The 144,179-nt window shown below is 34.6% G+C and overlaps 1 protein-coding gene across 1 annotated transcript; it reads right to left on the minus strand.

Moving 5' to 3' along the window:
* Nucleotides 1–37,501: 37,501 nt before the first annotated feature.
* On the minus strand, nucleotides 37,502–114,393 carry LOC143389659 (A-kinase anchor protein 9-like). Its single transcript, XM_076842567.2, is given in 30 exon segments — nucleotides 37,502–37,909; nucleotides 38,131–38,322; nucleotides 39,217–39,338; nucleotides 39,470–39,533; nucleotides 39,936–40,421; nucleotides 40,900–41,040; nucleotides 42,700–43,770; nucleotides 44,156–44,335; nucleotides 44,673–44,825; nucleotides 50,300–50,404; nucleotides 50,773–50,949; nucleotides 53,789–53,908; nucleotides 56,637–56,869; nucleotides 62,428–62,597; nucleotides 65,040–65,143; nucleotides 65,621–65,761; nucleotides 66,806–67,010; nucleotides 68,686–69,041; nucleotides 69,799–69,891; nucleotides 71,054–71,153; nucleotides 81,354–81,566; nucleotides 82,259–82,317; nucleotides 82,726–84,195; nucleotides 88,582–88,779; nucleotides 89,550–89,705; nucleotides 90,643–90,816; nucleotides 91,178–91,231; nucleotides 94,739–94,984; nucleotides 111,786–111,837; nucleotides 114,254–114,393. Coding segments are annotated over 30 exon segments (7,230 nt in total). The 3' UTR covers nucleotides 37,502–37,654.
* Between the last annotated feature and the right edge of the window lie 29,786 nt (nucleotides 114,394–144,179).

Consider the following 144,179-nt stretch of genomic DNA (forward strand, 5'->3'; position numbering starts at 1 on the left):
GTGGTAGCACGCTAGCCTAGCATGCGTGAGGCACTGAGTTCGATTCTTAGCACCCATAAAAATAAAATAAAGATATTGTGTCCACTTAAAACTAAAAAATAAATATTAAAAAAATCTTTTACCTTGCTGTTACCCCTTGTCTAAAGCTAGGATTCTAATGAAATCATTGGTGTTGCACTTTGTGGTAAATGTAGTAGATGAACCATAGTAATATTAACCTGTGCAAGTAAACTGAAATTTAACAAATTTGAAATATAAATTTATTCCTCCATCTCATAAATCTTGTAAAAGTCAAGTCATCAGAACTAATACTGATTGCCACTATGGGAACTTTAGTAGTCAATGTGCTATTTCAACTACATATTTTTATTTTAATCTTTTAAAATACTTTTTACCCTTAAATATCTGCTGAAGGAGGCATAAAATCATATTATTTCTAAAGCCTCCTTTAAATAGTTGTGTATTCAATTTAACTGATAAAAAAATTAACTTGTATATTGCTGTGTACTCGAAATGCGTCAATTCTATAAAATGTAAAATGTATATTCTTTATGAGTGAATTCAGCTCTAGAAAGCAGTAAAATGTCAAACTATTTTACCTTTTAATATAAAATATCCAATTTCTTCAAAAAATATTCAGAATATATGAAATTTTGGAACCCAGAACCATGGTGCTAACTCACATGGGAGCCAAGGACAAAGTTAGTACCAGGACTACCGAGACAATGAGAAGACCCAAAATGGAACCCAGGCCCACCTCACCTCTATCTTGTGACACTGCAGCCATTGCCATAGCTCTGCCCATGCAGTAGCCTCCAACTTGGGACAACAGATAGAGCATGGAGGCAACTTCATCTGTAAACAGACAGCCCCCCTTTTTAGCCCCATCTCTGAAAGTGGTTGCAAACCATCTTGGGACACCCTCACTGCTATCTTGAGTTATCTCCACTATTTCCACCACCACCTTTAGTTGCAGTAGCATTTATCATGGGACACTAGCCAGGGTCTAAAAGCCCAACACCAAGGTGAGATACAGGTAATCAGTATGGACACTATAAGAGTATAGGGTAGAAACTCTTACCTCAGATCTACACTGCAAGAAAGGAAGACACATAGACATAGACAACATAAAAAAAAACAAGGGATGAAAGAGCCCCAAATAAACTAAGATACTCTAATAATATAATCCATGTATTGCAGAGTTGATTAAATTTTTAAAAATGCGGTTCAGAATATACATAATTAAAATGATCTACTAATTAAAGAATGACCCAAATGAGCAAGTACAGGGAAAAAATTATCATTCTGGGGCAGGGCTCTCAGTGGGAGAGCACTTGCCTAGCATGTGTGAGACCTGGGTTCGATCCTCAGCACCACATAAAGGTAAATAAATAAAATAATAAAAAAATTATCACTCTAACAATGAGATAAGAAATCAAATATAGGAAACCTTTGATCACAACAGCAAAGAGATAAGGAAGCAAATACAGGTAGCAAAAGACTACTTGAAGAAAAAGATAGCTAATCTGAAAAAAAAAGCCAATTAGAAATCCTTGAAAAAAAGAAACAATAAACCACATAAAAAACTCAATAGAAAGCATCACCAACAGACTAGATCACTTGGATGACAGACTGTCAGATAATAAAGAACAATCTTGAAAATAAAGTTGACCACACAGTGAAGATAGTAAGAAACTATGAACAGAACATCAAAGAATCATAGGAAAATATGAAAAGATGGGATAGAGGAAGGCACAGAGTCTCAAACCAAAGAATGCACACTATTTTCTATGAAATAATATCAGAAACATTTCCAAACATGAAGAATGAATTAGAAAATTAAATACAAGAGGCTTACAGGACACCAAATGTACCAAACTACAACACATCTAAACCAAGACATATTATCATAAAAATGCCTAGCATAAGGAATAAAGATAGAATTTAAAAGGCATAAGAGAAAGAATTCAGATTACATGTAGGGGGAACCAATTAGGATTTTGTAGATTTTTCAACACAGACCCTGAAAGCTAGAAGATCCTGGAACAACATATATCAAGCTCTTAAAGAAAATGGATGCTAATAAAGAATCTTATATTCTACAAAATTAAGCTTTAGATTTGATGAAGAAATAAAAATCTTACATGATAACAAAAGTTAAAAGAATGTACAACTAGAAAGCATACACTAGAGAACATCCTTGTTAAAATATTTCATAAGGAGGAAATTAAAATAAATAATGAAAATTAGCAAAGGGAGGCAGTAAACTAAAGGATAAACAAATCAAAAGAGAAAGCAAGTTAAGTTAAATACCAAAAATAAACAAAAAATGATCAAGAATACAAATCATGTGTCAATAATAAGCCTGAATGTTAATGGCCTAAACTCAACAATCATAAGACAGACTGACAGATTGGATTTTAAAAACACCCAACAATATGCTACCTTCAAGAGACTCATCTTGGTCTGGGGATGTTGCTCAGGTGGTAATGCACTCACCTGGCATGCGCAGGTCACTGGATCGATCCTCAGCACCACATAAAAATAAAATAAAGTTGTTTTGTCCACCAAAAACTGAAAAATAAATATTAAAAAATTTTCTCTCTCTCTCTCTCTGAGAGATTCATCTTATAGGAAAAGACATCCACAGACTGAAGGTGAAAGGTTGTGAAAAATCATATCACTCATATGGACTGTGGAAACAAGCAGGGGTTTTCATCCTCATATCAAATGAAGTAGACTTCAAGCCAAAGTTAATCAAAAGGGATAAAAAAGGGCATTTCATACTGCTTAAGGTAACGATATATTGACAAGACTTAACAATTATAAATATATATGCCCCAAACAATGGAGCATATACATTCATCAAACAAACTCTTCTCAAGTTCAAGAATCAAATCAGCCTAAAACTCCATATTTCTGGGTGACAATAACACACATCTTTCACAACTGGATAAATATTCTGAGCAAAAGCTAAACAATGACACTATAGAACTCAATAATACGATCGATTAAAACTTAGACTTAACAGACATATATAGAATATTTCATCCATCAACTAGTGAATACACTTTCTTTTCAGTAGCACATGGATCCTTCTCTAAAATAGATCACATATTATGCCACAAAGCAACTCATAGCATATACAAAATCTACAGATACTACCATGCATTCTATCAGATCATAATGGAATAAAATTAGAAATCAATGGTAAAATAAAAAATAGAAGCTAGTCCAACAACTGGAGACTAAATAATATGCCATTGAATGAGCAATGGGTTGCAGAAGATATCAAAGAGGAGATTTAAAAATTCTTAAAGATAAATGAGAACACTGATACAACATATCAAAATCTCTGGGACACTATAAAGGCATAAGTAAGGGGAAAGTTTATTGCATGAAGTTAATTCTTTAAAACAAGAAAAATTCAGAAAAATGATGATAAAACATTACATCTCAAAGCCCGAGAAAAAGAACAAACCAATTCCAAAAGCAGTAGGAGAGAGAAAATAATTAAAATCAGAGCTGAAATCAATGAAATTTAAACAAAAGAAACAAGGTTAATATTAAAGAAGATCTTAGAAGATGGAAAGATCTCCAATGTTCTCAGATAGGCAGAATCAGTATTGTCAAAATAACCATACAACCAAAAGTACTATATAGATTTAATGCAATCCCAATCAAAATCCCAATGATGTTCCTCATAGAAAGAGAAAAAGAAATCCTGAAATTCATTTGGAAAAATAAGAGATCCAGCATAGCCAAAGAAATCTTTAGCAAGAAGAGTGAAGCAGGTGGCATCACTATACCAGGCCTTAAACTATACTACAGAATAGTAACAAAAACGGCATGGTATTGGCACCAAAATAGACTTATAGACCAATGGTACTGAATAGAGAACATAGAGATAAATCCATGTAAATACAGTTATCTCATACTAGAAAAAAGATGCTTAAAACATATATTGGAGAAAAAAATAACCTCTTTAACAAATGGTGCTGGGAAAACTAGAAATCCATATATATCAAAATGAAATTAAGCCCCTATATCTAGCCATGCACTCAAAATGGATCAAGGACCTAGGAATTAAACCAGACACCACACACCTAATAGAAGAAAAAGTAGGCCCAATTCTTTATCTGGTTTTATTAGGCCATGATTTTCTTAATAAGACTCCTATAGCATAAGAAATAATATTAAGGATCAATAAATGGGATGGATTCAAACTAAAAAGCTTTTTCTCAGCAAAAGAAGCAATCAATGAGGTGAAGAGAGAACCTACAGGATGGGAGCAAATTTTTACCACATGCTTATCAGATAGAGCACTAATCTCTAGGATAGATGAAAACTCCAAATCTTAACAAAAAAACAACCGTCCAAACAATAAATGGACCCAGGAATTGAACAGACATTTCTCAGAAGAAGATATACAATCAGTCAACAAATATATGAAAAAAAAAATGCTCAACATCTCTAGCAATTAGAGAAATGCAAACCAAAACTACTCTAAGATTTCATCTCAATCCACTCAGAATGGCAATTATTAATACAAGCAATAGTAAGTGTTGGCGAGGATGTGGGGGAAAAAGTCACACTCATACATTGCCTGTGGGTCTGCAAATTGGTGCAGCCTCACCAGCAATCCTTACCCTAAGTACATGTATGAATACATGGATGGTGTGGCTCTACTTTGTGAACAACCAGAAACATGACAAATCTGGAAATCAGTATGAAGAATCCTTGGAAAACTGGGAATGAAGCCACCATTTGACCTAGCTATCCCACTCCTCGGTCTATAACCAAAGGACTTAAAAACAGTGTACAATAGAAATATAGCCACATCAATGATTATAGTAGCACAATTTATAATAACTAAACTGTGGAACCAACCTAGATGTCCTTCAGTAGATGAATTGATAAAGAAACTGTGGTATATATTCACAATGGAATATTACTCAGTATTAAAAGAAAATTAAAATATGGTATTTGCAGGCAAATGGATGGAGTTGGAGAATATTATGCTAAGTAAAGTAAGCCAATCCCCCAAAACCAAAGGCTGAATATTTTCTCTGATATCTGGATGCTGATTCATAATTGGGTGGAGCATGAGAGGAATGGAGGAAATTTAGATAGGGCAAAGAGGAGGGACGGGAAGGGAGGTCGTAAGGGGGTAGGAAATATGGTGGAATGAGATGGACATCCTTACCCTAAGTACATGTATGAAGACACGAATTGTGTAGCTCTACTTTGTGAACAACCAGAAACATGAAAAATTGTGCTCTATATGTGTACTATGAATTAAAATGCTTTCTGCTATCATGTATAACAAATTAGAATAAATAAATAATATTAAAATTTTAAAAAAATAAGAATGATAAAAAATATGAGATTGGTGTTTGTTCAAAAAAACCAGAAAAATATATAATACCTATTATAAAATTTTACAAAGCATAAGTTTCTCAAGGAAGTTAATAATTTAAAATTTTTCTATTCTTTAGAATGTGTATTCTAATTTTTAAATGTAAATTAATTCACTTGTCGTTTAAAATTCAAATCCAAACAAATTCTTTAAATTTGGCAATTGATTTGTTTCATTCCACCATATTGCTTTTTCCCTAAATAACTAATTTAAGGAAAATCTGTAATATTGTATTTAAAAGATAAATAGTCCTTTTTGCTCTTCCTTAGGCACATTTGTGAAAATATGGAGATAGGGTTGTAGAAATTACTATAATTGCCTCTAACATAAACATATTCTTTTAATATGAAAACATGAATTTTTGTGTAACCATATATCGGTACTTTATATTCATTTTTTTGCATATTTACATATATCCTATTTAGAAGGAAATCTCATATAGTCAGTCAACATATATACACACAAAAATCTTACTTATAATTCTAGTAAATAAGTATGACTTTATTTTATTTTTTAGTGATAACGTTTATTGAATATTTTATTGTTTAAATTATTAATTGGGACAAATGTTTTACTGTCACCTGATGAAAATGATCATCTAGAAAATATTCATTCAGGCTTGAGTCCTAAAGCTGTTAAAAAGGATCTACAGGATTGAGAAGCTGAATAGCAAGAAAACACTACCTGCAAGTTAGCATTCCATTCTCTCATAAACATTGCTGTGTAGACAAACCAGCCAAGAACTAGACACTAAGTAAACCACAAGGCAGCGGCTATGCAAATGAATAAAGTACTGGCTATGTTACAATGAAACCAAAATTGTTAACAGCCATTCTTCAGCTTTTTTTTTTTTTTTACTTTTTTCTTTCAAATTGTATTTTTTTTCCTTAACAGAGTATTTACAAAGTGCCGCAGTCTGGCTGGGCACAAATCACGAGCCACTGAAGCAGGAACAAACTTTATTTTTAAACTGCAAGAAAAAACCTCACACAAGCTCCTGGGGAATTCTCCCGAATGCCATGAGGCTGGTGCAGGAACCCCCAGCCAGAAATATCTCCCCCAGAAATATCTCCTCCTGCACTTCCCCAACCAATGGGAACTCTCGGGGAATCCCTGGAAATCCCCATGAGAACTCCAAAATAGTGCGAGAACTCAAAAGTAGCATCAGAGGTGGATAGTAATGCCTCGCCTGTCAATCAATACTGTTGGCAATATGCCAGGGGCCATACAGACTCCGCTGTGGCTCTCAGCATCTTCCCGCTTCTGTTTAATTAAACAACAAGCAATGTGGCTTAGGGACCGTGCCTGTTAGGCAGTCCAATTCAACATATGGGTCTTACCTGTGATCGGATGAACTGACCTCTAGGCATCAGCCTCCTGTCTTAGGTTGGTACCACTGCAATTGGATCATACCCGTCACTGACTACCGGTCCAGCATACAGCCATACTTGTGGATAGGCCTTTGCACCAGTGGGGGGGTGAGGTTCTTTGCCTCACCTCTGTTGGCCCCAAAATTTGGCCTTGGTGCCAGTGGGGGGGTGAGGTTCTTTGCCTCACCTCTGTTGGCCCCCAAATATTACACCATCACTAGTAGAAGGGAGGAGGATGCAAAATGCCATGACACTAAGCCAATTGACGGCTCCTTTGAAAAATTGTACCACCGGTGACACCATGAGCGAAAATACTCCAGCACTACCACAATTCGCTGCACCAACAGATAGTTCACAATGCATACAAGTGATACATAGTCCAGACAAGTTCTGCAAGCAGTTCAAAGCAGAGGAATCTGTCAATATGTCCATTTCCTCCCAAAGTAAATCGATTCCTTGATTGAGCATTACTTGTTGAGTTATTATTCATTGATGCATCAGTTTATACAGTTTGTTGTGATAACTATCGAGGAAGCTGTAGCTTGGTTTTATCTTTGTCTTCACCGGCACTGGGATGAAGATAGGAACTCTGGCAATGATGCTAAGAAAAAAATTATGTAACATTCCAACAGGCACTAAGAAAACAATTTTTTGAACAATTTACATTATCCTGAACAGAATTATTACATATAATGAAAAGGAAAGGTGAAAGTAAACAAACAGATCTGTTAACCACCTTATTTGTTTACATATTAAAACAATTTTCAACAGCTGTTTACCCAATTTAAATTAAACCATTAAAATCACGTGAATAAAAAAATTCGGATCCATTTATTCATGAGCGCTCCTCATATATGATATATGGACATACGCACATACAGACATACAACACAAAACAGAAGTGTGCACACATAACATACAACACATAAGACGATAGTAAAGGCCTTGTAGCTTTACCTAGGTGAAATCTCCATTGCAATGTTTAAAAACTCCACAGTCAAAAAATAAAACTGATCAGAAAAACATTAACCTAGGTCTGTATGAGCTCAAAAATAAAATAGAACTTTATGCTGTGGGAAAAGGCAATAATAAAATAAATATTGAAAAGAACATCCTGGTTAATCACTGTCGCAGATATAAGAATAGCCAAACTGGAGCTCTGGATATCAGCTGTTATGCATTTGAGTCAAATCATCTTTTTTTTTTTTTTTTTTTTCCGTCCGTAGAATTCACTTTGGTTAATTTCTCTGGAATCCAAATTGGCTGTTGTTCTCCCTGTGGAAACGCACAAACAGAACCCTGACTCCAGACAATCACTGGGTCAGGACCTTAGTTAATCTCTCTGGAATCCAAATTGGCTGCTGTTCTCCCTGTGGAAACACACAAACAGACCCCCTATTCCAGACAGTCACTGGGTCAGGACCTTTCCATTGTCCTGTTAGAATATCCTTCCAAAGCACCTTAGGCTTATGTACATTTTTTGGACACATATGCCTTTCCAGAGCACTAAGTCCTGATGAATCCAAATTTTAAAAGTTTAGAGTAAAAAGGGTTATTTTAAGTTTATCTTTGGGGGATATATACCCCTTTCCAATTCCCTCTTTTTGTTTTAATAAGTACATTTTAATAGTTTGATGAGCTCTTTCAACTATGCCTTGTCCTTGAGGATTGTATGGGATTCCTGTTATATGAGAAATACCAAATGATGAGCAAAATTGTTTAAAAGAGGTAGAAGTATAACCAGGACCATTATCTGTTTTTAACTGTTTTGGAACGCCCACAGTGGCAAAATTTTATAAGCAATGAGCTATAACATCTTTAGTTTTTTCTCCAGCATGAAGGGAGCCTATCAAAAATCCGGAAGAAGTATCAACTGTAACATGCAAATATTTTAATTTTCCAAATTCTGGCAAGTGTGTGACATCCATCTGCCAAATATGGTTAGGTATCAGTCCTCTAGGATTGACTCCAAGATTAACTTGTGGTAAAAAGGTCACACAATTTTGACATTGTTTTATTATTTGTCTAGCTTGTTCCTTAGTTATTTTAAAATGCTTTTGTAAAGTATTAGCATTGACATGGAACCTTTTATGAAAATTTGTAGCTTCTTCTAGTGTAGAGAAAAGATGTATGTCATGTGTAGTTTTATCTGCTAAATCGTTGCCCAAACTAAGGGCTCCAGGCAATCCTGTATGTGCTCTGATATGTCCTATAAAGAATGGATCTTTTCTGTCCCATATCAGACTTTGTATAGTGGAAAACAAAGAGAAAACAGTAGAGGAAGGGGAAATCCTACCAGCATCTTCAAGGGATACTATAGCATTAACTATATACTGACTATCGGAAAATAAATTAAATACAGAATCTTGAAACATCACAAAAGCTTGTAAAACTGCATTAAGCTCTACCTTTTGAGCTGATTGTTTGGGTACTAAAAATGTAAAAGTTTGATCAGGGTTAAGTACTGCTGCTGTACCATTACTTGACCCATCAGTGAATACATTTGAAGCATTCATGATAGGCGTTTTTCTTGTCATTTTTGGAAAAACTACAGGATGCAAAGACCAAAAAGACAACAAAGGATTAGATGGTAAGTGATTATCAAATGAAACATTAGATTTACACATGATTATTGCCCAAGTATTTAACTCATTAGCTAACTCATCAATTTGATCCATAGTATATGGAGTAATAATTTTATTGGGAGAAATTCCAAATACTCCCTTCGCTGCTTTTATTCCTTTGAGTATTAATTGTCCTACAGCCTCAGGATACCTAGTAAGACAAATGTATCCATAATAATGGACCTTCTTGCCAAAATACTCCTGTAGGAATATTTTTTGTTGGTATTACAATAAACAATAAAGGCAAACTTATATCAATTCTATCCAAATGCATATTTTCCATATATGTTTCAATAATTTTTAATGCCTTTCTTGCTTCAGGCGTTAATATTCGGGGTGGATTTGGATCTGATGGGCCTTTTAGGATATCAAATAAAGGTCCCAACTCTCCTGTTGGTATGCCTAGATAAGGTCTTATCCAATTTATGTCTCCTAATAACTTTTGAAAGTCGTTAAGTGATTTGAGTTGATCTACTCCTATTTGAATTTTTGGTGGATGGACCATGGTTGAGGATAATAGAACTCCTAAATAATTAATTGGAATATTTAATTGTACTTTATCTATTGCTATCTCTAGATTATAATTTAAATTTATAATTTAGATTATAATTTAAATTCTAGATTATAATATAAATTTGTAAGTGTGGCATAACATTCTAGCAATGTGTTTTTATCTTTGTGTGATAACAATACATCATGCATATAGTGAAATATTTGTAGTCCAGGATTTTGATTTCTAAGTGGCTGGATTGCTTTGTTAACATAAATTTGACAAATAGTTGGGCTGTTAGCCATCCCTTGAGGGAGTACTTTCCATTCATATCTCTGATCAGGACCTTCATGATTCAGTGCAGGGATAGTAAATGCAAAATGTGGACTATCCTCAGGATGAATTGGAATTGAAAAAAAAACAATCTTTAATATCTATAGCTAAAACGTACCAGGTTTTTGGCAAAGCAGACAATTGAGGAATCCCTGATTGAGCAGGTCCCACAATAACCATCTCATTATTAATGGCTCTTAAATCTTGCAGTAATCTCCATTTACCAGATTTCTTTTTAATGACAAAAATGGGAGTATTATAGGGAGATACAGAGGGATGTGATTCCAACACCATGAGGCCCAGGGGAGGCCACAGGCGACAGTGCCCATCTGTATTATTTTGATGTTTCTGGGAATGGAACCCAGAGCCTGGTATGTGCCAGGCAGCTGTTCTACCACTGAGCCTCAGGCCCAGCTTTTTTTAAATTTAGAGACAGGGTCTCACTGAGCTGATGAGGCTGGCCTCCACCTTGAGATCATCCTGCCTCAGCCTCCCATGTTGCTGGGTTTACAGGTGTGAGCCACTGTGCCTGACTCTTCCCTGTTCTTTCACAGCCCCCAACTCCCCATTCTCAGTTTTCAGTGTCAAAGACAGTGACCACTAGCCACTGAACAGAATCCCTGCCTCCTTCCACCTAATACTGAAGGGGTGACCATTACCCTTCCATTCAAATAGAAACAATACTTGTTTAAGAATGGCTCCTTTTCTGTCCAGCTTTCTCCAATTAAAAGCTCATGGAAGGGGCTGGGCTGGAAATGGGGCTCAGTGGTGGAGCACTCGCCTAGCATGTGCAGGGCCCTGGGTTTCTTCCTCCATGCCACATAATAATAAATAAATAAAACAAAGGTATTCTGTCAAATTACAACTAAAAAACTATATTATAAAAAAGAAACTCATGGAAGAAAGGCAAATATACCAACCCTTTCCTATGGAGCTCTTTATATCTCACTGATCTTTTCATAGCCTGTCATCTTGAAAGTCTAACTTGTATTTTTTTTAATATTTTAATATAATCAGGCCTCCCAGCTGATCAATCACTACCCAACAAGACACCTCCCAGAACTTTATGTTGTTTATTTTTGAACAGGGTTGCATCATTCATATTTATTTTTAATTTTTTTTCTTCGAAACAAGTTTAATTTGGTTCCAGCCCTAAATTAGGGAAAGAACTTAAATCTTAAAAAATTCTCAAAAATCAAGCCATTATAAAGTTAAGCACCCCTCCCCTTAACAATAAATATTGAACTGATATAGGTGACTGAACTGATATAACTTATTTAGGTGTAGATGGACACAACACAATGCCTTTATCTTTAAGTGGTGCTGAGGATCAAACCCGGGTCCTGCCCATACTCTGCAAGCCCTCTAACACTGAGCCACAATCCCAGCCTGCTAACTTATATTTTATGGATTAAGAAACTGAGAGCTGGGTGTGGGGGTGCACACCTGTCATCCCAGCAGCTTGGGAGGCTGAGGTGGGAGTATGGCTAGTTGGAGGCCAGCCTCAGCAACTTAGAAAGGCCCTGAGCAACTCAGCAAAACCCTGTCTCTAAATAAAATACAAAAAGGGCAGGGGATGAGGCTCGGGTGTTTAGTGCCCCTGGGTTTGATCCTTAGTAGCCCTCACCCAAAAAAAGGGTTTCTCATCTTGCCTCTGTTTTGGGGGCACAGCCTTGCAGTGAAGGTTGCTTGGCAGCATCACTGACCTCTAACACTAGATGCCAGGAGTCCCACCATCACATTTTGAAAACTAAAAGAGACAACTCTCCAGATGCTGCCAAATATCTCCTGGGGGGCAAAACTGACCCAGGTTGAAAATCACTTCAGAGCTAATCTCACCTAGCTGGACTTCCAGAAAGACCACACAGAGAATGGGAACAGCCCACAGCTAAGGGGTTCAAAGCTGGTGACTGTCCACACCAACGACACCAAACAGTGAGACTCAGAAAGCCCTGTGGACATCAAGAAAGGGAAATCAGGGGAGGGCGCCCTATCGAAAAATACCTCCAAAACATCCAAAAAGAAAGGTCCCAACCCTGCAAATCAGACTTCTTAAGAGCAACACTGGAAGACAAAAAGTACTAAATAACACTGAGTAAAACAGCACTGAAGGAAACAGCTATCATGCTGGTGCTGTGGCACAGGCCTGTCATCCCAGGAGCTCGGGTGGCTGAGGCAAGAGAATCGAGAGTTGGAGGCCAGCCTCAGCAAAAGCGAAGCCCTAAGCAACTAAGTGAGACTCTGTCTCTAAATAAAATGCAAAAAGGACTGAAGATGGGACTCAGGGGTTGACAGCTTCTGGGTTCAATTCTTAGTAACTCCCCCCATAAAAAAAATGGAAGACAACTTGGACAAGCTAATGTTCTTGTAAGTGCACACTGTATGGCATTCCAGCCTCAAAAAACTTCCCCCAGACATAGGACTTCTTCATCCACCATCAGTCACCACACAACACACCCTGGCAACTCCATATGTACAACTTCAAACTTAAAATTCAAGTTTTTTTCACAGCTGATTGTGTTTCTGCTTCTGAAAGGTCAAGTGGCCTTCCGCAGGCCTCCCAGCTGATCAATCAATACCCACCAAGATGTAGCCCAGAACTTTATGTTGTTTATTTTTTAACAGGGTCACATTAAGTCACTTAGAGCTTGGTGAAACTGCTGAGGCTGGCCTCCAACATGTGATCCTCCTGTCTCAGCCTCCAGAGTCACTGAGATGACAGGCAGGGGCCACCACACCTGGTGAGAGCCCTCTTCCTTACATACAAGAGCGCAGGCTCCTACTCTCCTATGCCAAGAGGCCCTTCAAGAGAACAAGCCATGTCCAGACCAGGAGCTCTGGGAAGCCTGAGGATCTGGTTGATCCCCTTGCAGATCCCAACAAGCTCCACCGTATGTCCTCTTTTGTCCCCTGGAAAGCCCAACTCTGAAGGGGAATTATCAAACCCTCTGCCCAATTTCAGCATTTAAAATCAGTCAGCAGTTTGAAGCTCAGCGCTCAACTGAGCCATTTTATGCCATCAGGAGACTTCCTGTTTCTCTGCCTGAAAAACACTAGAAGCCCTTAAAGATCAAAAGTGCGTTTCTGTTATTGTAAATCATGCACGTGGCCAAAATAGTGGTGGGCAAAGTTTGCATTCAAAAAAATACTGGCTGACTCATTTTTCCCCCTCCAATAATGTGCCACAGAAGATTTTTTTAAATATTTTTAAATTGTGCATAGACATAATATCTTTGTTTTAATTTTTTTAAATATTTATTTTTTAGTTGTAGTTGGACACAATACCTTTATTTCACTTATTTATTTTTATGTGGTGCTGGGATCAAACTCAGGGTCCCGCATGTTCGAGATGAGTGCTCTACCAATGAACCACAGCCCATCACAATTTTTTATGAGGCCCTGGACCAATAGAAATGGATTTTCAGCTGGGCATGGTGGTGCAAACCTATAATCCTACCACTCAGGAGGCTAAGGCAGGAGGATCACGAGTTGGAGGCCAGCCCCAGCAACTTAGCAAGGCCCTCAGCAACTTTAGCAAGACCTTGGCTCTAAATAAAATACAAAAAAAGGATGTGGCTCAGTGGCTGAGTGCCTCCAAGTTCAATCACTGGTTAAAAAAAAAAGAAAAGAAAAAAAAGAGATGGATTTTCCAAGAAAAGGAGACTTGAAAGAGTTCAAAGACGATCCCAGTGACCAGACCTCTCAGAGGACTTTTCTTCCCCTCTGGCCAGGATGATTTTCATTCTAGAAGTAAAAGTTTGAGATCATATTCCCTTCTTAAACACACATGTGACTTATGTCGCTAAAAAAAGACTAGTTAAGATGTGAATTCCATTTGGCTTCAAAGTGAGGATCGTCCTCTTGCACAGCAGAAATCAAGGAGAACACAAGGACTTTTCCAGTTCCCAGGGTTCCCGCCCACAGCAGGGCTCTTCCTGCCATCTTCTTGTTTTGATTATTCCTTCTATGACATCACATGCCTGCAGCACAGAGGTTACAAATGGTCACTATTACTGTGTTTCAGTGGGGAAAAAATGCAGTCCCTGGTCCAAATGATTCACAGACTAATCCAACCAACACTGGGCGCCAGCACCCTCCATGCACTGTTCTGGATGGTGAGAGAGAAAAGTCTGCTGGGCACAGTGGCCCACACCTGTGATCCCAGGGACTCCAGAGGCTGAGGCAGGAGGATGTCAGTTCAAAACCAGGCTCAACCAAAGTGAGTCCCTGAGCAACTCAGAGAGACCCTATCTCTAAATAAAATACAAAATAGGACTGGGGAGAGGCTCAAGAATCAAAGGCTCCAGAAGTTCAATCCTGGCAATCCTCACCCCCAAAAAAGAGACATAGACAAGAAACTAGAGGCTTTTCTTTGGCTCTTTCTGTTAATAGGAGGCTCCGAGGCCACAGTCACAAGCTCATATAAATTGCAGGTTTCTGTAGCTGTTCAACCTCCAGGGAGACCACAGGCTATGTCTCTAGGGTCCAGCAGCTTAGAGGCGGTGGATTGCAAACCCCCAGTTGTCATTACTAAACTCAGTGGCCATGGTACTGGTACCAAAACAGGTGGGTGGACGAAGGGAACAGAATAGAGGACACAGAGACCAATCCACAAAATTACAACTACCTTATATTTGACAAAGGTGCTAAAGCATGCAATAGGGAAAGTATAGCATCTTCAACAAATGGTGCTGGGAAAACTGGAAATACATATGCAACAAAATGAAACTGAATCCCTTTCTCTCGACATGTACAAAAGTTAACTCAAAATGGATCAAGGAGCTTGATATCAAACCAGAGACTCTGCATCTGATAGAAGAAAATGTTGGCACTAATCTACATCATGCTTGGTTGGGCTCCAAATTTTTTAATAGGACACCTATAGCAGAAGAGTTAAAAACAAGAATCAACAAATGGGATAAACTCACACTAAAAGTTTTTTTCTCAGCAAGAGAAACAATAAGAGCGGTAAATAGGGAGCCTACATCCTGGGAACAAATTTTTACTCCTCACATTTCAGATAGAGCTCTAATATCCAGAGTATACAAGCAACTCAAAATATTAAACAATAAAAAAACAAATAACCCAATCAACAAATGGGCCAAGGACCTGAACAGACACTTCTCAGAGGAGGATATACAATTAATCAACAAATACACAAAAAAGTACTCACAATCTCTAGCAATCACAGAAATGCAAATTAAAATCACCATAAGATACCATCTCACTCCAGTAAGAATGGCAGCCTTTACGAAGTCAAACAACAACAAGTGTTGGCGAGGATGTGGGGAAAAGGGTACACTTGTACATTGCTGGTGGGACTGTAAATTGGTGTGGCCAATTTGGAAAGCAATATGGAGATTCCTTGGAATGCTGGGACTGGAACCACCATTTGACCCAGCTATTTCCCCTTCTTGGACTATTCCCCAAAGGCCTAAAAAGAGCGTACTATAGTGATACAGCTACATCGATGTTCATAGCAGCACAATATCTAGATTGTGGAACCAACCTAGATGCCCTTCAATAGATGAATGGATTTTAAAAAATGTGGAATTTACACACAATGGAGTACTACTCAGCGCTAAAAAATAACAAAATCATGGCATTTGCAGGGAAATGGATGGCATCAGAGCAGATTATGCTAAGTGAAGCTAGCCAATTCCTAAAAAACAAATGCCAAATGTCTTCTTTGATATAAGGAGGGCAACTCAAAACAGAGCAGGGAGGAAGAGAATGAGAAGAAGATTACCATTAAACAGGGATGAGAGGTGGGAGGGAATGGGAGAGAGAGGGAAATTACATGGAAATAGAAAGAGACCCTCATTGTTATACAAAATTACATATAAGAGGAAGTGAGGGGAAAGGGGAAAAAAGAGAGAGATGAGAATTACAGTGGATGGAGTAGAGAGAGAAGATGAGAGGAGAGGGAAGGCGATGGGGGGATAGTAGGGGATAGGAAAGGCAGCAGAATACAACAGAAACTAGTATGGCAGTATGTATAAACATGGATGTGTAACCGATGTGATTCTGCAATCTATATACGTGGTAAAAATGGAGTTCATAACCCACTTGAACCAAATGTATAAAATATGATATGTCAAGAGCTTTGTAATGTTTTGAACAACTAATAAAAAAAAAGAGGTTAGTATTGGGGTTTCAGAAGGCATTCATGGAACACTTCCTACTACCTCTAGTGTTCATGACACCTCCCATGCAGCCTGGGTGGGACTGGAAGAGGGCCTAACTGTGTCATAGAAAGGGAGATAGAACCTGATCCTATCTTTTGGTGGTAAGAAAAAGAACAGGAGAGAAGGTGGGTCAATTGGCAGCATCCGAAGCCAAGACCCCAACTTTTCTGTCCAAGGCCTGGTGGATTTGCAATGACTTTGATCTGCCAGTGGAAGCTGGCTGGCCAGCCCTAACTGTCTAGAATTCTTTCTGGCTCATCCTGCCAAGAAAGAAGAAATTCTGCACTCAAAGTGGGGGCTGGGACAGAAAGCATGTCCTTGGAGGTCCTCAACACTCTGGAAGTCTTGACACAGGGTCTCTGGAAAAATAAGAGGTCATGTCCTTGCAGAAGAACCATTAGAAACTTCTGTGTGATGGTGACACAAACCATTTCTTCTTCCATAACCATCCTTGCTACAGCCCTGGCTCAGGTCAGACAACCTGCCATGCATGCACTTTATTTTAGAATATATCTTGCTTTATCTATAGCTATATCTATATATCAATCTCTCTACACATCTATCTATCTATATACCTATCTACCTGTCTATCTATATATCTATATATTATATATCTATCTATATCTATTTATCTGTATATCTATATAACACCTATCTATCCCTGTGAATTCCTGAACTCCCAGTCAGAAGAAAGCACTCAATTCTGTCTGTGAGTGTGCTGAAGGTGATGTGATTTCTCACACAGAACCCTCTAAGCTCTGCAGCAGAAACAAGCCCCCTCCTAATGTAATTTAAAAGAATAGCCTCCCAATTTTCTCATATCTTTTCTGGATACACCTTATCCAAGGACAGGATAAGCCAATGTTTGGTTAAATAGTTCAGAGTTTAATTCTCAACAGATATGAGAACTTTTTCTTACATTCCTCCACTCTTAGAGGGAATCTGGTCAGCTCTTTTTGCTGGATTCACAAGGCTACCTTTGGCCCACACGTGCCCCACTCTTCAGGCCTTCCCACCTACATTCCATCAGAAACACTGACAGAAATGCAGGAAAGCTAAAAGAAAACCTTAGCTATAAAAAGAGAAAGACATCACCCTTCCATGGATACCTCCATGGGGAATGTTCCGTCAAGTGTGGCCTTGGCTCCTCCCCCTCACAGGACCCCTATTAGTCCTCTTTATATTTCTCCTAATAGAACTCTGTATGTTAAATTGCCTACAGAAGTTCCTGCAAGATCAGATACACAAATTCACCAACCAGCCAGTCAATCAACTACTTCTTTAAGACAACCAGCCCCTGATGCCCAAAACAGAGACCTATGACTCATTACCAATTCTTCTAGTGAAAAACCAGCCTCTACCTCAGAGCAAAGCCTGTCCAAGGAAGAGACATGACCTTTGTCCTTGGAAAGACCCACAGAGCACTCCTAGGCACATTCACACCCTGCTAAGTGGTTTATCTACAAATAACAGGAGGGTGTCCCTGACTCAGTCAGGCTGGGTGGAGACCCATAGTAACCCCCTAGCAGCCACCAATCAGCATAAGACAGGGAATTACCTGGGATGACAGATGACCTTCCCAGTAGTTTATGGTATTGGGAAACCATGTAATTCAGCATGAATACCCCTCTTGGCTTAAACCAATCAGTTCAAATGAATATTTGTAACCAATCACTTCAGCCCAACTTGTTCCCACCAGTGAATGTTCTAATCATGTTTTAGAGTTGTTATTTGATTTTCCTGCAGTGTGTGATGATTTGCTAAGAGATGCTATGATGTATGTGGGGGTCCCTGCCTTCTCCAAAGAATGTACAAAACTGTTGCAAAACCTGGGCTCGGGCCCTCTCAGCCTCACCAGTTGCTGTGTGCATGCAGAGGACTGAGCTAACTCCCAATAAACACCTTTTTGCTGCTTACATCTATCTTGGGACTCTGATGGTCTTTTGGGGGTCCCGAGTTTGAGCATAAAACTAGCTCCAGAGACTCTGCCCCCACCTAACACCCTTCATAACCTCTTTTCCAGATTTTATAACCTCTCTTTCACTTCCTAGAAATGAGATCTGCTCTCTGGCAGGTTCACTCTGCTTGGTCTGTCTGTTCTACAGCATCCCCACAAGGAAGCATCAAACCTAAACTCCCCACACATCAGATGAGGAGCCACCAGCCAGACGAAGACTGGCAGATCAACTTCACTCACATGCCTAGGCACAAAAAGCTTCACTATCTTCTTACTTTGGTTGATACTTTTTCAGGTTGGATAGAAGATTTCCCTACATCCAGGGAAACTGCTGACACCGTCACCTCCATCCTCATCAAGCAGAGCATTCCCAGGTTCAGACTTCTCACCTCCACCTAGTCAGACAAAAGTCCAGCCCCCACTTCTCAGAAAACAAGCAGACCAGTGCCTTCCTGCAACATTCATTGCCTCAGTCCCAGCACAACCACAAACTGAATTGGACCCTCTTCCACTGGGTGACTCAGTCTTACTTCAGGATCTGCATTCTCAGTCGTTGCAACCTCGCTGGATGGGACCCCATACAGTCATACTTACTACCCCAAAGGTGACCAAGCTTTTAGACATTCTCCCTGGTACCATGTCTCCAACCTTAAAAAGGCACCTGTTCCAAATATCCAGTCCCGGACTTTCACCACGCCCACCAAAATAAAAATTTCTCACCAATCCTGTTCTTCTTTTACTAATCATTAAATTTCTTTCAAGTTTCTATCCCAACCACAGATGGTGCTTTAACATCTAAGTGACATGGCACCAGAATTACATCACCCACTCTCAGTTAATGGGTCATGGCAATTGCCCTTCCACTGGCTGAAATTGGGCTGTCACCCTTAACATTACTGGATTCAACCAAGCTACCTCTGATACTTCCTAGAGTCCCTATGACAGGACCAATGGCTGATACCAAGGATCTCCTCTGCCCAGGACTGATTTGATGCCATTGATGACTTACGGTTTCAAGGAACTTTTATGGACTCTACCCCTGCCAAAATAGCTGTTTATAGCCACTGGGTGTTATTTCTGGCTGCCTAGTGTTCCCAGACCTGTCCCTGAACATTCCTCCACTTTCCCTCTTAGGTCCCACGCTGCCCACCATTAAGCAGGATGTAGCCAGAGGATTTTATGATTTCACCATGTCATTTAGAAAAACAAACGGGAGGAATGTTAGGTTCAAGACAGGCTGAACCAAGTTGTCTGTAGGGCAGGCTGAATGGATGTTAGCTGCAGGATAACACATGCACTCAAACCCCCCCGTCTGATCCTTTATAACCGGATTATATCAAGTCTGAACACTGGACCCCCACCTATCTGGTGCAACAGAAACCCACATCTGACCCCTGCCCCATTTTCCTGAAGGCAGAAGAGGACATCCTTAGCAACCTACTATGTAATCCAATCATTGTCCGCTAACAAGGCAGCTTGCAGACCCAGAGACCCCATTACAATTTAGCTTTAAAAACTCCCTACTGCTGGGGGCCCCCTGTCTCTTGTTCTTTCTGTCTTCATCTCTTGCTTCACTCTCCCTTGCTCTCTCTTTCTCCTTCTCTTTTGCACTATTGCAATAAAGATCTCTTGGTCACTCCGAGTGTTGTGGTCACTTTCCTTTCACTTCCACCCCTGAACTATCATTTGGCCCTGTGTGAGAAAGCAGAGGTGGGCTTAGAGTGACCTTTGTACTACAGGGGTGGGGTCACTCACAGAAGGAAAGTGAAATACTGGAGCCCAAGCCTTGCCTCAGGCAAAGGAAAGTTTGATTATCCTTGAAGCACGGGATTCCAGTCTGGAACAGTTGGTTGTCAACCACAGAACCAAGGCTCCTTTCCTTGGTATTGAACGTTTATTAAGCCCACTTGCCTACTGAGCAATGAGATTTGTACACAATAGAACCTGCCTACAAACAAAAGTGAAAGTGGGTGTGATACTTTCACTTACATGTAGAAGAAAAATAAAGGGAGGACAATATATGACATACATTGCAGTCTCACTTATAACCAGAAACTTCAGCTGTGGTGAAAGACAGAATGTGTTGAGTGCTTGCACCTGCTGCTAATGAAGAAGTTTGAGTTGGTTAAAAAAAGAAAGAAAAAGTACTAGGATCCAGTTCAAACAAAAAAATCCAAGAGGGAGTTGAAGATAGAAACTAGTGTTGGGACACTTGGTGTTAGGACAACCTTATTTAAACTAATAAAAATGAGAGGCTAGACTGAACTAGGGATGACACTCCAAGGTCAATTACAGACTGCCTCAGTCTACCCACAGGCTCTACTATGACCCTTCCATGGATCCCTTCAGTTGCCAGTAATAACAAGTAAAATATTAACAAGATTGAAATTTTTGAATTCATGGGGGGGGGGATTTATGTGCCATCTCATACTGTTAGCATATATACTAGTCTATGTATACTCACTATAATTTTATATTTATGTTGAGTTAATGTGTAGTTTGAAAAAATGAGCACTAGTTTTCAGACAGTTTCCTTATTCTCCTGAAGCACCCCTTACTCGTTTGTCTTACATAATTAGAGAGAAGGGGTGGAGTTTCCTATAAAAACTTTTAAAAGTTGTGTCTTAAAGTAATGGTCATTTAAAGTGGGCTTGATTAAACCATTTTAAAATCAAAATTCTTGTGACCAGGATGAATCTTGATGATACAGATCCATCCCACCCAAGCATTGTTTGAAGCCTAGATCCTGACCCCCAAACACTAAATGCCCCCAAACACTAAATTGGTGTTCCTCAATATCTTTGATAACTAAAAATTTTCCTTAAGGACTGTTCTGCCTCTTTGAGAATACTATTAAGAACATATCCATTATCTACAATATTTTAATAAGAAAGGGATGAAAAACAACATTTTTCTGGGAATTTTTTTTTTCTGATGTGTCTGACAAATAAAAAAGGCCATGATCTTGGTTAGTGACACCTTTGTCAATTATTCTAGAATCTTGGAAGGCAAGGTTGTGTTTGTCTGTGTTTAATGGGAATTCACATTAGAAATGTTGACATCTAAACACTAATATCATTTTAGCAGTTTGATGTGAGAACAGAGTTGGGAAGTGACAGTGGTGTGTACAATAGCAGTTCTGAGTTGAGTAGAATATTCATTCATGTCATCAGTTTGGGGGGGGGGTGTGGGTTACTTACTAGGAGTTGAACCCAGAGGCACTCTACCACTGGGTTCCAGCCCTTTCTCCCCTTCTTGAAATGGCAGTCTCAAACTTGTGATCCTCCGGCTTCAGTCTCCCAAATTGTTGGGATTAACAAGCAAGCAGCACCATGCCCAGATGTAATCACTTTTAAAATAACCCTTTCTACTTACTGGTGTTCATATTAGCAAATATGGAAAATGTAGATAGATGTACATACACCAGACCTCATGGTATGACTCATTACAATTTATCTTTTCATTTAAAACACTACTAGTTATGATAGAGGAAAATTAAAACAGCGTTTAGCTCAAGCTAGCTACAGTGTAACAAAAATTTCTTCAACTTGTTTAACTCTAAAAAGAATGTTCATTTTGACTTTTTAAAAATCTTGTAAGGTGTTTGTTGCTTATTACTATTGAAAGGTGCTGTGGAAACAAACATGTAAGTAAAGACTTCTTGGAAGAGAATATATTTTCAATTGTGTAGAGATGTATTGAATCTCTTTGACCTGAGAAGTCAGCCAAATTGAAAATAATTACTTTTTTTATTTTGAGCAAGTAAAATGTCCCAGAGTAAAAGAGGTCAGTATGGTTAAAAATACTGTTAAAAACCATTACTTTTTTTTCATATTCACATATTCCTAAGTAAACTAAATAAATAACGAGTTATAAAGTTATTGAAAATATTCCAGTTTCTAAGCATGGAGGAAATGTTGTCAAATGGAAAAAACATGCATGCCATTTTGGAGTTTTACATTTGAGAGACATACGAGTTAATTAGAAGAAAAACAAATAATTTACCATACAATTCTGTGGTTTATAATTAAGGCATTTCATTGATTTTTAAGATGCACATCTGAGATGGATGGAATCTTAAAATTGGCATGTTGTAACCACATGGCAATTTTTCTTCTGAATTGCACATAGAATAAGAATGTTTGGGTTGTTTCTAGGTTTATCACAGACCATACTATGGTGAAACAGCTTGTATACATATCATTTTATACATGTGCAAGTACATCTGTGGGATACATTCCTAGAAGTGGGATCACTGTGCCAGTGGGCAATGCATTTATAATTTAGTTAAATGCTTCCTTTCTTAGGTGTTGCACCATTTCAAACTTCCACAAGTACAGTTGCTCCTCATTATTCATAGAGGATTGGTTTGAGGACCCCTTTGTGGATGCTGAAATACAATGATGCTTAAGTCTCTTACATAAAAAGCATAGTATTTACATATAACCTATGCACTTTCTCCACATACTTTTAAATCATCTTTAGATTACTTAGAAGACCTAATACAATATAAATGCCATGTAAATAGTCATTACACTGTATTGTTTAGATACTAGTGACAACAAAAAGTTGGTATGTTTTCAGTATGACAATTTTTTAAAAAATATTTTCACCTATGATTGTTGAATCCAATCTGAATACCACAGATACAAGAGGGCAGATCTCAGTGTATCAGAGAGTTCCTTTTTTTCTGGGACCTTTCCAATGTACTGTGTACAACCCTTGAATTTGTTAACAGTTTGATAGATGAGAATTATCAGTATAGAGTAATTTAATGTGGATTTCTATCATTATTAATAAGGCTGAGCATATTATGCTTAAAAACTAATTGTATTTTTTTTCTTGTGAACTCTCTGTTAATGGGTTTTTCACATTTTTGTTTTGGGTTGCTTTTTCCCATTATCAATTTCTAGAAATTTGTAAATTGGAGAGATTAGCCCTGTGTGATATCAATTCTAGTTTTCCCCAGATTTTCACTTATTTTTATTTACCTTCACATATTTTGGTATACAGTCTTACTTTTCTTTTTCTTTAAATTTTACAGTTTATATTAATCATTTTGGTATCTTGATTTTTAAAAATATTTCTTTATTTCTATGTGGTGCTGAGGATCAAACCCAAAGCCTCCCAAGTGCTAGGCAAGCACTCTACCACTGAGCTAAAGCCCCAGCCCAGGTATCTGGAGTTTAAGTCACTGAAAGGCCTCCAAGATTTTTAGAATTTGCCCATGGTTTCTTTTAGTACTTTTATGGTATCACATTTACATTTAAATGTTCAAATTAGGATTTATTCTGGTGTTCAGAATGATGCATAGGTTCAACTTTATCTTTTTCTGTGTGTCTGTTATTTTCACCTGTTGCTTTTAGAGCCCTTCTTTGAATCTGTTACGGTATTGTTAACTTTTGGAGGTATTGGGGTGTCTCTGGGGTTTGTATTCTATTAGTCTTTTTCTTCATATACCAGTATCACATTATTGGTTTTATAAAAGTTTTAATATCTTTTAAAACTAGTTTCCCCTTGTTGCTTTTCATATTCCTGGGAATTCTTGCTTGCTTATTTTCCCATTAGTACTTTTGAACTCTTCGATCCTCAACACCACATAAAATAAAATTAAAAAAAAAATGTTGTCTCCACTGAAAACTAAAAAAAATAAAAAATAAAAATTTTTAAATTCTCTCTCTCTCTCAAAAAATGGGGTTCCCATTTGATCATTTGCTAGAACAGTGTTTACAACTAAGAGAAACATTTAACTAAATGAACTGGTTTACTATAAATGTTACAACTTAGAGGCAGCTCCACGGAACACATGCAAAGGAGTATGCAGGGAGCTCCCATGTTCTCTCAGGGTGTCTACCTGCTCAATGCCTGAATCTCTTCAGAAGCTTTGTGAATTCCCATCCTTTTGGGGTTTTATGTAGTCTTCATTACTTAGCTATTATTGATTTTATCATTGGTCCTTATTGAATAATTCAACCCCCAGTACCTGTTTCCTCTCCAGAGTTGAGAGGTGATGCTGATAATTCCAATTATCTATTCACAGGGTTGGTTTCCCTGCAACTAACCTCTTTTCTGCAGCTATCCAGGGGCTCTTCCCAAATCGCCTTATTTAAACTGTGTGGTTAAAAGGCGCTTCCTCTCTCTGGCACTGTTTGAGGAACTGGGGACCAAAATCCAGCTATTATAAGAAAAGATGCCCTTTTGTCTTTCATTACTTGGGGAAGTACATGGGTTTTAGGAGCTAGGACAAAGACAAAAATATATATCATGTATATCATGAATTACACCCGGAATCCTGGTATTATGAGTTAACATTTTCTACTTATTAAAAAGGGAAATATAGTCAGTGCTTTATATACTTTGGTTCTGCATCCAGAATTCAACCATGGGGAAAAATGCATTGACATGGAATGGGTAAACTTTTATTTTATTATATTTTGCTTGTTACTGTTCTCTAAAAAATACAGTCTAACAACTATTTATATACTATTTACATTGTATTCTGGTTTCCTAAAAAATTATTTTTTGGTTTTAGGTGGACACAATATTTTATTTTATTTTTATGTGGTGCTGAGGATCGAATCCAGTGTATCACGCATGCTAGGAAAGTGCTCTAGCTCTGAACCACAACCCCAGCCCTGTATTAGGTTTTATAACTAAACTATAGATAATTCAGAGTAGACAGGAGAAAACATGTGGGTTATATGCACTTACTATTCCAATATTATTGCCCTAAGCATGCATGGGTTTGGGTATCTATGGGGGTCCTGGAACCAGTTCTCTGTGGATACCAAAGGACAAATCTACTTCTTTTAGATTCATCTTAAAAACAGTAATTATATTCACTTAATTGTGGATGTGGTGTTATTTTTCAAGTACATATTAGATTGTATATATATTAAAATGACAAGTATAACAAAACTTGGAAAATATTGGTTGAACTGAATTCTAGCCTTTTGCTAGATGACTGAAGACTGACCTGGGACCACATGAATCTTTTCTTAAGTTGGAAGGTTCCTGAATCCTCCTCCTCAAATTTTTTGCTCAGTCAGAGGCTTGCCCTTGGGTCTGTCTTCAAAAGAGAGTGCCCTGGACCCTGGACATTTTTTAAAATATATTTTCCTTTGGTTGTAGATAGACACAATGACTTTAATTTTTATTTTTTAAATTTTATGTTAGTGTAAGTATTGAACCCAGGGCCTCACACATGCTAGACAAGTGCTCTACCCCTGAGCTAAAACCCCAGTCACTCTGGACATTTCTTAATGTACAGATTTCTCAGTGTGTGTGTGTGGGGGAGAAGATGGTGGGTTGTTACTGGCTTTTCAGGCAGGTCAATTCTTTGGCACTGTCCTAAGCGACTTTATCTCTTATATGCTATCACTGGGCCTCTGCCATCATAACCAAAGCTCCCCAACCCCATGTTCAAAGCCCCCCACTGAAAGACACTTCTAGGAAGCCTCCTAGTTAACAGGATCTAGATCCTGGCCCTACCTCCATAATTCATATTCTTTAAATATTCATTTTACTGATAACCAATGCACATTGCACAGCCCAACATGCCCTGGGATAAACAGCTTTAATGCCCTGGGGACCTGGGGTCTTCTGATTGCACTAAGGAGGAAAAGCACTGGCCAAGGATCCAGGCTGCCTATTCTGAGTTGCTCAATGAGCCCCTGTCTCCTTTTCCTTTTCTCTGAAGTGAGGGTTAACTAGCATCAGCCTGAAAAGACCATTGGGAGGATGGAATGAACTAATCCATGCAGAACATCTAATGAGCACCTGGCACACAGAAGGCAGATAGGGGTCAATTCAAAATCATTCCTCCCCTCCCCTCCCCTTCCCTCCCCTCCATTCCCCTTCCCTTTCCTTCCTTCCTTTCTTTCTTCCTTCCTGAATGCTGCATAACCTAGGTGTGCTCTACCACTTAGCTACACCCCAGCCCATATCATTTTAGTGACAGGATCTTGGGAAGTTGTGCAGCTTGGCCTTGAACTTGTGATTCTTCTTTCTTATCCTCCCATATGCTGGGGTTGTAGGCATATTATATGGTGTTCAGCTGTTTGATTCCATTTTTTAGATGATTAAAGGGAGGAATGGATAGGTAGCTTCTGCAGGCTTGACTCCCTCAGGAAGATAACAGCACCAGGGCTTGGCCTGGTTTTCTCTGATTCTTCTATAGCAGGTTAGAGGATAGATGCAAACCCTGAGTTGGAGTCAGAAGGAGGAGGGTTTCAGGGGCACCTTGACCCTACTCTTGTGCAGGGACATGGCTTACTGCAATGAACCTCAGCTTCCTAATCTGCAAGTAAGGGCTTTGAACCAAATGCCTTCTGAGGCTTCTGCTAGCTTCCCAGTCTTGTGTCTTTTGTGAAACCCCAAAACTGTATCGAGGGGAAGTCAGCTCAGGTCCTGCAAAGACAGCAGAGCCACCCTCTGAGGACACTGGGCTCTTTCCTCACAGTGCCCAGTGAGGCGACCTGATGACTTATTACTGGGGCTTTCATTCTTCCTCCTGCCCTTCCAGGCATCTGCCTAACTCTCAGAGCCTCTGAGGACACAGAGGATGTTATTTTGGCTCAATAAAAACATTGGGCCAAGGACACTGGGGCCTAGTTTCCAGCTAATGTTTCTGGTGAGGCTGCAGGTGTCCCAGTTAGCTTCTCTGCATCTTTCCCAAAGGGTACTGCCCAATGGGATTGCTGAACCCAGGAGATTATACACTGGGGCAGCTGTCTTGACTCAGATGTGAGAGTCAGAACAGTGATTTCTGGGGACACCAAGTGGTGTGAAGGAGGAGGAATTGCTAGATGCTGAAAATATCTGCAATCCTATAACATCATTCTCTGTGTGTTCCTGCACACAGCAATGGTGAAGATGATGACCGTGATCCATACTAATTATCTCTTCCATTTGTTGAGCACCCACAAGGTATCTGCCATGATACTAGGGCCTTCCCATCATTGTGTATGTATGTGTGTTTGTGATTGGATATGTGTCTCTTTGTGTATATATACACACATACAACACATATGTATATGTGTATGTGTGTGTGTGTGTGTGTGTGTGAGTGTATACTTAATATGTGATTACTTCACATAAATCATGTAAAAGAAGAGACACATATCTTGAATTATATATTAGTTTGGATTTTTTTTTTTAATTTTGGGGGCGGCTGCTGTGTATAGAACCCAAGGCCTTCTGTATGTGAGGCACTCTATGAAGCTGAGATATATCCCTAGCCGTAGTTTGGATTATTTAATTTTGTTTAATAAATGTACATAATAAAATCCAGAATTACCTGAGAGTGTCAGTTACCAGTAATTCACTGTATAAAAAATATAAGAAGCATGTGTATGAGAAAAATCAGCCATGACTTAAAGTATTATTTTATGCAGAAATTAAAAGGAAAGTGAAGAGTTACTGAAAATAATAATCATACAAAACACCCCCTGAAGCAAATTGGAGAGTTGGTGCAGCTGAGAATGGGGGGAAACAAGCCAGGTATTCACATACCAGTATATCCATTTTCAACAACTAAAAGCCCAGGAAGAAGGGAGCAATCCTAAATACGGAGCTCTGGAATTTAACTTTTCCCCTAGAAAATTGGTCTTTAACAGAGACACAGTAAATACTGAAACTCTAGGAAACAAGGTATCTCAGAGAAAGAGTAACAAAGAACAAAATTTTAGTCCTCATCTCTTGAAATCTGGGCTTCCATCTCTCCAAGTAACAATAAATTTCAATATTTTAAAAACTTCCCTCCTTAGTTAAAGGGTTTAAACTCCACAACTACCACTGATTATTCAAACATCCAGAAGTCCCAATGATTAAAAAACCTAATTATAACCTATAAAATTAAAATCCTCTCTGTAATGAATGATCATTATTGTTGAATGCTAACACAAAGAAAAGACCACCAACTTTAACTTTAAATCAAATTAAAGCAAGGTTGTGTGTATGTACACCAAGAGACCTGATTAACATTTGTCTCTCTTAGCACAGGGTAGATATCAACACTCCAGATCTTCAGGAAAGAGGTTTTTAGCATACAAAGTTCCAAGGGTGCAAGGGGGTGGGTGCCTTGGGACTTACATATAACAGGATTTTGACAAGCATAATACACAGTCAGATAGTAGATTAATAATCTCCATGTCTTGTGAGAGCTAACTATGTGAACAGAGGGGACCTGTATGTTTTCTTACTAATTATCCCGTGTAATTCTTTTGTTCCTATAATATGAATTGCTAGTGTTTCTGATAATTATTTTATCTCTAATAAGCCAATGCTGAGCTGCAATATTGTACAATATTTTAGAAAAATATTCAAAGATCAAATGTTACAATAAAACATTATCTTTTTTAAACACGTTTCCATCTATATGTGACCCATTCAGTCAAGATTGTTTTCAAGAAACAATTGATACCATTGGTTCCCGGTGATGAGTCTTGCTTCCCCCCAGTTTATGTTTTAACGTTAGAGACGTTGTGTCTGATTCATTCTACTGTATTTTCCATTTCTATTTCCAAATCCTTCTACTCACTCCCCAGTCCAATCAGGTAAACCTTCACTCCTTTCCTCACCTTGCTTATTTGGAGGCTGCTTTAACATATCAGAGAGAACATTAGATCTTTTTTGTTTTGTTTTGTTTTTCTTTTTTTTTTTTTTGAGATTGGCTTATTTAATGTAGCACCATATTCTCCAGTTTCATCCATATACTGGCAAATGCCATAATTTTTCTCTTCTTTTAGACTGAGAAATATTCCAATGTGTATATGTACCACAATTTCTTCATCCATCTATCTGTTGAAGGGCACAATTGTGTAATTGGTCTAATTAGGTAGCCCATTCCCACCTCCTCTTGTGACAAAACTGTCCTTTCCATGGAAGTTCAATCAGCCTTAACTCAGCTGTTTCTGGATTTTTACCTATTCTAGAAATGTTTTTGTTTTTACAACTCTCCATGTCCTCTATAACTTGTCAATGAAAATTATCTTTCAGTATTTCCTTTAAAATTTTATAAAAAATAATCTATTCATAATAATTTGAATTTAATTTTAGAATGGAATTACATTACTATAATTTACCAAATGGGATTAGTTTTAATACTCTTAATATCCAACTTGTTAACTAGAATGATTCATTTAATCAACATTAAATCTCTGAAACAGTTTAAACTAACTAGCTGGTATTATTTCCTCTTAGCCAATGAGTATACTAGAGGCAGATTTAGGAGGTGTTACTGGAACCCTACTTTACCAAACCTTGTACAGAGAGTCAGCATCAGGAGAAACCTGGCTTTTAACTTCCAGCTTGAATGGGTTCCAGGACCCCCATAAACATCAAAACCACATATTCTATTCATAGAAAATGGCATAGTAGTTCCATGAAATCTTTGCATACACTCCTGCATACATTAAAACATGTGTAGATTACTTAAAATACCCAGTACGACATATACAACAAGTAACAGGTTAAGCAGTAATGTCAAGGAGAAATGTACATTTTTTAGTACTGATGGAATTTTTTATAATATGTTGCAGCTAAGATATGGAAGGCCAGCTGCCACATAGGCCCCTGAGAGAGTAAATAAATATTTAAACTTGGCAAAACCGGGAGGAGTGACCACAGCCTCAGGAAAATGGTGGTGACTTCTCCCACATGAAGCTTCACCAGCAACAGAGCTGTTGCTTTGTCATGTGGTCTCACAAAGAACCAGCAAGTTTTAGCTGTGGATGAGGCATGTGATGAATTCAGGTGTACACATCCTGTCTTTTTCTAGTGCGACGCTGTTTTGCATGCCCATGGGCCTTATACCACTTTACCAGAAGCTCCATAGGCTCTTACTCCCTTTATGTAAATGGTCCTGAGTTTTTGTTTACAATTTCATAAGAGCTTAATGTTGTTTCACTACTTTTGTGCAGACTTGCTCCTTCTCTGGCTCTCCCTGTCTCAGGGCTAATTTAAAATTAACCACCATTTGTAATTTATTTTGCTATTAAGAGGACTGAAATTCTAGCTAGAAGAGTGACCTGTAAATAACAGAAAGTTCCAGTCAATAACAGCAGTGATTCCAAAAAAGACAAACACCATCTGCAAGCTGAGAAGATGACTTTGTATCCAATTAGGCTGTTGTGTAGTTGCATCTATTTTCTGTCTGAAAGTGCTGCTGATCTTGTGCCCCTACTATGGTATTCTCAGAAAGTGAATCCTTCATTTTTGAAAAAGAACTCCTTTGTTTGACTTTTTTTTTAACACTGTTTATGTGATCTAAGCAAAATTTATTAATTTAAACATTATTGTGGTTCAGTGGCATATCTTTGATGTTTCTAATCTATTTACCTACTTGAGAACTCTAAGGACATTTAAAATTAAGCCAGTTTATTGGAGAATTTTTGAAGCATAATGTAGTTTTTAAGGTTTTGCTTTTTTAAAAAAAATGAGTAAAACTTAATTTGAATAAAGAACACAAACATCTAATCTCATCCAAATTATATGAAAATAAAAATCCAAATCCCATGAAGAAAAGATATCACCATTAGTTTTTGCAAATTCTGAATGAAGAACTAAGCTTGAACTGGTGAACTAAAGAAAATAATGTGGATACTAGTATTTAGATTTCAAGTCGCTGTTACTGACTTCGGCAAGTTTTAAGCCAAATATCATGCTAGTAGCACTGCACAATTTACTATTTCCCATATTTTTATGCTCGAGATTGGACTCAGTGCTGCCACAGAGCTACATCTCATCTTCTAATTTTAACTTTTAAAAATGATTCTGTGCATTTTAGTTGATATTGCTTTATACAGATCACTGGTAGTTTCCAGTTTCTTATTTTTTAAGACTTATTTAAAGCACGGTTAAAATGTATTTTTTTAGACATATGCACCTACAATGCCATTGAAAAAACTTATAAAAGGAAAGTATTGGAGATTCCATAGGCACCTCTGAAACAGTATTCATTCTTAAATCAGATTTAGTATTAATAGCATATAATAAGATCATTTACTTACTGCTCTAACTTTTAGATGTTGGACATAAATGATTTGTGAAAAACCTAGATTAACAATTTACATAAAATAATCCTTTTTTTCCTGTTTCTGGAGTTTGTTGTTTCATTTTTGTTAGTTTTATCTTGAATCAGTTTGAAATTAGTTATTCTCTAGTCAAATTGTATTTGCAACAATTTATATTTCTCTAAGTTTGCTTTTCACTGTTTCAATGAAATTACAAAAAATATTTTTTAAAAATTCTGTTACATTAAAGAACAGTGATATTGCTAGATATATAATTTTATTTAAATAATTGCAACCAATACACCCATGTAAAGTAGATTTCTGTGTTCTAAATTCATTAATTGACTGTCCTATTTAAAAATATTTTTTTACTGAGCAATGTCATAAGACTTAATTATCTTTTTCAAATAATAAATAATGTACCTTTTTAAATATTGTGCTAATATAAAATCAAGAAAAATACACTTCCAGAAAAAGTAATGGCAAGATATTTTAGAAATATTATAAGATTTACAGTGGAACAACAACAACAAAAAAAAATAAATGACAATTGTTGGCATGATTGCAGCCATCTTTATTTCCCCAACTCCCACTTTAAATACAGTTTTTATTCTCAAGAATAATTGGTTTTTGCCAGAAAACAAAAATGTCTTTTTATGTTCTGGCTCTTTGTATGCAAATTTAGCATACTAATAAAAGCTGAATGTTCTCTGAAGCTTTTATAGTTTAACATTTATAATTTCTCTTTTAATCTTGTCTAAATCATACAAAATTGAAAGTCAATAATAAAAGAGTGTTTTGTTGTTTGATAAGTTTCAGTTATTAACAAATCTTTTTGATACTAGAGAAAAGGAATTTTCAAATGATTCAGGAAATTGACAAGTTTAAGGTGATTTTTTTGGCACTATCATATATCCTCCTCAGTTAAAAAATAATAATTTCAAGTTAAATAAGTTTTACAAACTTACTGTTTATATATAAACTTATGAATTCAGTAGTAATATGATTTATCTTCATAAAATATTTCAGGTATACCTACAATTGACTTACATTATAATAGCATATTTAGAAAATCTTTTTTCAATATGTATCTTTTGGGGCTGGGGCTGTAGCTCAGTGGTACAGCACTTTCCTAGCATGGGTGAGGTGCTTGGTTGGATCCTTAGCACCATATATAAATAAAATATAGATATAAAAATGTATATTTTGTATTACTATAACCCCAAACTGGGATAAGAAATCTAATACCTATTATTAGACTTTTTATGTTCTTTTATGGTAACACTTTCAACTTACCTTGTTAATTATTATGCATCTTACAAACAACATTAAATTCACTTTTGAACAAGAAATTACCTAATATTTAATTCAATAATGGAGGGTAACATCCTTTAACAGATGAATGGATAAAGATAATTGTAAGCGGGGCTGGGGATGTGGCTCAAGCGTTAGAGTGCTTGCCTGGCATGAGTGAGGCCTGGGTTCGATCCTGAGCATCACATACAAACAAAGATGTTGTGTCCATCAAGAACTAAAAAATAAATATTAAAAATTCTCTCTCTTTCTCTTTAAAAAATGTATGCACACACACACAAATGGAATATTAGTTATAACAAAAAATAACCTTATGTCAACATATAGTCTACTGTCATGTATACTTAAAAAACATTAAAAAGTATATGTCCTTTCAATATAAAAGTCTGAACAAATTCAATTTATGAATGAGAGTGAGTTTGAATAAAATAATTTATAGTCAGTTTTAATTTAAATTTTTAATAAATGTTAATGATAAACGTGTAGCTGAGGGACTATCTCAGCAGTAGCCCATCATGCTAGTCACACAAAAATCTGGGTTTGATCCTAAACATCAGAATAAAAATTATAAAGGAATAAAAACATGTTTCAGGGCAGTGAAAAATGCCTCATTGGTGGAATACAAACTTTCTTGAGAGCAATTTAAAAATCCTGAAATCTTTTTAAAGTTTCCAATTTAACCAAATAACCCTATATTGAATTTTTTAAAGTAAAGAGAAATATAATTTTTTTTTTGCTCTCACCTCCATCATTGGTACCAGGGATTGAACTCACAGAAGCTAAATCACTTAGCTACATCCCAAGGCCTTTTTAAATTTTTTTTTAAATTTGGAGATAGGGCTCAGTGGTTGAGTTCAGTCACCGAACTAAAATCTTATACATGTTAAGTAAAAACAGGTTACAAAATATGCATCAGGATCCTGTTTTTATGACAAAAAATATACTTATGTACATATGGACATTGAAAAGGTCTGTAGACATATTTACTTGGGTGTTAAATAGTCATTTTTTTAGGATTTATGTGACTCAAGATGTGATTCTTAGGGGTAGAGGTCAATAATTTATACATATAAACATGAATCTACAGAGATACTCATTAAGACTTCAATAGCATTCTATATAAACAATACTAATAACCTCTAAAATTTTTCAATTAAGCCTTTGTCTACAGGGATATGTTTAATTTAACTTATTATACCTGTTTTCTCTGAAGAATTTTAACATGATTCAGCTTTTCAATGACAAATTTTGAGCTTGTGTCATGATTTTAAATCGGCAAAAGCACAGGTTTTTCTATCATCACTACATGAAACAGTTACTAAAGATGCATGTGTCCTCAATAGATACGATGAGAATTTAATAATGATTTCCATTTAGAGTTAAATTAAATAGACTTTTATCAAAAAGTGGGGAAAAGATCCAAGCAAGCATATCACAAAAACAATAATCCAAACAGTTGATAATCATATGAAAAAGCACTAAGTCACTTGAATAATTAAAATCAATTAAAACTACAATTATGTACTGCACACCAAACGGATTGGCAGCAAAGTTCTAACAATACCGGAAAGTTGGCAAAGTTGTATATAACACAACTCTCATATACTGCTAGTATATGCACAAATTGACAAAACTGCTTTTTTTAAAAAAAATATTTAGTTTTTAGTTGTAGATGGACACAATATCTTTATTTTATTTATTTTTATGTGGTGCTGAGGATCAAACCCAGGGCCTCCAATGTGCTAGGTGAGCACTCTACCTGTGAGCCCCTAACAAAACTACTCTTTAAAATAGTTTGGGGTTCTCTAATAAATTTAAAGATATGAATTCTATGACCCAGCAATTTCACTCCTAGAAAGACATAAGTACAATTGCATCAGAAACACTTTGCAACAGTGTCCACCATAGCAATAATTCTAATAGCTAAAAAGTAGAAACAATCCAAATCTAATCAACCACAGAATGAAATATAAGTTGTTGAATATCCAAACAAGAGAATTCTATATGGTAACAAAAATGAACTATAGATAAATGCAGTAAGTTGGGATAATTCAGGAAGGTGACAGAAGCAAGACATAAAATATAAAGTTCAAAAATAGAAACACTTTAAACATATATGATTTTGGAATATATAAATTAGTAATAAAACTAAAGAAAAATCAGGATAGCCTGATTTTTAGAGGGGGCCTTTAGGATGTGGGCAATGTTCTACTTCTTAACACAAACAATGTCTCCTCCACAGACATTCATATAATAATGTAATACTGGGGCTGGAGTTGTGGCTCAGCAGTAGAGTGCTTGTCTAGCATGTGCGAGGCCCTGGGTTCAATCGTCAGCATCACATAAAAATAAATAAATTAAAAAAAAGGTATTAAGTCCAACTACAACTAAAAAATAAATATTAAAAAAATAAAAAAAAATAATGTCATACTGAAGAGTTGAATTGTTCACTTTTCTGTATGTTGTTATAGTTAAATTTTTAAAAAGAGGGATTAAAAAAGAAATGGCTACTTTAATTATGGATTTCCTTTTCCTTTAGGTAGTTATCCTCTAGTATATAAAACACCTTTCTTAATGTACAGCTTTAAGAGAGTTCAACATCTCTAGCAATTAGAGAAATACAAATCAAAATTACTCTAAGATTTCATCTCACTCCTGTCAGAATGGCAATCAATCATCAAGAATAGAGGCAACAACAAATGTTGTCGAGGATGTGGTGGAACAGGCATACTCATACATTGCTGGAGGGACTGCAAATTGGTGCAACCACTATGGAAAGCAGTATGGAGATTCCTCAGAAAACTGGGAATGGAACCACCCTTTAACCCAGCTATCCAATTCCTTTCCCAAAGGACTTAAAATCAGCACAGTATAGTGATGCAGCTGTATCAATGTTTATAGCAGCTCAATTCACAATAGCTTATCTATGGAACCAACCTAGGTATCAATCAACAGATGAATGGATAAAGAAAGGGTGGTATATATACTCAATGGAATATTACTCAGAGCTTTAAAGGAGAGTAAAACTATGGCATTTGCCAGAAAATGGTTGGAGTAGGAGAATATCATGGTAAGAAAATAAGCCAATCCCATAAAACTAAAGGCCAAATGTTTTCTCTAATTTGTGAATGCTAATTCACATAAGGTGGGGGATAGTAGGGAAGAATATGGTTACCTTAGATTAGGTAGAGGGAAGTGATGGGAGAAGAGGGGAGGGAATGTGGGGATAGGAAAGATAGTAGAATGAAACAGATATTATTACTGTATGTATATATGTGACTACATGACCAATATGATTCTTCAACATGTATACTCAGAAAAATGAGAAATTATATCCCATCTATGCATGATATATCAAAGTGCATAAATGCACTCTACTGTCACGTATAACCAATTAAAACAAACAAAAAGAGACCATAAAATTAATTTGTTTAACTTGGTCAAGGTAAGGCTACTGTATTTAAAATTAGATACAGTTGTTTAAAATCAATTTGACAATCCTCTCTAGCCACTGCAGTAATTACTATAATTAATGTTATGAAAATGAGAAATCAATACCAATGAAAGGAAATGTTTTAACTGAGTAATAATAATGTAAAGTAAAATATTTTCACCCATTTGTATAATTATATGAGTTTGTTTTGTAACATACCTAGGTTTGGTTTATCATTTTCTTGTTCTCTTTTCAAGGTCATTTTCTTGTCATTAATTTGAGCATGTGGTACTTCAATTTTAGATAATAAGCTTCTTCTGTCTATTTTTAACTACTGATTTGATGCTGTTGTAGGTCTTTTCAGGTATTCTGTTTCTTCCAGCATGAATTTTGATGAGTGATTTTTTTTTAATTTCACCTCAATTTTCTTATTTGTATAAATAAAATAATTTATAATATTTTGTTATTTTATTTGTTACATGTTTAATTATGATCTCGTATTCATTTATAACATTTAAAAATCATAATGAATTCTCCAGAAAAGATTTTCTTATTAGCATTTTCAAGGAACCAATTTTTAATGATTTATCCTCTATATTGTAATGTACATTTCATTATTGTTTTTTACTTTATTATAGTTAATCCTCATTATTAATGGATCCTGTGTTTTCAGATTTGTCTACTTGATAAAAAGTTTTTGTAACCCTCAAACCAATACTTGTATTGCTTTGTCAGACATAGTTAGAGTAGTAAAAAAATTAAATTTCCTCATGCACATGTTCCTGGCTAAGTTAAACAAGGGCATACTGTATCTTTGTATTTTAGCTCTCATATTGTACACAAATGTCCTGTTTAGTAACTTGTTTTTCCATATTGTGCTTTTTATTTGTGATTTAATGGTTTTAAATGGCCCACAGTTGAAGGGCTTGGTGTTCCTAATTGCAAGAAATCTGTGACGTGCTTTAAGGAGAAAAGTGTGTTAGATAAGCTTCTGTATGATTGCTCTTGGCCGTGTTAAACATTAATGAATAATATACAACACAGAAGGTATCTTTTTTCTTTTTTTAATGGCACTGAGTACTGAGCCCAGGGCCAAGAGTATGCTCGGCAAGCATTCTACCACTGAGATACATTTCTTCTCCCCTCCCCATATAAGATTTCTTTAAACACAACCACACAGAAAATAAGATCATGTATTGACTGGTTGATGAAAATATTGTGATTGAGGCTTGCAGTAACATATTTCTGTATTTCCCACAGGAGCAATGACTCCTTGTAGGTTTATAAAATATAACTACTAAAAATAATGAGAAGTGACTGTATCTTATTCCTTCTCTTTTCTTTAGGTTTTACAGCTCTTTCTAAATTTCCAAGTTTGAGGACTATCTTATTAATTTTATGTTTTTCTTACTTTCTAAAATAAGACAAAAGGTAATGTTCTTCTCCTAAATACTCTTAGTGGCCCCTGTTAAAAATGCTTATCTTCATACTTAAATTAAGACTCTAAAACAAATCAGCAACTGATTTTTTTATTACTATTAAAAATAGTATTCTTTAAAATAAAATTTTGTTTTGATACTTGTTCTTGTATTCACTGTTCCAAACACTTTAATAATCCAACTGCATCTTTAGTGCCTAGAGCTGTCAGTTCAACCTGAAAAACAGCTAGCAAAACATTGTGCTCCTTTAAGAAAACATGTTGGAGAGCAAGTAGAAATTCCCCTCACCAGTCCGGGAGGCTCTCATGAGATTGAGAATTATCATTAACCTAGCAGAGTACAAATAACAAAAGTTAGGTTTCAAATAAACATGTTTTTAAAACATTCTACTATCCAAAATAGGTATTTAAAAGAATGTATGTATTTTTGAGTCTGAAAATACAGACAATAATTTATGTGAAAATTCATATAAAAAAGAATTTAATTTACAAAGTTCATTATTGTCATTAAAAATAACAATGCTACAAAGAATATAATATCCTTTGGGTACCTCAGATTCCCTTTGCACTTGTATTTTGGTAATTAAATCCTTAAGAGATGAGATGATATTAAGATAAGATCTTCTCTCTTCTAGCCAAAATTCTGAAATCTGTTGAATAGAATGGTCTTCTCTTTCACCACATAGTGACTCAGTGAGAGAAAGCACCTGCAAGCCCTCATTATGAACAGCTCTCAGTAATCCCTAGAAACCAAAATCCAAAAGCCAACGTTATGACAACTTCTCCAAATGCTGAAAAAATGAGAGCTACAAGGAGAAATATTAAGCAATATAGAATTATGAAGCATAATAGATTTAGAAAAGCAACCGCAGAAAAGAAACTCCAGGCACCTTTACTAAATGCCTTCTTCCTGTGGAGAGCTAAGTCAATTGCAACAGATGGTCTATGATTTCCATAGCTTTCACCTCTAAGTTCCTTCAGTTTAGCTAATGTACTCTTCCTAGATCTAACGATTAGCCATTGATTTGACCAAAAGAAATACCGTGGGAAAAACTTCCATTCCTTGAGTCTGCTTTAATAATTTTGGCAAACAAAATCAGCAATAATAAAAATTATTTTTTTAAATCTTCATAACATAATTATTTAATATATTGTATTTTATTATTTGTGGAATATGGAAATAAAATGAAATACAATATATTATTATTTGTGGAATATGGAAATAAAATGAAATAGATTCTCATGGATTTTTTTTTTTCTTTTAAGTCATTTATTTTAGCCTGTTTTCATTTGAAGCATGAGGTGAGTGCTACCTTTTGCTTCTATTTGATGGGGTGGACTGTACTAGACATTGTTTGAGCAACCAGGGATGCTACTTCCAACATCCTTTTTCCTCAATATCTAGTTAACAGAGAATTGACCAAAAGATCTGGTCACTAATTCTGGAAGAAAGGAGGGAGTGGAGGGCAGCATATTTTCTCCTTCTCTCTCCCCCTTCCTTCGATCTTTCTTGCTATACAGTTTTTTTCAGAGATCGAGTATATAACTTTAAATAAACTTCTATGTTCAACATAGAAATTACACTGGGTAAGTTTACTAAAATATATTATGTTTCAGTAATATTTATCTTTCAGTACCTTTATTTTCTTTGGAAATGATTCTGTTATATTTTCACCTTCTTCTCCTCGTCCTTCTGATGCTGTGTCAAATCCCTGATTTTGTGTAAGATAAACTCCCTGACTCCAGTCTGATGCAGAATCTAAAATAAAGAAAACAATCATTTGTTGTTAAACAAACAAACAAACAAAAATAAAAAACATACCCTCTTCAAACAAAAATAACACGTTTTAATCAAATACTATAAACATTCCAGAATTTTATATAACTTACCACTGGAATATATTTCTCTAGTTTTGTAAGCATTAGAATACATTAGTTCAGGAATAAAGGATCCCTAATTAGAAAAAAGAAACAACATACATAAATATTTTTGTTTTAATAAAAACAGAACCCAATGAACTATTTTGCTTTTATAATGCTGTAAAAAGAAAAAAAAGGGAAAGAAAAAGAAAAAAACTCAATCTAAGCATACTTGAAATGAAACTATGATTTATAACAAGTCTATAATTTTTTCCTTATGGATATTACCATAGTAAGAAGAGATAGTTATTATTTAAGGAACCATAACAAGTTGCAAACTTACATAAGAACTCTATTATCTAACACAATGAGGAGACTTAAATTCTAATAGTATAAAGAAGAGATATTTCTCAAGTTTCTTTTAAAATTTTTGCTTAAAAACAGATTGTTGACAACAGTGGAAACTCCCCCCACATGACAACAACAAAATAAATACCTCTTTAGGTCTCAGACACTGTATCACTGCCTTCAATGTACCACACTCCTCTGTCAGTAACTCAACAGCAACATAATGTTCCTTCTTTAAAGTTTCAGTTTCTGAAATATGTCTGGATTCCATATCCAAAATTTCAGTGGCATGAAGTTCTTGTATGTGTTCAATTCTTTCAGTAAATTGCCTAATTATTTCAGAGACTTTTTCTGAGGAACAGCTAGTCTGTATATCAATTTGAATTCCTGCATTTTTAACAAGAATTTGTGGAGTCTGGTTGCTCATGTTGACCTTGAGTATTTGGTCCGTTTGGGATGCAGTGTTTTTACCTACTATAATAGGAAGTGGCTCTAAGCAGATGTTTCTGTTTGTTGGTACTTCAGACTTATCCTCTTTTATTAAGAAGTGGGATAATTTCTTTTTTTCCTCGACAAGTTGATTCTTAACTTGGCTTAAATCTCTCTGAAGAGATGCCATATTTGTCTCTTTTACCTAAAACACAGATGAATTAAGCTGAAAATCTTGCACATCAAATGAAGAACTTACAGTGGAGAGGGAAAGAGTATAATTTCATTTATATGTTCACTTGCCTCAGAATAATAGGAAAAACACTTTGGAAACTGTAATACATATATACTTTCGCATGTATGTATGGTCACAGGTTACTACAAAATTGAAATAATTTTATTAGCCTTTACTTTTGTTTCCCAGGGGATTTAAGTTCTCTTTAACAGCAGTTTTTCGCTTCCTTTGCTAAAAGACTAGAGATTAAAAGCATTCTTCTAATATAAAGATTCCTAGCAAAACAAGCAAGGAGATGGTGAATAGATTTATAACAATGAATTTTTCAAAAAAGACTTGTAAATTTAGTTTTTAAGTTATGGCTCTGGACTTGTTTCTATAGGACAATTTGAAAGGGAATTAAGATGGGTAGAAATGAATGAATTAGGAGTTATGTTACTTGTCTTACCAAAAGCTCTTTTTGAAGTTTTTCTGTCGTTTCTTTGAAAGTGGCAAGTTCTTCTTTGGTAGCCACTAACTCGATTCTAAGAGCATCAAGTTCTTCAAAAAATCCACATTCTCCACTGGCATTTATTAACTCAGTAGTTGTCTGGATACAGTAGAAAATACATCATTAAAAAAAAGAGCTAAATTCAAAGCATTTACACATTCTAATGAAGCTTTTCCAAGACTGACTGCCTAGGGGTTTTAGTGTTAAATGCTCTTTCAACAAACAGTGAAACATTTTAAGAACCATCATTTTGTATTCTTAAGGAAATAAGAAAGATTTTCTAGGAATGAAAGACAAATCATGCCATTAATATATATAACATTTATAAAATATTGATAAAAATATTCTTTGTGCCACTCAAAAGTTTCATATTTATATTACTTTCCTCAAAAGATATGAGCTCAAAGATAATTATTATAAGTTATACCTAGAAAGTTATATTAATATTTTAATAATCATTACCTACAGTAATATGCAATTGTAATGAGCTAGGAAGAAAAAGTATAGTGAATGAAATTATTATCCTTTGCCAATATAAATTAAGTAGACATAAAATCCCAATGTATCAATCTTCTGGGGCAGATAAGACTGAACTTCTGGTACTTGAAATTGTAAGTTTATTAAGTGAGGGAACTTGTCATGTCTGTCATACACTAAGAAATAACTGCAATTTCTGATCTTTATGTAAGTAGACTTAGGTCAGTTACAAATTTTCCCTAAGAAGAATAAAATATATTATGAGGCATAAAATTTGCCAAGCTAATAACTTGTTACTCATATGTTAATTCAATATGAATATATTTTGATATTTTTATAATTGTATCTCACCTACATAACTTTCACAGATTTTATGCCGAAATTGTTTTTGCAAAAGTGTGGTATGACCATTTTATAAAGCTCTTCCCCAACCAAAAAAAAAAATTGTGCTGGTATTAATTTAAAATCATCTATAAATAAACTGTCTTTGGTGCAAGATTAGAATGTATAGAATACTTATGAATATACATTACTGTGGTGTTGATGATTATAGGGTGCACTATGGTACTTAAAAGAGATGATGACATAACATACTTAGTAGAGGTACATTAAGGGGGAAAATATCCACAGAAATTTTGGAGGACATTTGCTAAATTTAATGTTTCCATATTTATTTGAACTGTTCTAATTAATGACAACCCTGATTGAATAAAGATGTTTGAAGATCACAAAATATAATTAGGGCCCATTATTCTAATGATAATAAAATGACCCTATAGTGTTAAATTTAATCTGGTCTCTATACCTTGAGTTTCTCTGTAAGAAACTGCAATATAACTTGGTAGGGAAACAAATGAACAGAGTATAATTAACTACTAAGTCTCAGCCAATGATAATAGGCAACTATGTTTCAGCCAATCATAGGCAATCAAATCACATCCAAACAAGGTCTAGCCATGACCAATCAAGCAATTTCTGAATTTTATTTGTGAGTTCTGCCTCTAAATCCACCCACTGTTGCACAGTGAAGCTGTTCGAATCTCTTCTGTTTCTGAGTGTTGCACAATGCATGTAGCACTTTTTGCTCAAACAAACTCTTTAGTTTGTCTAAAGTTCTTTAAGAACAGTATGATTTTTTTTAATAAAATCCCATTATGTATAAATTGGTAGGTGTCAGCAGAACTGTTTGACTTAGTAAATTACCAATCAGCTTAATAAGCAAAGGAAAAAAAAAAGAGTTTCTCAGGGTATTTATGTGAAAAATTCCAATATAAAGCTAACCTTGAGAACAAAATCTCCATGAGGGCTTCTTTTCCTTTCTTTTCCTTCTAGTTTTTTCTTACTGTCCTCCAATAACTTCTGCAGTTCTATCAGCTTCTTTTCTTTTTCCAAAGCATTTTTCTCTGCAGTTTCTACTTGTTCTTTTTCTGAAATCAAAGTAGTATGCATTTCAATCACTTGTCTTTCTAAGTCTGATATTCTCAAGGTTAATGCAGACATATCTGACTCCATCTTGTTTTCTGTTATTTGATTTAAATTCTGCATATTTTCCTTTTCAAGTTCTGATGAAGCTATTCCTTTATCTTGATAGAATTTCACATATTCCTGAACTGCCTCAAGTTGGACTTGACTTACAAGAGCAGCAGCTACTTTCTCCTCAAGTACTTTCTGTAGGTTTACGATCTTCTTCTGAAGCATTTCTGTTTCAGGTTGGCCTTGTTCTTTTATGTCTTCTATTTGTTTATAACACTGGATAAGTTCTAAGTCCTTTGTGCTAACAGAGCTCTCAAGCTGTAGCAGTTTTGTTTCCAAATTTCTGGAAACTTCAGTGCTTTCTTCAAAAGATCTGAGATACATCTTGTTCTCAGGGGGTTTAAGAACATCTTCAATATGGATTACTTCCAGTTCGGGTTGGTCTTTGCTGAGATCATCTATAGTCATGCTAACACTTTCATCTGGTATACTTTGGATTTTTTCCTTATGGTCATGTTCTCTCTTCAAGTTGACTAATTCTTGTGTTAGCTGATCCATTTTAAAATTGGTTTCTTTAAGTACATTTTTTGTGAAGGCCATTTCTTCATTAGTGATTTCTACTTGCTGTTCCAAAGCCAGCTTTTCAGCTATAACCTTTTCCAACTGATGTTTCAAGCTGTCCTCTTGTTCTGAGGGGGAATTGGTATCCAACAACATATTCTGTTTAATATATGACAATTCCTCCTGAAGTTTTTCAATAACTTCATTGAGCTTGTCTGTTTCTTCTTCTCTATTTTTCTTCAAACGTTCTTGATCACTCTTTAGACATTCTATTTGGGCTTCAAGATCCCTTATCAGTTCATTTTTTTCTTCAAAATCCTATTAGTTAATTCAAAAAAGGGAAACACAGAAAATGTATTCATATTTTTAAAATTTTATTTTATTTTAGGGTAAAAACTTAAAGATGATCAGGCACAAAAGCTGTATAGCTTGTCAGACACATTATGTTACTTTCAATATAGAACAACACCTCCCTTATCACATCAAACAAAGACCTTATTTAGAACATCATTCTGGAAGTTCTATTACACATAAGTGGCTTATGCTTTTAGTATTTGATTCTCTAATAGGAAAATGTCAACATTAGTACATTTTATTGGAAAGGATAAAATACTGAATTAAGTCTATAACAGATGGCATCCAAAGCTAATTACTCTATTTAACTATTAGATTTCAGATAATAACCAATTTTAAATGAGTATACCTTGGTATCTGTTGTAAGTCTAAGTTGTTGATGAAAGTCTCTAATTTGCTCATTTAATCGATCAATTTTTACCTCTTTTTCCTGTATTATTTGAGCAAATTTCCCAAATAGCATATGCTGGTCATGAGTAGAGACAGCCTCAGGATCCATTATGGCAAATCTCAATTTCTCCACTTCATCCTAGTGACAAAAATAACTATCATAGTTGGATGTATTCATGACTGGCATTTTTCACAACATTGTTTCAATTAAGTCTTATAAAAAATACATTTCCTACAATTTTCAAGTAAAAAAAAATTAGACATAATGTAGATCAATAATTCTTGAAATATTTTAATAAAAGATCTCAAAAATTTAATTATAAACAGAAAATAAGTTCCATGCAAATCTATTTGCTTGCTAGTGTTCTTCGAGTGAGTATTATTTAGATCTGGACTTAGTAAATGTTTATTATAACTACATAGGAGCAAAACTTATTATCTCTTTATAGAAAAATTTTTTTTTCTAAAATAGTTACCTTGAATAAGTTATTTTCTTGTTCAAGTTCCTGTAGACGGGTAGTGGATTCCTTTTTTTGTATTTCCAATTGCATATGTAGTTGCTGAACTTCTTCATTTTTATTTTCAAGCTCATCTCTAAATTGCTCTAGTTGTTCTTCTAAGTTTGTTATCTTTAATATCAAAATTATGAAAAGTAAAGAAAAAAAACTTTATACAGATGTTTGTCGAGATAGAATTAAGAATGTTGGGGCTGGGGCTGTAGCTCAGTGGTAAAACACCTGTTGTGCACATGTGAGGCACTAGGTTTGATCCTCAGTACCACATAAAAATAAATAAACATATTGTGTCCAACTACAACTAAAAAAGAAATTTAAAAAAAAGAATGTTGTATTTGCTTTACAAAATACATATGCTTAATTCATAAGAATAAACAAAAGTGGTTTTCTAAGCCAGCCATACCTGTATGGTTCCTAGACATGCTCACACTGCACATTCTTTTTTTTTTTGTTTGTTTTTTGGTTTGTTTATTTTGTTTTTGTTTTGGCACTGGGGACTGAACCCAAGGGAGCTTTACCATGGAACCACATCCCCAGCCCTTTTTTTTTCATTTTATAGTTTTTAGATACAGTCATGCTTAGTAAGTAGCTTAGAGTCTTGCTAAGTTGCTGAGGCTGACCTCAAACTTGCAATCTTCCTGCCTCAGACTTCTGAGTTATGGGATTATAGGTGTGTGCCACCGTGCCTGTCACCTGCACATTCTTAAACCATCTTGCCCAAGCAGAAGACACCTTAAAGAAGGACACCAGGAAACATTTTCTACCATAAGCAGAAAGAGTCACAGAAAGGAGTAGTCCACATGCTAACTCTTATGTTAAATTCAGTTAGAATTAAGTCAGTTGCTATTGAAAATCTTAGAAAAATTGTAGAATTAATTCAGTTATTCTATTATCAAATAAAACTAACTTAATATAGTCCCACAAATATCTAATTATAATCCATTGAATGCCCTGGCTGCTTTGTGGTTTGATTAAGCAGATGGAAGCAGAGATACACAATAAGGTCAAGAGATCCTTAGGTCTGAATTGCAGAGTAAGTTAAACAAAATAATTTTAGTAGAAAATCAGGGAGCTCTTACTTATAGGAAAACAGAAATTTAATTTTTGAAGATGGATTATTAGTAATAAAAGTAAAATAATCCCCTTTGATGGTTATACAAAAAAAATGAACCTGATGATGAATATTAAGAGCTAATTATTGCTCTATTTAAAAATATGGGTTTGATTGAGGACATTAGCAGTCACTTTAGCTCACTGCTTCACAGCTACTTAATATTTAATAAATGAATTTATAAACATATATTTACTTGATGATCAAAAATGTTGCATTAACAGCAACCTAAGATGCAGAAGCAGAGTTTAGTAGTAACTGGCTCAGAGCCAACTTTAAATCATTTAGTGCCTTAAAGTTGAAAAGGGGCATATGTTGCTTATATACTGATACATCACATAACTAGAATCATTCTAGCACAGGCAAGGCAAGGTCTTAAAAATCAGCCTAAAAAGAGAAGTCAGCAAGGAAAAAAAAATCAGCCTAATATTTCTTAAACAGAAATGGTATCAATACTAAATAATGGCTATTATTTATAGAGAATTACTGCTAGGCATGGGTACAAAGTGCTTTATATATTGTTATTTTTTAAAAAGCCTGTTACAACCTTAGGAGCTCTATTCTATGATTAACCCCATTTCAGAAGTAAGGAAGGGAGTTACAGCAAGGAGTATCTTGTCCTGAGGTCACATGTCTACTATGTGGTGAAACCACCTTTTGAACCTGGGGAGTTCCAGTCCTAAACTATAATTTATCTTGTTTCTAATAACTAATGTCTAAGACCTCTATTTAAAATTTTTTGTAACACTGATATTAAATTCTGTAGACACTAAAACACGTTTAGTGGTTGTACATATATAATTTCCAGGTTAGTTTATTGAAAATTGTGATGACTGTATCTTCTTCAAAGTTATCTGACAGTAGTTACACCTGTTCTTCTCTTCTATAACAAATTTTAATGACAAGGTATTATAAAATCAACATACACATAGTTATTTAAGTTCAAAATTGCTGCCCCACCTCACATGACCTTTTTTTTCCTTGTGACATCACTTAATAGTCAAAGTCTTAGCTCTATGTCTTAAAAGCCCTGCTACTCAAAGTGTAGTCTCTGGAGCAGCAGAATAGGTATTATGTGAGAGCACGTTTGATGCACAGAATCTTGTGCTGCACTCAAAATCTGCATTTTGGGAGCTGAGGTTGTGGCTCAGTGGTAGAGCACTTGCCTAGCATGCATGAGCACAGGGTTTGATCTTCAGCACCACATTAGGAAAAAAAAGGTATTTAGTTTCTCTACAACTAAAAATTTAAAAAAAAAAGATAAAAAAAGACCTGCACTTTAACAAGATCCCCAGCTGATTCATATGCAGAGAAGGACTGGTTTAAAGTACTAACATTTTTATTTTAAGTAGCTGAACTTGAGACATCACATCAGACCCTAATTTCTCCAAATGACACTATGGAACATTCTTGTTATTCAAGCAGACTCTAGTTTCAGGCTGTCTTATAACAACACCCAAACCAGAAGAACATTAGAAAGGTTTAAACTTGTTTTACTTATCTACCAATTGATATATAGACTATTTGGATGACACTAATTTGTACCTATTTGAGTTTTATTTTATTTTAAAGTGTTTTTTTTTCTCATAAAAAAAGTATAGGGGCTGGGGTTGTGGCTCAGTGGTAGAGCAAATGTTTGCCTGGCATGTGTGAGCCACTGCATTCGATTCTCAGCACCACATAAAATCAAAAAATAAAATAAAGGTCCATCAACAACTTTAAAAAAATGTTAAAAAAAACTTATATGTTCCACTAATTAGAGAGCATATTCCTTGAAGTCTGGTGTTGATTTCACAACTGAACAAAAGTGGTTTACATGCAGAAACAGTTTAATAATAAATGTTGAATGACAGTCTTTAACATTTTTCACTAACAAGCAAAATATATTCAGTGTTCTGGCAGTATAGCATCATAGGGTTCCAGATTCAGTTCTTTCTGTCTGTACTAAGTACTAACCTCTCTTAAGGATCAGCTCACACATTGGCAAATTAGGATATTTTAGAACAGAACCTATTCCCAGCGAGACTGTTAAGGGTTAATGGGATAAGGCATTTAATATACTTTCTAGACTCAGCCCTCAGCAAAGTTAACTATTATTTACTATTGCTATCTGTAAACTAGAGTTCATTAATTCTACAGAGAGCTAAAACTTATTGAAGGAATCCTTTTCTCAAAATAACTATTGTCTCCACAATATTTCCTTCTCCTATAAGAAGCTGTTTTCTTCTTTTTATTCATCCCACATTTCTACGTAGTTTAATGAACTTTCAGAAAAATGTTTTATTCAAATCTAGGTTTTGGGAGTATTTGAACATCTCAACTATAATTATACATAAGGATATCTTTATGTTTATACTCAATAGGACATCTGAAAACATTTGCCTAGTTTTCAGGATAGAATGCTTAAGTTATTTTCATTAAAAGACATATGTTTTAATTCTACATTCATTATTCAGTTATAGGTAAGGGAGGGAGTTCTGATAGAATACTCATTATAGTTATTTAAAGCAAGTAAATGAAGGTCAGCTGCTATTTTAATCTGCATATATTCACTCAACATTTTGGCTCTGGGTCTCTATCTGTAAAAACTGAAAGTCAGTTAACAGATGCTCTCTATGGTTTCTTATAGTTCTGAACTACTAGTACTATAATCCTGAGTAAAAGGTAGATGTGTATTAGAAACTTAATTCAGGAAATTAAGGTGTTAGTAGATATATATTACGTTCAAAAGATAATAAAAATAATAGGGCATGGTGGCACATGAATGTAGTCCCAGCTACTCAGGAAGCTGATGTGAGAGGATTCCTTGAACCTGTAATTTGGAGTTTATAGCCAGCCGGGCACTATACTTAATGCCTTCCATCTCAAAATACAAAAACAAAAACAAAAAAACCTGTGTGTGTGTGTATGTGTGTGTGTGTGTATAGAATTAGGGCTAAGAAAATAATTCAGTGATGGAATGCTTGTGTGATGCCCTTTGACCCCCAGAACACACACACAAATGAAGAGAAACAACTAGTAAGCTACACCAAGATTCCTTAATCAACTACCACTACTTTTAGATCCAGTTGTGAAGGTTCATTTTTGGGGGGAGGAGATTATTCAGTATTTAAGATAAATCATTAAGTATTAATTCCTTTCAAATATACAGAAATAGTTACACAAAAATAAATGTTCTCACTGCCTTCAATGAAAACTCCAAACCTAATAAACAAGAACTTCTCAGATGTTACATAAAAATGGGAAAACGATCCTTCTCATGGATCATTTCAACTATAGTAATTTCTATGGATTCCTTTTTTCTTCTTTGAACTACACATTCGCTGAACCGTCATTTTGGCTGATGTCTAAATTAGTTTTGTAAACAGATTTCCAAGTACTTATTAACAAATACTTCTATGATATTTAAGGAAAATAAGTATTTGTTAAAATAAATTTAAATGTTCTGAGAAAAATTCTATGGAAAGAGACAAAAACATAATTAAAAACATTTTAAACATTTAAAATTATTTACTACTATACAATGTTGAGTATTATATGTTTTAGGAAAACTATTAGTAGACAATAAAAGTTATGATTACTATAGATCTAAAGGTAAATTTTCTTTTCTTGTTCTCACAGGGGTATTATTATGTTGTCTAGGCTGACCTTAACCTCCTTGCTCAAGTGATTCATTCTCCCGCCTCAGCGTCCTGAGAAGCAGGGACTACAGGCATGCACCATGCCTAATTGAATCCTTCTCATTAAGAAGGAGGGAGAAGGGCAACACAGGATAATTTTATAGTTACTTTCTTGTTATTATTATTTTGTGGTGCTGCAGATTCAAACCCACATTGAGCTAAATTCCCATTCCTATTTCATTATTAATCTTTTAAGCACAAGCTTCATATGTTGTAAAACAACACTATCAATTCTCAGGAAAAAGTTTAAAAAAGAAAAAGGAAAGCAAGCAAACCCAAATTCACAGTAGAGGGGAGCAAAAACTCAATGCCCATAGCACGAACAGGAGAAAAAAGATGCTGCCTTTTGTCCTAACTACTACATTTCTCCACTGTCCTCTTCACTCAGCCCATACCTGCTAAATTGTCCTTTCTCGCTCTCTAAATTTCTTCTTGCTTCAAAGTGCTCACACTAGTTATCTTCTCAACCTGGAATAAACTTCCTTCATAAGCTTATCAGTTCACATGTTTATTGTCTTGAAGATCAATCTAGGCACTGAATTGAGAAAGTCTATACTTTGGTTTTAGACCACAAACTTCATTTTGTTCAAATGATGTTTTCAAGGTAACTGACTTTAAAATAACTCAAAACATATTTTGTCATTTAAAAATAAAGTGGTAGAGTGCTTGCCTAGTATGTGTGAGGCACTGGGTTCAATCCTCAGAACCATGTAAGTAAATAAAACAAAGATATTTGCCCATCTACATCTAATACACACACACACACACACACACAAAAGAAAAAAAAAAGTCCTTACCTCTTTCTCTTTTCTGTCAATAGCATCTTGCTCAGCTTGCAGTTGCACTTCTAGAGACAATTCTGCTTTAGCTCCTAAGGCTCCAAATTGTTTCTGGTCCTCTACCTTTAAATATATAAGAATGTTCTCAAATTTTCAGACATTAAATATTGATTATTCAATGTGTGTGTGTGTATGTGTGTGTATGTGTGTGTGTGTGTGTATGTTTCCTTTTGGATAAGTAGCAATTCTCTCTGACCAGTTAGGAGGACAAACTACATTAGTGAATATCAAAAAGTTATAGATATTCAGTCTTGAATACTTTCATAGAGTCAAACAGGAACTTTTGACACTTAAAATGCATTTCTCAGATAAAAATGAAGGCTCTTTCCCATCTGCCCCCATCCTCAAGCTTTCTTATTCAAGCTCTGATGTTTGTGTATCAAACTTTTCTTCATTAAAACACTTAATAAAGTTAATTCAAAATGTCACACCTTTTGAAAATTGTCTGTGCTAACAAGTAAGGCTTGTTCCAGTTCTCTCACTCTGAACTCTAGCTTTTCAATTTCTTCATTCCTCTCTTGTACATCTCTCTGCAGCTGTTCTTTTGATAGAAGCAGCTCACTGCACTTGTCTGTTTTTTCTTTTAGATCTTTTGTTAATTGTTCAACCTGAAAATATAATAAACAAAAAAATCTAAAAATTTGAAAAGTTCATAACTTTCAATTCATCTCAAAAATCATTTTTTAAAAAAACATTTTGAAATGCTATATTAATTTCATTTTTTATAATAGCAACTATTATCTCAAACAAAGGTTGATATTTCCCAAGTTGATAAGAACTAGGCAGCACTAGTAAACAACAAATATTGCTTTTGCTCAACGCTTTTTAGAAAAATTTCATTCTCTTAAGACTAAGACTTTAGCTAGGAAGAGGGGAATAATGTTGAATTATCTAGTAATGGTATAATTGTACTAAGACCTATGACCTTAAAGATGGCAAATTTTGTAGAGTACTTACTGACTTGGTCTCAGAATGTGAAGTAAGATAACCTGAAAAAAAAATCTTTCATGAATCACCTTTTGATAATAGTTATTTACAAAGCACTTTCAACCAATATATTGCACCATCCCAGAATAGAGATGAGGATGGGTGGAAAGAGAGAGCTGTACATTTAGTGTCTTAATAGTTCTCCTGCATCCAAAATAAATGATGACACATCCCAGAACTTATCCCTGAAGACTGATATGCAAGTGCCTTCAATTCAATGGCTCTGTGATAGAAGAATAAAGGAAGGATTAATAAGATAATTTATGAAATTAGTTCTGATCAAGAGGTAGAGGAGGTTCCTAAAAAGATAAGTGATGGTAAGAAATAAAAGAATACTACCTTTATTCAGTGAAACACTTGGAAGCAATTATACAAAATGACAATCATTATTCAGAACATTAAAAAAATGCAAGCTTAATTATAATTATAAGATTAAATTTTAACAGTAATAAAGCTACTGAGAATAATAGGTTGACTAAGTTTTGGATTAAGTTCATGAGAAAAGGGTATAAAACAGGTACAAAGAAATGGCATATTATAATATGTATTCACAGTTGAAATTTTTGGGTCTTCAGAAAATCAGAAGCTGGGATTAGTTCTGGCAGGGTAAGCAGAGAACAAATGGGTCACAATGTTCCTGAGGAAATTCAAACATATCTTAAAGTTTCATGAACGAGATAGGTCAACTTTCAAATATTTTTTAAAAAATTATATAGTAGAAAATGGCAGTCAAAGTTCTAGATCTTGAATTATCTTTTGAGTTTCAATGAATAAGTCACTGTTTTTCAGGATCTAAAAATACATTTGTTAGAAATAAGGGCAATGACTACAAACAAGGGAAATGATGACTTCTCTGCTACTCTAGCAGATTTAACATTTCATTACAATGAACTTATAGGCATTTTATACTTCATTGAGGTACTTTTAAGAGAAATGAATCAAGTAAACTTCTTAGAAATTGTAGATAATTTTCAGCAATAAAATTATTTTCAGAAATAATAGTAGTTGAATTTAAGTGTTAACTAAGGGCCACACTAATACTGCTATGCAGTGGGAGCTATTACTGTCTTTATTTTAGAAATGAATAAATAGATTTGAAAGGTTAAGTAGAGTAGTTACTGTCAGACATCTACTACATAGCATAGTCAGGATCCACACTGGAATTGCATTATCTCAAGCACAATCTCTTTATAACCAGGACAAGCCATCTTTAGAAATATATACAAGTGATATACATATAAATATGTATAATATTTCCCATGTAGCATTTGTTTAATAAATGTAGAGTTTTCTGTATGAGAAAATGGACAGTGGGAGTGACAGAGTAGAAGCAGGGAGACTGGTCAGGAGGCTACCTCACACATATAGGCAACTAAGACACAGGGAAATGAATAAAGGTGAAAAGAATAAAAAGATGTAGTATAAATCTGATCCATTAGTGGTTTGGGATCAGGGCTGAGAAGGAGTGGGACTGAGGAAGAATTCTAGAATTTAGCAAAGAAGATGATTTAGAAGACAACATTTATTGAGATGAAGAAGGGATAATTTTATTTTTGTCTTTTTGATAAAGGCTAATCAGGAACCAAGAATATGATTCCTGGATATGTTAAAATGAGACATCTACATGGATACAGTGTAGGCAGTTGAAAATTCAAGTACAGAGTTCAACAGAAATGTTAGGAATAAAGGAACAACTGTGAGGCAATTTACAGATGACTGGGAAGAAAATGTAAAAACGGAAGAATGAGGACTCTAAGACTGACTAAGTCATGAGGCACCCCTCATTTATTTTGGGTAGGCAGAAGACAAATAAACACTGGAGGAGAGAGACCATACTCTACAGTAGGTGTGTCACAGCAGTCAAGAGAAGGAGATACTTATAGAAGACTGTAATGAGTGTCTCCAAATGGTTGAGTAGTATTGAAGACAGAGAGGTGATTACTAGATACAGCCAAGAGGCTTTGGGTAACCTTCATAGGAACAGTTTAAATATACTAAGGGTTATAAAATTCCAAGAAAAAGATGTTGGAAACTTCATTGTAGTGGACTGTAAAAGAGAAGAGAAAGGGAAATAATTAGTAAAGAGTGACTACAGAGAATTATCAGTTTTGTTGGGATGGGAGTAGAGAATTAGGCAGAGAAGTTTATTTAATACTAGAAAATGAATAAAGATGGAAATAATTCCAAATTTCAGTACAACATTTTTATGTTTTGTTTTTTATGGTGCTGGCATCAAATCCAAATCCAAGGCTTCAGGTACACTAGGCAAGTGTTCTACACATGAACTATAACTCCTAGTCCAATACAAACATTTTTTAGGGTTTATGACCTCCTCACATTTAAGTAACATTCAATGTCCTGATTTTTAAGATTTATACCTTATTCACTTTTAAGTTTTTCATAATGTAACTCTTACTTCACACTCAAGATACAAATAGGCAATACCAATAAAGTTCTTACCTCTCTAGTTTGATGTTCACCAACAGGCTGGATTCGAGGCACAACCTTAAGTTGTTGTTCTAACTTCTGTATTTCTTGTTGGAACACATCTCTCTCATGTTCTCTGTCAATGGCTTGCTCCTGAAATTGAACAATAATAAAAACAATAGTAATTGAAGAAACAATATTTATTAAACCTATTATCTCTCTTTAGTCAGAGGTTAAGTTTGTTTGAAAAGAAAGGACTGATGACCATGGAATCAAAAAGATTCAAAAATATTTTTGGTATGACACATTACTTATTTGGGTTCTTCCACAAAATTTAAATACTTAAAATTTATTTTCAAGAAAGAAAAAGTAGGGGCTGGGGATGTGGCATAAGTGGTAGCACGCTCGCCTGGCATGTGTGCAGCCCGGGTTCGATCCTCAGCACCACATACAAACAAAGATGTTGTGTCTGCCAAAAACTAAAAATAAATAAATAAATATTAAAAAAAAAGTAGGGCTGCAATTGTAGCTCAGGGGTAGAACACTTGCCTAGCGTGTGTGATGCACTGGGTTCCATCCTCAGCACCACATTAAAAAATAAATAGATAAATAAAATAAGGTTATTAAAAAAAGAAAGAAAAAGTATTACCAGTTGTTTTCCTGGTAGAAAAAGTACAAATCATAGAATATAAACACTAATATGACTGAAATAAGCATAAACAAAACAAAAAGAAGAATTTAATACAGAATTATCTATTCTATACATCTTTCATAGAATAAAAGGGATAATTAAGATGCATATGCATTCAAGCTTTAAGTACTGACTTAGCTGACTCAGTGGACCCGCATACTCTAGAAGTGGTTTATGGATAAGCATTCTAAAAGAGAGAGAATGCAGGACATAGGCTAATTATAAAAGACTAAAAATGTAGTAAATCTTGGTAAAAATGTGTATTTTTTTAATGATAACTATGGAATTTCACACTTCAACCCAACATTTACAATGTCAATGTTTGAGTTTAAATAGTCTGCTCAACTTTGGGCTAAAGGAAAGGTGACTATAAAATTCTCTGATCCAAGAGTGTAAAATTAATGTCTTAATAATACAAATGAAGCTGAATTTTACGGGTACCATTTCATTTCCTTACAAGCACTTAGGATGTTGATAATGCAAAATAAAATAACTCTTCGGAACTTTGAATATAGGACCACCACTGATTTTTTTTTAAATAAATCATTTTTCCTACTCTTGGCAAATAACAAGCATTTGAGCCTTCAAGAATATTATGTCTTTGGTTCTGAACCTGTGATGCTCAAGTAAATTTTTGAGTTACTGAAATAGAAGCTTTAATCATTCTGTACATGCTAAAAAAGAAAGCTCTAGAGAAAAAAGAATTGCTCAAGGTTAGAAATTTCATCTGCTATTTAACTACAGGCCTCAGAATTAATCTATGAAAACAAAAAAGAATTTTTGGGAACTACATAAGGCATATGTTTGCTTTAGTATGGCCAATCAAGGTGCAAACCAGAAGATATATTTATCTAACTATTTATTCCCCATCCTTTCCCCCAGTGCTGGGGATAGAACTTAGGGCCTTGCATATACTGGGCAAGTGCTCTACCACTGAGCCATATAACAGGAAATACATTATGATGAATTTCCTTGACCAGTTAGTGAATTCCCTTTACAATATGTGGTATCTCAAGAGTCTTTTCAAGGTATAATTCATATTCTAACACAGAAAAAAAGGTTTAGTTTGTTTCCAAACAGAAAAGAATACCTGGAGAAAATTCTGGGTGTCATATATGAAGACCATTCAAAGAACAAATATTTCAACAGAAATGTATGTTATATTGATAATTCCTTCCTCATTGAATCCCAGAAGCATATTAAAAGTATCAGGGGGTGGGACGGTAGATTGATATGAGAAGTTAACCAACTAATAGGGAATAAATGAATCAGTTTAAATGTCAACAATTGAAGAAACAGCTTAAGTCAATAATTTAACCCTAATAGAAATGAATCAGGTATTAAAATGCAAAATATATATTTGTCATAGTTACTATATCTAATAGTCACTGCTATTGCAGAAACATGCCATATTAAAAATAATTAGAGAGAAAAAAGTACCAAAGAAAAGCCAGTCATCAGAACAAGAGCTCAAAGACATTCTTTCAACTTCTCAAACTTAATATTTAAAGAACAATATTTTTTTGAGAATTTTAATATTTATTTTTTAGTTTTCGTCAGACACAACATCTTTGTATGTGGTGCTGAGGATCGAATCCGGGCTGCACGCATGCCAGGCGAGCATGCTACCACTTGAGTAACATCCCCAGCCTGTAAAGAACAATATTTTAAAAGAAAAACTGCTCAAACTAATTTCCTACCAAGAGATAACTTGTATGGTGAATTAATCTACTCATATTTATAAAAAGAATGTAAAAATCAAGTGAAGGAATTGCAAGTTTGATATGTAATACAATAATGGTATGTTATGACATACTACAACATATAGTTTTAGACATTTCCACTACAACATATAGTTTTAGAGATTCCTTATAGTATTAAATAACATTTTAATGGAACATTTCACACAATAGTGAAGTTAAAATCTCTTTTGATATAAAAAAAAGTAATGTGTAACAATCTAGAAAATCTGGATATTAAAACATCAATGAGTTTTTGAACTGGAAGAGCTCATCACTACATTACCTTCACCACCAAAAACAGGACTACTAAAACTAATATTGGTTATCACAAATACAGCCAATTATTAAAGAGAAGCCTAAATAAATTTCTGTGGGACAGTAGAGAGAAATATTTACTCATTTATGCCTTATGCAATATTCAGAAGGTAGTAATAATTAAGGAGTTTACCTGACTACTAGTTTCACTTAGAGCTTCCAGCATTTTTTCAACTGCTGCTTGTAGTTGAGAACTAATATTCAGCATTAATTCTTCATTTTCAGGATCTATTTCAGTTCCAGCAAAACCAATCCTTATAAGGTGCTGCGATAATTCTGTTCCTTCCTCAGTTACTTTTGAACACATGCTATTATCAGTTCTTGGCATATCACTTCCAGAATAGGAGGGTATGGATCTGTCTATAACTAGAATAACAAAATGTTAAAGGCATACATTAATAACAATAATTTCACTTTAAATTTTAAAAATCAAATCAAATTGAAATCATTTTTCAAAGTACATGTGTTTTAATAACAGCATTGTAAAATTGCAGAATTTAAGATTTGGGTTATTTAGTAATTTTTCTTTAATAAAAATTTGGGTTTTTTTTGGGGGGGGGATACTAGGGATAAAATCCAGGGTCTTGCACGTAATAAGCATGTGCTGTATTGTTGAGCTATACTCCCAACCTGATAAAAACTTTTTAAGATAACTTTTAATAGATATTTATCAAATGACAAGCATATAGAGTTTGCTAAGAAATGGGGACACTAAGGAGACAAAATCTGGTTCCTATTGTGAAGGACTTTACAGTATAATGAAACAACACACATATATACATAAGGAAAAAAAAAACCTCTATCCTGCAGTGGGATATGGAAGAATAGAATAAGTGCTCCTAATTTGTTTGGAGTAACCTGACATTTAAGCATTACATATTTGAACATTACCTGCTCTGGCTACAGTTTAAAAGAAACAGATAATTTTGTAGCTTGGTATTTTTGTAAAAAGTATACTGGGAAGAAATTAGGATGATGAGCAGTGCTAATTTAACTACAGACACTGTTACCATACTATCAACATTATTGTTACATCTTAAATAAGAAAATCTGGTTGACATAGGCAGATGATAAGCTTTGCAACTGAACAGAGGAGTATTAATGGAATATGTGGAGATACATAAACTGTTAGAAATTTGGGTCTACAGAATTAGGGGTCATCTGTAAAAAGGTAAGAGTTTAAACACTGAAAGTGGTTACATCTGTTTTAGGAGTGATATTTAGTGAAAGGAGGAAACAAAGTTGGAGCCTCTGTATATCATAAGCTAACAAAAGAAGCCATATAAGAAATATGAGGTAGACAGGAAAGGGATGTTCTAGAAGAGAACATTTCAAAAAGGAAAAGACTTTAGTGAAGTTATTTGCCTAGAAAGACAAACAGTCAAGGATTATGCTATGAATTTAATGACTGAAAAGTCACTGTTCTCCTCAGAAAGAAGTGTTGTTACTATAAGAACAGAAACTAAAGTCAGTTAAAGCAAGAGTTAGTCTATTCTTTTTAATTTTTTATACCTTCATTTTATATATAAATTTTTTATGCAGTGCTGAGGATTGAACCCAGAGCCTCACAGGTGCTAGGCAAGCACTGAGCTATATCCCCAGCCCAGTCTCTTCTTGCTTATTCTCTTATGAAGTATACTGAAGTTTACCTTGTAGTATGTGTGTGTGTAAGTTAAAATAAACAAATAGTTATTTTTATGAATATAAAATGAAATTTTATGGTACAATATGACACTTTGTGGTACAGAGAAGCAGTCAATGGTGAGAAAAAGACTGAAGATTCTGTGTACACATGGGAATAAATCTAAAACACAAGCACAAGGTGAAACAAAGCCATTTATAAATGATCACTGAGTGTTAGTTTTTTTTGGAATGGTAACAACAACAACAACAACAAAAATAGGCAATAAAGCACCTAGAAAAGATAAAGATGTCAATCAGCTTTATGTATTTTTCAGGGCTGGAGATGTAGCTCAGTAGTAGAGTGCTTGTGCTTGCCTGGCCTGAGTGAGGTCCTAGGTTCAATTCCAAGAGTGTGTGCACACACGCGCACACACACACACACAAAAAAAATTGAAGATAGAAATTATCTGAAATAATCTGAATATGTTCCATTAAAGAAACAAATTTGTTTGTTCCAATGAAACAAAAGAGAAAGACAGCAAAATTATAATTACCCATAATGACTAGTCTGGGGGAAAAAATCTGAGGACAAAAAAAAGAAGGGCTATTTTATAACATGCCAACAGAAATCAAGAACAGGCAATTTGGTGAACAGAATCACTTGAGTGGTGAACCAACCACTCAGATGTATGTTGTAAACACAGCAAATAATAGCTATTCAAGTCTTTTAGTCATATACTTTATGAATTATACCATTCATTTCCTGATGCATAATGGTAAGTTTTTCAGGTTAAAGGAGGGTGAGCAATATCATAGTGTCTTCCCAGCCTCAGTGGCTCACTGAAGACCTTTATGGTTCCAATTGGAAATCATGTGAATCAAGCTTGACCCAAGTGTCTGACAGATGAAAACTATACTAAAAGATATGGAGTGGAGACAACGAAATTTGTCCAAAGTCACATTAAGGCAGAAAAAAAAAATGAGGCTTTCTCATTACTAATCCAGTATTCTTTCTATAACTTCCCACTGCTTCAAAAATAAGCTGAAGCAAACAAACTTCAATCCATGGACTCCTACAGGAAAGATGAGCATTCTACCCCTAAACTATCACACTGCAAACCTAAAGGAAATTTTCTTTTAACAACCTAGGGAACTCATTTTTATGAACTGATCTAATATCCACTCAGGTTCAAGTGATTTGACATTTGGCCAAAATTTCCTTTCAATTTCATAAACTAGTTTGCTTTTACAAGGAAGTGAATATTAGCACAATCATTTATTATTTTCAAGTGTTAACAAGTTCATACATGTTTAAAGCCTAAACAAGTTCAGGCTTGAAGGCTGAAACTACATCACAAGTGATACTTAAAAAAAAAAAAACCAAAAAACAAAAGTTGATTCACAATCAGATTAAGCTTTAATTTTTTTTTGTTATGGTAAATAACATCAACCTTTCAATGGTGCATTTTAGTTTTTACAGAAATGCTTCCATTAAGAATGTGAAGAAATGTCAAAAGAACTTCTTACATATGGGGCATATTGTCAATATTTAAAGCCAGTATTTTCATAAAATAAATGTTTCTAATCATAAACTCTATTAATTCACTATATCCTTAAATATGCAAACTAGGTAAGTATACCCCAATGATACTTAATTTTATTAGTAAAAGTAACATAGCCAGGAATGGTGGTACATGCCTATAATACCAGCAACTTGGACAGGAGAAGTATGGGAAGTTTAAGAGCAGCCTTAGCAACTTAAACCAGGCTCTACACAACTTAAGATAAAAAGGACTGAGTTACACATTAGTGGTTAAGTGTCTCTGGGTTCAATTCTTGGTACCAAATCAAACCAAAGAATGATTTGTAAATACAAAAATTAAGATTGAGTTAATTAGACGAAGAGCATGAGAAGAAGATTAACATTAAACAGGGATGAGAGGTGGGAGGGAAAGGGAGAGAGAAGGGAAATTGCATGTAAATGGAAGGAGACCCTCAGGGGTATACAAAATTACACACAAGAGGAAGTGAGGGGAAAGGGGGAAAAATATAAGGGGGAGAAATGAATTACAGTAGAGGGGGTAGAGAGAGAAGAGGGGAGGGGAGGGGGGAGGGGGGATAGTAGAGGATAGGAAAGGCAGCAGAATACAACAGACACCAGAATGGCAATATGTAAATCAATGGTTGTGCAACTGATGTGATTCTGCAATCTGTATATGGGGTAAAAATGGGAGTTCATATCCCACTTGAATCAAAGTGTGAAATATGATACATCAAGAACTATGTAATGTTTTGAACAACCAACAATAAAAATTAAAAAAAAAAAAAAGATTGAGTTAATTAAATGAACCCGCAAAATTATCTGTGCCACAATATTTTACACAATGTATTTCTTAACTTTGAATTTTTCTCCTAATGTTTTCTGAATCAACAGTTGATTTCAACAGTTAACATTTTTAAAGATCAATAATAATAAAAATCAATAATAATAATCATAATCAATTCATATATGTACAAAATGGTTGTAAGTAAAATATTAAGTATGATATAATCTTCCCTTGAACAGTAATCTCAGTGTTTCCTAGACTATGAACTACTATAAAACAGAGGATACAGAAATTACTGAATAAGTGTTTATAGAATTGAACAAAGTTGCTTATAATTAACAAACTATTGCTAGGTATGTTAAAATAGACACTATCTATGGATATAGACAGTGGATGGGGGATTTGCTTTCTCCAAGAAAATGAACATGAACATTATCCTCTGTGTTTGCTTGATCTCAATTATCAATTTGTCTTTATAACTCAGCATACTGCTCCTTAAGTAGTTGCTGTTGTTTGCTGAATATTCAGTAGCCATTTTAAGAAGTATCTATGAGAAATGCTAACAAAAAGGCAAAAAAAATATGTTTGCAATGTACAGAACATTCCTTAGTGTCTTTTGAATATGGAAGTCAATCTAGTACAGTTCTTACCAACAGAACAGCAAAATTCCTCCCTAGATTATTAAGTGAAACCAGTTAATTACCTTAAAAATTTTTTGGTAGTCACTTTTATAAGTTTTAGGTATTTTCAAACATTACCTAATTCTTCTTAATACATCAAGATCCATATATAGACATAATAGTCTTCATTGAGAACTTAACCAAAAGTAAGTTAATTTGAAAAATATATCTACCTAGTTTGAAAAGAGTGGAAGGAAGGGTTTAAAAGTCAGGATTATTTCATCTTGTATTTTACTAAAAATGGCATTGAAAATTATTTTTGAACTCACCTGAAGTGTCTTTAATTCAAATTTATTTTAAATTCCAAATCAATCTTTTCTCTATAGTTAAAATGTACTGCTGGCTAACTAGAACTTAAGCAAACCTTCTGTAATTAGAATACTTTACATTTTTCCCCTTGAAGCTTAAAAACTAGAGTGTTCCAAAAATTGTAAAGCTCTGGCATTTCAGAATATTTCCTTCTACCTGGGCAGAAGTGGTTGGATGTGAAATGATAGTGAACTATAGGCTTGACCTTCTAATTTAAGAATCCAGGGCCTATTTCTCTGGAAGCACCTGACTAACCTTTCCCCTCTTTGATTTCCTGATATCTTCTCCAGCAAGGAAAAAGAAACAGAGAAAACAAGACAGATTGGAGGTCAGCAATGGGATGGTAAAAATTTAAAATAAGAGTGTACAATCACAGATATAAAAAATTGTGTTCTATATGTGTAATATAAATAGTAAAACATTCTGCTGTCATATATAACAAATTAAAATTTTAAAAAAATAAAAAAAAGGAAATTAAAAGAAGAGCCCAAACCACACAGCTACAGGAAAATGACAAAATTAGGAAAACAGCCATCTCATAACAGGACAAAAACTGTCAAACCACTTTTCCAAAAGTAAGAAAGGACCTAACAGAGGATAGTCTTTGGTTTCTTATTATCACATTCTTCTAACTATCTCAATGAAAACTGGTGCTGGATTCCTACAAGTTCTTTATTTTAAGCTTTCCTGATTTACAGGGTGGTGATGTGGAACTTTTCCTTTATAAGTGGAGAAATGAAAGAGTCTTCTGGTTTGTGTAGGCATACCAAGGTATATAATGGCAACTCTAAAACATTCACTTGCAAATGCTATACAATAATACATATAGTGCTTTGAACAGAGGGGCTTTGTGTTTGGAGGTGCATTTGTTGAAAAATACTTGAATATTCTCTCTCCTATATATTCTACACACAGAAAAAGTGCCTTGAACTCAGCAAGATGATTTGAATATGATTATTTCACAAGCATATGAAACTAGTATTACCTCTTATGTGTTCCTCATGGATACCTGACTTTACAGATGCCTCGCCTTTACTAGATCTATCTAAAATCCCAAGAACATGGTGGCCAATAGTTTCTTCAACAACAATAGTAGTCTTTACAACTTCTAAGAGGATCTTCATAAGTCTGTTGTTAGTTTTCTGGAATGCAAACCTATACAGATAAAAAAAAATTTATTAAAATATTTAATCTCTTTATAAAACATTTAATCTTAAAATATTTATTTATTAAAATATTTAATCTTTTTACCGTATAAAGCCTTTACTACTATCTCACCAAAAATACAATGCAAAATATGTGTTTGGTGAAAAATATCATATAGATATGCTCTATTAAAATTACACAATAACACCTACAATGAAGTGCTTCTTACTCTTAATTTATTTTTTTTTAAAGTGATTTGTTTAGAACACAAATTTATAACATTTTTAAAGGTGCATTTTATTGACCTGAAAGAAATCAAATAATAATATTTTTAAGATAGTAATAAATTGGAAGAAAACTTTAAGAAGACATAAAACTTGAGTTTCAAAAAGTGTGGTAATACCAATATCTACATTATTGCATTGGTTATACGGATCATGTTTATATACATATAAGGTTTATCTTTTTATGTGTCAGACAACAATATTTTAATAATTAAGAATCCAACTAGAAAAAAAGTGGTAGTATTTGTATAATTTCTTGGTGATAAACTAGATGTTTAAATTACAAGAACTGGCAAAGACCTGCTTTAAAAAAGGCTTTCAGTGAAACTACTCAGTCAACACCACAGGAAATATCATAGGCTGTTATTATACCTGCTCCAAAGACAAAAATATCTCTAGTTACACACATTGCACTCAACCAGTAGGAAAAAAAACATATTTTCAACCAAGTAGAAATAATAGCTTGCCTTTATAGAGATAAGAAATACATCCTAATTTTAAAATGAGAAAATATTGTTAATCAGCCTTCAAAATATCTTAGCACTATGAACATGTTAATGCCTATATTTCTAGACTTTTTTCCTCCTCTGCTTCACTCTAAAATATATACATTTTAAAAACAAAAACTGATCATACTGGACAATGTGATTAGAAAGCTTTCTTTTTAGCTTAACATGAACATTTTACCATGTGAAAAAAATGTGCTTCCATAAATGGTGATTCAAAAGATTATATGATTAATTTTATGAATAACTAAACAACTCACTCAACAGTTTAATTCAACAGAGATACTATGGTTATAAGCTTTATATTTAATACATGTAAGATATAATAAGAAACTTTCATAGTAAGGTCCCCTGGCCTAAGAGACTTCTTTCTCAACCTCACATGTTGTTTGACACATTACCGACAATCTGGTTGAAAGGGTATCTGTTTCACATGCACATGACAGACCTATTTTAAGATCAGGTAATAAATGGAGAAGTTTTCCTTTAGTATTTGTCAAGTGAAAAAGAGAGTTCTATTTTTGTACCTAGATCAAATTCTCTGCTTACATAATCAAGAATGTTTAAACATAAAACCCCAAATAATTTAGTTAGTGGGAAGTAAGGGTTTTAATTCCTTAACTTTTATTTATAGAAGTTTTGTTCAAGTCCTAAATCCCAGGAGTTGGATAATGTGATTAAAACTGATATAATGGTTAAAAGAAATAAAGATGAGCAAGATGTTTATTTTATATTGGCATGGTAACTCTAATTTTCATACACTGTCTTTTTTATTTGAGTTCCATACTGACTATGTTCCATATTGATGATCCAATGGGGAAGCCAAAATCTTAGGGGCCAAATTCCTCCATGCAAGATGAGGAACTAGGTTAGGAAGACACAAAAGGGTTGACAGTCATAGAAATTGGAAAAGGAGGAAAAAGTTAGTAGATATTAGTTCTAATTAAAATTTAAAAAATTATTTCCATTTGAACAAAATAAATTTTAGATACTGTGCTTAATATTAATGTGGGATAATTATAGTATAGTTTTGTACATTTTAATATTAACATCTACAAAATGAAAGTACGGAACGTTTTGTTAACATTGGGCCATTAATTTATTACTTTATAAAACTAGGATATGTATTAAAAGTTCTCACCTGTTATGCCATGAAAGCATGAAAGAAACTAAATGTTGAATATTTACAAATGCAGTAATTTTTTTTCTCAACATAAACAAATCAGAGAATAGCTTACACTGAATCCATGCCCTTACACTGAAGGAGGAAAAAAGAAATAAAGCTCACAGGTAGAACTGTTTTTAGTTTTTTAGGTTACAAAACAGCATTAAGAAGAATAAAATTAATCAAGAAAGGTTTGATGTTAAAACAATTCTAAACATTTAAAGTCAAGTTTATGATCAATAGCCAATTAAAATTTTTATTACATAAAAAGATTTAAAAATTTGTAATTTAATGTCTAAAAATTGATAATCTTTTATATATTACACATATATGGACATGTTTCACACATAGAAATATATGACACGTTTCATACACAAGATAGTATTTTTAAGAAAATACACATGTACAAGATAAAAATAAGGATGAATAAAGTTTATTACATTTGAAAACCATTTTAATTGACTTTGCACTGAAAAAAAATACACATTTTGTATACCTTTCACTGGACAGACTATCAGGAGGTACATCTTCAGGTTTTCTGTCCATTTCCTTTTCTTTCAATGTCTCTTCCTCAATTTCCCTTTGGTTTTCATTTTCATTCTGTTTAAGTTTGTGCAACGGCAGAGAGGACAAGACAGAAAGAAAACCTGTCATCTTAAAAACAGCATATCATTCTTCTATACTGGTATGATGTGAAACAGAAAGTGCTTGAAATAATATTTAACTACAATTTATCAAGAGATCAGCAGTATCAAAAAAAAGGATAAAACATTCAAGTGTAGAGATGAAAAATGTTTTAATGGCTTCAAACTAATATATTCTATATAGTGTGACAATAAGGGTTGTCAATAAAGGTTGCTCCTTGGTAGAACAACAGTTTCTCCTACAGCAAAGCCAAATTCAAATTATCTTAAACAGAAAGCAAGGCATTTTGACTCCACCTACCTTACATCTAAGTGATCACCAATATGTTAAGCTTAGTAACTATAAAAATACGTCTCCCACCAACAATAAAGACAAACAAATCCTACTTCATTGTTGATCTACTGTTCTTAAATGCACCAAAGTCAATACTACGTGTGTTTGCGTACTGCTGCTGCGCAGCTCACAACACAGCTTCTCTCTTCCAGCTAAAGACAGCTGCTTTAGTGCTTCCAACTCTTTTAAAAGCACCCTTTCTCTTTCTGAAACCAGGTTTTCGTTATTTAATGAGGATCTCTAAATAAGAAAAAAAGTCATGGAAGAATATTGATTGCGATAGAGGTAAAAAGCAGAAACATCAAGCAGATTTCTTTTAACCCCTTGGGACCAAGAGACCTTGATTTTACCTTATGATTCATATTTCATTATTAGGGATTAAAAGGCACATATGAAGTTCAATGCAAAATTTCCAACTTTAGAAAAAAAGTTATTTAAACTTAAATATTCAAGAATTTGTATAGTTCGAGTAATATTTTCTGTCAATTTTTGCATTGAAATTTTAGAAGAATAAATTCACAAAATGCAATGAAGAAAAAACTGATTTTTCAAATGATATATTTTATTCTCAAATATCAATTTCCCTATTATTTTATATTTAAAAAATACACGTTTTTGTTTTCAAAATTAAATTCAATAAATTTGTTTTCATAAGAACTTTCATGTAAATATGTCTTGCTTTTCTGCAATAATTTTGTGAGTATATTTTATATAGCAGTTGACAAGAATATAGCTCCCAAATACCATGAGATATTTAAATTTAGAAAAGAATGTTATATAAATTTGAATTTCTCTAATCAACAAGAGATGTGTCCTTGAAGAGAGTTCTAGAAACAGATTACTTCAGAAGATTTCCATTCATGATTAAAAAGATGGATTAAAGATAGATATAGATAAACCTTGGAGATGGTAATTGGTAGACTCACAGAACTATAAATGAACATGGAAAAAGTGAATGACAGCAACTGTATACTCAAGTACCTCAGTATAATATTTCCAAAACTCTCAAAGTGCTTTAGCTATGTATGGTCAACAGAATTTTTAAATTTATATTGTAGTCACATTTCCAGTGCCTGAAAGGCAGTTAAATAAAATGATAATGCACATTATATCAGTTGAGTTAGGTGTGCCTAACAAGGTCTAAAGTTGATCCCAGGAACTTCCTGGTGTTAAGTATTTGTAATTTATTTGTATCTAGGAAACATAATTTTGACTTAAAAAAAAAGCCACATAAAAAATACCATTATTTCAATTGAGGAGAAAAGAGACTCTAAAGTTCCATACCTGGGCTAACTGTCTATTATGTATCTTAATCTCTTCTTGTAGCTGCTCCATGTGTCTCATGTGTGCCTGCCTCAACAGTTCTGTGGCCTGTTGATGTTCTTCATACTGTCGTACAAGTTCTTGCCTCATATCTTCCAACTGTTCTTCATTTGACATCATTTGTCTAGAAGCATCCATGCTTGATGTCAACATCTTACCATGAATTTTTTATGGGAAAAAACACAAGCAAAAAACTCAATCATAACATATTTTGTGGCAATTAGTCAGCATTGATACTTGAACTGTATATGAAAACAATTCTATTAACAACATAAAGCATATGAGTTTTAGTTTTATTATTAAACAAAAGCATAAATCACTTTTTTAAAAAAATTTTTTTTAGTTGTAGATGAACATAATACCTTTTTTCATTTATTTTATGTGGTGCTGAGGATCAAACCTAGTGCCTCACCCATTCAAGGCAAGCACTCTACCACTGAGCCACAACCCCAGCCCATAAATCACTTTTTTAAAAAAAGTATTTTTCTTATTTATAATTCCAAAACAACATGAAGTTACTTTATTACCACCATATATGTTATTTTCCAAAAGGAAACAGCTACTTACCAGATAGTTTAGCTAAAATCTAATTCTAACAGAGAAAAACAAAATACTCAAGATTCTTTATCCACCCCCTCCAACCTCCACCCCATCCACTTTTTTTCCCACCCATACTAGAGATTGATCCCAGGGCCTCACACATGCTGGGCAAGTGCTCTACCACCAAGCTACATCTCCAGCCCCTTCTCTTAATGAAGTTATAACTCCTTTATATCTCTTGATATTTTATAATGGGGAAATAATATAAACAACAACAATACACACACACACACACACACACACACACAAAGTTTATAGGCCAGGGTCATGCCTCAGTAGTAAAGCGCTTGCCTAGCATGCATGAGGCACTGGGTTCAATCCTGGGAACCACATAAAAATAAACAAATAAAATAAAGGTATTATGTCCATATACAACTAGAAAAATATTTTTAAAAATTAAGTTCACAAAATATAAGGAATTTTGCCTATTTAATTTTTATTCATTGGTCATCACAGTATTATAGAAAACTGCTTATTAAAATAAAAATTATAATAAATTTTATTTGGAAATAAATGCTTTACATTTATGAGTTTCTCACACTCATGACAAGTCAATAGGTTCTATGAATACTTCAATCCCTTAAGATACTAATTAAAATCATTCTGCCTTGAACAACAACAGCTAAATTAGTTTTCATAAACATTTCACAAGTTTTGCATTACATAAAAGCTGACAGTTTTATTTGAATACTCCTCTGAACAAGATATATCTATCGTGAACACATAAAATAAATTTGAAATTCAGATAATTTTAAAAGAAGTAGAATTTATTGTTTTCTAATAAAGGCTGCAATTCATTGGGGTAACAGATCCTCAACTAACAAAAAAATAATTAGTATATAGATAATAAGATACTTTGAATTGTCTTCTTGATTTCGTAGCAATTTCCTTTTATGTTCTTACATTTAATTGAGCAAATCATTTGGCCACAGGTATTACCTAGTTATAATATAATTAGTCTTCAATTAGTTTTAATAAAATTAACACAGGTATAATTTACAATGAGAACTAAACATGTACTGTGTCCATAAGACAACCAAGAATACTATGACCTGACTTATTTTATACTTCACACCAATATTGTTTCACTTAATCAAATACCTTATAATTAATAAAATACATTAAAGTCAAGACTGGACTTCATACTTTTATTTTCTATTAATCAGCATTATTGCTACTGTTTTAAACTGAAGACATTATTATAAGTTTTTCTCTTTTATATTCAAAGAAGCATACTTACAGATTCGCTAGCTATAAATGTTTTGTCTTTGGAGAACATTTCTTCTGAAATAATTAGTTGGTGGACCTCTGATTCTACTATATCATCAAGATGATCACTGTTTGGTAATAGAACTTCTCCATCTTCTCCTAACTCTTTACTAAGTGGCTTAAATTCTTCTTTAAATTTCATGTCCAATGCATAAGAGGTCTGAAGATCAATTTGATCCTGAGATAATTTCATTTCATTAAAATAATGTTTTTCATTTTGCTGACAGAAAGTAAGTGCTTGTTTTGATGACATAGTATTTTCTTTTCCCTTTGATAGTCTAGATAGTTCAGTTTGTTGAGCAAATGCAACGCTCATTGACACAATGACCTAAAGAAATGAATCAAACAAACAAAAAAGAATTAGATTTATAAATACCAGCTGGATTTAAAAAGTGGGTCATTACTCAAAATTATATGAATTAGAAAAAAGCCTGGCGTCATACTTTTAAAAATAAAAATAAATCCTCTGATAAAGTGATACACAGATAGGCTATTTTTCAATGAATTTAACATCAAAGTGTTTTACTGCCTGCCTTTTAAAATAAAACAAGCAAAACTTTTCTAACTATAACACCAATAAATACTCAGTACAAAAATAAAAAAAATAAAAGTCTTTATATTTCTTCCTTCCAAGAAAATTCACTTGGCCATGAGTGATAATGTTCTGTGACAATCTTCCATCAGTATCTGTAGTTATTATCTAACATTACAATAATTTATCAGGGTAATACAACTACTTTTTCTCTTCATAACTTTTCCCTCATTTTTAGAATGCCAAACTCCTTCACAAGGTATTAAGTATTTACATTGTAACACATACATAAAAACTTGTGGCATTCTGAAAAATTGTAATTGCTATTCTATATCAAGAAAAAAATGTTCTTTTCAATGAAAAGCACCACAAAACATTCTATGAAGCAGCAATTATAGTTGATGCTGTTACACAACTATTTGATGGACTATATATGAAACTTACAAATAAAAAAAAGTACATACCATCAATAAAATCCATGCTTTTTTTGACAGTTCAAAGATCAAGAAAATCTATAAACCAAGAAAATCTTGCAGATAAACTATAAACTTACCTTAGCTATTTCTTCTTCTAATCTTTCTTGGTATTGTTTTTCCAACAATTTAACCATATTTGTTTCTTGTTTCATTCCACATTCATTAGAAAACTAAATTAAAGGGTGAAATATAACAATTTACACTGATTTTATACCATTAATTTTAAGGATGTACTCAATATTCCAAAAATATCACTATTTTTGGACACTTTCAAATAAAAAAAATTTCAGTTATCTTTTAACTAAAAACATTTAATCTAATAATCCTATGAAATAATTACACTTACTATAAACTTAAAGATGCAAAGAAAGAAATATATTTACATATCTGTAATTATTAGCATAAATTCTAGGGTGGGTTAAGGATACTTAAATATAATTAATAAGACATATGTATAAATGTATATTTATTTTAAGTAAAATGTTAACAAGTGGCTATGTTTGATAATGAAATCATGAGCAAATTTTCTTCTTGGTATTTATTAAAAGAACACAATTTTCCACATAAAAATTATTTTTATCAATTGAAAAAATAAATCTTCTTTTAGAAATGTAGATATACTGTCAACATGAAAGTATTTGTTTTTTTACCAATTATTTGAATTTCATCCAACAGACATTTAATAAGGGATGAGTGTGCCTCATATCTCTTCTTAATATCCAGAATGAGAAAGGGCAATAGTCAGTGATTTTAATTTTTACTAGAATTTAGAATTATTGGGTGAAGATGAAGATGCAGTTGGGGGTGTGAAAAAAGTTTTGAATAATACAATGTTGAGGACAGGCAGAGAGTGGTTCAGTGGCAAGCACAGTAAAAAAAGCATTTTTCTATCATTACTTCTGTTGGAAGATGGCCTGATCCATTATTCCAGCTCTAGCACCTTGGATTTTAGGGAATCCTATACACCATTCTGAAGATACCCTCTGCTTCCATAAGGGGAAGAAAAGACTATGTTGGCCATGGTACTGAAGCTGATTTGTTACACAGTTCATAAAGAAATGTTACAAAGAAAAAATTTAAACTGTAACAGAGGAGGAAAATTCTCAAATTTAACTTTCTCTGTGTTTTTCCTATGCTATAAAAATATTTCTATAGACATTCTGGATCTTTTACATGCTTTATGCTTAATCCTTTAATGCTTATCCTCATGCTTTATGCTTAATCTTAGCCAAATATTTACTACATAATTACAAAACTGAAGACATAAAATTGATAGTAAGAAAAAGTATCAGTGTACATAACTGTTTAAAAATGAAGATTAAAAAAACATACCTCTATTGCATGATCAATATTCTCTTGTAGACATCTTCCAGGATGTACTACTGATTTCTGTACATCAGATTCTTTAATTACCACTGAATCAACAGAGAAGCTAAATATAAATAAAAAAGTATAAAAAATTAGTGTTGTGTGTTTTATCCAAAGTTTCTACCATGCATAACGTGTACTGAGGCAGTGGGGAGACAAAAATGATAGTTCCCCCAGGGTTACAAGTATTGTAACTTAAAACATTTTTGACTAAGTTTTCCATTTAAAAGTAACAATGAATATTATGTCAGTATAAATGTATGATAAAAAATTTATTATGTAAAAAAAACATTTTTAATACGTCTTTTAAAAATAACATCTTAGATATGCTTATATAGCAACAGTGTACATAATATAACATGCTATATACACTGATAATACACACTACTTATATACCTAAGATATATGATACATATTATATTACATGGATATCTAAATTACACAGACACAAAACATATAATAATATAGAATAGATTATATTGGATTAAATATATTAAAAGAGCCAGGTACAATGGTGCGTGCTTGCAACTCCAGAAATTTGGGAGGTTGAGGCAGGAGGATCAAAAATTCAGGATGAGCCTTAGCAATTTAGTGAGACTCTCTTTCAAAAAAAAAAAAAGGGGGGGGGTTGGAAATGCAGGAAGATGGCTGAATAAAGTATTTGCTTCCCTGACAGATCTGTGGAGTGAACCAAGAAAAGCAAAAAGGTCACTTTTTTCAACAAGATGGGTGAATGGTCCAGAACTAGGAAGGACTTAACTGGAATTTAATACTGGATACTTAAAACATATCATGGACTCAAGAGATCTTGTATAATAAAATAAGGGGGAAAGATCCCCAGGCTCCAGAGCTGTAAAATAGCTGGAAGTACAAACCAGAATAATCCCTATGTGAATATAGTAAAGCAATAAAGGAACCCCCATTCCTAGGAAAACAGAGGTGTTTTGCGGTATGGAGAGCTTAAGAGCTCAGAGTTACTGCTCAAAAAACAACAAACAAACAAACAAAAAAACACAGTAAGCTGTGCTGCACAGCATCTGTGTACAGGAGGGAAGCCACCAGCTTTCTTGGCGGCATGCATGGAGGATAGCAGAAAGAACCCTTGTGAAGCAATGGCTGGGGGGCCTGTAGCTAGGTGAGTCAATTATTGGCAGATCGAAATCTGGCCCCAAAAATGTGCAAGGCAAACCCATGCTGTGTGATAGAGAGTGTTCCAAAGTGACCAGGAGAAAAATCAAGCATGGAGGGACATTTACACAGGAGAATACTGATCAAGGAAACCCACCTGGCTTTCCCCTCCCCATCCAATCAGCTGCTTGCAGTACTGGCTGGAAGAGAAGTGCCTGACTGTGAATTTGAAAGGACAGGCAAAGGAAGAGATCAAGTTTGGAGACCAAATGACGACCAGGGTTCATGGGGTCTGCAGGCAAAGTAGTGGGATAAGAACAGATTCCTACATCACATGTGTAGAACCTAAAGGAGATTCCCGAGGTATGGTCTTCCAATGTGGACAGACAATTGCTGAGACTTGGAGGTGTGATGACTTAAAATCTTCAGACCAATAGGCACGCAGTGAAGAGATTGGAACGTACCTAAGCCTACACCTTGGCTCTAGTAGTTCCGCTTCCAGGACTAACACTCTCACCCTAGCAACCCTAACTACCCTGAGGGTAGAGCTAGCATCAAATTCCAGACAACATACCTAATTTCTCAGAAGAGAAGCTGAGAAACTTGAACTGCAATGGAAAAAAGTGTTCAATTTTTCATCCAGATTCCTTTTTTTTCTTTTCTATTGAGGACTGGGATATCTGAATAGTACATTACAGTTTTGTTGTTTATTTTTTTCTTTTAAAAAATTATATATATATATATTTATATATATATATTCCGCTCTCATTTATCTGTTTCATTGGATTCTCTTTCTCACTTTTCTCTTGCTAACACCCAACCTCTATTAAGTCCTCCCTTCATTCTTCCTATAATTTTTTAACTTCTATCTTTTCTGATCCTTTCTCATAAACATCACACCCTACATAACTTTTGTTCTCTCTTTGTCCACCAATGGAAACTGTAAACTTTTTTGCAAACTTACTGTTTATATTGTAGATAATAATTGAACACATCATTTCAGTTTAATGGAACAAAACTGTGGATGCCTTAATAGGAGCTATTTGGTTTAAGGCTGTATATTGTTTGTATTGGGTGCAGTTATTATTAGGTGAGGTACTAGAAATCTTCAGGGACACTATGAATCTACAGGGTAGAAACTGTACTGCCTGAAATCCACACTGCTAGAAGGACAGACATAAGAACAACATGAGAAAACAATGGAACAAACTGGCCCAAACAAACCAAGATGATCTAATAATTAAACCCATAGACAACACAGTAAAAGAAATGTAGAAAAGGAATTTAGAAAGTACATATTAGACTGACCTGGTACATAAAGAATGATATAGGGAATAAAATCAGAGATAAATTTGAGGATGTAAAAGACCATTGCAGAGGCAGAGATTCTCAGAAAATGACAACAACAACAACCCCAGAAATCCTCAAAATGAAACAATCAATAAACCAATTAAAAATTCAATGGAAGATAGAACCTTGGGCAATGAAGACAAAATATATAATTTTGAAAATAAAGTTGACTACACAGGGAAGATGGTAAGAAACCATGAACAGAACTTCCAAGAATAATGAAATAACAAGAAAAGACCAAATTAAGATTTATCGGGATAGGTGAAGGCATAGAGATACAAACCAAAGGAATGCCCAGTTTTTCAATGAAATAATATGAAAAAGTTTCCAAAATCTGAAGAATGAAATGGAAAATCAAATACAAGAGGACCTCAAATGTACAAGATCACAACAGACCCACATTAAGACACATCATAAAGAAAAAGGTCAAATATAGAAAATAAGGATTGAATTTTAAAGGCTATGAGAGAAAAAATATCAAATTATATATAGAGGGAAACTAATTAGGAACTCAGGTGATTTTTCAACCCAGACCCTCAAAGCCAGGAGGTCCTGGAATAATATATACCTAGTTCTGAAGAAGATGGATGCCAACCAAGAATTTTATATCTAATAAAATAAAACTTCAGATTTAAAGATGAAATAAAAACCTTCCATAATAAACAAAAGTTAAAAGAATTCATAACTAGAAAATCTGTGGTATAAAACATTTTCAACAAAATATTCCATGAAGATGGAAAAAAAAGTCAAAATCAACAAAGGGAGGAGCCATACAAAAGGAATAATCAATCAAACGAGAAATTAATTCAAAGTAAAAAGTAGAAATAAACTAAAATGACTGGGAACACAAATCATATCTCAAAAATAACGTTAATGGTCTAAACTAATAAACCCAAAAGACATAGATTGGCAGATTGGATTAAAAAACAAAACCCAAAAATCTGTTGTCTCCAAGAGACTCACTCATAAGACATCCACAGAGTAAAAATGAAAGGACGGGAAAAAACATCTCACTCACATGGATTGAGTAAACAAACGGGTTTCTATCCCCATGTCAGATAAAATGTACTTCAAGCCAAAAGTTAATCAGAAGGGACAAAGAAGACATTTCATACTGCTTAAGGGAATTATACATCAACAAGACATAATACGTTAAATATTTATGCCCCAAACAATGGAGCATCTACATATATCAAACAAACCCTGCCTCAATTTCAAGAATTAAATAGACCATAATACAATAATACTGAGTGACTTTAACAAACCTTTCTCACTACTGGATAGATCGTCAAACAAAAACTAAACAAAAAAACTATAGAACTTAATAATATAGTCAATAATTTATACTTTACAGACATATAAAGAGTATTATATCCATCAACGAATACATGTTCTTCTCAGCAGCACACAGACTCTTCTCTAAAATATGCCACAAAGCAACAATTATGAAATAAAAAAAGAGATTATACCCTGCATTCTATCAGATCATAATGGAATGAAATTAGAAATCATTGATACAATAAAAAATAAAAACTCCAACACCTAGAGACTAAATAATATGCTATTGACTAACCAATGGATATAAGAAGAAGTAGTCAGGGATGAAATTTTTAAAATACTTACCAGAGATAAATGAAAACTGATACAACTTGTCAAAATCTCTGGGACACTATTAAGCTAAATTCATTAAAAGAATGGAAAGTCAATGAGTATATGACCTAACATAAGATCTCAAAGCCCTAGAAAAAGAAAAACAAATCAACACCAAAAGTAATAGAAGACAGGAAATAATTAAAATCAGAGCTGAAATAAATGAAATTGAAATAATCGGAACAATTAAAAAATTAACAAAACAAAAAGTTGTGTCTTTGAAAAAATAAATAAAATTGATAAACTCAATCGTGCTAATGAAGACAGAAAACTCAAATCACTAAAATTCATAATCACAAAAAATATTACAACAAATACTGTTGAAATACAGTAGAGAAGCAGAAGCTATTTTGAAAATTTATACTCCAATAAAAATGAAAAATTTAAGGACATCAACAAATTTCTAGAGACAAATGAGCTACCCAAATGGAATTAGGAGGACATACACAATTTAAACAGATCAATTTCAAGCAATAAAATAGAAGAAGTCATCAAAAGCCAACCATTTAAGTAACGCCCAGGACAAAACAGATTCTTATCCAGTTCTACAGTACCTTTGATGAATTAACACCAATAAGCCTCAAACTATTTCATGAAACAGAAAAGGAGGGAACTCTTCCAAACTCATTCTATGAAGCTAGTATCACCTGATATCAAAATCAGACAAAGACACATCAAGGAAAGATAACTTCAGACCAATATCCCTAATGAACATAGATGCAAAAATTCTGTATACAATTCTGGCAACTCATATATAAAAACATTAAAAATATAGTTGTTATGGTTTGGTTGTGAGGTATCCCCCAAAAGTTCACATAAGACAATGCAAGAAGATTCAGAAGAGAAATGACTAACCTAATCAGTGAATTAATCCCCGATAGGAATTAAATGAAGTGGCAGGGTATGGCTGGAGGAGATGGGAATTGGGGGGATGGCTATGGAGTACACATTTTTTTATCTGGAGAGTGGAGTCTCTATATGGGGTATATATTTTGTATCTGGAGAGTGAAGTCGCTGTCTCTGTTTCCTGATCACTATGTGAACTCCTTTCCTCTGTCACACTCTTCTTCCAGATGTTCTGCCTTACCTCAAAGCCCAAGGGATGGAGCTGGCCTTCTATGGACTAAGATGTCTAAACACCATGAGCCCTCAAATAACACCATGAGTCCTTTTCCTCTCTTAAAATTGTTCTGGTCAGATCTTTTAGTAACAGAAATAAAAAAGCTGACTAAAACAATAGTGCATCATATTCAAGTGGGATTCAAGGTTGGTTCAACATACAGAAATAAATAAATGTAATTCATCACATCAATAGACTTCAAGAAGAATCATATGATCATTTCAATTGGAGCACAAAAAGCATTTGACAAAATAAAGCACCCTTTAATGTTTAAAACACTAGAAAAACTAGGGATAGTAGAAACAAATCTCAACACTGAAAAAGCTATACATGCTAAACCCAAGACCAAAATCATTCTAAATGGAGAAAAACTGAAGGCATTCCATCTACGAACTGTAGTAAGACAAGAATACCCTTTTTTTTTTTTACCACTTTTATTCGATATAATCCTGGAAACTAGCCAGGGCAAGTAGACAGAAGAAAGAAATTAAAGGGATACGAATAGAAAAAGAACTCAAATTATTACTATTTGCCGACAATATGATTCTATATTTAGAAGACCTAAAAAATCCACCAGAAAACTTCTAGAATTAATGAATGAAATTCAGCAAAGTAGCAGGATAAAAAATTAACAACCATACATCAAATGCATTCCTATATATCAGTGATAAAGCCACTGAAAAAGAAATTAAGAAAACTACCCCATTCACAACAGCGTCAAAAAATAAAATAGAATATTTGGAATCAATCTAACAAAAGAGGTGAAAGACCTCTACAGTGAAAACTACAGAAAACTAAAGAAAAAAATTGAAGACCTTAGAAGATGGAAATATCTCCCATGTTCTTGGATAGGCAGAATTAACATTGTCAAAATGGCCATACTACCAAAAGCATTATATAGATTTAATGCAATTCCCATTAAAATTCCAATGACATTCTTTGTAAAACTAGAAAAAGCAATCATGAAATTCATTTGGAAAAAAGAGACCCAGAATAGCCAAAGCAATCCTTAGGAAGAAAAGTGAAGCAAGAGGCATCATAATACCAGAAATTAAATTATACTACAGAGCCATAACAGCAACAACAAAAAACAATGGGATGACACTGGCACCAAAACAGACACATAGACCAATGATACAGAATAGAAGACATAGAGACAAACCCATATAAATACAGTTATCTCATACTAGACAAAGGTGACAAAAATACTCACTGGAGAAAAGATAGCCTATTCAACAAATGGTGCTGGGAAAACGGAAAATCCACATGAAGCAAAATGAAATTAAACCTCTATCTCTAATCTTGCACAAAACTCAATTCAAAGTGGACCAAGGATTTAGGCACTAGAACAGAGCCCATGAATTTAACAGAAGAAAAAGTAGGTCCAAAATCTACCATCTCAGCTTAGGAACTGACCTCCTTAACAAGATTTCTAGAGCACAAGAACTATAAGCAAGAATCAATAAAAAGATTCAAACTAAAATGGTTCTTCACATCAAACAATCAATAACATGAAGAGTGCCTACCGAATGGGAGAAAACGTTTACCACATATACACCTCAAAGCATTAATCCCCAGGATATATACAAAACTCAAGAAACTTAACACCAGGGGCTGGGGTTGTGGCTCAGTGGTAGAGTGCTTGCCTGGCATGTGTGAGGGACCTAGGGTTTGATTCTCAGCACCACATATAAATAAATTTAAAAAATAAAGATTCATCAACAACTAAAAAAAAATTAAAAAACAATAAAAACACCAGAAAAACAAACCAATCAATAAATGGGCTAAGGAACTGAACAGACACTTCACAGAAGACATACAATCGATCAACAAATATGTGAAAATACATTCAACATCTCTAGCAATTAGAGAAATGCAAATCAAAACTCCAATGAGATTCTATCTCACTCCAGTTAGAATGGCAACTATCAAGAATATGAGCAACAGGCCTAGGGACATAGCTCACTTGGTAGACTGCTTGCCTCACATGACCAAGGCCCTAGTTCAATACTAAGCACCACAAAAAAAGAAAAAGAAAAAATATGCAACAATAAATGTTGGCAAGCATGTGGGGGTAAAGGTACACTCATACATTGCTGGTGGGACTGCAAATTGATGCAACTACTATAGAAAGCAGCATGGAGATTCCTAAGAAAATGTGGAATGGAACCACCATTTGACCCAGTTATCCCACTCCTAGGTTTATACTCAAAGGGCTTTAAATCAGCATAATACAGTGATGCAGCCACATCATGTTTATAGCAGCTAAATTCACAATAGCTAAACTACGGAACCAACCCAGGTGTCCTTCAACAGATGAATGGATAAAGAAAGTGTGATATATATCTTCCCAATGGAGTATTACTCAGCCTTAAAGAAGAATGAAATTATGGCATTTGGTGGCAAATGGATGGACCTGGAGAATATCATGCTAAGCTAAATAAGCCAATCCCAAAGAACCAAAGACTGAATATTTTGTCTGATATGCAGATACTAATTCACAATGGGTTGGGGGGGTAGGGAAGAATAAACATATTTTGGATTAGACAAAGGGCAATGAGGGGAGGGGAGGGTTATGAGGGAAGAAAGGATAGTAGAATGAATCAGATATTATTATCCCAGGTACATATATGATTACATCACATATTCTACATCATGCACAAGAAAGAATGAGAAGTTATACTTCATTTATGTATGATATGTCAAACTGCATCCTACTGTCTTAGTTAACTAGTTAGAAGAAAAAAAATCGTTAGAACTAAAAAAAAATAATTAGTTATTGAAACTATATATAGAGAGAAATAATAGTTCATTAAATTTGATTTGTCTAACATTACCCAACTGGTATGTGGTAGATCTGAACATGAGTTATTTTAAATAAAAACAGTAGTTCTGAAAAAAAAGAAGAGGGGTGAGGATGTGGCTTGGTGGAAAAGAGCCCCTGAATTCAATCCCTGATACAAAAAAAAATTATATATATATATATAAATGTATATAAACATATATACATATATATATATATATAAATACATGTGTGTGCATGTATGTATGTATGTATGTATATATATAAAGATATATCTAAGATGTATTACTGAGTTAAAAAAGCTTGTAAATGCTCACTTGCATTAAAAGCCTGTTTTAACATATATGTCTATATAAATAGGAAAATCTCTGAAAGAATACATATCAAAAGTAACAATGATTGCTTATATTGGAAATGAAGTGTGGCAACAGGAAAGAGAAGGTTCTTAACTTACAGTTAGTTTAATTTTAACTTACAATCAGTTTAATTTTAATTTTATCTACCCACATATCTTTTGGTATGTATGTCTGAATTCTGTATCGTTATATAAGCATTCACTACTTTGTAACAATGTTTTCTTAAAATGTCTAATCTTATAACAATAAGGTAAGATTAGTATTTAGAAATCACGTGGATTTAGAATGCATCAGTCACTTAAATAGACAAAGATAAGCTTAAATTCCTAGGCTGGGGTTGTGGCTCAGTGGTAAAGTACTTGCCTAGTGTGTATGAGGCACTGGGTTCAATTCTTAGCACTGCATGTAAATAAATAAATAAATAAAATAACAACTAATAAAAATGTTTTTTAAAAAGGCTTAAATTCCTTAATTGAAAACAAACAAAATGAAACAATACTTCCTCTAAATTTATATATATTTGGATACATAAATTACATACATACATTATTTATATACACATATACATGCACACACACAATGATTATAATGTATGCGTACATATAAAACAAATAATTTTAAGAAAAAATGAAGTAGAAAAGTAAGACACAGACTCTTTGGGGACGATTTTAATTTATGTAAGAACATGACATCTAAGTAAAGATCCAAAGGAGATGAGGGTGTGGGTATACAAATACCTGGAGAATAATCATTCCAGGTAGAAGAAAAGGCCAATGAATCCCTAAAGCAGAAGCGTACTGATATGTGATATATTTGAGGATCACAGTGGGGATGTATGAGGGTTTTTTTTTAATCTTTTAAAATTGTTTTTAGTTGTCAATGGACCTTTACTTTATTTATTTATATGTGGTGCTGACAATCAAACCCAGGACCTCACACAAGCCAGGCGAGCGCTTTACCGCTGAGCTCCAACCCCAACCCCATGGGATTATATGGTTTGAGAACAGTAAGTGATAAGAAAGTCAGTAGGAAATGAAAGTCAAAGATGTCATGGTCCTCAGGACTAGTGAGACTGTAAAGAGCAGAAGAGGATTAGAGTAACATGATGTAACTGAAATTATAAAAGCAAAGGTTCTGGCACTTGTGTTGACTATAAAGAGAATAGACTGTAAACAGAAGTTGAGTAATCCAGGTGAAACACAAAACAATGGCAGGGACCAGTAGAGCAGTAAGGAGTGGCACAGTTTTGATGTACTTTGAAGGTTAAAAAAAAGAAAACAAGATTTTTTCATAGAATGGCAGAGAGTTATGACAGAAAGGAGTCATGATGGATGAAGATGGCTACAGAAGGAGCAAATTTTAGAAGATCCTGATCCAAGAAAACATACATAGTGGTAATTGAAGATCATTTCTTCTCTCCTCATAGATCAGGGTTCTATTTGGGACATGATGAATTTGAGCATTAGACAATCAAATGGAGTATATTCAAGTCATAGTGGAATGATCATACTTAGACTATTTAAGTATTCACCACATCAACATATCAAAGCCTAGGCATAGAATAAATAAGTAAATGTCTACTACCTGACTTATTTTAATTCAGAAAATAGATTAATAATAACATCTTTATAAAAGTATAAGTAAAATTCCTATAATAAAATGTCTTTGGTTTATACCAACATTTATTTCACACATTTCAAAGATACAGAATTATCTCCTGCTCTTATTTCTTAAAAATGTTACATCCTATCTCTTTGTTAAAGTTATATTTTATTCTTAAAATAACCATTCCAGATGATACTATCATTGTTACTAAGCTACAAATGCTGCTGAATGAAGTTTTAAGTAAATAGATACCTTGGGTCCACTGTGGTCTCACTAATGGCTTTAAGCTTCTCCTGTAGAGAATAAATTTCTGCCTTATGATTTTCTTCAATTTCTTTCAATTGTTTGCGTAAAAAGCATATGAAGTTTTCTAATTCTTGAATTTGTTCTTCAAGTTGTTTAATTTTTTGGGTATCTTTCAGAGAAGATAACAGGAAGAGAAGACAATACACATTGCAATACAAACTTCTCAGTGAAATAACAATCATTTTATTTTAATGAATAAAAATATTTATTCTTTGAAAAATGTTTTTAGTGAAACTCAGGTTTTAATTTGACTCATTCTGACTGATGAAAACAAGAAAACAGTGTGATTCAAGATCATTTCTCCTATCCTTATGGTATAGTATCTCTAAATTCAACAATTTTATATCTTTAAAACAATTCAGAAACATGAAACAAAAGAAGTGTTGAAAAGGGACCAGAGGAGAGTAGTTAACACTTTTCACTTTCCTCTTTTATTTTTATTTCTTAAAAATGCTGATAATTAATCACTAAACTAACTTTTTTGCCAATTAAATGAGCCATTAGTTAACATGCAATTTGGGAAATAGTGGACAAACTACCTCAAGAAGATATCAATTTAAAAAAATACAAACTTAAAATATTACTATATTCAAAGAACTCCTGAAGTGAAAAAGCATGGTATTATCTGATATGCTTGAAATTCTATTCTGTTCAACAAAGCAATTCCAATAATAAAACTCATTCCTAAAAGCAAAAGTGAAGGCCTAGAGATACCTTGAACACAAGAAGTCTGGTTAACTGGCCAAATAATCATGAAAGAAAAACATAACAGTGACTAATTGTTTATGGTTCATTGTATGGTCCCTTAACATTGTTACTTCCCATTATGCCATCTTGGTATTTTAACTCACTCTCTAGTTTCCCCTGATAACTCATTCTTGTCCTTGACCTCTTGTCCTTGACATTCATGCTGATTATAAATCTTTACCTCATAATTAAATTTTTCTCCCAGGTTTCAGACTTCTATTTTCAACTAACTCCTATATATTTTTTCAAAGTCAATAAGTATTCTATTCTTAACTCAATGTATTTAAAACTGAATTATTATTTTTTTCACAAATTGGTTCCTAGCACTAGAAACATACTCTAGTTTATTAAGCTAGAAACTTGGGTATCATTCTTAATTTCTGCTAACATTAACGACAAACTAGAACCTAACTCTAAGTGTTGAACTTAACTTTCTATCATACTCAATTCAATCTGGCTGGTCTTCCCATCAATAATTTCATCCCTTCCAACTGATCCTAATGGTATCAACTTAAAATAAAAATCTTATTGTTACTCCCACTATTTAAAATCCTGCTGTAGGTCTTATCACCAATAGCATAAAACATAAACATGTTTCATCAGCAGGAACATAAATTTTCAACATGTCCTCAAAAGCTTTTTTCTCATTTTTAAGAATGTTATTTTCTGCTTCAAGTTGTGAAAACTTTTCTTTAAGGTCATCCTCTTTTTCCTTTATTTGTTTCTCCAATAATTCAATTTTAAGTTGTAATTCCTGAACTTCTAGTTCAAGCGTACCTTTTTCTTTTTTTTCTTGTCTTAATATTTCGATTTCCTCTTGGAGTTCATGCATCTGAAGGGTCATTTCTTCTGATTTTGAATCCATGATGGACTTCTGTAAATCTTGTAGTTTTGAAATTTCCAAAACCAACTGATTCTGCTTAGTAATCAAATTGTCTTTTTCAAATTGCATTGTTTCCATCTTTTGACTCATTAAATTTTGTAAGCCATCTATCTGCTGTTTATAGTGAATGCCTAAGCTATCTTCAAGTTTTTCAATATTTATTTGATGTTCAACTTCTAAATCATCTTTAAGTTTCGAAAGTTCTTCTTCATGACTAAATAGGAGCTGTGTTCTCAGCCTCTCTAATTCAGCTTCTTGTGATTCAGCCATTCTGACTAATACAGCATTTTTTTCTTTTTCCAACATTTCAAGTTTTATCTTGTAATTTGTAACTTTTGCTTCATGTTTTAATTCTAGTTCTTTCCTAGATTCAGATGCCAGAACAATCTCAGCTTTTAAAGCTTCCACTGTACTAAGGGACTTACGTGCTTCATTCAGTTGACTTTCTTGTTCAGCTATTCTCATTCTAGCTCTCTGAATTTGGTCCCTTAAAAAGTTCAATTCTTCAAAAAGATCATCAAGTTGTCTCTGCAGAGTAGATTTTTCTCCTGAAATTATTCCTAGTTCTTCTTGGAGTTTTTCCTTTTGCGCATTAGCATCTTGTAATTTCATATTCAGTTCATTTATTGCCACGTTCGTTAACTTTATTTGATCTTCATTAATTGTAATATTTAAATGTGATTTTAAAACACACTCAATTTCTTCCTTATGTTGTGTTTTAAGTTCCTCTATCTGTGACATGTGTTGCTTTATTAACTCTTGTTTCATCTGTACTATCTGCTGCCCATACATTTCATCCATCTCTGCTCGGAGTTGTTCTAATCTTTTCTGCATTTCTTGTTCTACCATTTTCTGTACCACATCAGATTTAAACTGGCTATCTATGTAATAATGTCTTTTCTGAAGGTCTTCAACTGTACCCATTAATTGTTTTATTTCTTCAGAACATTGTCTTTCTTTTTGCTTAGAATTAGCCAGCTCTAATTTCATACTTGCAATTTGTTCTTGTAATTCTCTCATTAATTTTTCAGTGGCTGTGACTTGATCCTTTAGCTCAAGATTCTTTTTTTCTTCTTCTATTATTCTTATATTTAATGCCTGGATGATCGCCTCCTTTTCTTGTAATTCTTTTTTATTTGACTTTTCTTCATCTTGTTCCTTTAGAAAGAAAAGAAAATGAAAATATAAGAATGACATTTTTAGGTTCTGGCAACTTCTTATGGGTGTCTCCTTTTTATAAAATTCTATAAAAAGCAACTGTTGGGCCTGCCCCCCCACCCCCGTTTTTCCCAGTACAAGGAGACCTAGGACTTATCTACCTGACAGTACATATGAGCAAAAAATATAACAGTTTTACCCTTCTTGGGAAGAAATTTCTCTTACATTGTGCTGTGATTAAATATTTAAATTTAAAAATGCAATCTAATTTGCCTAGCATGTGTGAGGCCTTGGGTTTGATCTCTAGCACTACCAAAAAAAGCAAAACAAAACAAAAACCAGTCTGACTAAAATATCTATATAAACTATCACATTTTTATTTTTCTTATTAACTGGTCAATATTCTAAATATAAGTATTTCTGATGGCTAGTTATAGTACTACATACTATCTAGACACTCTCAGAAGACACAAAAATATAAAAACCGGTCCTCCCCTGGATTCTCAGAAGAAACAAAAAATAAATAAATACCGGTCCTCCCCTGGATTCTAGTGATTTGAAGGTATTTCATGGACAAGTGCTATAAAATGAGAACAACAACAAGAACTAAAGTGGATTCCTTTAAGTCTTCCTTAACTTCATTCCTGGGGTTTTAAGTGAATCAGAAATTTAGGGATATGCAATGCTTAAGTGACTGAACATCAAGTGACATCTAAGACCACTACTGTATATTTACAGCATACCAACTTGGGCTTAGACCCACAGTTCAAACAGAAAGATAAAAGACCATCAGATAATTTTCCCCAGTTCCTATCTCGGGACTCAATTTTGGAACTGAAGATTAGGCTAAGACAAGACATATTAATGCATATTCATTAAACAGTTAAGAGCTGTAGTCCCAAAGCCAAGGAAATAAGTGAAATCTATATAACTGATGAAAATATAGGTAAGGAAGTAAAGTTATCTTAAGGAGACATGAGTCCTTGCCAAACAGGACTTCTAGGCGCCTTGAATGAATGTACTAAGAAAATGTAGGCATTGATCAATTGAGTATAGTTCTTGGAAGAAGACCAACGCACCGTCAACCTTTGAGAAGTCTGATCCCTCTCGAAAAACCATACTGAATGCAGAAAACAATGTTGGGAGTTACAGCAAGGAGCATTTAAGAAGTTTAGTCTACAGACATGAACATTACTACTCTGAGATGGATGTAACAGGTTATTTCAACCTCATGCCACTGAACATCTGATTCCTCCAACACCCTTTCATCTAATACTTAATAAACAACTTTTTAGATTATTACCTGGCTTTTAAAATTCATCTGTCCATAGAAAGAATATAAAATCCAATGAGCTTAAAATCTGAAGTTTGTGATAATTATTTCTCATTTTAAATTCACAGTCTTATATTTAGACTTAAACATTAACCTCTTGAACTAATTCACCTCTGATATAGCTCAAGAAAAAAAAAATGACTTCTGAGCCTAACAAATAAAGGCCAAATTTTGCACTACATAAAACAAGGTTATCTTGTGCAGCCTCTTGAGTGAGACTATGAGCTGTTGTCTTAGTGTCACATATTCCTTTTCCAATTACATCATATGTTATTACCAAGTGCTGAGCCTTCTTAATTTCTACACTAGAATGCAACATTAGTAAATTAGTGTAATCTATTAATCCTGGTATTTCTATCTGTACAATAAAGATAAATTTCCTCTATCTCCCAGAATGTGTTTGAGGTTAAAATAAAATAATTAAGGTATTTTATTTTTACTGAGCTTTATACAAATATATTCATATACTAGAAAGAAATTTATAAATCATTTGGAACCTATATAAAATGTAAAATCAGGACTGAGGCTGGGTCTCAGAGGTAGAGTGTTTGCCTCACACACAAGAGGCACTGGGTTCAATTCTCAGCACCACATAAAAATAAATGAATACATAAAGATATCTTGTCCATCTACAACTAAAAAATTTTTTAAAAAAGTAAAATCAGTTCATGATGGTCAATTTTAGCTAAACTGTTAAATAATAACTAGTTTTGAAAAATGTTAACATTGATATAAAAATCTGTTATAATTTTATTTCCTGATTTTCTATAAGATGAAAGGAACACTCCTCATAAAAGAAAATAACTTAATTCAATACTGTCCAACACCTAATATGATAACCATAATTCTTCATTCAACTATTAAACACCACAAATTCACAGTTTTCTTTGTTTAGCTTTTTTCAAATTACATGGTTTTAAATCACTTGTTCTATGTTACAAAACTGAGAGCCCTTCAGTCAAGGAAACCTCTATTTTTAGAACTACACCTGAAAGAGTGGGGAATAATATACTTCCTGTTTGTGACTACTATAACACAGGAGGTTTGGAGGATTAGGATAATGAGCCTTTGACTATCAATATAGTTACTTCAGCTGCTCTGACAGAACTACTTCTCAAAGGGATTAAATTTTTTGAAAACTGAGAAATTAAAATATAATAAAAAGAACAATAAAAGTATTATTGCTAACATTCAAATAAACAGTTTATTTTCATTACTAAAGTGAATTACATAAATTTTAGATTATCTGAAATTATACTGCCTAGTGACAATAAGAAATAATAAAATCCTAGATCTGGGCACTTTCAACTTAGGCCTCGATTGTCTTTCTACTCTTACCCTCCAGAAAGACACTTCCAAAGCCTATTGCTTTCTAAGTAAATTACTTTTTGCTCCCTATACATTTTCAACATTTCAGCCTGGGTCTTTATGCCCACTCCACACCCCGCAAAGAATATCCTGCCTATCTCTATTTGTCATGAATTCATAAACAATTCTCTTGATTACCAAATAGGTATTGAATAGCTGTTCCATATATTATGTTCCATATATTATACCAATTTATGGGTAAACAAAATATAAATAACACATTATTCCAATTTATAGATCTATCTCAAATATTACCTCCCTGCTGATGTCTACCCTGAATCTTTTCCTCATAAATCAGACCTCGTCAAAACATTCATAACACTTGTTACCTGCACTTACTTTTTATTTTGTGGTAACTTGTGTACATGCCACACCTCTCCATGGGTTCAGTGAAGAAAGGGGACATCTTATAGGTATTCTGTAAACACTTGCATAATCTTTAAATTACCTTAGTTGAAAAGCATGCCCTTCTCATAATTTTAATTTGTACATTTCCTATTTTTCAAAGAGGAGTCTCTGGAGTCAGATAACTGAGCTTTGAAATCTGGCTCTATCAATACATCACTTCTGCACCTGGATTATTTCCTTCATCTTGCACTGTCTTGGTACCATCAATTGTAAATGATAAAGGTACCCTTATCTCATGGGGTTGTAGTGATGATTCAATGCATTAATATGTGTAAGAGGCTTTGAATACTGCCTGTTATAGAGTAAGTACTTAATAAGTGCTAGTTAATGCTTTTGTTATCCAAACAATATTCTTGTCTTGGTAATTTCTCAACTTCCTGTAGAATCTGCTAAGTTTATAAAATATGCTGTATTATATGTATTCTCCATCTTCATTATTCCCAGATTCTGTATTTGCCTACTTGCTCAAATTTATTTGAAACCCACAAATCCATACCAATGGTGCTTTCATAGACATTTGTAGACACACACAGAGTGATGGCAAGAAATTTGAGTTACTGTAAAATGATGTTCAGCTACATTCAAACACGGTGATCACACTGCCTTGTTTCAGCTCTCACAGAGCAAAAAAGAGGACAGAGATGGCAAGGATCAGAGTGCAGTGTAGTGCAAGGAGCTCAGAATTTCAACTCTGGCACCTGTTAATGGGGCAGCTTCAGGATAATCACATCTAAACTTTAACTTCTCAAAAAAACAAACAAAAAAATGGAATCTGCTAGCATGAATTGCTTTTAAGATTAAAGATTACAATCCATGTGATACATTTCCTACCAGGAGCACTTATTGACTAAATAATTCCCCCAAACTGGAATATAACTCAAGTGAATAAAAAGAATCAACCACATTTTTTTCTAATTTAAATTTACAAAATTTCTTTTTCAGAATTTTATAATCATGGCTAAAATAAGAAGAAATACATTTAGTTGGAGGAAAAAGGATAAAGATCCTAGTTATAAAAATAGATTCTCCTGAGACTTTAGTTTAGCATAGGTAGATCACTTTTAAGGAACAGAGTAATGAGTAGTATCATCTTTAAAACTATTACTACGAAATTCTCAATGTTTTTGAAATATATTATTTTATATACTCAAAGAGTTTGTCTCAATTATGAAATTTTGGGTGCATATGCATAAAAAAAGATAAACACCTTCATTAAAAACTTTAAAGTTAATTACAAAGCTGCTACAAGTAGGTTGACTTCCTTAAGATACACATACCATTTCATGTACTTTAATTTTCTCCTGTAAGAAATTAATTTGCATTTTGAAGTCTTCTTTCTTTTTTTGATAATCTTCTAATAGATGGTCTTGTTCTTCAACCTGTTGTTGATGAGTGAGAATCTGTTGTTTGGCTTGCAGTAAATCTGCAGCTGTGTTACTGTGAGTGCTGTTTCGTAGAGTTTCACTAGCCTGTAACTTGAAAATAGAAAGAAAATATTTAAAATATTAAATTTTGAAGTTTCACTTTATTGTACCCTCAGCCCACAGGGGTTCTCTGGAAACTATGCTCACTTCATAGGCTTACGATCTCAGCCAACATGTTTCCATGCTGTCAACATGCTGATAGGTCATGTGCACTTTGGGTAATGAGCCAAAGAATTTACTTTTCACATTATAAAGCTGAGAAAATAGGAGAAATAAGACAGGCAGACAGGCAGAGAAAAATGTGGACTGAAAGTTCTTCCTGGATTCTTGATGACTTTTCAAACTCTAGTTCCAATTTCTCTCAGAGTTCTGATTCTATTTCTGCCCTTAAGTTCTATAAACAAGCCTGTATTCTTACCTTAAATTCCTCCCTTTTGTTTAACGCAATTAGATTATAGTTCCAACTAAAGATAAATGGAATGTATCCAGTTGTCAGTCTAGTTATAATTGAGAACCTAATTAACATAAAGCCATACCAGGGTTAAAAAAAGTAGGGTGTAACTGCAGGTTAAATTTCTGCAAAAATACACATGATAAGACTTTGTAGAATTTTTAAATAGAGACAGGGAAGAAGTACAAAGAAAACAATAGCAAGAAACTACCCAAGAAGTATAAATTAAATTCTTGATTAACATAACACTTATTCACTAGTTTTTCCAGTATGAATAAACAAATAGCTTTATAACAGATTTGTTCTAGAAAGCGAAAAAATTTAAAAATTCATTATAAAAATAGAGTAAGTCTTGTTCTACTTGTAATACTTGTTGGAATTGAATCTGCAATTTTTGACTTTGCTCTGTCAACTCTAAAAATTCTCTCACCGTTTTGTCCCTTTCCTTTCTTGCCTGTTGTAAATTGGCGGTGAGCTGTGTGATAATACTATCTCTTTGTTTAACTGCTGCTTCAAATTCTTGTAACTAAAGGAAATCAGTGAAAATAATTACATTCTAGGCTTATATTTTACATAAAATTGATTATCATTGTTACAAGCAACTTTTTAAAAAATATGAGATTCAAAACACATTAGTGGAATTCTTACAATTTGTATGCTATCTCCCACATTTGAAAGCTATGAGCTTTAAGAAATTTGTTTTACTTCCAAATCAATCTGAAAGAAATTAATGTGCACATGCAAAAAATTTTCACTTGTTCTGGCTTTTCTATATATCTAATTCTAGAAGCGAATGCCTTTATATTGGGGAGCTCCCCCAATCTGTTACCAGGCAACAGCATCAACTTGTTTTTGGAGAGGATGAAACTGAAATCTATTCTGTCATCCTCATTAATATTCCATTTTCATCTTGATTCATAACTGATTACTTAATACAAGAGATGTCACTCTAACTGCAGATAATATTTACAGGGACATGCTGACATTCTTAATGGGTTTAAGTCATCATTTTTAAAAAAATATGATTTATACCACAATTTTCTTTCAGGCTCATAAGAAAAACATCTGTCCTGAAATCACCAAAGTTATTTTACTCTATCTTATTAAGTTAAATAAACAAAGTAACATACATGTTACCCCAAATAGTTGAATTCTAGGTGTAAAATGGGATTCTTAATACTATGTGCAAGAACCCCATTTTTCTCGTGAATGAGATAATCTTAACTTAACACCTGTAATTCTCATTAAATAAATAAACTATCATTAAAATTTCCTGGAGGGCTGGGGATGTGGCTCAAGTGGTAGTGCACTCGCCTAGCATGCATGAGGCACTGGGTTCGATTCTCAGCACCACATAAATGTAAAATAAAGATATTGTGTCCACCTAAAAAAAACATTTTTAAAAAAATTTCCTGTTTTTGTTTTTGTGAGTAGCAAACAAAGGCCACAGAAGGTAAATGTACCTGATGCAATCCTTCATTCCCACAGGTGGTCCTCATTTCCTCCAGTTCTCTGTTCAGTTCTTCGGGCTCATGTTCAGGTTTCCCAACTAATTCATTTTCTATCAACTCTAGGTGAGTCTCACTATAGTGTGCGCCTTGTTCAGAATAAGAATCAACGACACCAAATTCTTCTTCCTAAATCAATCCAATATTTTTAATAATTCAGTACTAGCAACATTCCTGAGAGAGGAATTCGAATATTGAATTCCATAGCAAAATCCACTTTAAAACATCACTCTTCACTTTGAAGTTCACTTCTATGGGAATCTGGTTTGCAATTAATGTGATATTACCCCTAAACAGCATATCTGCAAATTTTGTTCCAATTCCATGCTATAATGAAAATGAGGTAACTTTGTTTTGTTAAGCAGTAAAGAAGATCTAGTAACTTTTAGAAATCACATACAGAAAGAATTACATACAGGAGAAAGCTTGGTTAGTAAGTCAAATGATTTTAAATAATAAAAAATATCATGAGTAGTTTTATATACTGTACCATTAATAAATTGGTAGGCTTTCCTGTTTTCACCACATTACAGCAATCATTTACCTGTATAAAAACAATTTCCTGATATATTATGATAGACCAAATTTTATTTACCTAACAATAATATTTCTACTAACTGTGTATCTTTTACATCTAGGGAAAATGCCTTAATAGCAAAACAAATATGGTAATTATATTAAACTGAAGTATCTAAGAGGCATATCAAATGTCAATCATTCCTCAAACATCTAAGTTCTTACAATGCAAAAGACACTTTCATTTAAGTTAACTGAAGTTCTAAGTGCAGTTCCTATTTAGTCTTCAGAAAGATAACTAAAAGCTTCAAGTTACTAGATCTTCTTTTACAAAATGCTTCCTTAAAATTAGCTAAAAAAATTTTTAAAATTAAGCCTTATTTATTTTCAAATAAAACCATTTACTGGTATAAATTTAATTAAAGGCTAGTAAGCAAGCAAAGGGAAATAAAGAGGTAAAGAACACTCCCCTAAGAACTTTCCTCTGGGGATAGTACTACTGCTAGTCATGCCAATCCAGACAGATGTGGGGGCTTTCTTTAACATATCACCACTTGTCTGTAGAACAGATATTTTGAAGTAAGAGAAAGGAGGATGATAGAATATGTACATAGGGTTTAAGGAGTGGGAAATTAATTTCTTATCAATTAATCATTTAATTGCCTTTTTACCACAAAGAGTACAAAAACCAACTTCATTCCTGCCCACATTCCTGCCCATATCTTAAGCCTTCACAATTCTATGTTAATAGAACCCAGGAGAATGAAATTGTTAACATTGAAATATGTAGGACAGACTAGTCAGAATGTCTAGTCAGAATGTTAGGATTAAGTCTGTATGAGGCATGACACATTAAAAAGTAAAAATCCTGGGACTGAAGATGTAGCCCAGTTGTGGAGCATCTGCCTAGCATCTGCAAGGCCCAATACCCACAACTGCCAAATAAAGAAAAAGGGGGGGGGGAGAGGGTCCTAACTAAGAGACTTTTAAAAAATCAGTTTGATTGTTCTACTTTAATTCTAAGAATAATCTCTGAGAAATAAAGCTAAATGGAAGGCAAAAAAACAACTTTTGTTAACACATTATTGTAATTGGTGAAAAACCACAAGAATGTAGGAATACTAATTCTAGATATAAAGTCACTTGTGATAATTCTCAAATTATAATACTTCTAAATTTCAATTACTTTTTCATGACTCAGAAATGACACATTCTGATTGTAGTACACACTAAAATTTCTATTTTGAAGTAACAGTGTAATAAAATGAATATTTGTAAATATCATCAAAGATCATATCAAATATCCTGTTATCAGTATTACATAAATTATTTATCCAGTATAATAGTTATATCTAATACCTCTATAGCAAATATTCAGTTAGTTCTCCTCTAATTCAGTTTAAACATATTTATAATGCCCCACAATGAGTTGGTTAGGATCTATCTCCAAGTACTTTCTGACCATCCTGTTGCCGATTGTAGAGTTGTCTTGAAGTGCCTGGACTGTTATGATCTGCTCTGAGTTCGCTGTTCAGCCCTGAGTGCTAGTCACAATGCAGCAGGTTGAAGACAGCCTACTGGAGGATTGTCAAAACCTTCATAACTAAGATTCTCAACTTCTTATCTAAGATTTTTTTCATAAGTTTGCAGAAGAGTTCTCAAACTTCACCTCACTCTCCTCCATTTCATTCTTCTCATCCTCATCTTTAGTTAGTTGCAGGCCTTCCCACCAAATTCCCCAAGCTACAGCATACAATACTCATCAATATACAACCTGAAAGCCCTGTTTCTCCACTCCACAAAAGCAGAGTTGCTATCTGATCTTTGGTCTCATCAGTGATGAGACCTGAGTCTCCTTCAGGCAGCAGACATTTTTGACAGAAAAGTGATCTCACCTCCAGACTGGGAGGTATGATAGTCAAGCAGCTCAGAAAGGCATCAGTAGTTATTGGGAGTCCTCAGAGCTTCCAGGTTTTAGAGATTTTAAGAGAATGCCTCTGACTTTTTTCCCTGTAGTTTTCTTTATTTTGTGCCAGCTCAGAAAAAAGCTCAAGGCAAATTTTAAAAACGTCCTTGTGAATGACTTTCAAGATTTTGCTCTGCTGGAGCATTTTCTTGGCAGATGTTCAGAGGCAGGTCCTCAGAGAACCACACCATGGATAAAGCTGAGATAATTCTGGTTTGCAAGTACAAGGCTAGCCTGAGCAACTTAGCAAGTCAGTTTCAAATAAAAACAGCTGGGAATGTAGCTCAGTGGTAGAGCACCCCTAGGTTCAATCTCCAGTACCAAACACACACCCACACTCAAACAACAAAAATAAAAACTGTAATATGTTAATTTAAGAACATAGTTTTTCGAGCTGGGATTGTGGCTCAGCGGTAGAGTACGTGCCTAGCATGGGTAGGACCTGGGTTTGATTTTCAGCACCACATTAAAAAATAATAATAAAATAAAGGCATCATGTTGTGTCCATCTACAAAAAAAAATCATATTCATTCTCTCTCTCTCTCTCTCTCAAAAAAGGACATAGTTTTTCTATTAGAAGCCTACAATAAATTCAGACTTATGAAATATACTAAGTTGCTTAAACATTCAGAGTAAAGAATAATTTTCCATGTACTCTAAATCTGGGAGCAAAGAAATGACAATCATATCTAAAAAGAATAAGATAACAAAGTGATACTTATTGCAAACATATAAAGAAGGCAGGTATTTCTTAGGAGACCAATGCCTATTTTATAGTTTATCACCTAAAATAAAAATCATCATTGTCAGGCATGGTGATGCACACCGTTAATCCCATCTTCTCAGGAGGCTGAGACAGGAGGATCACAAGTTCAAAGACAGCCTGGGCAACTTAGTGAGAATCTATCTTAAAATAAAACTTAAAAATGGCTGGGAATGTAGCTTGGTGACAAAGTGCTTTCCTAGCATGTACAAGGCCCTGAGTTCAATGCCCAGTAACACACATGCGCACACACACACACACGCACAACACTACAGCAACATTAATTCCAATAAACATTTATATATATAAATGTATGTGTGTGTGTGTGTGTATATATATATACACACACACACACACACTAGTATTCAAACATTTGTAAAAAGCATTAGTAACAATGATAGAAAATTCACAAAAATACTATTAAAAAACTAGTAAAAATTATCCAAATCTTTAAAAATTTCATTTCATTATGAATTATAATGACTTATAATAATGCATATAAAATTTATCACAAGGCATTGTTATAAATACAAAAGTACCAAGAACTTTTACATATATAGTAGATGTCATCTGTAAGCCAAAAGCATCAAAGACACCATTCCTCTAATTCATGTAACTCTTTTAAATAAAAGTAAATCCTTAACATGCCATCAGAAAAGTTCAAGTTCTTTAAAAGAATCATCAGTTCTTGATGCTAAAAAGTCAATGACTTTGTCAAGCTTCCCTCAGGTGGATGTTAATGACTTTTTACTGCCACTACTTTCTAGTTAGAGGTAGAATGTTTTAAAATCTGGATGAATACTTACATCAACACAAAAGACCTGCTCATGCTTAAGCATTTCTTCATTGTTTAGAGTTCTCATTATTGTGGATTCAGGCATCACGGCTGATCCAACACCCTGAGAACTATTTATGAACATCTCCTCACTCTTTGATTGATCAATATTCAAGCCATGAACATCATTTTTACTGCTTGAGGTTTTCTTCTTTTTTGGCTTCTTATGAGGGTTTTGTCCATCCAATCGAGCTCTTCTTTGTCGAAACTGGGCAAGCTACAGGAAAAAAGTATCATTAACATCAATGATAATTTTTCTTTGGGATCACTTTCTTTAAAAAATTAAACTATCACCAAAGTAAAACGATGATAATAATATAGATGACTTCACAGTTTCAGAATTACTATTGGATTGAATATTCGGGTTGTAAAGGTTGTAAAACTAAGTACTTGTGAATGAACTTATTAAATATTGAGGGGTAAGAAATGAACATGTCAAGTCTAAAGAAGAGGAAATTAGCTGAGTAAGGGGAATAACTATTCTATAACTAGAATAGGGGAATAGAGGATTCACAGTATAATCTCTAGATTTAAGATTATATGAAAATACACACAAAAACAAGGAGCTCCAAACACACTTGTTCTGTTCTACTACTTTATACAAAAGATATTGTCTATAATTATCTTTTATACAAAAAAGATAATTAGCCTATTAGCTATACAAATGCTCACTGCAACCATATTTATAGTGGGAAAAACTTACAAGTAACTTAAAATTTTAAACAGCAGTGTTTTCTACCTTTTATCATTTGTCTGTCATCATCAGAATTTGTACCAAACCCTAGTCAATGATACGTTATCATTTACTTAACATATTTTAAACAGTGTATTTTCTTTAAATTTATTTTAAAAGGAGATGTAATCTCTGGCATTATTTGAAAGTTAATATCACTTGTTATTTCTTTTAAGAGATAAGTTGAAAATAAAAGAAATGATAAATCTATTACTGAAATTTTAGTAAGAGGTTGCTGAAGGCTATGAAAAAAAATGGACAAAATAAAAGACTGTTAAAGAGAGAGAAGCATCAAACAGATTTTCATTATCATAAGTAGAAAGAAAACTGAAAAAGGTAAAAACTTTCTTACTATACTATCCAAAGTTTTTTAAGCCCTAAAATATTTTCTTACCACCTAAAATCAGAAGTACACATTATATACCAGGTAACACTAGAACTAATTATGGTGAACTTATATTAAAAATGCCAATGCAAGCCATTGCTATTAAAGACTTTGTGATATAATAGCAGGTATAAAGTAGTATTGTAGCATATCTATTTCTTTTCATGAAAGGAAAATTACACTTCATTTTTTAAAAGATAAGGCAAGTCTCAGGCTCATAGCTTTCAATGATTATATCCAGTATGAATTTAAACATCATTATATTCATAGACATAGGTAAATTCTGGAAAACTACAACCTTAACAACTTTTGTTTACATTTGGAGTTCAGATTACAGGTATTTATCCTATTGCTCACTTACATTTTGTTTATTTATTCTTAAGAATTTTTTTGATGGACACAATACCTTTATTTTATTTATTTTTATGTAGTACTGAGGATCAAACCCACAGCCTTGTATATGCTAGGCAAAGGATATATTGCTGAGCTATTACTGTATTTTTTTTAAATACAGTAAATTTTTTGATTTTTATATAAAGCAACTACTGACAAAGACTTAAAGTTAATTTGAGCTCCTGAATCACTCTTAAGAGGAGAAAAAAGAAGACCACATGTAAGTTCCTTTCTGCCTTAAAAAGAGGAAATATATGCCTAGAATTACCCAAACTATTAACCAGACCACTTACAAAGACAGCAAATAAATTTTTTATTATCTAAAGTACTAAAGCAATCTTGCTAATGTTACTATCAAATATGTGGCAAATACATTATTTATAAATAACATTTTATACTTAAATTATCTGCTGTAGATGAAGAAAAGCATATAAACAAGTTTTATTCCCTTAATAAAGATATTTAATTCATAAGTCAGAAATAGCTCATGATTATACTTACAGAGTATAAAAATATATCACATTTAACATTTTTCCCAGTTATTTAGTAACTACGCAGTGTGTTGAGGAACAGGTGCACGACCAGTTGCCTCTATTTTCACATTATTAAGCTGCTGGAATGTACTTGAACTACTTAGAGCATAGCAGATCATTCTTAAAAATAAACTAACTAGAATATTGGCAAATACTTTATCTATAAATAGAATCAGAAATCCAGGAGCATTATTTAAAAGCATCCCTTAGAGAGAATGCAATGCCAAAAAATAAATACTAATAATGACATTTATAATATTTATACTCAATTTCAGAAACTTCTTGAAAAATCACATTTCTGCATCAGAATATATTTAGTCAGCAAAATTTATCAAGGCAAAGATGAAGATTTTGCTTAAAATTCCAAGTGTTAGATTATATCAATAATTTATATCTAATATTTATTCAAATGCCAAATATATAACAAAGGAAAAAAATATTATCTTTGCATTATAGAAAGAATGACTTAGATCTGGGGATGTGGCTCAGTGGTAGAGTGCTTGCCTAGCAAGCACACAGGGCCCAGGTTCAACCATCAGCACAAAATGAAAGATAGATAAATAAAGAATGGAAAGTTTGATTTAAACAACAACAAAATAACAACAACAACAAAAAAAAAAACTCCAAAATACGAATATCTGTTACTAAATGCAAAAAGAAGCACACAGATATGGAATAAAAAGTAGAAATAGTTCCATTATAGTATTTAGAATGAATCACTTCTACAAACATAATTAAAGACACTGTTCTAGGCCTATACTACTCATTATGTGAGTCATATTATTTTTTCAGAAAAATTAACCAGAAGGTAAACCCCATGAGGGCAAGGACTTTTTTCCTCCCTACTTCTATATATTAAAAGCCTAGAGCAATATTAAATAAATATATGTTGAATTTTTTATCTATTTTTTAAAAAGATGTTAGAGTCTGTAAACAAGTCTGGATGGGTGCCTGGCATTTTGCCAGAGGGAGTGGTTTGTGAAATAACGCCAGTGAGCCATTAAGTGTGGAGATTCCTGATTGGTTGACTGCCATATCTAGTTTATGTTAATTAGATAAGCTGTGTGGAATGTATAAATACCGCTCCTGTCCTACAATAAACCGCTCCCATTCCTGCTGTATCAACGTACACAAGTTGTTCGTCATCCCCCAGCTAGTTTGCTGTAGCCAGACTGTGGCAAAAAGAAAGAGAGAGAGAGAGAAAGAGAGAGAGAGAGACAGAGAATTTTAATATTTATTTTTAGTTATCAGCAGAAACAACATCTTTGTTTGTATGTGGTGTTGAGGATTGAACCCGGGCCGCGTGCATGCCAGGCGAGTGTGCTACCACTTGAGCCACATCCCCAGCCCCTATGTTGAATTTTTTAAAAGGATAATTTAACTTTTATTGAAAAGTCACCACACTAAGCAAGATCATATAGAAGGCATACCTAATTCTACTTTATTAAAATGTTCCATGGTTTCAAAATTAAAATGAATAATTTTCAAATTACTTGAATCACTCTTAAGAAGTGAAAGATAAAAGAATGAGACTAAGTGAATTTCTTTGTTCCTTAAAAAAAGGAAATATATGATTGGAATTACTGTAACTATTAAATAGACCAACTACAAAAATAGCTAATAAATGAATAAGAACATAAAAACAATCCTTCTCACTATAACCTCCCTCCTCCACCAAGAAAACCAAAGCAGAACAAAAAGTTTCTCATAAAAAATAATATCCATAATAGCTTTCTGGTAAGACTACTGTTTTATAAAAATGTGAAAGGGATAAGATTGTATCATGTATTCAATTATTTATAGCTATTTAGTTTTATTTTAAATTTGAAAAATGGCAAGCTAGCAGATAAGCAAAAAAATCTGAATCAATTAGATAACCATCTGATACTGAAATCATGCACTTTAAATTACTGAGAAAACATTTATTCTAAAACATGCTGAAAATTCAGACTACAGCCATCTGTGTTTGTCATTTGGAAGCCAATTATAAAAGTGTTAACATGTGTAGTCACAGAAATAGTTGCAAGATGTACTGGAAAGATATTATGTTCACATATTTATCTTTCAAAAGTAGACCAGATCACAAGTAAATGTCTTACCTTGACCAGAATATGAATAAACAACTGAATATAAATATATTGAGTTCCTTAAATTCAATATTTATAAATTTATAAATGATCATTCTCAATAAAACAATACATTTTCAAAATGTTACATATAAAAACATGCCAAGTTTTTATAATGTTCCTTCAAAAATAAATGACTAATTGAAGTCTGTTTAGGTTTTTGTGTGTACATTGACTATTTACTACATGCCAGGCACTGTGCTAGACATCAGTGAAACACATGGCCCCAAAAGTAGAACTTCACAGTATAATGCCAAACTCTATTATTAAATGGAGTGAGAAATAAGGGTTACAGCAATTTCTTAAGCCTGGCAATCGTTCCTATATACATATATGGACAGCAAGAAGAGAGAGAAGAGGTGTATTGTGTTATAGGAAACTGTATTGTCCTGATTTTCTTTAAAAAGGACTTCCGAAAGAGATGTGTTGTAGTTTTATGCCTGGAAAGCATAAAAATTAGATTTATGTCCGGTTGTAAGTATATAGTTCAGTTATTTAACAAATACTTATTGACTGCCTATCATGAGCTATGACAGGGCATGTAGTGATAAATAACACATATGAACTCTCATGAATTGCAATTTAGTAAGAAAGATAATATTAAACAAAAAAGAAATATGTACATTCAAGTTATAAAAAGTGCTTTGAAGAGAAAGTATATGCATTAAAGACAGCATACAATGGAAATTCAATTTGTGGGACTGTGGGGAGAGGTCAGAAAATATCTTACTGAGACAAAAATGTAGAAGCTGATATATAAAAATCAATTTGTTAGGGGCTGGGGTTGTGGTTCAGCGGTAGAGCGCTGGCCTAGCACATGCGAGGCCCTCAGCACCCATAAAAGTAAATAAACAAAATAAATGTATTGTGTAGAAATAAAAAAATATTTTAAAAAATCAATGTTACCTGATCAATATTATAATCAGTGGCAAAACAAAACAGAACTAGAGTATCTGACTCCAAATCCAACCTTTCATTATACTAATTTGCTTTCTATGTATTTTTACGTCCTTTTTCATTGTATTTCACAATCCTAGAACATTAATTTTAAAGCATGAACAAATGAAATTGCCAAACTGACAAGTGTTTTTTGATGAGAGGAAAAACAAACGTGAAAATGCACATACCTCAAAGAGAATGTTACAAAAATATGTAATCTGGTAATCTCTATAGTATTTAAAAATAACTATAAAAAGTGATTTTTATGTTTTTCCTGTAGAAAATGGAAGAAATCCCAAATAATTCTAATTATGGTGATTATTTGTTCTTTGCAGGGCTGTCATTAAGCCTTTTTAATATTTCTTTATGGATGATAAACAAGAAGCTATATAAACTATCACAGAAAAACTTTGGTGGCCTAACCATGGAAACAAAAAGATTATAACGAATAACCTAAAAACCAGCTGAAGAAGGGCAAATGAGAGCAAAGATAAAAGCAACATTTTAGGATGCTCTGAATCATATTTTCCAAAATAACAAAAAGGTACAAACCAGGCCTAGGAGAATGCCTGTAGTCCCAGCTATTGGAGAGGATGAGGCAGAAGGACCTCTTGAATGTAAGAGTTTGTGGTCAGCCTCAGAATTAGCAAGACACACCCCCCGTTCAAAAAAACAAAACAAACAAAAAAAAACCTGTAAGAAAAAAATAGTGCTAAATAAAACTAAGGAAATCAAGAATGGAAAAGACCATAAGACTTTAAATCATTGAGCAACCAAACCTATTTATAGCCTATAATCTCATTCAATTCGATCACCTTTATGTTTAAAAAGAAAACAGATTCTTTAGCTATGTGACAGTGGACAAGCCACTTTACATCAGGAGAATTCAGTTTCTTCAACTGTATAATGAAGAGATGCATTAGAAGGATCATTTAAAATTTCCTCCAGGTCTTGAGGTTTTTTGTGAAAATTTTTCAATTATTTCCTTTCCTTTCTCCTTTCTTTACCTGCAATTCTAAGGAAACCAGCATTTTACCTATGAAAATTTGTAAGCTGTTGCTTGAAAATACAAGTCAACAAAAAGTATATAGCTATTACTAAATAATCCCAACTGAAAAATGGTATAGGATACAGAGAAAGTGGAATGATTCAGTGTTCAGAACGAATCACATCTAAGTACATAAAATTACCAAAACATTATTTTATTCTCATGTTATTAAGTATCATTCATAACAAATTACTAGAAAGTTCCATAAAGGAGGGGATTTTTAATAAAAATCAATCATTATACACTCCAGGTCTAGAACAGTGACTGCATATAAGCTCTGAATAATTGCTAAATTTTTAAAAACTGATTTTTTGTGAAAGAGGCACCTCTAGGCATTAATTATAGGCATTATTTCTTAGAACTTCAGAACTCCTACATAGTTTCTTTAACCAAAAACAAACAAACAAACAAAAAAAAACCCTAAGATGATATATTCAGGTCCATGGCTACACATGGCTATAATTACTTAATGTAATGTAATGTTATGCAGCTGTCAAAAAATATTTTCAAAAAATTCTAATGTGGGAAAATGTTCTCAGTATAAAGCTGGGTAAAATAAGAGCACAAAACTGCATAAAATGAATCAAGTGGAGTTTTTAAATATATTTGTGCATATAAACAAACTATTAAAAATTAAAACAAATTATTAAAAATAATTACTTGTAGATTATGAGACTACAGGTAATTTTTTTCTTCTTTGAAAGATCTTTACTGCCTTCTACCCCTACATATCTTTAAGGAATATTCACTGATAATATTATCATGGCTCCATATGTTACTATAACTATTTTTTATGGTGCCTATGTTTTCCATTTACATCTGCTTATTTTATACATATAGATGCATGTAAGTATATATGCATGCACAGAGAGATCTCTGTATGTAATATGCACATATAAACATATACAACAGAAAACTTAGGTCATGAAACAATCTTTTTAGTTTCTTCCATGAATCAATACAATGATATTAGCACTAGAATACCAAGACAGAGTGAGGAACAAAGTGATAAGTGCTAAAGCAGTGGCTACAGTTTCATATTGGAGTCTCATTTCATTTTACTATCACATTGGTTCCTATGTTTATGATGAAAACCAAGAGTGTTTTCTTTTTAGCCTGAAGTCAACTGAATCTAGTACTCCTGGCTCTAGAGCAATCCAAATCAATGTGAGAGTTTCATTTCAGATGCTTGATAGAAAATGTCTAACAAGAATATCATTTACAATTGCTGCTTGGGATAGTGTACTCAGTCTTTGTATGCTTATGTCTCAGGCTGTCTTCTCCCGCCACTGCCATTCCACCACCAATAATAACTATTTTCTAAAAGAATAATAAAACTATATACCTACTAAAAATCACATCCAAAAGAATAATAAAATAACCTGCATGACAGTGAAATGAAGCAGAGGTAGGTGGTATCAGATACCACCTACTGTCACTGTCATGCAGGTTATTTTATTATTTATTAATTTTTAAGTGTAGGTTATAAGTGATTCCTTCTGGTAAGCATATAGTTTTGGCAGGAAATATCAACTCAAAAATACAAGAACTGGGCTGGGGTTGGCTCAGTGGTAGAGCACTTGCCTTGCACATTGTGAGGCACTGGGTTTAATCCTCAGCATCACAGGAAATAAAGATATTATGTTCATCTACAATTAAAAAAAATAGAAAAAAAATAAAGGAACTGCTACCTCTGTTCAGTTCAGTGATCCATGTTAATGGTCAATGGGTATCCAGTGTTCATCAATAGTTCCCAGGGATGTCTGTTTGATGATTTAAATAATGAAACCATGTAGATAATATTAACAAATACAAGTTTTGCTTTTTTCATTTTTTAGTTGTAGATAAACACAATTCCCATTTTATTAAGTTATTTTTATAAACCCAGTGCCTCATACCTGCTAGCCAATTGCTGTACTAATGAGCTACAACCCCAGCCTCACCAGGTTGCTTTTGATTTCACTCCCTCTTTCTACCTCATTTTCAAAGACACTCTCTAGTACTCAAGGACTAAGGGAACACAGGATTCATGATTTCTATCCAACTCCAAACCCTTGGCACTTGCAGACAAAGCCTAACACAGTAGAAGTATTTGTAACAGTAACAAAACTGGAAATGACCTAAATGCTCACTGATGAGAATGGACACTGAGATAAATTTCTATAAGGGAATACTATCACAGGAGTGAAAATGCTCTAATGATATTGAACAAAAGGAAAATCACTGAAGACTTCACATAATGACACCACTAAGTTCAAAAACAGAAAACTAAGTATAGTTTATGTACACATATGTGGTATAAAAAGCAAGGTGATGATAAATTCAGAAGTATAGTTAGCTCAGGTGCTAGGGGTGGAATTAGATAAAGATTTTAATGCATTGGTACATGAATGTTTTTAATCTAAGTGATAGGTGTAGAGGTCTTTTTTTCACTTGTTTTAATATTATATATATATTTACCATGCATTCTTCTGTAGGTGAAATACTGAAGTACTTTTAAAGTATGTAGAACTTCCTTCTGAGGGAACTGGCCAGTACTTACAACTTCTACCATCCATGACATCTGTTTTCACCCTCTTTTGATAAGAGGAGTGAATCAATTAGATTCTTCTCTTGAAAGTAGGGAACAAGGAAGTAGCAGAGCTGTCCAGAAAGGTTATAGAGAAGAGATATCTTGTATGAAGGATTCTAAAATTAGTGCATAATTTGATCCTCATGTAATTACAGCCACACCACTAAAATGACCTCTAAATTACAGTACACATGATCATCCTACAAGATAAATTGCAGCCCAAGACACTTTTCTCTATATCCAATACAGCCAGTTTTCCTTCTGGCATTAAATAATCCTTATAGAAGCACACCAAGTAAAGTACCTGGCTTATAAGAAATCATAATATATAATCACTCAAGTATTGCAAAATCATGCAAAGTGGCTCTATCAATGGGTTTTAAACTTTTCTGCTCTTTGAAAATCTTTTTAAAATAGTGAGACTTTCTGATTTTGGCATGGGGTGTGTTCTAAACAGTAAAAAGAACTTTTAAAAAGCTTACCAGGAGCTTCAAGTGTACAGCAAAATTTGGGAACCACCGGATAGTGGTTTATTTTATGAGATTTGCTTCCACTGTTTATATATTAGGTTTTTTTTTTGCCTTTTAAAAAAATTTTAAAAAATGTATTTAATTGGAAACCATTCCACTATATAGCATAGGTTTGAAAATTCATCCTATAATTTTTGTTCATACACAAACTGATGTGTAAATAAAGGAAGTTAATATACAAAACTATGGAAATAAGATAAGAAATGGTGGCAAGAATGGCATCAATTTCCCATGGCTTTTCAGATTCTCTGAGGCCCTACTACACTTCTCCGTCCTTCCTCTGAAATCTCTGCATTTTTACAACAACCCTCTCTTACCTCATCTTAACTAATCTTAGCTTTTGTTTTGAAACAAAGAAGTCCTACCAGAATTAGACTGTTTATATTCAGCAATCTTAATCAAATCAATACTTCATTTAAAAGAAATGATAGTTTTATTGCTTCATTTGTACAACAGTAACACATACCTACCACCTGGTGGCAGCATACCTACCTAAAAATAATAAATTATTTGGAAAGAACCCTATCAGAGGTTAAGATATATCACACTTAAAAAAAAAAAAAGTTTTCTGCTATATTTAGGTTAAAATTCATACTACTTTTAAGTGATACATACAGCCCCTCATTATCTGATCCCAGCATATTTCTCTACTCTAGTTTTCTGCTATATAGCTTTAATCTTCCAAATTCCAACATGACAATGATTTTAAGAATGGCTAATAATTCTTTAAGACTTTTTAAAGCCTGACAAAATTCTAAAGTATTTTATAATAAAAGGCTAAATCTTTACATCAACCCCAGTACCAACATTTACAGATGAGTTACTGAGTTACAGAGAGGTTAAGTATAACTTTATAAAGACATATAGCCACTAAATGACAAAGTCACACTTGATCCCAAACAATCTGGGTTAGCCACTATAGGTTATACTTTTCTCCACAAAATTTTTGAAAAATTCCACTCAGATGTCTCATAAGGAACTTCTAATACAAAATATCCCAAACTGATTTCCCAATCTTTCCTGAAGTCAACAACTGAGACTGTTCTTCTTTTTCTCTTAGTGATAACACCAACCTTCTATCCATGTTCTCTCCTTTACCAACCAATCACATTCTGATTTTATCCTCTCTATATTTCTTGATTATCCCCACACTTTCACTCCTATTTCACTGTCTCAATTGTAGTTCAACAGCCTCTAAATAGTTTTACCGTCAAGTCTATCCTCGATACAGCTGCAAAATGGATCAATCTGAAACTCAATCTTTTTAAGTATCAGTTAAAAATAATTTTTTAAATGCAAAAATTTAAATGAATGAATGTATATGTAACCATATTACTCAATGTCTTAAAACCCATCAACATATCCCACAACCTTCAGGATAAAAATCTCCTTAACATGAAATTCAAGACCCTCAGGATAGAGCCCAGACCTACCTTCTTTAGCTTCATCTCTTGCCCTATCTTGCTTATACCTTTATACTCCAATAATACCAAGCTCTTGTACAACTTCCCCCAAGGAAGTCAAACTGTTCCACACCTCAGTGCTTTAAAGGAGAGTTAGGCCTGATTTTTTTAGGGTGTGAGATAGGAATAGAATGAAGCAGATTTTGAATTTAAAAAAAAAATTAGGCTTGGGATTTGGCTATGAGTATAAAAAAATAATCCCATAATGTTCAAAGGATTTTTCAACCAAGATGCATCCCGAAATAGATACTACTGTGCATAGAAAATATGATGGTGTGTGAGACAGAGAAAACTAAAACATTAAAACAATTTAAGTTCATATCGTAGGAAAAACATAAGTATAGACTCTTCTTTAATAAAATTAAAATCTTGAGGCCTATATAAAATATTATTTCATCCTTTTAATTTACAAAAAAACAAATATCATATACAAAAATAAATCTCAAATTAAACTTTTTCTGTCAAACTTTATTTTAAAAATATTGGTTGTTTGAAGCAGAAAAATGAAAGTCATTAGAAATACTCAGACATGTAGTTCACTAAAAAGGAATTTATGCAAGTCAAAAGTAAACATTAGTTTGAAAAATATAAAAGATTTCACACCAAAAATATTTATCTATTAGTAGAAAATAGAATTTCTGTGACTTTTAGCTAAAACCCATTATTTCATTTAAAAAATGTCCTCCTAGTGCACATTTGTTAATGCAGTTTTTACAACTTTTCTAATACCTTGATCTTTAGAGCATCTACTAATTTATTCAACTTTCAAGGAATCAACATATACACATGCACTCAATAAAATATCAATGATGCGGGAAGTTAACTGAGATCATTGACCACACCTATGGCAACAACCCCCACATCTCCCTCACACACTTTTCACACATTAAATTTGATTCTTGAACTAGTATTTTATTTATAATTGGTTCCTTTTTCTATCTTCCCTGGGGAAAACAACTAGTAAAGAAAGACCGACTTGAATAAAACTGAGACCTCTGAGGAATAAATAAAACCTAATTACTGAGCTCCCACAATGAACAATCCTTAGAAAACAACAAGGAATTTTATAGTATATGCAATATCAAGAAATAGAAGACCTAGCATGCATGAGCCTCTGGGCTCAATCCCAGGGTTGCTGAGGGGCTAGGGAGTGGCTAGAGAAAGAAACTGTAGATCTTGTTAGTTTTTCAGAAATCTGTAAGTCAGAAAATCTAATCAATCAATACAATTTATAAAGTCAAATTTTTAAATAGGACTTTGTATAATATATAGAGTAGTTCTAAATCATCAAAATAACTTGAGGCTCTAAAAAATGATCTCTAAAAGGGGAAACACATCAACACACACAAAAAAAATCTTATAATTACACAAAAAAATTTAGATTACATAAAAATCAGAGCAAACAGTAACCCGAAAGAGGAAAGCAACTGCAAACAAGCATTACATTGTTCGTGTAAGATAAAGGAATTTTACATAGAACAAAAGAATATAGATTTAAATAAATAACCTAGGCAAAACTACTCCTGGAACAATGCTAAATTTATGAACAGTCTTAACGTTTAGCACTTTTGAACAGTGTAAAACCCATGAACAAATTAACCAAGCTTTAGGAGGTGTACCTAAATGGGCATTAAATATCCTAAGTTCTATTTTGGTGAAAACTACCACAAAGTAAAAGGGAAGTCAATATGACAATAAAAATCCTTTCTACTAGGTAGAATACATACACATGTCTATTGTGTTCACACAGAAAAATGACACGGCTTTTTGTTATGGAAGACTAAGTCATTTTTCCCAAAAAACTGATATGTATTGGTAATGATCAAGCCAAAAGGCCAACAGGTGCCCATTTGACCAGCTGGTCAAAGAATGGAATGACTCACTGCACCACAAAAAACCTCAAACTTCACCATCACGCTGTAATCAACTCACCAACAGCTTATTCAAAGGAAGTTCCAGTTTAAATTTTGGTGAGCCAAACAAGCTTTAAAAAAAAAAAAAAAAAAAAGAGATGGAAGATATCCCACTGGAAATGTGTATTTCTGTCTGCTCCTCTCTTGTACATGATCATACATGCTCTCTTGCTTGATGCATATATATTAATAATAATATGTAAAACAAATTCCTAACAACCAAATTACAAGATAGGTAAAGGACTTGAATAGTCTGAAGATCTACAAATGGCCAAAAAGCATACAAAAAAGACACTCAGTGTCATTAGTCATCAAGAAAACAAGAATTAAAACCACAGTGGGAAATCCCTTTTTGCCCACTAGAATGGCTATGATTTTAAAAAAAGAAAACAAATTTGTTGAGATACAGAGAAACTAGAATTATCATGCATTATCAGTGGGTATGTAAAATGAAATGGTACAGTAAAACGGGAGAGCCACTATGGTAAGCAATTTGGAGATTCTTCAAAATGTTAAATGGAATTACTATAAGACCCAGAATTCTTAATCCTAAATATATGCCCAAGAGAAATGAAAACATGTATTCAAATGCTTGTATACAAATGTTCAAAGCAGCACTATTCACAATAGACAATACATAGAAACAATCTAAATGCCGATCAATGGATTAAAGTGTGAACACATTGCTGTATATACACACACTGGAATATTATTCAGTCATACAAGGGAATGAGGCATGGACACATGCTACACCATGGCTGAACCTCAAAACATTACACTAAGTGAAAACAGCCAAACATGTAAACACCACTGCACATGGCCCTTTTTATTTATTATTTTGAGACAGGGTCTCACTACGTGGCCTAGGGTCTCACTAAATTGCTGAGATTGGCCTAGAACTTGTGATCTTCCTTCCTCAGTCTCCTGAATCACTGGATTACAGGCATGCATCACCATGCCTGGCTCCCAATTACACGGATGCTAACCAATTAAATAGAATGCCTAATTTTAATTTTATAAAAATCTTACTAAGAAATAAAAATAATGTCCATTATCACTAATGTTTCACAATTTACCAGAACTTTTTTCTATTTGTCATATTAGAAGAAATTAATTCACATTTCAATCATCAGCAGCCTAAATTAAATGTTTAATAGTCATAGTTTAGCTCTTTCTACAAACCTTTTTATTTAACAAAAATAAGAAATGTTTTTGTTTGAAAAATTTTTGTCCCACTCTTGTCATAGTCCAGCCTTTGGATGAATTCTATCTTTTTTGTTTCCTCATTGCTGTGGGTTATCATTCAGTAAGGATGTCTGTGGTGTTCTGTCAATAAAACTGAAAAGTGAAAAGAGAAAGTAAAATAAAAGACACATCCAAGGGACTAGATGAGAACAGGAGTGGGATAAAAATTGTTCTCAAACAAAATTATCTCTTCATTGGATTTTACTGATGCTCTGTTTTCCTGCCTTAGAGAAATTTCTTTGACATACATTTCAAGAAGCCTGTCATGTCTATTCTTTCCTCTCAACACCATGATTTCTTTTATTTCAGCAAAGCCCAAAAGTCATGAATTAGTTTTAAATCACAGGAACGCACCAGTCTCTGATGGAGGCATCAAATTGCTATATCCAGAAAAAGCTTAAAAAATTGTACGTTGTAAAACTGTTATCAAATGTAACTTTGAAAATTAAGTAAGATCTGTCACAAGTATAAAAAACTAGAAAGTTTAAAAGAAATCAGAGAGGGAGAATAGCTTTCTTCATTCTGGAGCAGAATATCTGAAAATGCAAGGAACAATTTTATACCATAACTAGCTTGCCTATCAGAGCAGCACAGTAATTGAAAAATCCTATCAATAACCTAATAAGAGAGCTTACAAAGAACATTGTACACAACACTGGCATTACTCTACAAACTAAAAATGCTTGTTAAACAACAACAACAACAACAAAACTCATATAATTCCAAGTTACTGAATGTAGTAAAAATTTTAATTATTCAATAAATAATGACAATTATATAAAATGCTATAGAAGTATAATACTTTGGTTTTGCTGAATTCTAATACATTTGAAGAACTTTTTAAAAATATAGCAAAAGTGATTTATAGGACTAATTTCATTCTAAATACACAACTGTCCTTTAATTTTGTTCACTAATAATTAAGTACTTTATTTATATAATCATAAATAATTTTACTTGGAAAAAATGAAGTCATTTAAAATGGAGTTGAAATAGTTTGGTTGATTCACTATAAGGATAGCCTATGTGGGACCATCTCTGTCAGGAACTTGTAAATGAGGTCAAGCCCAGCTCTAAAAATATTTAATAATGTAGTTAACATCTCCAAGTATTGGGCTTCTTGCAACATCAATACTGAGGAGATAGTTGAGGACCCAACAGCAAACCAAAGAACTACCTAGCATCAGAAAAACTGAATTGCTGCGAAATCCTTTCTACTAAGTTCCATTAGCCCTTCATTCTTACAAATCATTCCATTAACCTCAGTTTCTGGGTCTTTTGTTACAACAAACCTAAAGCAGCAAGTTAGGGAAAAAGGCAAATGAGAAAATACAAAGCTGGACAAGCAAGTTCATAGGAAAAACCAAAAAACTGAAGCAAGGAAAATGGATAAGAATGACAAAAACAAAAAGGCGATCCATAAATGTCCAATAATATAGAATTCTGCCTACATAATACAAGTGGTAGTGGAGTAAGAATTACAGTTACAATTTCCATACATATACACACGCACACACACATAAAATCAGAACTTCACTACACACACACACACGTAAAACAAATTATTTAAAGCAGAAATTCTAAAGCTTTGTCCTGTGGAATCTTTCCGTCTTCAGAACGTCCAATCCACAGGATACAAAACCAACTGCCATGACAAAGACCTCCTAATGTAGGAGACCTAGTTATTTTGCATTTCATATTCTTGTTCTGTATGAGAGTCATACAACATTAACCTGTTTATCATACTGCATGTAATATCTTTTTCTTAAAAATGATATCTGGGGCTGGGATGTAGCTCAGTGGCAAAGCGTCTGCCTTGCATTTACAAAGCCCTGGGTTCGACCCCCAGTTCCAAAAAAGACAAAAAAAAAAAAAAAAAAAAAAGAACCCCACCAAATAAAAAAGAAAAAAAAAAATGATACCTGAACATTGTGCCTGATCATAAAAGAATAATGTTATAGAGAATTTGTAAAATAAAGTATAAAAAAATTAAAATACCTATAACCCACTACCCAGAGATAACCACAACTGACATCTTGGTGCATGTTTTTTCAGATGTCTTCATATATAAATACTTACACGTACCTTTTTTTTTTAACCTGACATTTTCTGTGGGCATTTTCCCAACTTGAAAAGTGTTTGTAGAATTATTTTAATGGCTACATAAAATAACTCATTCTCCTATTACTGCAGATTTGGGTTAATATAAAATACTTTACAAAGTACACTTCTATACTGTAGGGGTTGGGGTTGGGGCTCAATGGTGGAGCACTTGTCTAGCAACATGTGCGGCTCTGGTTTCAATCCTCAGCACCACATAAAAATAAATAAATAAAATAAAGGTACTGTGTCCATTTACAACTAAAAAAATTTTTTAAATTATACTATACTGTATACATGAGAATTTTAAAATGATCATTTATTAAAAGGTCTTGAAAAAGGAAATTTAGAGAAATCGAGAGAGAAAGAAACAGAAGACCAATTACCAAGAAAAAGATTAAAAAGTTGTATGTTGTAAAACTATTATCAAATGTTAACACTTAAGTCTTATGAATAAATGAGATACTTGGAGAACCAAGTCTCTGAATAAATTTTGGGAAATGATCATTTTAGGTGGTTTCTGATACCAGCAATAAGAGACTTCTAATTAAGAAAATTCTGGATTACTCTTATTAGATTCCAACCTAGCTGGTAACACTACACTCATTAAGAACTTATTCTGTCATTCTGCTCATTCATTCAAGAAGCAAATGTCAGGGACTGCCCTGTGCATGAGCTAAGCCCCTCCAAAAGCCTTGAGTAAAGGGGATATTGGACTGGCAACATACGCCACACCATGTGTTATACAAAGCAAGTGGCCTTTACCCCCACTCATCAAGGAAGAGCCTCCGCTCTGGGCTTGAGCAGTACCCAACAGGATTGGGCAACCCCTGCTGAAACACTATCCCCTGCCTTATTAGGGTGGAACATTCTATCAAATGTCTTTTCCCTAATAAACAGATGGGTTCCAAGTGCACTCGCTCTCTTGCCCTCTTGCCTTCCAGCGTGGAAGAGGACCCTTGGGGTGGCAGAGCAGGCCCACCCTCCACCTGAGAAACTGGTGTCCATGGGTTGCATGATTCTTAGCTGTTTCCTTACTTTAACGTTGCAGCCAGCTCTTTTGACCAGCTCATCTTGCCAGCATGCACAGCTGGAGAGAAGCAAACACTTATTGAATACCGGCTATTTGAAAAGCACTATGCTAGGTTGCATTTAATTGATATTGAGAGTTTTCCTTATAAAATATTCTAGAAAATGAGTCAGTAGCATTTTAAATATTTTAACAAAATGTTGTGTGGGGGGGTAAGATCCAAAATCCAACCTCTCACTGTACTTATTACCCAGGAGCATCTGTCTCTCCTACTTTGGAAAGCAGAGACTGTTGCCATTTCTCTATTTCCACCTCTTGATCTAAGTTTGCTGATTATGTGTCTGTTCAAAGTTAACTATGTTTAGTAGAACTGCTTTATAAATTTTGTTTGGTGTTGGGGACTAAACCTAGGAACTTGTGCTCTACCATTGAGCTATATCCTAGCCCAAGAAATATAAATATTTATAATAGTTTTTCAATCCCATTCTAAAAGCACATATTTATACAAATGAAATAATGTACCTACTTTGTTTAGTTTTGTTCTTGCAGTAGTGGAGATAAAGGGCAGTAGGGCTCTACCTTTGAGCTATAATGTAAGCTCCCCCCTTTTTTTTCTCCTCAGACAGGATCTTGCCTCAGCCTCCTGAGTAGCTGGGATTACAGGTGTATACCACAGCAACATCTAAACTATTTCTGATAATTTTGTTTTCACTCTATTTACCATGTCCCTCTCAGCCTTAATTCTTTTAATGATTGTATAATATTCCATTGCACTTACATGGCTGAGGAATCATGACCTCAGTAAAGTATTTTATACCAGATAGCTAATGTTACAGCAAACATATGTTGCCTTAAAGGCCTCAAGGATCTCTTACTGGAAACTGGGTTCATTTCTAGGGGAAAATAAACTACAATAAAAATTAACTTAAAAAGATTTTTACCCCATAGGTAGACTTTTGAAAGATAAAGAAATATATACATAAAGAAATCAAAATTCTACTTTGCCAAATCTACTTAGAGCAAGAAATTTAATTATTATGAAATGTGACTGTTCAAAATTAACTATGTTTAGTAGAACTGCTTTACATACATTTAAGAAAGATACATTTGGCAGAAGGCAGTAAACATTCTTAGGTAACAAATAAGATATCTAACCAGAACTTCCATGCTTTTGAAAAGGTACACAAAATTACTTTCAATTCCTTAGATGCAGAGTGTTTGCTTAGTCCCTTGGGTTGCACAACTGTAAGCAATTTTGGGCTTCTGAAAATGCCAATGTTCCTTCATTTATATATCCTGGAGTAAAAAACAAAATCTACCTGTTTACATACAAGCATTTAAGTCTTAACATTAAAAGGGGGAAATTATAAAAAAGTCAATTATATTTTAGAAATGCAAAGCTGGTTAACCTACACATTCCTTTAACACACTTCTAATGAACATCTACTACTGCATCTCTGCAGTAAGGCCTTTCTTTCATTGATTACTGAAATTATTGACCTGGTTTCCTTTGTTTATGTGGAAGAATGAAGAAAGAAAGGAAGAGAGGAAAAATAGTTAATTGTGTTTCAAGTACGATTGTTATCCATTAGCTCTAAAAAGAATATCACCTATAAAAAGTAACTCATTGTAGGGAGGAAGGGGGCCTTTCAGGCAAGCCTAAAGAGCTGCTCAAATATGTAATTTTTAAAAGAAATGCTATTCAATTTATAGTTTGTCTACGAAAAATTTTTCATGATGCCCCAAGAAGGATTTCTATGCATAATACAATTTTCAAATGTTTGCGTTACAATTTCCATACATATACACACGCACACACACATAAAATCAGAACTTCACTACACACACACACACACACACACACACACGTAAAACAAATTATTTAAAGCAGGAATTCTAAAGCTTTGTTCTGTGGAATCTTTCCGTCTTCAAATGTCCAATCCACAGGATACAAAACCAACTGCCATGACAAAGACCTCCAAACAGGAATGTACAAAGACACACTTTTAAAAACGTCCCTAAAGCCAAGTTCACAGCTGGCACTTGTGGCACACTCAGGCCACTGCTGAGGCAGCTGTCACAGGCCAATCTCACACAAGTCCTCGAGTGCCAGCGTGCCACCTAAAGAAGACAAGCTGATGATCAGCGCACAAATTCCCCACTGAATAAAAGGAAAGCTCTAAATCCCGGCCCTGGAAAACACAATGCCTGCACCACCCATAAAACTCCCTTTAAAAGTGAAGGGCTGAAGGTTTAAAGGCTATTAATTACCACCTAATTATCAATACGGTTTAAAGAAAAGAGAGAGAGAGGTGTTTTATTGGGGCAGTCGTGAGAAAAGAGCCACACCATTCAGTCACCATCGAAGTCTCATCAGCTAGGTAGCAGCACCGGGCTTTACATGTCCTAGGAAAAGGGACAGGAGGGAGGGGAGGAAACCCAGACCCTGCAGTACCTCCCTCTGAGGGCAGCGCACCTGGCTGCCGCAAACTCCTTCCCCAGGCCTCCTCCCACCCTTTCCCAGCCACAGCCTCCCACCTCTGGCCCAGCGGTCCCCGGCTCTCCCACCTTCGCTCTGCCAGCTTCTATCTTTCTCCTTCTTTCTTCGTCCTCCATGGTTTCTGCGGGGTAGGCAGGGAAAGAACACGGAGGGGGTCGGGGGTAGAAAGGAAAAATCGGTTCAGATGGTGGGACGGCTAGCTCCGCGACCTAGGCCGCAGGGCCCAGCCGGGAGCTGCCTCCCCACCCAAACAAAACCAGTCAGACGCTGCAATCACTGGCGAATTGTCCTCGTCCACACGAGTACAGCGGTCGCCACCGCCATCTTCGTCTCCAGGTAAACACAGAGTGAGGCAGGAGTCAAGACAAGTCACAGCGTGCAGGCGCCTGGAACTCTGCGTTGCCTGGCAACTCCGCGTTGCCTGGCAGGTGAGCCCGCGGCCCCGCCCCACCGGCACCGCTGTGGGGGTGGGGATGGCCCTAGCCTGGTGCCAAGTGCAGCCTGCCTGGCGCCGCCCCTCCAAGCCCAGGGCCCCACCGCGCCGCCCCCAGCCGCCCGCAGAGGAGGGGGCTGAGACCCCCGTGCAGGCCCCGGGTGCGCCCTCAGAGCTCAGGAAGCCGGCCGCGCGCCGCCCCTGCCCCCGGCCATGGGAGGGCACAGGAGGGCCAGGCGCGAGCTGGCCAGGGAGTGTGCAGGGCGTGGGCTCCGGGCTCCCGGGTGGAGCGGGACGCGGCGCAGAGCTGCAGAGTCCACCACATGCCCGCTCCTGAGCTGGTCATGATGCTGGGCCGCTGCTGGCCCTCCTTCCCGCGCTCAGAGCTCAGGCCGACAGCCAAATAAACAGACCAAATCAGTCTGGTTGCAGAGTTAACAAGTCTGTTATGTAACTAACTACAAGAGATGAAGTTATTATTAACAAGGGCAATTTTCAAGAAAGTCTCAATTACAATTTTAGTTTTACTAAAAAATAAGGGCTGGGGTTGTAGCTCAGTGGTGTACTTGCCTAGCATGTGTGAGGCAATGAGTTCGATTCCCAGCAATGCATACAAACAAAATAAAGGTCCATCGATAAGTACAAAAAATATTTTTTTAAAATATTTTTTAAAGAAACAAGATGGGTAGACTAAAGACCAATATGACATGTCCTTCCATTATAGACTTTGATGGCTAAACTAAGTCAGAGTAAGAAACAAAGAATGCACTCACCCATTGAATGCTGCCCCACTTGGTCCAAAAGAAAAAATACCACAGAATTGAGAATCTTAAAAACTTAGTTATGAAATCTTCAAGATAATCTTTTCGGCATTCAGATGTGGGCTAACACTCTCAGGCAGGCCTGCAACTTAAAAGCAACCAAAATCTCCCCTAGTAAGTAATCTGTATTAGCTGTACTTAATAACTCCTAAGGCAAGATCTGCCTTTCAATAGCTATAATCAAATCATAACTATAAGCAAAGATAACATTTTAAATCTTACTAAACAAATCAACCTTTCATTTTTAAAAATGTGAAACTTTTGAGTTAGGCTTCCTAAGATATGTACTATAAAAAGCTAACTGGTGGTAACAATGAAAAAGCTTAAAGGTTTGGAAAATATTCTCTAATTGATATGTATTTCTAAGAGGGACCAGAGATAGCTCACAAATAGTGAGCAAAGGAAAAAAAAAAGAAAGAAAACCAATATGAATATCAAATCCAGGAGAATGGGTAAGTAATGATTTTAAGACTTAAAAAAAAAGACTTCCACTATTTTAAAAAGTCAACAAGGAAGTAAAAGCAGAATACAGATTGTAAACTCTGGACAATATACAAAAGTGACTATTTGAAAGCACTAAAAAAAGACAAAAGCTATATGTTTCAGCTAATCAAAACATGTAATACAAACTGCAGACAGGGCTACAAAGATGAGAAGGCAGAGACAGGATTCCCAACTTCAGTTCTTTGCAGTCTTAGAGAGTCTCCATGGAAAACCTTAAAACTTCCTTTATCCTGAAAAATACAAGCAAGCTTTTCTAACATGCTCTCATCATATTCATTCATCTGTGAATGCATGTAAGAGCCCCTTTAAACTCACACAATACTGAGAGAATAATCAAACAGATATCCATCTGACTACAAATGAGCAAAAACTACAAATGAGCAAATGTAGGCTATTCCTGTATCGCATAACCCACAAAACAATACTTTTTAAGATTTTTGCTGTCATTCTTCCACATTATTTTAAGGCAAAAATACATAAAAGAAAATTTTAATATACTGAGTCCTTGAAAAAATTAGAAATCAGGCATCAAAAATGCCCTCCCAACTCGACTTCGGTCAACATTTAAATCACTAAACTGGACAAAGAGAGAGAACGTGCAATGACCAAACTTTTTCAATCTAATGGATAATTTACCGCAGATCCAAAAAGATTACAAGCTCAAATGTTAACTCCTGAAACTGTTTATTCTTTATTTTTTCATTCATTCACTGAAGTTCAGTAAGCACCTACAACTAGGAACATTGTGTTAGGTGCTACAGACAGAACAAAAGCAATATAACCCCTGTTCTTCAAAGTATATACACTCCAAGGTAAATAAATATGAAAACAAAAAAGTGAAATGACATACCACAGTTATCTAGGTAGAGGAAGACATAAAAATGATTGGGGTGGGGGAGAAGCATGCAAACTCAAAAACACACTTAAAGAGGAAGGGGTCTAAAAGAAGGCAAATCTTCTAGGGCAAGCCCCTAGTAACCTACTTCCTCCAACTAGGTCCCACATTCCAGCAGCCTATTTGTTTATCAATAGATTAATTCACTAATGAGGTCAGAGCCTTGTGATCCAATCATTTCCTCAGCACCCCACCTCTGAACATATGAGACTGCAACACTCCAGATCCAAACCATAACAAAGTGTTTCAAAAGTTATTTTCTAGTTATCATTGTCATCAATTTAAAAAAACAATCTACTATGATGAGTAAGGTACACAGGTAAACAGTATAATGGGAAGAGGGATAAGATAATAAATCATTCAAAGGATCCAAAAATTACTAAATTCCAAGTAATTGCCCTTCAGAGACCTCTAGTCTACTATAAAATAGCATGCAGATCCATAAGCAAATATACAGTAAGGTTATAAAGTAATAAATGCCTAAAGATCATTACAAGTTTAAGTACAGTAGAAACCTACTGTAATCTATGTGTAAACTAGTGAAAGATGGAAAAGGGATAGGGTAAGAAACTGAAAATTCCAAACCTACATTAACTTTACTATTATGGAGATATTGACATAAATTTAAGAATCCCAAATCATATTAAATATAGCTGTATAATCCTGAGCAATCCAATCATACTTCAGCTTATCTTCTATACTACAGACACAAAAGAACCTACCAGTTTAAACTTCCCATTTTGATATTAATTCCTTAAAACTGAAGAATTACACAAAAATATATAAAGTAGAAATGACCTAGAACAACTGGCTATGATAACACCAAAGAGAAATCGAATGAATGTATGTTTACATGGAAGGCTTCTTATATGCAGATTCTTTTAAAAATTCTTGAGAAGTGGGTACTCTCCTCTATTCTACAAGAAAAATGACAAGACTCAAAGACCTTGTTTAAAGATTCCCTGCTCAAAAGTGGTGAACTTGGGCTGGGGATGTGGCTCAAGCGGTAGCACACTCACCTGGCATGCACAGGGCGCTGGGTTCGATCCTCAGCACCACATAAAAATAAAGACATTGCATGCACCAAAAACTAAAAAATAAATATTTTTAAAAAATTCTCTTTCTCTCTTAAAAAAAAAAAAGTGGTGAACTCTGGAATCAATCTAACTCAAAAGCCAACTCTCTAATTCTGTACTATGCTAACTCCCAGAATCTATAACTGAATTTCTAAACTAACTGGACTTAAAACATTACTGATGTACACACATGGATGGGCACAGGCACAAGAGGGAGAAGCAAGGTAGATGTATGAATATTTATGTAGAGGAAAATCACCAATCGTCAAATCAAGGTGACAGTGGCAATCACTGCCATATACCAGATTTTATCCCTACAGTTGCTGGGTCACAGGCATTATGTGGAAAGGGGAGGTACAATCTTCCAGGTGGTATTTCAGAATCTTAACAATCATCATGGCCTCATTAGGACACAGTACCTGGACATGAGCACAGCAGTATGCATTTCTAAAACACTTTAAGGTTAGAATCATAGGAACCTAGCTTCCACATTTCAACCGAGGCATGTTAGTAACATTCATTACCCAGTGACTCCCAGTACTGCCACAAATAACATTACCCAGAAGAAAAAAAGCAAAACTCCCACAAAAGCCTCCCAAGGGTTGCTTTCTGCCAACACTGACCATGGTGTCTATAGAATTCACTTCCTTTAATGTAGCCAATCTAGTTAAATTATGTGTCTCTTTTTTAACCCTTTATCAGAAACAAGAGTACAGCAGAAAAGGAAAACAAAAAAGGCAGAGGGAAAAGCAAAACACACAAAAAGATCCAGGGTTACTTACAGACCTCTAAAAGATACCAGCCATAGCACATTAAAAAAAAAAAAATCATCACATTCTACCAATCTGTGCAATTTAATCTTGGCTGCATTTTAATCTACTGATCTCTTAATGGTATGAATCTGTAAGAACCAGAAAGAAACACTACAGGGACTGAAATCAGTCAGGCTTGTTAGAACCAGACATATGGAGAAGTAGGACGGTCCAGCCGGAACTCTTCCTGGTTCAGTGTGTAAACCATCTTCCTTTTTTACTTTTATAAGCAACAACAAACTCTAATGATTTCTACTTAATTTTTTTATTAAATTTAGGAAATGTTTATCCTTTGTTTGTGCAATTTTTTTCATACCATTTTCTCTTTCTACATACAATTCCAGACTTTTTTAACTGTTCCACGTTTTGAGGTTCTGTTCATTTTTGTTTCAACTGCTTTCTGCAGATTACATCACGCTTATAAACAAGTTCAATAATTCTTTCATTATCTCTATTCTGCTAAAAACTTATCCTGTAAAATTATTTGTTTTTCCTTTTTTTATAGCTTCTATTTCTCTGCTGAGATTTTGTATGTCTTCCTGTATGTAATTAAGTATAGTAATAACAGTTGCTTTAAAATCCTTATCTGCTAAATCTAGCATCAATCTCTATTAGTTTTACTCTATAGAATGGGTCACATTTTTCTGTTTCTTCAGATTTTGAGTAACTTTATATTTTTTAAAGCAGACACTTAAGTGAACTCAGAGGCAAACTTCTGTCTCTTGATGGCAGTTCCATTCTCTATTAAGGTTAAGCCTTGGCTTGGTGCCCCCATTCAAGTATGGCTCTATAATTTTGACAGGATTTCTATACAGAACTTGGGGTACTCCCTGTTTGGGTTTTCTGTCCTTTTAAAGGCTAAAAAGATGTACAAAAGATATAAGTGAGAAACCAAATACACCAAGATGAAATTTATTATGGATACAGGTGAACCCTGCACTTCTATCAAAACACCCAGGACACACATACAAATGGACAAGGAGAAGAAATTTTTTTGAGACACCATCTCACTAAGCTGCTGAGGCTGGCCTTGAACTTACATTCCTCCTGCCTCAGCCTACCAAATCACTGGGATTTCAGGTGTGTGCCACTCCACCTAGCAGAAGAAATCTATCTTAAAGTAGCATAAACAGAAAGAGACCTGTGATTTTGGCAGCCAGTAAACTCCCCTGTCAATAAGATGAAAAGTTAAGGAAGCAGAAAATCTGGCTGGATTTCTTGATGGCTGTTTTCACACTGAACAAGTAAAGTGAACTGAGCTCCAGAGAACTTAAGTGAGTTATTCGAGATAAAAGTTATTAAACTGTTAGGTCAGAATGATAGATAGCAAAGGACATAGGATTTCTTTTGGGGGTAATAAAAATATTCTAAAATGATCATGATGATAGTCATACAATTCTGTAAATACAGATACTAAAAGGCCATGGAATTGTAAAATAGTACACTTCAAACAGATTAATTGTATGGTATGTGAATTATATCTCAATAGAGTTGTTTTTAAAAGGAATTTAAAAATCACAACTGGATTTATATTCTTTCAATTTTATTGAAGAACTCTTATCTAAAAAAATAAATAAATAACAAGAGCATATGCCTATAATCCAATCTACTTGGGAGGCTGAGGAAGGAAGCTCTCAAGCCTGAGGCCAGCATGGGCAACTAAGCAGGACCCTGTCCTGAAATTTTTTAAAAATAAAATAAAATAAAGAGAGTTAGGGATATAGCTCAGTAGAGTACCTGTGGATTCAATCCCTAGTACTACAACAATAACAACAATAATAAATCTATTATTTAAAAAACCAAATAAGATATTCTGTCATTTTCTGACCACAAATTCAGTACTAACAGTTTAACCTATTCTCCCATTCCTTCTTTACATAAAGTTTAAGTAGCAAATCAAAATCCAATTAAATCATAGAATCAATGTCTTCCACAGATTGCTGGATTTGGCACTTACTTTGTTCCAAATTAAAAAGAGAATCTCACCTGGTTTGCATTTACAAAGGTATGACCAACTTTCATAGTTTACAAGCATATATTATTCAATATATCCTTCAAGGTACAAAGATGGTATAGAAAAGGTGAAGAGGGGGCTGGGGTAGTGACTCAGCAGTAGAATGCTTGCCTAGCATGTGCAAGGCCCTAGGTTCAATCCTTAGTACCACATAATAATAAAAATAAAGGTATTGTGTCCAACTACAACAACAAATTTTTTTTTTAAAGAAAGAAAAGGTAAATAGGAGGGATTAGGGGGAGATAAATGTGGCTAACGAAAAGAGAATAAAAGGGAATACTGTGTGAAAGAGGCTGAAGAAAAGCACAGGTGTCAGACTGTAGGCCTACTTAGGCTTCATAAAGCACTTCAGTCTTTAAGACCAAGAGCAATAATCACATGCACATTTTAAAGGATCACTTGGTTACATCATGGACAGCAGAGTGCAAGAAGATATCAGGATTCAAACTAAAAGACTATGGCAGCAGCTAAGATACAAGGGAATAGCTGGGGTAGGATCATAGTAATAAAGATGGAAAGAATGGATGGACAACAGATATTCAGGATATTAAACGTCAACAATATTTGCTGAAAAGTACATGGAGTAAAAAAAGGAAATGTCTAGGATGATTTCTAAATTTATGTGTTGCATGAAGCAGACTAAGAGTTGTATCATTTGAGAGTAGAAAGGACAAGACTGTGAATTTGCGTGTCTTTTCCCCCAGAAGACTTGCATCTATGAGTTCTAACAGTGCATTCAACTCCTCTTACCTAAATGGTTAAGGAGTCACTGGCAAGAAGTCTATCTAAATGATTTCAAACTTCCTCTTAGCGTCAATTTTCTGAAAAAAAAAAAAAAAAAACATAGCTAGGAGAAGGGAACAACTGTTTTCATGAAAACTGATCTGATAATCAGCTAGAGGTTAACAAGTATCACACACTCCAGTTTGGAAGGCACATCTCACAAAAGCACAATGCTGAAATTCAAAGTAATTCCCCAACAAAACATCAAAAAGTAGTAAAAGTGTTATATGCTGCATTTTTGCTTCCAGCCCCAAACTATCTTCTTTCTTGTAATAAATAAATGACTATGTTACCATAATATTCTATAATAAAAATGTTAAAACACCAATTAATTTAATGTTTAAATGTCCTTCTTTGTTTTCTATACATACTTCTAAGATACACATATTTATCTTTTGAAGCCTACTGATAACTGAATGGATCTCAAATCCTGAGGACTGACCCGCCTGACCACAGCCAAGGTAGGTATTTTCCAACATACAATAGTACTTTTATTTTCTACTGATTACAGCAGCTAGCTGGAGCATTGGATATGAAAAGTTCTGTGAATTTCAACTTGCCATCAAACACCAATACAATTCATATAAGATAGTGTTAGTAAAACGACACAGATAAGTACAATGAGAAAGAAAATAGCATAAAATTTATGCCAGGCCCAGTGGCGCACACCTGTAATCCAGCAACTTTGGAGGCTGAAGCAGGAGGATTGCAAGTTTAAAGCCAGCCTCAAGGACTTAGCAAGGCCCTAACCAACTTATTAAGACCCTGTCTCAAAATTTTAAGTGCTAGGGATGTGGCTCAGTGGAAAAGTACCCTGGGTTCAATCTCTAATGATTTTTTTAAAAAAGAAAGAACGAAAATGGCATAAAATTTATAACTGCTATGGCTATGCTCCCTACCCTCATCTACAACCAAAAAGTACATAAAGGTGTTTCCAGCTTCCACTAAGCCAAAGCAAGCAAAAGGGAGAGGAAAGGAGAAAGAAAAAAGTTAAATCAATTTCTCATTGGTTTTAAAGTTACTAGTGGAGCATAGGGAAAGATTCTGAAACAATAGGTTTTAACTGTGAGTTATTTAAACTCCAAATGTACCAAATTATTACTTAGGCCCATCTAGAACAGTTAGCAGAGTATATGATGATAACAGCTAATAACTATAGCTTGAATTTACCACAACTCCAGATTGGTCAAGTGCAGTGTCACACACCTATAATCCAAGGGGTTCAGGAGAGTTCAAAGCCAGCCTCAGCAATGGCGAGGTGCTAAGCAACTCGCTGAGACCCTGTCCCTAAATAAAATAGAAAATAGGGCTCCGGATGTGGCTCAGCAGCTGAGTGCCCCTGGGTTCAATACCTGGTACCAAAAACAAAACAAAACAAAACTCCAGATTGCCCTCATATCCAACAAATCCATTTAGCCCCATTCCCTCAGTTTCAGCTTCTGCTCACGTACAGACTGCTCTTGACAAGGATTCTCCAGCTCTAACTACTTTCCAAAGCTCCATAACCCAACTGTCTTGACAAACATACTAGTCCCAGTGCACAAACCCATCTTCTCATTTACTGTCCTTTAGCTCATTAATAGTCTCACCTCAAGCCTTATGCAGCTATTTCCTTCTCCTTTGTTTCTAACATTATACCTCAACAAATCCCATTATTTTTCCTCTACAACTGCTATTTATCCATCCCTACTAACTCCTTATCCTCTCTCATGAGTCATAGCTTCTCTTCTATTTTCCTTGCCTCTAACCACTATCCAGTCCTCCATGAATACCACATGGATCAACTCTGCCACAATTTGGATATGAATGTTAATTTTCTTATCAAACCTTTCCAAGGACCTCTTGCTTTCTTCACAATAAGGTCAAATCTCCTAAACCCAAATTAATGTCTGTTATCTTTACTTCCTGCTGTCGCCACACTAGCAATAAAACTAAACCACTAGGACTGGAGATGTGGCTCAAGTGGTAGCGCCCTCACCTGGCATGCGTGCAGCCCGGGTGCGATCCTCAGCACCACATACAAACAAAGATGTTGTGTCCGCCGAAAACTGAAAAATATTAAAAAAAAAAATCTCTCTCTCTCTCTCTCTTTAAAAAAAAAAAAACTAGACCACTCAACAGCCAGGGCACTTCTACAACTAAGTCAAAATAAACAGAAGAAAACCTTCAGTAATGGTGCCATTATAGTGAGACAAATAGGAATAATCTTTGGCTATCTCCATTCCTGCCTTATTAATTACTTCAAGTATAAGGCAGAATTTTTTCACAGATATTTTTTCCCCAAGTCAGTCTATAAGTATATACTACAATAAAGGTGAAGTCACAGTACCCAGGGAGTTCAAAGGAAGATGTAATTAAATGAATGTTCATCAGAAGAGACTGCCACATTAACTACTTCCATAATAGGCAGGTTTAAAAAAAAATAATTAAGTGACATTTCAGGAAACAGAATATCCTAAATAACTAAATTTCCTGGTAAATTTACTTCTGCAGGTAAAAATAATAATAATAATAATTAAATGACATTTCAGGAAACAGAATATCCTAAATAACTAAGTTTCCTGATAAATTTACTTCTGCATTAATGATTAATAAAAATCCAAAAATTATTAGTTGTACCTCTAAAATTAGAACATGTCAATCAGTTTCGTTTAGGCTCACTCTTAGAGATGCCATCATAGATTCTGTGGATTCCAAAAACCAGGTTTAGAGATGAAGCCCCTTTCAGTATTAAGGTGTCAAACTGCAACATCCAGCATCTTTCAAAAACATAAATAACCTTAAGGAAATTCATTTCAAAGAACTGTTTTATACTAACTTGCCAGTACTTATCAGAGATCAGATGATAAGGGTTTTTTGATTAAGTATATGGAGGAAAAGAAGGGAACAAAACATTTATTACACACCTTGAGAGAAAACAAGATATTAAATAGAAAAAACAAAATTCAAGAACTTGTACAACTTTCTGTTAATTTCCTCAGTAGTGAAACAGATTTCAAAATGGCTATAATGACTGTACCATATAACGAGTTAATTTCTGTGGTAACAGAGTACTCAAGGGCAAAGGGGCTCAGAGAAGCCTCCAGGAAGTAAAAGGTCCAAAAAGTAAAGTAGAAGGCCATAGAGAATGGAATCATTCCCCAGAATTATTACTGGAGTCCTAGTGCTAACTTCACTAAATTTTTATTGAACTATAATCCTGTTCCCACAAAAACTCTGTGGCCATGTCTTCTAAGAAGGATTTAAAAGTTTATTTTGTAGTTCTAGACATCCTAAAAGGATTGTTTTGCTTGTTGGAATTTTACTACATCAGTAGCAGCTTCTTCCTGGCTTTTCTGAACACTTAAAAATGACAATCAATATAAAGTAACGATTTGACTCTAACCAACCGCTTCCTCCTGTGTGAACACCATTTGCAATCATGTCAAAGGTTCACTGCACCAGAATAAAATTAAAAACATAACCACTTAAGATTTCATTTCCATACCTAATAATCACATTTTATCATTCCTTACCAGAATTCACTGGCCAAAATGTATTAATGTCATCATTGCTATCTACCATTTTGGTTGTTTTCTATTCTGTTTGTTTGATGAGCCTGGTGCTCCATTGTAGCCTGAGTTCTAATGTTCAGCCCACGTTTAACATCTGTCAGGATGTTCATATAACAAGTAACTAGCCCAAGTAGAAAGCCCTAAATCACTAAATAAACCAGTTTAGCAATTAACAGAGTGGGTTAATATTAAGAACTCTGCTTTATAACTGTCCAGAGTCCAAACATCTCACATCCCTTTATATTCTTTATAGCATCAAACTTTAACCTGAATCACTAAGAAAAAAATTTCTACCAGTAAATGTCAGCCAAGGGGAAAACCCTGAATTCCTGTACAAACATATTAACCGCCTTTCTGTTTCCAAGAAGGATACTATGGCAACAAAATAGTCAACAGATTATAATTAACAGATTATTAAAATAATCAACAGATTATTAGAGTGTCAATGGGAAGTTTTGGATATCAAAAGAGACTTGATGGTCTAAATACCTCCTAAACAGAGGAAAAATGAATTCTAGAATCATAAATCAATCTCTCCCTCCCCCCATATATACAGATATATATCAATCTCTCTCCCTCTCCTCATATATACAGATAAGGATATATAAATATAGCCATGTATCTAGTTATATTCATGGACATTTGTGTATATGTATGTGTGTATATACATACGTATGTATGTATACATACATATATATTTAAATAAAAGGAAGAGCACAAAAGAGTTTTAAGAATTTGAGATTTAAGGGTACTATGAGAAGACAGAGATTCTTCAAATCTCATCCCTCTGGTAGATACTCTTTGCCCATATTCCTAGAACCTTATTTCTGGTTCTACTTACATGAAAAATATAAGCAATAGTACTATACCATGGAAAGATCCTTGTTGAGTAGGCAGCCCATTTAATCAATGAAGTGAGCGGATTGCCTGAGAACCCAGTTAGTTATCAGTTAACACTTAAATTAAAATCAATATTTTATTGATTAAAAATTAATTTAAAAATCAATACATTTCAGCAGGGTGCAGTGGCATATGCCTATAATCTCAGCAGCTCTGGAGGCTGAAGTAGGAGGATCACGAGTTCAAAGCCAGCCTCAACAAAAGCAAGGCACTAAGCAACTCAGTGAGACCCTGTCTTTTAATTAAATACAAAACAAGCCTGGGGATGTGGCTCAGTTGTAAAATGCCCCTGAGTTCAATCCCCAGTACCAAAACAAAACAAAAAAATACAATTCAAAAGAATATGCCTTATTAAGAACCCAAGTCATCTTCTTTCTATGCAGCTACTGAATACCAAAGTTAAAACTAAGGGTCTAGGAGCTGAAAACATGATGCAGAAAGGAAAAGAAAAACAAGTTTTAATATGAGCACGACATAAGGGGATCATGAGATTTCTAATTCTGATGGAGAACAAAAGGGACACCATGGGACCAGAAAGCAAGAAAGGGGAAATTACTTCATCCTTTCTTCTTTCTTAGCCTTTTAAACCATGAAAGGTGAACAATTTAAATTGAAAGATGCTTACGTTTTGTCCCTGTCATCTCTCTCTTACTAGCTGAATGACACTGGGAAAATTATTGAACTAGAATCTATTTTTAAAAAAAAAAGGAAGGAGAAAGGGAGAGAAAATAAATTTTAATACTATTTAATGTAATTTTAACACTCCATTGGGCTTTGTGAAGTTCAAGCCCTGGCTCACAATAGATGCTTGTCAAAAATTAGTTCCTACCCTTTTCCCTTTTCCTGAGAAATGCAAAAAACAGACCTGAATCCACCAGCAGATCATAATACTGTTCTAAAAAAGTATGTTGTCTACAATCCCTATATCAATCTACAAAATTAAAAGCACTGCTGAGCTACAATCAGGGTGGTGGGGAAAGAAGAAAAAGATTATTCTTTTTACTTTGAGTAGTATATAAATATGTTTTATACAGTTAGAAAGAATTGCCAGGAAAAGAAAATGTTCGAAGAAGCATTTCACCATTTTCATTCTAGAACTGTTTGTTAAATGTTTAGTAAGATAGTGTGTACTATCCTAGGCTTACCCACCCCTAACTGGGTTAAGATTAAGACTTCATAATCACCCTGAGGGGGCGAGGATAACAGAGCACTTCTTAAGAAGAGCCAAATCAGCCAAAACTATTCATTGTTTACAAACACTCTGTGGATGTCTTCTCAAAAGATAGAGTATCAAAGCAAACTGAACTACAGTATAAGAGTTCCCTATGACAAAGCTAGAACCAAAAAAATCCCTTTCCATCCACTTCTCCCAACTCCGCCAGAAAATGAAGGCTTCTTGCATATACAAGTCTGAGAAGTAGTAACATAGCTTAAAGGAAAAAGAAGTTCTTAGGGCCTTTTAACAAATGGCACTAGAACAAGCAGATATGCATATCCAAAAAAGTAACCTCAGCTCAAAAAAATTAACCCAAATATAGACCTCAGGCATAAACCTAAAAACAAAAATTATACAACTTTTAGAAGAAAACAGAAGAAATCTTTGTGATCTTGACTAAGGCAAAGACCTCTTAGATATGACACAAGTATGTGATCCATAAAAGAAAACATGATACCCTAGACTTGTCAATTCATAGCCCCCAGAATGGCTATAATAAAATGGATTAACAATACCAAGTACTGACAAAAATGTGGAAAAACTCGAACACTCATAAAAATGCTGGTGGAAATGTAAAATGTATACCACTTTAAAAAGCAGTTTAACCCAGAAATTTCAATTCTAAGTATCTACATATGTGAAAATTTGACCACAAAAAGATCTGTACAGAAATCTTCAAACCTTCCCATGTCACCAAAATGCTGAGCTTAGAGATCTTACCTAAAATTTTTGTAGTTCTCTTTATATCAGACTGTTTGTTCTTACAACTGCTCTCAGCCCCTTTTGTAAAATCCACTTACGTTTTTTAAATTTTATTTTAAAAATAAATAAGTACAATTTATTTTTAAATAAAAATACTACACCATCTCCAAACTTAATCCTTGGCCTCTTAAATGGCCATCATTTCTTTGGTAGAGGCTAGAAAAAGAAACAGCTTCTTCCAATTACATATATGGTAAGAATAACTGGAAGGGCGTGAGAAAGCAGCTCTTCTGGGAAAAAGAGAAATGTGTGAGAGTGCTGTGATGCACCACTCTGTTGACATCTTTGGTACAGACAGACTAAAATGAAAACTAATTAAATAAAGATTGCTTTACCTATGTAGCTTGAATAGAACAACATCTACTGATGAATATAGAAAGAAAAAAGCTGTTTTATTTACATGACAACTGCCTGTTTAAGATTTTGCATCAGCTCTACATTATCAAAGTCGGGTCCCTCCTGGATAGAACCCATGAATTTACAATATACATACTCAGTTAAAATAGGAGCAATATTTCAGAACACAAATTCCAGGAAAAGGGAAATTTTTTAAAAAGCTTTCATCCACAAAACAGATTTATGCCATAAACATGAAGCTAAAGTTATATAAACAAGTTGGGAACATGCCAGTCATGGTTAAAAGAAAAGGCAATAGGGAGCATATGACCAAGGTGATTATTCTGATGAAAAGAAGGCAGATATTCTGACTGATTCTTCTGGATACATAAACTGGTTCGAAGTAATTGCTAAATATATAAAAGATGAACACCAAACACCATAAACATGGATAGCTTTGCTGGTTGTTCTTTTTCCTTTACAAGGAATTTTCAATACTTGCTTAATTTTTCAGTGATATCCTCATTGTAATGAAACCACATTGGTCTAGCACAAACACCCATGCGTTTAGGAAGCTTAGCTAATATGATGCGATGACTGGGAAGTCCCCATTATTAGGTTCAGACCAAAAATAAAGGCTAGGGTGTTTGTGGACTGACTCAATAGTCATGCCATTTCTGAGGAAGGTATAATGTATCTGAGACAATATAATTTTCCACCTAGAAATCAAGAAAAGGTAAGAAAGTAAAAATGCCACTACTAATAAAGAAAGATGTGGCAAAACAAGTATTAACATATTTGATTGATAGCTAGGAGATAAAAAGTGGTCACAAGCTTATAAATAAAATTTAACAAATTTAACAATACAAATGAAGACACTTGGAAGTGTTCAAACTTTAACCCACTAATTTTACTTTATCATAAGGAAATGTTTTTGTTTTTTTTTAAATATTTATTTTTTAGTGTAGTTGGACACAGTATCTTTATTTTATTTATTTGTTTTTATGTGGTGCTGAGGATCAAACCCAGGGCCTCACACGTGCTAAGTAGTGAGCGCTCTACCACTGAGCTATAACCTCACCCCCAGGAAATGTTTGAATTGAGCAAAACACTTTATTGTGGAGTGTGGGGGGACTTATTATGTATATAGAGACTTGGTTAAATTTGATTGCTCCAAAATAATTGTATATGATCTTCCAAAACAGTATTTGAAAAAACTGCATAACATGGGAAGACCATAATTAATTGAAAACTAAAGAGAAAACAGTATACATATATAAACCTATCTTCTCAATTATGTATTTTTATGCATGTATAAGAGAAATAGGCTAGAAGATATTCAAAATACTAATATCTCTATGTCATGAGATAAGGAAGGGATTATCTTTTTCTCTTTTATATATTTATATATATAATCTATATATTTATCACCTATATAACTGGGAAGCAGCAGGAAGAGTAGATAATGGACAACTGTACCATGTTGCTTTTAAAAATATGACAATGGCTCCTATCAACCATAATAAACACAGTTGTCAGAAATCCACCTAGAATTTCTCTCCATAGTGTCGTACTTTTGCAGCCACATGATTCAAAACTGAAAGTAGACCATAGCAACACGGCAAGGACTATGAATCATTTTTTTTTCACCTTTTATTACCTTAATGAAGTCCCAATTTACAAAGTGAATGAAAACCTAGTGGTATTATGGGAATGATGTCTGCTTGTCTTTTTCAAATAAGTACAGCTTTTCCTTATTTCTATATTACAGTAAATTCTTGAGTCCTTCGAAGACTAGAACTTTCCCAGAATACTAAAGCCTTCAATAGTAATCTCTGATCACCAATAAACTGCTACTGAATGATGCCATGAAAAAGAATTCAGCAGAATTCTCCCACAGTTTACAAACTACTGCACAAAAAAATGTTTCAGCTATCCTAAAATTCAAATAGTTTTTTTCTTCATGACTGGCAGAGGCATGAACACATATCATGGGGTTAAGAAGGGGGAGATCATCCAAAATTAATAAGCACTGGCTTGCATTTTTCCTCTCACTAAAGGAAAAATAGATGTTTAATAGAAGGTAAAAAGTAGGCAGAGTCTTGCAGCCAAAATACATGATGTTAGGCTAAGTTAGGAATGAGGTTAGAAAAGACAGCTAAAAGAAAAAGCTGTTTTCTATTGTTGTTAGGCTAAAGTACATATTCTCCTGAAAAGCACAAAATAAGAACTAACATATGCAACATTCAACACTCAAAAAGAAAAATACCAGGGCTGGGGAGAAAGCTAGGACAGCTATACCACTAACCTAGCATGCACAAAGCTAATAAAATCCTGGAATTGAAGATAACCTCTTAGGTAAATAAACTTGGCCTCCCAGTGAAATTCTGGCATCTTTTACATACACCAAACCCCAGATGTGCACAATTATACCAACTCTTCATTTGGATCAATAACTGTACCATTTTACATCTCTTTTGCCTGAATTCTTCCAACCAAACACAAATGCACAAACACAACTCTCCATCAAGTAATACCATTTGGTTAATTTGCTAAAAGAATACTATAATCAATTTTTTTGACTATCTACTTGACTTTCTTTATGCTTACAAGCAAAATATTATAAAACATAAAGCCCTTTAAGTAGTCTAAAATATTTCAGAATTTGGCATTTTTACTTACACTCTAAAATAATTACTTAAGATCAGAAATGGTTGACCTTAGGACCACCAATAAAAGTCAGCTAACACAAAAGGGCAGGTACTAACTGGTTAGCACTACATCAGTTAACAATTTTGTCACCAAAGTTTTCATGTAAGCTCTAAAGTTAATACTACCAGTTTTTCTATTAGCTCATGTCAGTAACTATTAGTACAGTGCTTACAAGGCAGTCTGCTAAGTACTCCACATTGTTTTATTTCATCCTTATAATATATTTTACTAATATATTTACTAGAGTAAAGAGGAAAACACAGATAATGGCCCTAACAGGTACAACAGATATAAAAGTTAACAATTAGACAAAAAACAATTAGGGTTATTTGACTATTTTACACAAAAGAAATATAACTTGTAGTCTGTGGTACAAATAAAATAAAGGTCCTGCAAGATATTTTGAGTCAAAAAATCCTCAGTTCAAATTCCAGTTCCACTACCTCTATGACATTACTTCATTCATATGTCAGTTTCTTCAATCATACATAAGAACACGACTGTAGAGTAAGAAAAAATAAGATGTACACTGTAAAGCACCTGGTCTTTGGGTGTTCAATAAAGATTAGTTCCCTTCCACCTTACATAGAAACTTAGTAGGTAACACAAAACACATTATGCACCTGGTACAGGAGGCCTGGATGGTCCTTCTACCCTTATTTTTGACTGTGTGTCTTCTCAAAATGACTGGTTTGCTTTGTTTTTCCAGCAAGTGTACCATCCCTTAGCCATTCCCACAGCTGCCATCTCTGATGTGCAAGGTCACAGAAAAGCCAAAAATGATCATAATGCCCATGGGATTTTTATATCTGTTTCAGACATATCTTAATAGTACAAGTACAAACCTATAACAATCATCTAAATCTCCCAGACACTTTGGGGGGGAGGGGACATTATTTTTACTAATGTTTGAAGGCCTGACTTTACAAGAAGAGTGACAACAACTCTCAACCTTCACAGTTTCCAATAGGGGTTACCATGGCCTCACCAAGTCTCTAGGAAAGAAAAAGGTGTTACTGTGATTTTTACCAGTAGGAAAGACAAGAAAATCACATTAAGAAAAACAGGCAAAAAGCCAGACTTAAGACTTGTTCATGTAACCAAGAAGAAGACCTGAACCCAGTTCTATTGAGTACCTGGAAAAGCTGGCTGAGGCTTCTGGTATCAAAGAGTCTTCAGTACTGTAAGTTGAATAGTAAGCTACAGCTTGTCAATGTTCTTCTGAAAATAAGATCAAAACGACTAAACACATCAGTACTCCAAATCTTCTGGCATGTTCTTCTTCTCTTATAGAACACCAACATCCAGTTCTTTTGATTTATATTTTTATTACTGCAATTCAACATCAATTGAGAATTCCAAGAGTCATATCATTCATGACTAAATTTATGGTCAACTAATGCTCTAGTTAAAGCAAGACTTTCTCTATATTTGCTTAACTGACTTTCTGGACCCAAATATAGATCTTCACAATTATTTCTAGTATAATTAGTCTTATCAGATTTATCTCTTTGGTCCTCAAGTACCTTATCAATAAAATGAACAAGCTTAAGAATATTTCAATGGTTTCTTTTTTGAAACAGGATCTGACTATGTGGGCCTCAGACTTGTGACTCTCCTGCTTTAGACTACCGAGTAGTTAGCATTACAGGCACACACCACAATACCCAATTTGTTCCACCCAGTTTTAAAACTATATTCTACCATCTACCAAACATATATGGTTAATAAATTACTCTCAGTGTGTACACACGTGATACTGGGGCCTGAACCCAGTACTACTATGCTACTGAGCTACATGCTCAACCTTTTTTTTTTTTTAATTTTGAAACAAGATCTTGTTAAATTGTTCAGTCTCATTCTTAGTAAGTTGCTGGGGCTGGCCTCAAGCTTGTGATCCTCCTGCCCCAGCCTCCTAAGGTGTGGGATTATAGGGGTGCACCACAGCACCTGACAACATTTAACTTTTAAAGCAATTTTATTGCACCAGGAATCTGAAAGGACATTTAAAATACACACAGACATACACAGTCACAAATTTTTCCCTAAAGGTGTCAAAATGCCTGCAAGCCACTCATGCTCTTTTCATAAAACCACTCTATCAAGTTTTTAGTTGAAGATATCATAAGCATCTCAAAACTTCATGTACCAGGAGAACGAAGAATGCCAAACCTCTGAATTTTCAGTAACTACTGTTCTTTATTCCTATAAAAGCACAATACAAAAATAAAGGATGGAAAAATTAGAAATGAGGTTTTAATTCCTAGAATACAGAAACCAATGCTAAGGAGATTATGATGAAACAGGACTTCAGCATGTGGAACATACATCTCAGGTCAACATGATTGTACACAAATGGCCACAAGAATTAACATGTAAGAAACGTCTTCAGAGGTATTTATGAAGGAGACGATATGATCTCAAAATGCATCACAATGCACAATCCTTTAAAAACAATTTGGGGGTAGATACTTAGAATTTAAAATGCCAAAATACAGTAACTAAAGTTTTGTCAGTCAAATAAATCTCAACAGGCATCATGTACCATCTTCCACCAAGTTTTCTGAGTGACACTGAGAACTGTGAATTTTTTTTTCTCTTCAAATTTTATGATCCCTTTATTTTCCTCAGCATAAGTCCAAATGTGAAAATATACTCTTAAAATATGCAACTGTATCAGTAAAACTGCTCTCTTGAATGTCCCTCAATGGCTCTGTGTTAAAAAGATTTGGTACATACGGTGGCACTATTGGGAGGTGGCATAACCTTTGAGAGGTGGCGCTAGTGGAAGGTCCTTAGGTCACTGGGTATGTGCCCTTGAAGGAGATTGTGGGACCCTAGTCTCCTCTTCTTCCCTTTTGCTTCCTGGTTCATGATACAAGTTATTTTGCTTTAACACACACACACACACACACACACACACACACACACACCATAAGACCAATCAATCATGAACAGGAACATCTAAAACTGTGAGCCAAAATAAACCTTTTCTCTTTATAAGTTAATTACCTTAGGTACTTTTTTTACAGTAATGAAAAGTTCACTAACATACATACCAAAAAATTTTGAATCCACAGACTGCTATTTCAATACTCAAGTGAATCTGCATACACACAGACACACTAGAGTTTTTACATATTTTTGTTTTAGGATGATCCTTGATAATAATCTCAGAGGCCCCTAAACAGTAAAGACTCATTCAGACACTTATAGATTAATTAAGCTCTCACTTCACTGGGTGAAATTGCTTCTTTTGCTAAGTGCCTTAATTAGAACTTGGCTTAATAATTCAAGGTCTCAGTCTACAGTGAAACTTCACATTTAGACTAATTAATGGGATGACCCATTAGTATTGACTAAACCAACATAGAATATTTTTAAAGATGTTGATAATGTATAGAATCTTCAAGCACTTAATAAGAGCCAAAACTGGAACTATTCAATGAACCAGCAATTATCCCAAAGTCCTTTTGGATGAGTTAATACCTACTCTAGCAATGATGCCACCGTTCAAAGTATTTTTGGAGCTTCTCTTTTACAACAATATTCAAACAGCATGACAAAGTCATTAGTTTATAGATTTCTTAAATTTTCTTTCTTCACGCAAAACAATACTTTGCAAAATGACTAAATCTTTTTTTTCAACCCATCTTATATTTAAAGATCTTTTGGGTTATGTATGTCTAAAATTCAAAGCCTCATCTGCTCTAGAAAACTTATCTACCCAATAATTAATATCAGTTCTTTCAAAAGAACTATCTTGAATCCTGTAGTAAAGGGATAATGGAATAAGGATAATTAAGCCCTGCCTAGCACAAGTCCTTAGTGACTTTCTTTAAATGAGTTTGATACTCTCAAAAATTTTCCTAGGATCTAAAAGATTTTACCTTATATAATTTAAATGCCTTAAAATTTATAATTTATAACCACATCACTTTATAAATAATAAAACTAATCCCAATAAAAATAAATGATAAACTTGGATGCATTAATATTGTATTATATTCAAGTGGCTCACTTGTATATTGGCCATGCAACTGTTTTTTCACAATCAGAAAATGTCATATTATTAAGATCTAAAATGGTTTTCAAAACCACCTCTATATATTGCAGAACATGCACCTTACCAAGACGAATTTGCTGCCAATGTAAAAAATTACACATTAACAACAACACTTATTGAATACAGAGTTGAAATGGATTCTTTCCTAATGTAGAATCATGCATATATAGGGAAGGAGTCATCACTTTTTGGCTTGGCTTGGTTTGGTTTGGATAGGGTAAACAAAGGTTAAGTTCTTTCTTAAACAGCTCTACTACAAAAGAACTTTATTAAAATTGAAAAGATAAATTTAAATCAGTCAATTACATTTCCTTATAGATGAATCAAAATAATACCTAACTTGAAAACTGAACAGAATACATAACCATCACAAAGTTCTCTCCTGACTCCAAGCCTTTCCCATCCTGACTCCAAGCCTTTTCTCTTCTTTAGTTAATTCCTCTCCTCTTCCTTCAGAAGATGATAACGAAAGCATCACCTCCTCCAGCAAACAACCCCTAATTCTTACTATTCATAGTAACCTGGGCCAGTTAACCTTCCTCCACACTCTTCCACAGCACACTTGAAATCTCTCAATAGAATATCTGCCTCTGTACTGCAAACTGTTGGTTGCCTTCTATCCTCTCCCACTAAAATGTTAAGTTCCCTGAAAACAAGATTAGGTCCTAAGAATGTGCAACCTCAGGACCATACACACTAGTTTGCACAGAGAAATCATTCAAATGACTATGGATAAGTCACTTGCAAAGAGATCATGATAGTGTCTACCATCATCTGCATTATTCTTATCAAATATCCCCTAGATGTAACTGAAAACAAAACCCTCTGGAATGCCAACATATAGGAACAGCATATATGGAGGGTAGGACAGACACTTCCCTCATAAAACAGGGACACTGACGTTACTAAGCCTTGTTATGGAACATTGGGAAATGTAGCTGTTTAATGATGCAGATAAGTCAAAAAACAGAAACTGGGAAAATAAACTTTCACTCTGAAATTTTAAAATAATAAGTCTATAAATTTAAAAAAAAAATCCTTTCTGTGACCTTCTGTGGACCCATGAAAGGTTTAACTCATTCATAAAGGAGAAAGGGTCTTTATCTCTAACTCTTCCAGTTATATTTTAAAAGTCTAGATGAGACTGAATATTAGATTGGAAAGGGAAAAAGCAAAGAAAAAAGTACGAAGACAGATATACATTTGAAGACTCCTCCATCAAAACATTTGTTGCTCTCCTGCAACCTCTCCAACCAAATACTGCTTCTATTTTGACAGTGTCAGAAATTATCAAATGTTCCCTGAAATTCCACTTCCTGTGATCTAATTAAACCCCCCCCCTGGCTTTTTTTTCAAATATGCCCTGAGAGCCAATGAAGGCTTCTCAAAAAAGCAGACAACAGAAAGGAAGTGTTATTCATTGGGAAGGGTAAAGGAGAGCCACTGCAGCTGTTCCACAAGTTGAATGTGCAGATAAGCCTCCATCTCTTTTTAGGTTTAGCTTTGCCCACCCTTGGAGAATTCCTAGTATACTACAAGAGCTCAAATGCAATCTAAAGTATCATTTGCCCTTAATTTATTCCAACTAAAAAATCCTCAATTCATTTCTTATTTATTCCAATTCTATGTGCCTTGAACTGTTTTGACACTTAGCTATTTCACAAAAGTTACTTTCTGTAAGATGGTCACCATTTTTTAAAATATGAGAAATCAAAAACATAAATCAAATCCATTGCCTGAATTTCTAAGTGACCTTCCATCTGTATCCTTGCTTAATAATAAAATCCTATACAATGGAAACAGTTCTCAGACTGCCACATAAATGCAAGTTTCCTAAAAGTGTAAACTAGGAAGGAGTAAAAAACAAAAACTTCAAATGGAGTTTCCTAATTTTCTAAATGTAATCCCTTAATTTTTTTCCAATGAAAAATATCCTACATTTAAGTAAAGAGTATAAATAAAAATCCTTTGTTTATATTTTAGTTTTCTTTCCCTACAAGTCCATGTTGTTCAGATAATTTCCCAAACATAAAAGAGCTAGGCTCCTTTGAAAATGTATGTCTGATGCCTATAGGAACCTACATTTTTACCCTTAGCAAATATTTGTGGTACTGTTTTCTGAGTAATGTACTCCTCTCCTCCAAATCCCAATTAGGGTTAAGAGTTTTAAGAATCAATTTTCAACTTGTGTTTGTCTTTTCTATCTCAAGATATGGTCCACTGATTGTTGGGATCCATGTCTGGGCTGCTCAGGAGACCCAAGTTCCCAAGCTATACAGGGAGAGCTTAGGGCAGGCAGTGAGAAATCCAGGAAATGGAACCACTAACATTAAGGGATGTGGCAACTGATTTCTCTCAAGAGGAATGGGAATGCCTGGACCCTGCTCAGCAGAATTTATATACAGATATGATGTTAGAGAACTACAGAATCCTGGTCTTTCTGAGACAGGGTTTCATCTCATACTAGACAAAGGTGCCATAAACACATAGTGGAGAAAAGATAGCCTCTTAAACAAATGGTGCTGGGAAAACTGAAAATCCAAAGATAGTAGAATAAAATTTCATCCCTCTCAGCTTGCACAAAACTCAACTCAAAGTGGATCAAGGCCCAAGGTATTAGAACAGAGACCCTGTGACTACTAGAAGAAAATATAGGCCCAACTTTCTATCATGTCAGCTTAGGAAACAACTTCCTCAACAAGACTTCTAAAGTACAAGAAATAAAATCAATAGTCAGTAAATGGGATGGTATCAAACAAAAAAACTTCTTCACAGCAAAGGAAACAATCAAGAACACGAAGAGAGAGCCTACAGAATGGGAGAATGTCTTTGCTACCTGTACCCTCTGTACCCTCAGAGCATTAATCATTAGGATATAAAAAGAACTCAAAAAATTTACACCCCCAAAACAAATAACCCAATCAATGAATTGGCAAAGGAAGTTAATAGGCATTTAACAGAAGAAATACAAATGGTCGAGAAATATATGAAAAAATGTTCAATATCTCCAGCAACTCAAGAAATGTAAATTAAAACTACACTGAAGGGCTGGGGTTGTGGCTCTATAGCAGAGTGCTCATCTAGTGCAGGTGAGGCACTGGGTTCAATCCTCAGCACCACATAAAAATAAATAAATAAAAATAAAGGCATTGTGTCCATCTACAACAACAAAAAAAAAGTGTGTGTGTGTGTGTGTGTGTGTATAACAAATTATTGTTTATTCATATTAAACAAATTATTGTTTATTGTTTCTCAAATTATTCTTTATTCATGACTCATGTGGCCATTTTATTTATTCTTGCATCTCAATATATAAATTTAATGGTATCTATGAAATTCTCCATTTTTATAATATAGTCTGTGGCTGTGGATATACCTCAGTTGGTAGGGTGCTTTCCTCACATGCACAAGGCCCTATATTCAATCCCCTTGGGATATAAATGTAAAATTGAGGTACTATTAACAAATATGGTAAAGTAAAAATGACAAATCAATTTTATAATAGCATAGTAAACACTTAAAATTAAGTATACTGGAATGAACTGTCAATTATTGAGAAAGCTAAAGATATTGTTGCATAAAAATTTAGTAAACTTACAGACAGAAACTGTCATTGTGTGTTTGAGAAACAGTTGTAAAAACTTTTTATTTTCATGACACTATTGAGGACAGTGAGATAACGGTTTGGCTAGGTAGATATTTTCATACTTGGAAAGCCATAATATTAGGGAAATATTGGGATACATGTGGTAGGCAAGACACAAAAAACATTTTTGAAGAGCGTGATGGTTGGAATGTAGTTAGTTCAGTTATTATAGAAGAAAGTATGGAGAGTCCTCCAAAAACTAAAAATAGAGCTACCACATAATCTTGAAATTCCACTATTGGGGGTATACAAAAAGGAATGAAATGAGCATGGCAAAGAAACACCTGCATTACCCTACTGATTGCAGCACTGTTCATAATAGCCAGGAAATGAAAACAACAGATGTGCCCATAAACTGACAAATGGATAAAGAAAATGGGATATATACATAAAGAAATATTATGTGACCACAAAATTAAAAGAAGTGCTGTCATACGCAACAACAGAGATAAACAAGGAGGACATTAAGTTAAACAAAATAATCCAGGAACACAAAAACAAATACTACCTGATTTCACTTATATGTGAATTCTACAAAAGTCAATCTCATAGATGTTGAGAGAATAGTTGTTACCAGAAGCTGGGAAGAGTGTAGAGGGTGGGAGGATGGAGCAAAATTGGTCAACCAGAACACCAATACCGTTAGGATGAATAAGTTCTTGTGTTCTATGGCAGAGGAGGGTGAATATAGCATTGAATAACTGAAACTAGATAGAAGGGAGGATATTTAAAATATATTTACAATAAAACATGATAAAAGTTGAGATAGATATTACCCAGGAATCAAAGTAATTACACTGTACATACTAATATGTACTTATGAGGTGTTAAACAAAATAAATCTTTGAGAGAAGAAATATTGCCTGGGAGGTCAGAATAAATGAGAAGAAAAGCCAGGCACTGTGGTGCACACCTGTAATGTCCATGAGTTTAGAGACTGAGATAGGAGGATGCCCTCTAGGGAAGAATACAGGTGATTTGGATAAGGCAGAGAGGAGGGAAGGGAGTGGAGGAGGATAAGAGGGAAGGAAGAGTAGTGGAATGAATTAAGACATTTTTAACCTATATACGTATATTATTACATGACCAGTGTGAATCTACATCATGGACAACCAAAAGAATAAGAAGTTATACTCCATTTATGTATGATATGTAAAAATACATTTTATTGTCAATTATAACTCATATGAACAAATAAAACAATCAAGTATGCATCCTTTTTCTCCATTTATACCATCATCATTCTAAACCAAACCACTAGCAGGGGCTTGGCGGCCCTGGGATACGTCATAGAACTGCTGTGGGAAACCAAAATTTACACATTTAGTTTCCTCATGAGAGCCCTCATTTGCATTTTGGGGTATTCTAAATAGCAAAAACTATGAAATTAACTTATACAAATATAATCAACACAAAGAAAGGTATTCTACATAATTGAAAAATCAAAAGCGACAGGATTTCAGAGCATACACACACACACACACACGTATTTTGTTTAGGTGTAGCCACAACCCCAGCCCAGGAATTCAGGGCTTAATATTTCCATTAAAATATGTAAGCTTGGTTGCATCTAGGCATATTTATTAAGCTGCTACACTTAAAAATACTTCTATGAAATGACACTCCTCATACAGTTCTCAATCCCACTGTGAAATCCCAAAAGTAAAAAAAAAATTAATTATAATAGTGCTGGTTAATGTTAATATTCTTAATTGCCTACTTTGATGCTAACTTGTAAAACCCCTAAGTAAAAACTCGTTATGACAAATGACCTTGTGGTAAAAATAAAAATTAGCCCTAACTTTGCTACCAGCTTCTTTTATCAGAATGGTGATCATAATAAATTCCCACCTATAGAACATGAACAGAGGCTCAAACATATCGAATGATGAAGTGAAAAAATAGAAAACCTTTTTTTTTACTAAAACTGGTTGTATGAAAAAAAAAATTGACATGAAATATGTGGGTTACTATAAAGACATGTACTTACAAAATGCATGTCTGAACAGAGCAAAATGTCACCAGAAGACAAATGCCTTAAAAACCTGACCATTTCAACTATAGTTTATCTCCCATTTTAAGACAAAAGCAACTGATAATTAAATTTCCATGAAGCTTGAGTAAGACACACTGGACAAAATACACAAAGTATTTCAGAATGAATATACCCTTTGCACAGCAAAAAGGGAAATACCAATGGATGAGTAATTGTACTTACTGGGAAATAGTGAACTAAAAAGCAAAGTAAATGAGGACTTACAAAAATGGCTTCCATAAAAATGATTGATTTAAAATATGAAAGTCATTGATATATAAACAATGAATCATTACAAATCACCTAATCGTAATAAAATATAAGGTACAAGAAAAACACATAAATTATATGTACAGAATGTAGAGAATAGACTTACACTGAAAACTTTTAATTTACTCTTTTGGGGGGACAAACAAAAGAAAACACTGGCAGATAAAGTTTAGAACACAGCTTTTAAAATGATACACCAAATGCACAACTTTAAAAATGATACATGTGTACTCCCATTTAAACCAGGTGTTCCTCTTTCTCCCTTCAACATCCCTCCAATCAGGTCAGCCCCCAACCAAAGTTTCCCTTCACACTTACTCCCCCAACAAGGTCCCACTATTGAAGCCAGGTACCGGCCCTAAAACCTCCACCACACCCACCCACTCAGCTCCTGCCAATAGCACCCAGGAACAGCACACTAATTCCTATGCCACACTTCCCCACCTCAACAGGCCTTAGCACTAGTGCCCTCTCTTGGCACTCCCTCACAGCAGGCACCCACTACCCCACTTAGCTGCCAGTCCCCCTGTACCTCTCCAGCCAGGGTTGCACCCCCAGAGGCCTCACGACATGTGTCTGCTCCAGTCATCACCTTGCAGCCACAGGCACTGAGTGCCACCTCCCCACACACTACCCCACCTAGCCTCTGGTCCCAGGACACCTCTCCTGCAAGGGTCCAACCCCAACAGGCCTCAAAAAGAGGCCCCTCTCAAGGGGCCAGCACAGCATGCCCCCTCCACACACACTACCCCACCCAGCTCTAACTCATCCAGCTCCAGGACCTAATGCCTCTCCAGCCAGGGCTGCGCGCCCCCTCAAGTAACTGCCTCGCAGAGACAGGCACAGTGTGCCCCATCACCACACATTACCCACCGAACTCCTTCACCACCCAGCTCCGGTCCCCTAAAACCTCTCCACCCAGGGCCATATGCCACATACCACTGGGGACACTGGAGTCCTCCCTACCTGAGACTGTCCTCATAGGTCCACAAAGACCAACAGAAGGTGGTGGTGAGGGCCATGATGCCCCTGTGGGAGGCCCAACATCCTCACCAGGAACCATGAATGAGAAAGGACGGCAAGGACACCTTCCCAGAGGGTGACATAGTCTACGGGCAAGACTGGAGTAGCCCAGGCAGCCATCAGTAGAAAGGATCTCTGTGATTTGAAGGCCCTAGCTTCTCCACAATCTGCAGTATACTTTTAGGGTGCCCAGAAATCCACTGTGCAGATGCAGTTTGGGATAAGTCCCTGCATAAATCAGTGAATGTGTGTAAACTGCATGCACATGTGTGTTGAGGGCAGGGCAATGTGCAGGGATGATCCTAGGCCCTACCTCACAGTTATAGAAACAGTTCAGCCCTCCCAAGGTACTACCTCACCCAGCTCTAGTCCCCTAAGACCTCTCCAGCCAGGGTTATCCCCCTACAAGCCTCAGGACGACTGCCCCCTCCAGCTACCCCCTAGCAAGAACAGGCACAGTGCACCTCTCACCACAAAAGTTCCTACCCCACCAAGCCCCACCCCATTCAGCTCTGGTCTCCCAATAACTCTCCAGCCAGGACTGCACCCCCACAGGCCTCAGCACAAGCATCCACTGTAGACATTGCATTGCAGTGACAGGCACAGCAAGTACCCTCCCCATGTACTACCCCATCCAGTTCCTGGTGCCCTAACACCTCTCCAGTGAGGGCCTTGTAACCACAGGCCTCAGCAAGAGTGCCCCCTCCAGGCATCTCCTCACAGGTACAAACACAGTGTGCCCCCTCCCCACCAACTACCTCACCCAGCTCCGTTCCCCTGAAGCCTCTTCAGCCAGGGCGGTGCCCACAAAGGCCTCAGCAAGAGCTTCCTCTCCAGGCACCACTTTACAGAAACAGCGTGCCCCCTCCTCACACACTTCCACACCTAGCACCTACCCCATCCAGTCTGGTCCCCCAAAACCTCTCCAGCCAGGGCCATACGCCACACATTGCTGAGGACACTAGAGGTCTCCCTACCTAGGCTCTGCTCCCAGGTTCAGCAGGAAGGATCTCAGGTACTTGAGAAACATGCTTCTCCACTGTCTACTGGCCACTTCTGGATGCCTGGAAACTCAGAGCACAGAAACAGATTGCAATATGCCCGCCCAAGCTTGTGTGCCTCATGCACTCGCCTATGTGTTGAGGGTGGGGTTTTGCCCAGGAATGTTACAAGGTAATGCCTAGCAGCAACAGGCACAGTACGCCTTCTCCCCAGACACTACCCCACCCAGCTCAGGTCCCCTAAGATCTCTAGCCAGGACCCTTCCCCCAAAGCCTCAGCATGGTCACCCATTCAGTCACTGCCTCCCAGGGTTAGCACAGAGCATCCCCTCCCCTGCACTATCCCACCCACCTCCTACCCAATGAAGCTCCTACCTCACACACCTCCTACCCCTCCCACCTCCTACCCCACCCTGCTCCTGGTTCCCTAAGAACTATCCAGCAAGATTCCTATCCCAAACAGGACTCAGCAGGGTCCGCGCATCCATGAACCACCTTACAGGGAGAGAGACACACTTTGCCTCTTCCCCATGCATTACTTACCCAGCTCTGGTCCCATGACGCCGCTCCAGCCAGTGCTGCACCCCACAAACTGCTGGACACACTGGTGCCCTCTCTACCTGAGGCTCTCCACTGGGATCCACAATGTCCCACAGGAGCACAGTGGTGAGTGCCAGGCTGCCTTTGTGGGAGGCCTCACATCCTCACCAGGAACCGCAAAGTGGAAAGCTGAAAGGGACTTCATCCCAGAGGGCGACAAAGCTTCTTGGCCAGGAGCAGAGCAGGCCAGGCAGCCTTCCGAAGGTAGGTCCTCAGCTACTTGAAGACACGTGCTTCTCCACCATCTTCCTGAAACGTATAGGCCGCAGGAAACCCACTGCACATAAGTATTTCGCAGTGCGTCTGTGCATGCGTGCGTGTGTGTGTGTGTGCATGCGCGCGTCTACCGTTCGCGTGTCTTGCGTTTGTGCGTGTGCACATCATGCATTCACTTATGAGTTGAGGGCAGGGCTATGCCCAACAATATAGGGGTGGGGCCACAT

The sequence above is a fragment of the Callospermophilus lateralis genome, unplaced genomic scaffold (assembly GCF_048772815.1).
Source record: "Callospermophilus lateralis isolate mCalLat2 unplaced genomic scaffold, mCalLat2.hap1 Scaffold_63, whole genome shotgun sequence".
Classification (NCBI taxonomy): Eukaryota; Metazoa; Chordata; class Mammalia; order Rodentia; family Sciuridae; genus Callospermophilus; species Callospermophilus lateralis.